General features: G+C 42.0%; 3 protein-coding genes across 5 annotated transcripts; 2 read left to right on the forward strand and 1 right to left on the reverse strand.

Annotated features, from left to right (window-relative positions):
* Positions 1-17,170: 17,170 nt before the first annotated feature.
* atp11c (ATPase phospholipid transporting 11C (ATP11C blood group)) lies at positions 17,171-65,859 on the forward strand. 2 transcript variants are annotated; one of them, XM_073486734.1, is made up of 31 exons: positions 17,171-17,742; positions 35,084-35,203; positions 36,662-36,751; positions 43,278-43,358; positions 44,509-44,616; positions 45,591-45,719; positions 47,327-47,415; positions 48,040-48,090; positions 48,518-48,582; positions 48,687-48,768; positions 48,854-49,004; positions 49,992-50,189; positions 50,888-51,058; positions 51,505-51,716; positions 51,889-51,960; positions 52,066-52,139; positions 52,232-52,335; positions 52,494-52,675; positions 54,350-54,616; positions 54,708-54,885; positions 54,980-55,082; positions 55,194-55,339; positions 55,636-55,695; positions 56,384-56,511; positions 56,833-56,968; positions 57,066-57,131; positions 57,261-57,364; positions 57,481-57,637; positions 60,297-60,405; positions 62,570-62,601; positions 62,870-62,922. In XM_073486734.1, the coding sequence occupies exons 1-29, from the start codon at positions 17,716-17,718 to the stop codon at positions 60,399-60,401; spliced, it is 3,456 nt and encodes a 1,151-aa protein (XP_073342835.1). In that variant the 5' UTR covers positions 17,171-17,715; the 3' UTR covers positions 60,402-60,405; positions 62,570-62,601; positions 62,870-62,922. The 2 variants fall into 2 exon arrangements, with proteins under 2 accessions (XP_073342835.1, XP_073342837.1); XM_073486736.1 differs by lacking the exon at positions 60,297-60,405 and having other exon boundaries at positions 62,870-65,859.
* Positions 65,860-66,054: 195 nt separating this feature from the next.
* On the forward strand, positions 66,055-92,579 carry mcf2a (MCF.2 cell line derived transforming sequence a). 2 transcript variants are annotated; one of them, XM_073487081.1, is made up of 31 exons: positions 66,055-66,108; positions 66,816-67,209; positions 73,998-74,066; positions 74,230-74,344; positions 74,739-74,829; positions 76,596-76,715; positions 77,185-77,301; positions 77,483-77,632; positions 77,758-77,873; positions 78,017-78,131; positions 78,256-78,375; positions 78,492-78,683; positions 79,062-79,253; positions 79,377-79,548; positions 80,801-80,877; positions 81,044-81,129; positions 81,266-81,332; positions 81,450-81,565; positions 82,703-82,772; positions 82,880-82,972; positions 83,200-83,292; positions 84,094-84,219; positions 84,326-84,547; positions 85,085-85,177; positions 85,431-85,509; positions 86,385-86,448; positions 87,594-87,694; positions 88,089-88,201; positions 88,789-88,901; positions 89,175-89,278; positions 89,370-92,579. In XM_073487081.1, the coding sequence occupies exons 2-31, from the start codon at positions 67,092-67,094 to the stop codon at positions 89,408-89,410; spliced, it is 3,345 nt and encodes a 1,114-aa protein (XP_073343182.1). In that variant the 5' UTR covers positions 66,055-66,108; positions 66,816-67,091; the 3' UTR covers positions 89,411-92,579. The 2 variants fall into 2 exon arrangements, with proteins under 2 accessions (XP_073343182.1, XP_073343181.1); XM_073487080.1 differs by lacking the exon at positions 66,055-66,108 and having other exon boundaries at positions 66,782-67,209.
* A 1,512-nt stretch (positions 92,580-94,091) lies between these two features.
* Positions 94,092-98,108, reverse strand: f9a (coagulation factor IXa). Its single transcript, XM_073487082.1, has 8 exons — positions 97,990-98,108; positions 97,595-97,782; positions 97,490-97,514; positions 97,195-97,308; positions 96,264-96,398; positions 95,881-96,170; positions 95,615-95,738; positions 94,092-94,774 (listed from the first exon to the last, which is right to left on the reverse strand). Exons 1-8 carry the CDS (start codon positions 98,084-98,086, stop codon positions 94,179-94,181), a joined length of 1,569 nt encoding a protein of 522 aa, XP_073343183.1. The 5' UTR covers positions 98,087-98,108; the 3' UTR covers positions 94,092-94,178.
* Positions 98,109-142,661: the final 44,553 nt, after the last annotated feature.

Raw genomic sequence — 142,661 nt, forward strand, 5'->3', positions numbered from 1 at the left:
CCACCCCCACATTTATTAGAAACTCTGTTGCAGATACTGTAGAAGAATTAATTACACTCCGAAGTCATTAAAAGTAGACTACGTCTCCGTTTTAATTACAATCATTCTTTAACGCGATCACTTTGAAAATTCATCATATTTCTCATACTCTAATGACGCTAACTTCTGTCACAAATACCACACGACTCCTGTGACATATGACATATTATTTATATTCAGTTTCCGTCCGGATAAATCACTCCTGTGACATTGCAAAACAGAGCGAAGACACCTCGGTTGATAAGGGGGATATTTGGTTACACCTGGTGATATGTAGATAAGATTAAATTTGAGACAGAGGGATGAGGGGGTGGTGGAGGAGGAGGGGGTGGAGAGGGATAAAGGTTTCCTCAGTGGTGCATGAAGAACAACATCTAAGGTGGTTGGGGCAGGGGCCAAGGGGCTGTCAGAAGACCTGGTCTGAACGCAGACTTAGAGCTGTGTGCAGAGGTGAAACTCGGGAGGCGGGTGTTAGGGCCTGTGCTCGAGCTAATCCGTGGATTTAGGCCGAGACAGGCTCCAGGACAGGGACTGCTGAGAGCGGGGCAGAGTGGATTGCCGAGGGGTCGAAGGGTCGTGTTTACCTGCGGCAGGTATTTCCTCTGGGAACTGATAAGACTCAGGGAGGGGAAGTGCTCTGTTCCAGGTGAGTGCAGAGGGGCCCGCAAAATGACACCATACACAATCCTCACCTAACTCCCCCCTGCCTAACCTTCAGGCTCCACCCCCCAGACGCACACACAAACAAGCCACCTTTATGCCTAATGCCCTGACCTATTTATTTACATGGTTGCTACAGCAGGCATGCTTTTCATTTGAGGTATTGTGTCAGATATATTTAGGCTTTTTTCTCACATCTCAGACTGTATCTACCTTTGACTTTGTTGGTTTTGTCCTTTGCCTTGTCAGAAACTATATAAAGAAACTGGCATACAGTAGTTTGCTGCTGTCACCTGCTTCTAGAGGAAGTTTGGTCACATTTAATCTGTTTGTGCTGCTACTTAAACTTGAAAAACTAAGCGAAATATTAATCCGACCAGTAACATATGGCCAGTACTGTCACGTCAGCACTTAATGACTTATGAAAATAGTTTGTTGACTGACTGAAATGAGCTGAAGTTACTGGGCGGGCGGGGCGTCCTCCAGGTCACTGGAGCAGGCAGCTGTGATATGGCTGAGGTGTCGGATTGTTTGTTTTCCCTCTCTCGTCCTCTTCCTCTGCCTCTTCCTCACCTGGCTCAGCTCTGAGGCCCTACCCACCCCCCGGGTGCTGAGAGGAGTCAGTGAGCTGAAACATGTTAACAAGCACAGCCTCGACCACTGTATTGAAAGACACACACACGCTCGCTGCACAGGGGGTAACAGGGCGGGGTTGGGGAGAGCTCGGGGTCAGTGTTGACCACAGTTTTAACCACCTCATTTTGAGACTGAAAGATACAAATCAGCAAGTTTCTGATGTAACTTACCTGTTCATGGTAGGATTTAGGATTGGACAGGATACTCCAAATGGTTAGTTTCTTGAAAAAGCATGCCTAAGAAAGCATTTAAAGCACATAGCAGCTGCACAAGACGACCAAAGTAGGCGCATTATGCTGTAAATAATGGTTTGTTAAACGTTTTGTGAAAGTCTCAAGTCGTCCAAAGATGGTTATACCTTGACACCTGTGCTTGTATGTGTGTGAGAGAGAACATGAATGTGTACTCAGTGTGTCGCACAAGATCTCCAGTGTGTATCTTCAAGAGTTAGCGTGGCTGTTATCATCAGAGAACGTGAGAGTGTGTGAGGTAGGTGTGTAGTGCTACACTCCTCCTCTGTTCTCCTCCTCTCCACCTCCTCGTGCTCTCTCCTCTCCTCCTCCGTCTCCGCAGAAAGCCTCATTAGTGCCAAGGAGCTTCTGAGGTAGCACACGGCTGCCATTGTGGCCAATACAAACATCAGGTCCTCTCCATCCGAGCCCCCCACTTCAGAACCCCCGACCAAATCCCATTTTCAGGCTCCGCAGCTGCCCTGCTCTGCCAGAGCACTTAGCCGTGTCATTCTATCCGGCTCTCCAGGCCTCAGAGGAAACAGGCCTGTTTTGTGCTTGGCAGTCTCTGATATGACTCCAGAAATGGAAATGAAGCCATGGATCTTCATTAGGAGAGGCAGGTGTCCACAGAGACCCAGCCCAGGTGAAGGAGTTGGGAGGGGCTCGGCTGGGCGAGCGAGGGAGAAGCTGGGTGAAGGGGAGATTGGATTGGTGGGGGGTTTCGATCCTTAAAACCAAATGATGGGCCTCCGTTACCCCTCCATACACTCATACACACACACACACACTCACACACACACTTCTTCGCCATCGCCCTCCCCACCCCACCCCGCTCCTCCACCCCAGCACTTAATTGCCCATGTAATGAGCTGCAGTGAATGGGATTACTTGTGTGGAGGCACTTGAGGACCCTGTGCATTGGGGGCACCTCCTGCAGGCCCTCATCTCCAGGGAATACATTTAGGATGATGTTTTCTATGAAGCGCAGGGGCAAAAACCTCAGCTCTCCTCGCTGCATCTGGCCTAGTTGCATTAGGCCCTCCACAGCTCTCCCTCCCTCCCCTCCTCCCCCACCCTCTCACCCCCTCGGGGCCTTTTGTTTCCTTAATTATTCATTACAGAGAGGTGGCCTTCGCTTTGAAACCTGTGGAGGTGGATGAGGCTTGGCGCTGACCCACGAAGCACCGGAGCATCCTGGAGCCTGAGACGTGTCTTTGTGACAGGACACCTGTTATTTCTCCATCCTCGATCAACTTCGCCCCTGCGCCTCTAACCGCACATTTACAAATCAGAGGGGGAAATAATACCCACACATCTTTGTGTACGTTAATGTATCACATATGACATTAAGATGACGTCCATCTGTCCGTTCTATTTGTTTGATACTTGCTTTATTTGCAAGTTTAGATTGAATGTTTACTTTTGAATTATGCGCTTAGTGCAAACTAAAGTAACTGAGACAAGTGCAGCTGTTTAATCAAAATCAAGTAAATCCGCAACACATTCAGAAGGCCTCTACTTTGGAGGCTATGCAAATGTTATTTTGTGGGTACCATGAGGTAAAACAGACTGTACTGCCCTACTAATGTGTGTGTAAAGTGTGAAGGAGCACTCTCCATGGTGCCCAGGGCCGCTTCTCTTCTCACGCTGTTTTTGGTAAAATATTAGCCCCCGCAGCCCTGTGCAGGGCGGCTGACAAATAGAGGGCTGTTGTCCCCCTTCTCTCACAGGGCTGAGGGTTAATGATCCCAGTTTCGGGGGGTTAAAGCCTGCCAGTAGGCCTTTCTCTCGCACCCCAACAGATGTTGCTAGGACTTTAATGTGGTTATCAAATCGGAGTGCCCTCTGAGCCCCAGGAGCTCATTGTGTGCCGGTGCATTCCAGGGCCTCGCCGTGGTGACAAGGCATCCTGGGGGCCAAGCCGGGCTCCCGCTGAGCCTTCCAGCAGCCCCTCAGAGCTGACAGCTAGGGCTGCCCCCTCCCCCCACGCCACCTCCACCTCCGCCGGGCGCTCTCTGTTTCTGCCCCTGATCCTGTCCCCTCAGTGTCATAAAGTCATCCTCCATCTCCCCTCGATCCCACAGTCACGCTGCTCTCACAAATAGGCCCGCTCTCACTAGGCCCACTCACATTTTTGGTCACACACATTAAACCCACTTCCACACACTGATGCCGACACTGACTGCAACACATGCGCGCGCGCACACACACACACACACGGCTTCTTATTGCAATTATTAAATGTGTTTTAATATGTTTGCAGAGCTCCAGGTGAAGAACAAAATGATCCTGAAACGTGTCCGTGCATGTGAATGACTGTACAGTATGACATGCAGTAATTATTCAAGATCCCTTAAACCTCGCAGACCTGCGGGTGGTTAAGTCTTTACAAACGTGTTCTGTGCAGGAAAACATTGTTCAAACCCACATTATATAATTTAAAAAACAAAGTGGAGAAACATGGAGTCTGTATTTCACAATGTATAAACAACATACTCTGTGAAGAGCAAACTGATATAGAATATATGTGTTACTGTCAAATGGTGTGGAAGTAGATTGTGTTGCCAACCTTGAAGCTACTCGAGAAAAAAAGAGGAAACCTGGTTGTTAAGGGTGAAAAGGAGAAGAAGGACATGGAGGGCTTAAAGCTTTTGTGACTATATGTAGGCTATATGTCCCTCTCTTGTAGCTTATTTCTTAAAGAGGTGCCATATTACACATGTGAGAATAGATTATTTGGGGCAAATGGGAATTTATACTTGTGACATGCTCTGCGGGTACCGAGTGATTTCTGTGTCTTTCAATTCGCATAATGATACAAACATTTATACAATGTTCTACATCAACAAAGAGCACGCACTCTGGTAAACATAATGTGACAGCTCATTTGAAATTGTAAACAGGCTGAGTGTTCGTAGGTGTCACAAATACCTCCTCCCAGATGAATAGGTCATGGTCTTGGAGGCGATACTGGAGCCCTCGGGTCAACCTGGGCTTTCTCTGCTCCTCTCTGCATATACAGTATCAATGCCAGCAGCTGTGGGATTGTTTGTACACAGATGCAGGGGTGCTTGATGATAATTGCCTCTGCAGCTGCACTCCGGGGCTGGAACTGGGTGTTTTTTTCCCTCAGCGGCTCATATTGTGTGTGTGAAGCGTTAAGAGCAGGAATGTGGGAAACAGTCGTAATTAAAGTATTCTGTAACTCAATTAAGGACTCTTCCCCCTCAGCCCCCACCGCACTGCCATCCTACACCTATTCCCTGCTACAGGAGATCTGCAGCCCGGCCTCTGCAGCCTGAGCCCCGGGCCTTTACTGTTTAACTAATGTCAGGACTGGTTGCATTGAGAAAAGGGGTTTTGTTACGTGAAAATTTGCAGGTAAAAGGGTATATGAGGTGGAGAAAAGACAGTGAAGTGGAATAAATGGGGAATTGCTGTTCCACAGAGGGCTGCTAACGTGGTTAGCACTCAGAGGTGAGACACTCATTACGGCCATGAGTCATTTTTCATAGGCTGTTATCAAGTCACTGTGCACAGAAGATGGATGGATGACAATTACGCTGATGAAAACCTCACATACCCTTATTGGCAGGAATAGAGCACTCCACAAAATTATTATACCATTATTTTTTTAGGTGCTTTTTCAAAGCAGCTGCAATTTTCCAAGATGTGTAAAGGCAAACAAATTTATAAAAAAAATCTTTTGCTTTCATAGTGGTCACTAAATATCTGGAAATGTGGTATTAATATAACAAAATGGTAAGGCAACAAAATTCCCGTCTTTTGTTCTAATTCCCCCCAAAACTGCCGCAGGCTGGTTGCTGGGCAATGTATCTGAACACTTTGAACAATGACAGGCAACAATCAAGGTGCTCAATTAACTGTGTAACGATTAAGACATCAATTACCAAATTGATTGATGAGGCCAAATGATCCGATTCATTCTGTCCACCCAGCGTAAAAAATTGGAAGCAGCAATATGGAGAAATTTGTTGATTAATGGTTTTCGAATGTGCAGGAAGCCCGTCGCCGTGGTAATATGTGCAATTTAATATGATAGAAAACACTTTTTTAAAAGGTACTTAGAACAAAATGTGCAACAGGATTAAAATCTAAGAATTGTTTATTAAAGACACAGAACAAACAGATGTGTAGTTAGGTGTTAAAAAGTCACAAAAAATAGCCCAAATGTAGTTTAGAAAAAGGTCGTTTTTATTTACTTTTTAAAATCTTTTTTGTTCAATTAATGCTGCTAGTATAAAAGAGGTTAATGTATCAGATGAATGTATTTCTTCCCTCTATTGATGCTGATGATGTTCCCCTGCCCCTCTAACAATGGGCAAAACAATGTTTGAAGAGCGCCTTGAGACCAGCTTGGACTGCGGCTTTAGTTTTTATTCTGTTCGTGTTGTCAATGTGTAGAGGGATAATTGAAGCGATCCTTGACTATGGGATCTATTTATACAGAGCATAATTCCCTCTGTATTCAGGCATTATCATGGTGTCAGAACAAGCACAATGGCACAATAAGGTCAATATAATGAAACTCCAAAACAATATGGTGTCATTCCGTATAATAAAAAAGTGAGCCACTCCCGGTTTGTTTGGGCTTGTTGTAACAGTGGTCGGGTTATATTGAACTCAATACAAAATTATCATAATTGTAATGTGATAAATGTATTGTCAAATAAAAATGATTTTTTTTGTGGTAACAGCTTACCAATAATTATATCTATGTACACAAAAACAAACTGTTCTCTACTGAGTCGTTTGAATTTCAGCCTAAAATGATGTTTTTTTGTCATTTGCTGTGTTTTTTGAGGGTTTAAATGTTTTTTTAGGTGTTTTGTTTCAGTTGTTTTTATAGAAAAATTAAATTACTTTTGGGAAAATGATCTATGTGTAGCTGATATTCTGTAGCATTTATCTTGTTCCCACAAATACTAATATTAATCTGAAAGTTATCAATATCTTTTACATATTTTGATTGTTATTAGCAGTAGCAGCAATAATACTAGTCGTAGTATTAGTTGTATTGCTGGAATACAAATAAAATGACCATTTTATTCTTAGGACCTAATTTTATTTGCGCCGCTATGACTTCATTTCTTTATTTTCAGTTTTCTGTTATACTCAACAGCATCTGGAGCCAAAATTACATCAGTTATCCGCTTTCTCCCATTAGCAATTTGACAAATACCCCTTTTATAACAGCCCCATATCATTCTGCTTGACTTTCCCCTGGGCCTGAATTCAGTTATTGATTGCCCGTTCAGTTTCACTTGGAAAAGGTTGATAAAAGGAGGTTTTCACTTTCTCAATTTGATGTGACAGCTCCCTAACAAGAATAATGGAATGCGCCCATTCACAGGCAAATCAAGCTAATCCAGCGTGCCCCTCCAGTCTCAATGGAGAAGTCACAGTCCTTCCCGGCCCATTCCATCACAAGCCTCTCTCTTCAGAAACCTTCAAAGTTAGCCCAACTCCTCCAAAAGACAACATCGCTCTTTGTATGGCCCTCTCACTCACCATCGAATGGATAAATAGGTCAATAAATGTATACAAAGTCAGAGGGGAAACAAAACTGAAGCATATAATCGGTTTGTTTTATGTGTAATCTGATTTCACTGATTCCCGCTCCTCATTCTGTTTGTTGTCAGCAGCAAATGGATAGATATTACAACCACTCGCTTTATTTTTTTTTATATATATATAATTTCAAATGTTATTCATCCTTAAAAGCAGAAACAGTAGCTCAGCAAAAGTTGATGATGATGATAGTGTGATATTAGCAATAAGTTTTCCTTCTCCTCTTTTGCTCTTCACTGGAATGCTGTGGCTTTCCTTTTAATCCCTTTTCTGGGCAGGAACCAGGTGGCAAAGCAAAGGTGCGTGTCTGTCAGTGTGAGTCACATTAAGTGAGTAAGCGTGCAGGCTTGACTGGATGAATGTCTTGTATAAATATGTGCACGCATGCATACGTCTGCCTGTTTGTGGTAAGGTGAAAAAGATATAAGCAAACACAGATGTATCACTGCCACCCGAGCAAGTTTATAGTTACTTTGTGGTCTCTGACAGAGGCTCTGTGAATCTGACATTTAACCATCAGGTGCAGCAGGAACAATCATCTATATGGCGTCCACAGCAGGCTCATTAATAAGGTCTTCTGATAACAAAGCAGCTGAGAAAAGGTGAAAATAACATGAATAAACTCGAACTTTAAAGAATGCTTCAATTTGTCTTCTGTTTTGGGCCGAGACGCTGCGGAGGTCTCATTCACATTTGACTTAACAAGACTGAACAATGACTTTGTAAGACTTTGGTTCGACCATTAAAGTGCCACAGGTTCACTCCCTTTCTGCCTTTGGATGAGAGAAAAGGGAGATTAACATGATTTTGCTTTATCCACCACATACAAGCCCCAAAACCATAAAACACAACCCAAAGGCATCCCCGTCCTGCTCTGAATGTGCACTTGTTACTGCTCTCAATTCGGCTTTCAGCCCCCTCTAAAGAGACAAGGCCCAATCACAATATTGTCAAGGCTCTGTTGGTTTTCTGGTTCAAATCCTTGTTCACGCTGTTTGCTGAGTACTCATCTGCTGTGACAGCCTTCAGACAAACAGTGAGTCCTGAAAGAGGTCTCCCACAACCAGATCTTTCCTGCTGGGCAGCGGCTGAAACGCTCCTTTCTCTCTCCATCAAGTGGAACCCAGGCTATTGAGTTGGCCCCTGGGATCCCTCCATTGAGGTGGGCTATGGGCCAGTGCTTCGCCCCTCCTTGCCCTGGGCCACCCTCATTCTCCCGGCACACCTGTACCCCTAAACCCCATCGTGGGAACCTTCTCGCTGCCTCCGCCACCTGAGTTGCTCACTGTGCCAGCTGGGCACATCTGACAGCCCCATCGGGAGTCAAAGCACACAGAGACCAAAGATAGTCACAGCTTGCCAGCTTGATTGAGCTCTTACAACTTTTTTACTGGCATGCCCGTCGAAGTCAGAGAGATGGAGGAATCTCCGCAGAAGTTATGAATCAAACTTGTGTCAGTTTGTGATCTATAGCAACCATTTCAGATTTGCATATCTGAAAAATACACTCACAAAAAACACATTTCCAGCCTCCGATCACAGTTCTCCCTGCTCACACACAACCTCCCTCGTGCACCCCTACCCTCTAAATCTCCATGGCACACTGCAAAAAAATGGCATCAATTAATCAACATTCATGAACCGTTTACTTGAGCTCGCCTTTGTGTGCTGCAGGGCCTAATCCAGACAGAGACCAGGCTGTTCTGCAGCAGTGCAGACTGCGTCACTCCACCCTTTGTGGGAGAAACCCATCAACTGGTGTTTCAGGGAAATGTCTCCCCCCACTGAGAGCCTAACCTTCCCCCTCTCTCACCCTCTTCCTCTTGTGCCCCCTCAGTACTCAGGGCAGGAAGCTCTATCTCTTAGAGGAGGCCATCCATCCATCTTGCCTCTTCCAATCCAATTCACAGCCGCTCCACATGTATGAAGACATCTGTCCATATTTGATCAGATATTCCATTTTGCTGCAAATGATCCCACCCTCCATCCCCACCCATGAGGGAGGCAGCTATTTAAATGTGCTGATACTTTCCTGCATAATAACCTGCCAATTCTTTGCCTTGCAGAAGAAGCAAGTTTAATTGGGCTGTGCATTTAGAGCTCTTCTACAATTACACAATTACAGCGGAGATGCATTTCTGCACGTTGCGATGTTTGCCCCAATTTACTGCACTTTTCATACAGTTTAACTCTGGTTCCCTTTTCAGAGGATGCAAATTTGGCTCATTTGGCTTCAAATGAAGCATAATTGCTCATATTGAAATCTACACCTTTCTACAAGAGGTTCCTGCCAGTTAGTTCTCATTAAACCTAAGGAGAACAAAAATTCCCAATTCCATTTCAGCACACATGCCATCTGTATCATCTTGTGTTAAAAGCAAGGAAATTGGAGACAAAATGGAAGCTGAGTGCATGGACGGAAAACTTAAAAATCAGTTTGTTCAAGTTAGTCAGCGCAGAATGACCTTTTTTTTCCCCCTCAGTGAAGTCTGTTTTCTAAATTTCTCACACGAAGCATAAATTGAAAATCCGTTAAAAAAAAACACTACATGACATGGCTGATTGAAATGAAAGCTGTTTTCATTGTTTGCATGTGTTTGCTGCATGTAACCTGAAAAAGCATTCAATTAAGTGCAGCCTAATTAGTTCGAAGGGCATGTGCGGCTGGCCTCTCTGCATTCAAAAAACAGAATGGTGTGTCAACCCCGACATGTGATCACCATCAAAGTGTTTTCCACTCCTTCCTCTTCTTTTATATCACTGTCGTGAAAGTTATAGAAAAAAACTCTTTTTCTAAAAGGCCCTCTGAGTCTGAAGTGGTGGCCTGAGCCCACTCCAAACAATGCCTTACAAGATACTGTTTAAATTCATATCCGCTCTTCCTTTCTTACGGGGGGACAACACAACAAACCACTGACCCACTGATACACAATTAGAAGTGATGCGGCAGTTAAGGCTACAAGCAACTCTGTTTAACAGTCTGTCTTTGACCCTCCACCATTGAATAAATATAATGCCCCCAATGAGAGTAAGACACTGAGGTGGAGTGAAAAGGGAGCTGGGGAAGATTTTAAGCCACACATAAGTAGTTAAAGACCTTTATAGAGTATAACACCATTATCCCTGCTGAATAAAAATAGGATTTAGTGTTTTTTCCACTTAATTTAAATCAAAAGAGTCCCCACCTTACATATTGCACTGGTAATGTAATGGAGAGAGACCCACAAAAAAGGCTTTGTGGCTCTGACACCTCCTATAGTGGGACTGTGTTGTCCTGTGAGCAAAAGGGAGAGAAAGGTTTTTCTTCCCTGCGTTGCTATCTGCTAACGCATTCTAATTGATGCTGCTGCATTCCTCCACTGGATGCATTCAGTGAATAACGAGCCTTGGACTGAATACCCATGAATTGGTCCCCACCAAGCAAAGCAGTAAAGCCTTTGGCCCCCCCATCCCTCAGCCTCCCCGCACCACCACCATCGCAACCATCACCAAGAACCACCTCCCCTCCAAACCTTCCCCAAAGCTCTACTCTAGCTTTACCGCCCATTAAAGCACGACCATTGTGCAGAGATGCAGCCCACAAAAGCTGTCAATCTCTCCGGGTCCTCCAAAGCTTGGACTCACACAGACTGGAGTGACAGACCTCCCCCTTCACCCCCAACCCGCCCGTGTCCCCCCAAAAAATCCTCTCCCTCAAAACTTCTCAGCTAACTATCCCCCACCACCCTCTCTCCCTCTTGCTCTCTCTCCCTCTCTCGCTCTCTCCAGCCCCCAGCGCACAAAGCATCAATCTGTCTTCAGCCCCAGCACCCTTGGCCCTTTGTCCCATCTGCAGGTGCCTCTGAAAGCACCCACGGTCGCCCCAGCCTCTGCGCACGCCACGCCTAGTCCAGGGACAGGAACTGCTGACAAAGGCCCAGTGTGGGAATGAGGGATGCGTGGAGGGAGGGAAGAGGGGTGTTGAGGGGGGGGTGTGGGGTGCTCTAAGACAGATGGCTGGGGAAGTCTCCCAACTCCTCCGCAGGGGCTGTCAGTTTAAATTCAGAACTACGAATGAGACACACGGGGGAAGAACCAGTAAAGGAATGCCCTCTAAATTCAGCAGCTACTGTAAACTTCACTAAGGACCAGAACACAGAACCAGCAGCACCTCTGGATATTAAATAAAGCCGTCTGATATAATTTATATATTGGGAAAGATATTATTTCAAGTGGAACTGTTAACAGTCAGTAACATAATTGAAATAAATGCCTTGTATTTTATCCTCAATTAGATGCTAAGTGTGTCTGAAATATTTTTGGTTGTATTAAACATGTCAGTACAGATGTTCACAAACTATTTAATAAACTGTTATTCTCATTATCCCCTGAGCCTTACTTTCACTTTTCAAAATGAGAATTGTCATGCAGTTCCCTCGAGGTCAGCACACAGCTGGCCGTACTGAAATACATCAGGACATACAGTACATCTACTGCATATATTTAGTTCGATTAATTGATTATTTTTTTAACGTGCATGAAATTTTTTGGTGTATATTTTATGTGTCGTCTTCAGCAGTAGTTCACAGTACTCTGCTCTCACTTCTGGATTTGAATTCTACCATCTTACTAAACGCAACCATTCAAAGACCAGCCGGCATGGATTCTTTGATGATTTGTAACAAAAGTCGATATCAATCTTCTAGGCTATAATATGTTATTCCTTAAAAAAAATCTAATAAATAGATTTTCTACTGCCATGAACTTTACAAAAATCTAACTACTGACAAACTGTAAATCAGCTCTGCAGCTTTACTCTACTTTTCTGTCCCCGTGCAACAAGTTTGTTACATCTCATCGATGTTACTGTGCTGCCACCATGTGGACGTGCACTGCATTACAGCAACCAGTTGATCAATGAACGTCTGCACCTTTGATAATATGCAGGTATCACTGAATTGAAGTGCTGCAAGTGACCAAGCACTTCAAAAAGTAATTTGCCTAAAACAATGATTTTAAGTGTTTTAATTACATGCAGCTTTTTCATCTCTGTTTATTACATAAGTTCAATGTAAAGGGTCATATTTAATGCAAGTTTACCTTATATATATATGTATATGTGTGTGTGTAATTTTTAATTTTTTCATTATACATGACAATATCAGCTTTACAATTTGGGTGAAAAGTTTAATCTTTGAAAAATGTGCATGAATTTCAGAATATCTTAGTATTTGGTCTATGTGTCTCCCTTTTGCTTTAATGACAACATGCACTTGAGCTGGCGGGACTCCACAAGTTTGTGCCAAACCTGCTGACTCATGTTATCCCAGCATGATTTTACAGTGTACCACAGAGTTTCCTATTATAAATTTCCTCTCATGTGTTTTTCCATTCAAATGTTTTGAATTGGTGTAATTTATCCCTATGGAATCACAGACATTAATGCCAAACATTGATACTTGAATTTGAGAGGCGAGGCAGCACAGTGATCAGTAGCTCAGAAAACTCTCCAGTTACCTCAGCCAGTCTCTGATATCCCAGTATTTATTTCTTTTTTTCACATTTTTCTTTAGAATTCAAGTTGACATAAACATTCCCCATAAGGTCCATCCAGCAGTTGTTGTGGAGCTGTTGATCGAATCACATGATCTTCCTTTGCAAGGTGGCAGATTAGGATACTGAGGAAGATCATGTGAAAAGACTGAGAGCTCCACACTTCCCCGAATGATGAAATTACTCTCTCAACTTGAATTCTACTACATGAAAGGAGGTTTAAGTCTGTGCTGGTTGGCTCTACCATGGTGTTCAGTCTCTCTGAAAGCTCTATAAAATTGGAATATGGTTTATATGGTTATGTTTCTTATTGCTACAGATTTCTGTAAACGTCCTTACCTTGTGTGAAACCCAGTCCTCTCAGCTACACTGCAGCTGACTCAGTGCTTTGACCTTCCTGTAACGGATCAGAGAAAAGAGACAGTTATTCTCAAAAGGCAACAAATAGTCAAATAAAATGAAACATTTCTTCTTTCGGCCACACGGTGGAGATAGAGTCCAACTTTGGCAATGGTGTGATGTGACAGATACTTCCTCTTTATTTAGCTCTTCTCTTTTTCAACCACTTTTTAATTGCATTCAGTGGTCTGATGTATTGTTGACAAAGCAAAAACACTGACTGATTGCACATATTCTCTCAGGAAATCCTTTGCGTTTTAACATCGATACACAGCACACATAATAAACCTGCAGATTGCTTCCTCCAATTTTACACGCACTTTAAAATCATTCATTTCCATGAAGAGTTAAGTAACCACAGCACAACAGTACAACATCAACATTATGTGTTGACAGAGCTGCGATTTGGTTATTTGAGCTGGCTGAGTGGTTTCAGTGTAAATGTAAACATTTACACAGGTACAGTATTGTTGTCACAGATAACAGAAACTTCAGCTGCAGGATAAATTTAACTAACTGGTTTGATGGTGTATGAATGTGTGTGTGTTTCTTTTTCTGTTGGGAAACAATTTATCAATCAAGCGGGTTTCTTCCTGCTGAGATGTCACTGTGACGCACATTGTATGACACATTTACTAAAACCATTTCAACATTTTCTTGTTAAAGAGGATACTTCCTCAGAAGTTTTGACTTTGAGAGCTTTGAGGGCTTAACTTCAACAAGATATTATAGCTTTAAGCTCAACAGGTCCAAATATTTGCCTTAAGAACACGTACTGAGCCATTCATCCGTTGATATCATATTGTTGAGCTGTGAAAAGATCCCAAAAGCCATACTTGAGTAAATGCAGCAATACCATGTTAAATTATTACGTTTAGTACTTGACTTAAAGGCTCAAAGTATCTTATATTTATTTGTACATAAGTATCAAAAGTACAAGTAAAAGTAAATTATACATATATTTACACATTATCAATTATCGGATCTGATATTCTGCATTTTTCTGATTGTCGGAGTCAGTGTTTCTTTTATTTGATTCTGGATAAAATAAATTCATTTAAAAATGTGCTACTTTTGCCTCTGATAAAGTATGTAATCTGCAAAATAACTATTAACTAAAGGTGTCAAATAATTGTAATGGAGTAAAAAGTGAAATACTTGCCTCCAAAGTCTAGATGAGGGGAAGTACGAAGAAACATGAACTGTAAATACTCAAGTACAAACTGGACTTATGTACAACTAACTAACTTTAACTTAATAAGTCATCTGCTGAAGAGAATTCAAGGTAGACTCTTACTAACTTAAGAAAGATGTGCTTGTGTCGTCACAAGTAAGTAAGTTTCCGTTTAATGTAAACCACAAACCACACAAACTGTCTGACCAGCTCAGTGAATCACTATCAGTGTCCTTGATAGCATGAATAACACCTGAAAGTTGTGCACAAACATCTACATTACACATCCTCTCTTGCTTCACTTGTTTTTTCAGAATGACCACATTTCATGCAAACCTGGCACCACATGCAAATAGCTTCTAAGGTCCCTCGTGCTTTGACATTTACAAATACAAATTAGCTTCTGAGAACCATAACAGTGTTGGATGTCTATTTGTGACCCACATGCTCTAAAGCATGTAATCCAGCACTGTTTCAATGTCACATTGCATGCATTGCATTTAAGGTTAAAAGTTAAGGACATCGGCCATTCCTTCCATGCAAGATTTTAGTGGTTTCCCAGTATGACCTATGGCGGCACTTACCAACAACTATAATGTGAGGACGTAGTTATTTCCTGTCCCTTGTACCACTGGTTTCAGCTTATTCTGCATTTCTTTACTTCAATTTGTGCCACAAAAGCACAAATTTTCACTACATCTGCACATTACCAGCAGGCGTGACATCAGTAGCCAAAACGCTAAAACAGATGTTTTTTTCTTGTCTCTGGACCAAACTAATCCAAAATCAGAATTAAAACTTTTCACTCAAACCCAAACTTCACATGGTATTTTCTCTGCCAAAATAAAGCTAGTAGCAAGAAGTGAGACCCTTGAGGCAAAGGTAAGCATGGCTCTACTTCAACTTGTGCATTATGCAGTGGCCCCTATTATTTCCAAAACAAAAGAATCCTCTCGCATAATTTAAAGGTGCACACACATGGGTTGGCACCGAGCTGTGTTAGACCTTACATTTTTGAGCCAGAGAGCAGTTTAAGGTCCCTGGGCAAATGCCAACAAAACAAAAGCTGATGCGACATTTGATGTTAGAGCTCATAAATCAACATAATCTTTTCAAAGTCCCAAAACTAATTTCCATAACCTTACATTTAGGCAATGATGTCTTTAAACCCACTTGTAAGGGTTTACTTTTACGCAGTGTTTGCATATTGGGTCTATCGTTTTACTCTTATTGTTATTTACCTCTTTCTGCAACTTTGCCTTCAAAACATCTCTATAAAGATGCCAACTTCAGCTGTTCAACCTGAGAGCTTATTATCTTGTATACATTTTGTATACAAGTGTTACATAAACACCTATTTATGACCTACTCTTATGTTTATAATAGTTTATTATAAGTTTATTTTACCTATATTTGTTCAGCATTGTTGTCCTCATTTAACTGTATATCTGTTTCTATCTCTATTTCCATATGAACTATGTTTAACATTGAGTGCAACTGTAAGATTCCTTGTATATGTACACACACTTGGCCAATAAAGCTGATTCTGGTGTTAGTGTATGTGCAGGCGTTTAAAGCGGTAAATGCACTTTTTATAGTCTACTGACCGCTCAAAGTGCTTTACAACACTTCATATTGGGTCATACTGGGTCATATTCACCCATTTACACACACTTTAATACACTGATGGCAGAGGCTGCCATGTAAGGTGCCGACCTGCTCATCAGGAGCAATTTGGGGTTCAGTATCTTGCTCAAGGATACTTTGATGTGCAGCCGGGGGATCGAACCAGCGAGCGACCGATTACTGGACGACCCGCTCTACCTCCTGAGCTTATTATCGGAATCAGAAATACTTCATTGATCCCATTGGTGTAAATTGGGCAAATTACAATTACTCCTTCTGGAATAGAAATACCATACTATAAAGAAATTATAAGAAAATATAAATAGAGAAAAGCTTAAGAGGAATAAAAGTAAGTATAAAATATATAAAATATAATACAATATTTGCACTAAAAGTATGGTATGCACAACATAGTGTAGCATATATGTGCACACATACATACTTGGCCAAAGCTGATTCTGACGTCAGTATATGTGCATATATATTGATATCAGTATATCTATATCTATATTGATATCTATATCTCTATATTTATATATCTATATATTGTATATACACACACATACACACACATACGAAGCAGTTATTGGCAGATATTGAGTAATATTGCACAGAAAAATAGAAAAATATGGGTGGGTCGAATTATTTGGCTCTGAGAAGGTAAGTTTATTTAATTGATTGTATTTGTAGAGGGACCATGTACAATATTAAACATAAATGTTTCCATTTGCTAATTTACATCTGTCATCCCTTGGCAGGTCATAAAGTTGAAATATTGCAGAAACTGTACTGTTAGCAATTATTGCTATCATTATTATTGTTAGATTATCAATATATACACAACAAAGAAGATTTCTAAAGGCTAGGGTGCAGTCCTATGTACAAACATCATCTAAACAGACCTGCTAACTTTGTGGAAAGTGTATGCTGAGGACACATGAGGTTAGCTGTTGTGGCCTATATGTAACAGCTGCATCAGAGTTGTGCTGAGATATGTGTATAATATCCACCTTAAGCTTATTATCCATCATTGTATTATAAGAGACTGGCTGTCAGTGTGGAAAATCCACAGAAGAAACTCATACTCAATGATCCCCGGAGTGTAATCACACACACTGTCACCTCTCTCATGCTAATCTCCTCCACAGAACATGCAGGAAAAACAGCAAAGCCTCCAATTCTAAAAAACCCATTAAGACCACATTACCCAGAATTCAGTCTGAGCGCAAGTCGCCGCACCTTCGCCGGGTGGAGCTTGTGAACGTGGGAACGTTTGTGGGTTGCTGCGGGGCTTGCTGGAGTAAAAAAAAAAAAAAAAATTGTTTGACAGGGAGGTGAGGCGACCTGTGCAGAGGGACTGAAGAGGGAAGCGAAGTTTTTTTTTCCAGCGTGTCAGTGGCAGTTTCCGAGTCAACGCGGAGGAAGACACGAGAGCGACAAATGATTTGTACGAGTCTAAGCAACAGGGCACGGAGAGAAATGTCAGGGACTGTTTCAGCCTTGAGCACAGGGAAGCGCGACTAGTACACCGCAACGCGGAAAAAAATATCCAGGGGGGTGAGAATGCGAATGGTGCGAAGATACCGAAATCAAACAAAATGGAAACGATGTAGCGTCGCTGCGGCATTTCATATAGCTAGAACTAACGGTAGAGTAGAGGACAGATAGCTAAAGGAGCTAGCAGGTAAACTAACATACATGTGAAGTTATCCCCCCCCCCACCCACCCACCCACCGGAGAAGCTGAAGCAGAGCCCGGAGGCGTCTGTTGAATCAGAAGAGTTCATCAGTGTTGCTAAAAAACCCCAAGAAGATAAAGACGAAGATGCTACGGAGGAGACTGAATCGTTTGGTATGTACGCCCGGCACCGACACCGACACCACGTACAGACTCGTTAGCTTGTGACACCCCGCTGCTCCTTGCTAACGTGTTCAGCGGCCGTGATTGTGCCGCTAAAACAATGTAATTGTGGCATTTCCAGTAAATGTTCCTGTTGCCATTTTTTCCTCTGTGAGAAAGTGCCCCCCCTTAGCTTACAACAAACTGTTACTTCAAACTGCCTGACAACACCGCCGCACAGCCGCGGTCTCACTTCGTTTCTCCTGTAAGTCGGACCAGTTTTTTTTTTTTTTTTTGCTAACTACTAGTTAGCCAAGTTCTTTCCAACCAGGAAGTCACGACAGATGTGAGTTGGTGGTTGTTAGCCAAAGTCAGAGTCGTTAAATTACACTTTCCCGCTCGCATACGGGAATTTGTTGCTTTCCACATCCTTAACCAAGCGTTTCATCAAACATGGAGGGAAAACTGTGTCTCACCTATGTGTGGGAAAACGGCATCTACCTGTCTCTGGAGGGATGGGGCTGCTGTTCTCTGGGGTCCCAGATGCTAAAAATGTGCACCCTATTTAAAGGCACAAAGACCTGCACCAAAATATATGTCTCTCCCTGTGTAGCCTTCAGCACCAATCGATTCATTGGCAGAAAATCAATCAACAACAAATATACAGCCTAACACGCAACATATATCACTAGGTATAGTTGATCAGATTTGAGGATTTGCTTTTTCCTGTGTTTTTATTTATACCGAATGGACACAATAAGACATCTGAAAACTCCCAGGACCTGTGATGGATATTGTCTACTATATTCTGACTGCATAGAAAAATATTAAACAGATAGATTTATAGTCCTTACGCAGCCTTCCTGTGGATGCATAATAGTTGTTTCTGATTACGAGCGCCCCTGTATGCTCTCATAGGGCTGCCACTAACAATCATTTTCACGATTAATTAATTAATCAATGAGTGTATAAAACATCTACAGTTGTGAAAAATGCCCATCACAAGTTCACGGAGCTCAAAGTGAAATCTTCAAATCGCTTCTGTCCAAAACTCAACTCTTTATTTACTATCGGCAGTAAATCCTTACATTTAATCAGCTTGAACCATTACATGTTTTTACATTTCTGGCTTGAAAAATTACTTAAACAATGTCTTGATTATCAAAATAGTCGGTTAAACTATTTCCTTTCGCTCAGCTAATCCATATCTCTTTGCTCTAATGTTTCTTTGTATTCAGCTTCTGGATTTGGTTCAATTTAAAAAGTTGGTATTTTGCCAGCATGAACTGCTTTGACATCATATTTCACGATTGGTCAATTTAATGCTTACCCTTTTAAAGTCCATCCATTGGTTTCACTGCCCTTCTAATACATTAATCAGTCATGAGTGGGCTAGTTGAAAGTGGAGTAACCGTCCGCAAGGCCGGGTTTATAAATGCTAACCCGCCTTTACTGCCTCTTTATCATCTTCTTATGCACCAGTAACCTGTTGTCACCAGTGGGTTGAATCCCCCACAGGCTATGTGAGCAGTATAGATACCGACAGTGAATAAGGGGAAGCAATATAATAATTATAGTGCCTGACCCTCCTCCTGGCCCCTCTCAAAGTGTTGCCAGGTCAGCTGATTTTCCTGCTTCTGGAGAAGATTGCTCCTGTAATTTCTCTTCAGTGTGAGCTGTAAATAATATTTTGTGCAGAGCAGCCAGCCACACTGTCATTGATGCACACATTGCCGTTATCTCAGGCTCTGGCTCTTTGCCTCCTGATTCACACCACCCTCCACTTGCCCACGGGAGGTACACGTGCATCATGAAGAGCGAGAAAGATAGAGGAGGAGGGGGTCTCACTTGACTCTTCCACTATGGTGCACTGTGCCACTAAACCCAGAGTGTGTCTTTGGAAAATCATTAAAGATGGCTGTGGGAACGAGTGGGGCTGGGCTTTTCATCAGAGGGGGGACGCTCCAGAGGTTGTAATGCTCTGACAGGAATGCAAAATCACACAGCTGCCTTTGATGTTCGTTCAAGCTCTTGAAGGCAGCAGTATGATCAGTGAGAGGTGGAGCCTGGCGGAAATGTGATAGTATTCATTGTGGGAGCCCCTGCCTTGACTGCAAGGAGAACAGCACCAACACATGACAACACCATCACCCAGGCAGCACCTTACTATCTTTTTTTTTTTGCACCATGGTAACTAGTAGGCCTCCTCCTACTCACTAGCTTGGGTGAAATCATACGTGTGAAGTCCCTGATTTCTATTTTGACTCTGTTGTAATGCTGGAGCAAATACTCTTCCTGCTCAATGGTGGAGTTAAGTCCGTACAAGGTTGGAAGCTCGACAGGTGCTCATACCCTGTGCACAAAGGCAGGAAATGGTCATGCTGACACAAACTGAATCGCTTTGTGTTTGGATTATGCAATAATAGAACTAATAGAACAATCAGCCATTTACTCGATTAATTCCTTTTCAGGCTAAAATGCCAAACACTCTCTACTTCTATCGTCTTAATTGTGAGGATTTGCTGCTTTTTATGTAACAGTAAACGGAAATCCATGGACTTAATTTTACGACATTTTGCATACATAAAGACTTATCGAGAAAATAATCGGCAGATTCATTGATGATTGATGATGATGAAAATAATCGTTAGCTGCTGGCAACCTAAAGAAATAATTACTTCAAGCATAATGTGTAAGCCCTCAGGATGAACGCCAGGCTTTGAAACCAATTTGACATAGTGGTCAAACTGTGCAATTATAACATCATGTGATGCACACTGGCCTGAATAGACTTACATTGTCAAAGAAGCAGCTCTAAAATGGTGGATAAAGTTTTTTGAGCATCACAATCCTGGGGGAATGTCTTGTTTCACTACCATAATTTGATCCATTCCGTCCAATAACATTTGGATGATGATTAAATCATCCTTTCAGGTTAGCGGATGGCTAAACTCCAAGTTGGCCGGCTCAGTCTCAAGTGTGCTAGTCTGACCCCCATCGCTACGTGAAACAACAACAACCTCCAAGCTAGCAGCCTAAACCCTGAAACTGGCAAGTTACTCTAGACATAAACCTGTTTGCTAACAGCACGGACAGAAACATTCTAGCAGTTGTTTCCTTTTACTTTTACCCTATTGATGCCAGGGATCACCTCCCCCCACATGCAAAACAAGTTTCCCTTGGCACTATTTTGCAGGAACACCACCACTGCATCTTCATTTAAATGAGATGATTTTTTAAATAAAAGATTATTGAGATTGGTTTAAAGACATGCAAACAAACTAGAGTGTTTTTTCCCCCTATGGCAGAATGAGAATTTGTGCAGCCAGACCTTTCTTCAGCGCTGACACAGGGTTTTGCACATAGGCTATGCAACACTACTGGTGTGCACACTCTATGGTGCCCACAGTGCGAAAGCTATGCGGAACTTCTTCTAATTTTGTACCGGGTGTCAAACTTTTCTGTGCCACTGAGCAATTTCTACAGGAATGAATTGGGCCTTGCTTCTCAAGCTGTATCCAGTTCTCATTATGCCCATGGTAATATGACTGTAAAAAAATGTAAAAACGTAACGTTAACTCGACTGTCTTATGGATGTAATTAATGTTTACTGTGTTACGTCGAGGTAAATTTTTATCTAGCGTCAGACACATTAAACAAGGATTGCATGTTAATGGAAGCCTCTTGGGGTTCTTTAGGCATAAGCTGTAGATGCTTAAATAATGTCATGTCTTTAGTCTCAGTAGCATGTTAAAATATGTCACAGTGTACTCTAATCAAAGCACTGTGAGGAGATTCCAGCCTACAGATTTCCATTTTGATTCATAAGCACTCCAGTGATGTCATGGCATTTGCACAATTCATTTCCATAATATAGAACGTCTCCTTTGATGTCGTGAGTGTTTTTCTTGTGGCCTGATATAGCTTTGAAGTGCAAGTGTGCTCAGGGTGCAGCACCACTGTGGTCCCCCTCATTCTCAGTAGGGCTTCCCCCCTCACCCTTCTGCCGCCCTCTCCCTATCTCCTTACTCTTCCTGCTGCAAGCTGATGCACCTCGGCCTGCCAGTCTCAGATCAGTCTCTACTTGTCTGTGACCCAGGCAATAGTCAGCAGACCCTCACCTGGCAGGAGGTGTTGTTGTGTGTGAAGGATTGCACATCAAATGCATTTGGAAGCCCCAGGGCTCTGTAAACCTGTTTCTCGGGTCAGCTAAGAGCACCGGCAGGTCTGAGATGTATACACAAGCTCTCACAACAGACTACGCACACCTGCACATTAAGGTGATTTTGTGCGAACATCTTTTGCCAACTTAAACACACAAGGTTAAGTATATTTTTTAGAGACTTTATCTGCCATCAGTCTTCCCAGGGGAGGCTAATGTTCTGCTCAGCTATAAAAGAGGATGTTTTTTTTTTTACCTGCTGCAGTACAATACAGTTCTTCCATCTGACCTGCAAGTGTTAGGATAATGATTCTAATTTCCAGCATTATAAGCTTTCAGTTACGCCAAATGTAGCTCATGCTTTTTTTCCATTGCTGTATTTTGATGTTGCTGCATTATCTAATGTGCTTCAGAATGCTCCAAATGTATTTGCTATTTTGCATTCAGGTCATGACGCTTTTATATATCCACGTCTGTGAGCCGCTAGTAGCACCTGTTGGGAACATATTAGCGGCTTTTATTCACTGATGAGACACAAGAGTCCTCGGAGAGAGTTGTCACTTTTGGGATTAGGGTAAGAGTACATCTGAAGGCCACAGTCCATACAAGGCATGTAGGGCCAGTTGATTTATCAGGTCTGTTTGATTAGGAGAGATGCGTATTGATTAGAGCCGTGCTCAGTGTTGCCGCCATTAGTCTTGCACTGCGAACTGGCTGGCGAACAGAATTGCTTACTCTGATTTCTTTCTCTTCCTCTCTTCCTCTCTCTTTCCGTCTGGTGTCCTGCATTCTGCCCAGTAATGGAAACCCAGCCAAAGGAGCTCATCTGCAACACACAGCAGGATAATAAATATATTTAGTGTGCGGAGGGAGGGAGGGAGGCAGTGTGAGGGAATAAACAGCGGGCTGTGGGATAGCGGGCTGATGAAATATAGTGGGGGAGTACGGAAAGCCCTGCGTGACTCAAACCCAAGAAGCTGGAGTGAAATCAGGGGGGTGGACCTGTAGCCTCTTTGCACCTCTCCATCTCTTTCTCCCCCTAATGGACAGACTCTTTCTGGCTTCCTGTAGTGGTTAACATAGGAGTGGGCGGGTCACGTTGGATACAAGGGGACTGTGGATGGCTTTTTGTGGCAATTTTCCACTTTTCCTTTTAAAAGCTAGGTTGAATTCTCAGTTTGTACCGCTAAATAATTCAGGTTGCTTCATTTATTTTGAATTCTCCTCACATCGCTCCTCCCTTGCCTGACCCACGTATCCTCGCCAGGCTAGCGGCACTCAAAATGCATCCTCATCATCCATATATGTATAAAGGCTCATCCAGAGATTTTCTGTGCCATGCTTCAGCTCTAGCATTACCCAGAGAGCATTCGCAGTGAGATGTGAAGAGAATGCTGAGATGTGTGTGGGGATGATTTTTTTTTTTGTCTGTGTCTCACTCTCTGTCTGAGCACGGAGAGAGAAGTAGAAAGGCAGCATCTGTGATGTTTTCGTCATACCAGTTTTTCATTGTCACCTGAAACGATAGCGTTGTCTCTGTCACCGAGAAGAGGAATGAGGTCCATGTGAGGATTTAGCGAGCGCTGGAAGACGTGTGAACATGCCCCCACCAACATATTCGCTCGTGCGAACACCTAGGTTAAGCAACAGCCTACAATTATTATCTCCACGGAAAACTCCAAGGGAGGCAGGCGGTATTTCTCAGTCACAGGGAGAGAAATGAGTCTTTTAAAAGTGGTCACAGTTCAGTGGGAGGAAACGCTTGGTGAGAAAATCCAACCCCAAATCAACCATGCCCTCTGAGCGGGGGAAGGAAAGAGCCACATTGATTTTTGTCATTAGTCTCATTGCCCTCCTATACAATGTCTAAGGATAATTAATTGAATAGCAATTACAGCCTTTGTGGCCGGGTACATTATTAAAGATAATGTCATCAGTAGGGCTGTAGCTGAGATGGAGATTTTTAAAGCTTGTCAGCATTAGGAGGACTGTAATACCTTTTTGTTGGTATTGCATGGCTCTCTGCCAAACACGCTGGTGGGAATGAAAGCCGTTGTAGTGCAGTTAAGTTAAGTCATAGGCTACATAGAAAAAGCAGCTGGATCAAGCGCCTTCATCTAAGTAGCTGAATCTGGTGATTTGTCGCACACACGGACACAGAAACAGAGTACAGAGAGTGTGTGCACTTGGCTGGAAAAACCATACTCCATTTATGGCTACACTACTTTAAATTCTCTTTAATTATAGATTAAAGTGTGACTAGGCTGCTGCTGGAAAACGTGCTCCGTTTTCCTGGTCTTAAAAGTGTGGAGGTTGTCTCCATAAGAACCCTATTCTTTTTTGTCCCTCCAAGACTTACTGAGCTAAATTGTCGAGAGGATGGTAGTTATAAGGACAAAGTTCAACCCTAACCCTAAGGAGAAGGTGGAGTAACATGTAATCTAAAAACCGAAAGAAAGCCTCAGTAAATGAATGCTTTGAGACTGTAAACGATGTTAAAAGATAACTTGGCAAGTGAATGTAAAACTTGCTCCCAGGGTTGTTGTGGAAAGTTTAGACTTTGTTCTTTTCTTCTATATAGTCTGTTTCTGTTTTGAGGAACAGCGTGCCTCAAAACCACAAATGACCACAGACCTTTGTCAGCATGGTGTGACTGGATGCATTTCCTGCATTTTCCTTTTTTTTTTAACCCTCTGCCATGTGAAACAATAGTTGAGATAGACTGTCCACAGGTCTTCCTACCAATGATTTGCATAGCTTGTACTGTACTGTAGCTCGAGTGAAGGCCTTTTATCTCATGACCACCTGTTATCTAGTCATAAGATGTTCCTGTTTTTTTTGGCATTTTAATCGTTTGTCAGTAGACGATGGGTGTTACAATATCCGTCTGTGGCTTTTTGAGGCAACCAAATGATTGAGGAAGCAGCTCCCAGTGCAAGGTCTAGATGAGTTTCCCCTCCTCCCCATTGTCGAGGGACACAGTGTAATGTAGGCCAGTACCAGCCTGTGGTACAGTACACTCTGTGTCTCGAACAGCTGCAGGGATGCTAGTGGAACAATGAGCCTTTGCCTATCCACAACAGCTCCTTAGGATCAGCCCTCAGTTCAAGTTGGACTATTATTACCCTGTGGGGCTATTCATCACTGTGGCAGCGGACAGTGGAGAGAGTGGCCTCTGATATGTTGTCTGTAGACTATGTCAAGTGTTGGTGAATCCATGATGGAGGTAACTTCTGTTATAGATTCAATTCCTTGATTTGGTAGCCTCAAAGTATGGATAAACCATGTAGCCACCCAACACAAAAACTAAAATTTTTTTGGCATTTCTGCTTTATTATGATGGTGATAACTGAAGAGAGACAGGAAAGGGAGGGGAGAGAGAGGGGGTTCCATGCTGGAATTGAACCTGGGCCACTGCGGTAAGGACTCAGCCATGATACATGGTATGCGGTCTATCAGGTGAGCTGCTGGGTCGCCCCCAGAAAATACTTAATTACGGATGTACTGGTGATAATGTACTCTGACCTGTTAATTGTATTTCTTAGATATTTAGATGAATAGAGCAGGGATCCACACTAACTTTTAAAAGTGGCTGCGTGGCTGTAACCAGGCATCACGTTCTGGTTGCAAAACTGAAAATATCGTTGCCTAATATTTTGAAACGTCATAGAACTTGAATGATTTGCAGCCTCCACCTCGGTATGTAGTTTAGCTGCCGGCTATGTTGGTTTAAGCTCCAGTGTTTGTCAAGCCCTGTGGTTCTGCGGGATGTGCTACCTTGAACTAGTGAACTTGATGTGTCAGTTATGAGGTGTATGTTGTACATGCTTTGCAGTATAATTTTCCATCCATCTCAAAGATGCTAGAATACTTCACCTCCCAAGAATTCACAAATTTCTTGTTTTTGTTCAGGTTCATGGATCTGTGTAAGTTGAATCATTTTGCACATTTACATTTTTTTTTAAACTTTTGTTATTGTCTCTAAAACAGATAACTATGGCATTCCAACTGTAACAACAATATTTAAATATCAATGCTAAAAATATTCATTTTGGGGTACATATTTTCCTGTTTGGTGTCTTGTTTTTTGTGTTAAAAAGTGGTGACCACTCATGGCAACCAAAGGCCAAGAATTGGTTGACAACTACTCAAAATGGTTACCAATGGCAACCTAGCAACAGTTACTGGAAGACTGCAAATATTAAGGCTATGGTAACACATACACAAAATCAACAGTGGTGATTATTTGGCTCCTATTCACTTCTATTCTATGTGTGCAAAGGGGAAAATAAAACATTTGCATCTGGTGGTGAAGAAAATATGCATCCTGGCTTCCTGTGGAGTTCAGCTTTGGTGAACTTTGACCAACCAAGTTGCAGCCACAACCAGTAGCAAAGGCGTCGTCGTGGTTGACGCCTTAAATGGACTACAAACCAAACTGAGTCCTGTGTGCCTCACTTCCTGCACTTCCCACATTCAACGATATTAAGCGCCATTATAGTCATTCTCCTGTGTTTGCGTATGTCTTACCATAGATTAGAGCTGTTTAATTCTAGGCTAAAGGTGCAGTGTAATTAATGGTATGAAATGCTGAACATTATTTCCAGTGACACAGTATGGAGTAAATGTATGGAGTAAGCTGGTTAAATTATATGAATTGCGGTTTCTGTGATTAAAAATATTAAATATTATTATTTATTATTAAAATATGTATTTGATATCCATTATACAAAATTAAAACAAAGCATCTTTTATGCTGAAATTAGACAAATTAGCACATGTGAAATGGCTTTATTAAGAAATTGTTTGTGTCACAGAAAATGCAACAAAGAAGTGAGAACTTCTAAGAGTCATTGTAGTGACAAACGTTTAGTTTTGGTTTGACGTTAATGTGTCTCTGTGCTATATTTTCCTCAAAAGATAATGGTAGCCTCTGATTATTCTCTGCAGCCTCGGCAATGAGCGCTTGGATGTGTAATCAAAACTGAGAGAGTTACAATTAGTGAGACAGAGTGAGCATGCTGGAAGAGGACAGGCAAGTGGGCTGACAAGAAAGATGGAGAGAATGAAAGAGAGGCAAGTGCCAGATAGAGTACTGCAGTGACTAACAGCATTGACTCAACGCATGCATCGCTCCCCGCGCATTCAAACATTCATCACTCACCTCTATTCAGCCCGTCATAAGAGCAACTTTATGTTGCAGTTAGGCTGTTTTTACTGTTGTCATCAACATTTCTCGAAACAGTGTACTGGAGGTTAGGCATTTATTCATTCCATTACTCTCAGGATATCATTCGATGTTTAAGCCGACATTTATTCTGTCATAGATCTTCTCTCGGGACTTTCACTGTTACAGTTTCTCCTGTACTGTATGTTGTGAGAGGGAAAAACTGCTAATAGGTTCTGTGTGAAGCAGCAGATAAGGTTGACCTGTGATGAATCCACTTAAGCTGAGAGCGGCATCATAAAACCTGATAGGAGAGATAAGATGCAGCTGGGGCAGATGTTGTTAAGTTGTTGAGTATGATAACGGACTGAGCCACTCTCTCTCACACACAGACAGCCCACGCTTCTCATGTAATATAGAAATTAAACAGTTTGCAGCCTGGTTCCTTTTTCTTTACCCAGAGAATTACATGAAATGGATACAAAGGTCAAATGGGAACATGGACTTAACAAGGAATCTGTCTTTCTCAGTGTAGTGCAGTATTATTAGTACATGTGTAGGACATAAAGAAGTACAAGCATAGGTCCCCAGTGCTCTCTCTTCTTCACACAGCCCCCTCACACCTCATTAAATGTGTTTAAGTAGATTTTCTAAGTGGATTTTTTTGAAGCTTAATGGCACAGCTCTGCATTCCTTACTGAATGAGCTTTTTTCTCCCAGTGTACCCAAGTTACAAAACTGCAAGAGCTGGCTGATCCGAACAAAGCTCAATCTACTGTATTTTATTTATTTATTTATTTATTTGGCTTACTGTTTTCCAATTTGCTTCGGCACCTTTTGTAAGAAAAAAATACAGCATCGATTTAGTTTGACCACAATATCTATTTGTGTCGGGGTGAATAATACTCGCCGTGCTGTTGTTACACCTCCTGTCACAAGCCTTTTTTCCACTGCGTATCATGGTTTCATCATTATTTGCTGTTTGATCAGAGATGCTTGTCAGATTAACTTGTTTGACATCAGGTCTGCACAATCAATCGAAAAAATCTGAAATCGGAATATCGTCAAGTACTATATCCCAGTCGCAGAAGCTGCAATCTTTTAATAAAAATAAAGTGTGACCAAAGAGCATCGTAATGGAGTACTGTAGTGCAGCAGAGATGCCCCGGTTTACAATTTTTGTTCTTCAGATGTAAGAAAACATGTTTGCTTGGTACAGACCCCCCAACCGATGTCACATCATCACAATCATTTTAAGGTTTTTTCAGTGAAAATAAAAATTGTGGTGCAAAAATGATCATGCCCACTAATCGTGCATTGCATCACAATCTGGAGATACACGTCAGCTGTGGGAGCCATGTTTCAAACCTCAAACCTCAACGGCAAATAAAGATGGGAGCGTTCGAATACACATTGCAGTCCAGAGTGGTCCCGAGAGCCAGAACTATTTACTGTATGCTCTCTTATAGACTCTCAGACCATAAATGGCAACATGTTTATGTCAATGAAGAACGGCTACGTCTAAGGATGTGCTGTTTAGTTCTTGTGTGAATTTACGAGCAGTGCTTTTCTGCTTCGATCTTCTGAGTATCGATGACCAACCCAACCCCATACATCTTTATGTAGAAATTGCTGCTATTCATTGTTTTATATCATTTCACGTGCTGGGTTTTCAGATTTTTGGTCAAACAAAACAAATAAGTTTTCAACTTGGGCTCTGAAAATTGTGTTGGGCCTTGTTCAATATATAATAAATTACACAAAATTATGAAATAATTGTGCAGCTCTATTTTATTTTACTGTGACTTAACTTCCATCATATATTGACAGTTGTCAAGTTAACTAATATTATATTTGACAGGGTAGATTGCACTGTGGTTGAAGTGATGTACTCACTAAGTTTCAGTATCAGGCTGTTTACAATGAGTGAATGGAAAACTACCAACAGCTGTATAAATTTTAATGTAATTGAATGCAATAGTCAATGAATATTACATTACAATCGTAAACTTGTACTAGTTGTTTGTCCACCCTCGTTATCTTATGTAGAAGAATTATAATGCAGTCTGCACCACAGACTACAGCTCCAGAAATGACCAGAGTTGAATTAACACCTCTCTGATACAGAGTTAGTTTAACAAAGTTTCAGAAGCATTGCTGTCAGAAAGTTACTTTTGTTGATGGATTACAATGTGCACGGCCTTGTAATTTTCTTGTTACCCAGTGTGTCTGTTCAGCTAACAGCATGCAGACTGTGACAAAGCGGGGACAGTCACTGAATAGTGAGATGGTGTGACAGGACGCAGTGTCATCAGACCAGAGTCATCATTGGGAGTTTGGCAGTAGATGAATGCAGTCTTACATTCCCCCTGCTCTCAGTGACGCACCTTCCCCCCCCTTGTCCCACCCTGTGCTCATTTCACAATGTGTGCATAATTTAATTTGGAGCATAATTTAATGTAAAGTTTCAGGCTCGCTCAATTCTCTAATGCACCAATTATTTCTGACTGAGCAATGAGATTCAGCTCAATTGAGCGTTGGATGTTTGCTTTATTGATCTCCATTCACATTTTGTAGCTGATGCTTTTTCATCAAGGATGAACCTACTGTTGGGTATTGACATACTGGCACTTGACTCTTGGCCACTTTTGCTTTACTTGCTAACATCATTGGCATTGAACGGCTTCTTTTGACCTTTGACAATGAGGCACAGGTAATGCAATCACTTCTGTTTTTCCTTACATTAGCATTTTTTATGTGGCCTCTCGCTCAGTATTTTTAGGATGAGCATTGCGATCACGTAACTGCTCAAAAATGAAGTGGGCGCCACGCTCTGACCCTCATTATATTTTACAGTGAATCCTCCACTAAATCAATGGCCACTCAATAGTTCTTTTCTTATCTTCAGGACCCCAGGGCATTGACTACTTCCTCATTTTATATAGAATCTCATTTTATTCAGTATGAATTATGTGTGTTGGTGCCAACATGTCTTTTTGGGAGTCATCTCTGAGACCCAGAGCTTACTTGTGGGGCTTGTCCACTGGCACTTTTGGCCTCGTCAACTCAAACCATGCCGGGCTGATTTGCTGTTCTATTACCAGTTTACTTTGCCAAGTTGAGGCGAGTCATGCCGGGATGGACCTTCTCCAGAGTGGGGTCAAAGCATGCCTGCCCTGCCTCCAAGCGGGCTGAGGTGGCATCTCAACCACTGGCCAGCCTGTGACAACGATATCTGCTTTCTTATATTATTTCATTATGTTAGTTTTCATCTGTTTCAAGACCAAGCATTTCCTGATTTTGCTGCTTCATATCAAAAGCTTTTAATAACTAAATAATGGGGGGCTTTTGGTTTTAAGAATTTATAGAAAATGAATTGTGTAACACCAATTGAGCGGAGCTTTGTTAGCAGCTATTCTTTGATGATGCTGTAGTCAGGAAGAGTATTTACAGACGCTTCGTTTGACCATTATTCAAGACAATCGCGTCATTAGTTATTGTTGTTGTGGAAATGCAAATCCCTGCCGTGCTGGGCTGACGTGCTGAGTCAAGGCGAGCCAGCACATGTGTATGGAAAAGCCCTGTTAGTCTACGTGAAGATAAGTCTTTATTTATCCGATAGCCCTGTGACTTTGTACATAATCAATCACATAGCAATAGACACAGGTGAAAGATTGACACTAATGGAAGTCAGCCAACTAATACTGTCGACTGTCTGACCTGTTACCCTGAATCACAAGCCAGAGCCCTCTGCACGTCCTTTGACTCAAGGCTAATTTGGTTTGTAAATTGTTCCTTGCTTGCATTTTATGTTTTGTCTGCGCAGCCCTTTACACATGATTGCTTTTTCCGGTCCTACATTGCATCTCATGTTATATTAGGTGTTTGCAGGATTGCATATCTGGAAAGCCGCTATTACACTTGTAGATGGCATTTTTTGCAGAGCACACAGAGGAAGGATAACTGCCAGAAACACTGCATCTGATTCAAATAAATGAACAAGGTAGTCCATGGGGGTGTTCTTGGCTTGCTGCTCCTCCTGGGGGCTGGTTGTTGTTTGATATAGAAAACCTGGATGTGCTTGTGTCCTTGGATCCTGCTGTACTTCCTTTCTCTCACACTCTTTCTTCCTCCCACACTCTCCCTTCATCCTCTGGCAGCCAGGTCCGTCCGGTCCTGCTGAAGGGGTGTCAGTGTGTGCCGTGCGGGTAGGGGATGGTAGATTTGACAGCCATACTGAGGTGTGAACATGGCTGCTCATGCATAAGGGAGCACTATGTAAGCCTGCTGGCTCCCTTCTCTAGTCTGGACTGGAGACACAATGGGAAATATTTCAGAATTAAGACAACGATTTGGCCTTCATGTTATGTGACCATTAACGAGAAGCAAATTATTGAATAAACAGGAGTTATGTAGTCTGTTTTTGTCCCTGCATGCATAAATTAGGCTTCCTTGTGTTTGAGGCTATACTTTGATCTAACTTCTTGTCAGCAACAGACTTTGCGCAGTTCACTGTCCAGGTGGCCATAATTCACACCTTGCCTGGCGCTTGTCCAGAATCAGATGTTCATGGTAATATGTCCCCTCTCAACCCACATGTTGATGGCCTTTGTATTATATAAAGCAGATCCTGTGCCTGCATAACCTCAATAATTTACAAACACAGTAATAGCAGCACAACTTGTACTTGAGCTGAGAGCACAACTGCTTTTAAGAACTGGTGGGTAGGGTCCTGTCAGAGGAGAAAAGAGTGGATAGTTAGGAACATCCAGAAGTTCCTTTTTGAAGCTGCTTCTGACTGTCACTTTTTTCAAGTGTGATCAACTTATTCATTTCACCATTCTAAATAATACATTCAGCTTAGATTGTCCATTTAAAAATGACACATCATGTGAAAGTGCAGAATATAAATAAATAGCAAATATCAGGTATATTTGTCTAGGGTAATGCCTCTGAAAATGCTTAAAATGTTGGAATCGGGAATCAGGACACTGCTACTTCCCAGCAGTGTCCTGTATACTTAACAGATTTTTTTACTGCACAAGTAGCCAACATCCATAAACGGCAAGCAACTTGTTCAACTTCCAGCACGGGGGAGGTTGGAAGCACCAGTATTTGACGACCTGACAATGAGACTCAAATATCAACTATCTTTTTCTGAATTGCTTAAAAAGTTTTGCCTCCATTATATTTTCATTGCATTTTCAGCGCAATTTTGGTACGCATCAACTAATGTAATAATTTAGTACAATGTTCCCTGACGTCCAATATTGTGGACACATTGCTGAAGTGTGCATGAACCCTGATGGGAAAAAAAAAATCTTAAAATAACATTGGCTTAAATGCCTCACAGTGATTGGACGCTTCACTGATATCCAGGTCCCATTTTCCCAGTGTAATATAAGCCTTGATGCTAGAACAAGAGGGGAAACTGGAATTCGAGTTAGTGCCACAGAAAAGCCCATTACAAGATGCAGCTTGTTTGCAGGTGGACAAGCTTGTTTAAAAACATTTGCTAAGGTGTGCTTTCTCCACCACTCCACATACAAATGAGTACTTGTCCATTATGTCTCTGGTTGAAAGCAGAGATGTGTAGAACGGTGAGAGGAAAAGAGGGAGAGAGGGGGTGAGCAAAAAGCCTAAACAAAAACTCAGACCCAGGTTGGTCTTTTTAAAGACACAAAAGATATAAATATTGTTGAAATGTCATGGAACACTGAGGTAAAACCAGTAAGGTTTCACAAATTTCATGCTTGTTTGATATGGATGGCACGTGCTAATGATGTTGTTGCACAGCTTGGGAACAGATGGAGGGCCACACTTTTCCCCTCTCAGGGTGATGATCAGACCTGTCAAGGTCCTACATCTTGCAATGGACCAAAGTTAGGGTGTGTCAGCAGGACAGATGGGCTGAACAGCTGACTTTCATTATCCATACAAAGCACAAAGACAATAGATTCTTGGGACAATGTATGATAAATATTGTGAAGTTCTGAACAGAAACAAAATTTCTTTGTTGTTAAATTGATGAGTAATGTTGTAGAAATTGCTAGATTCATTCAAGATGGTCATATAGCGAATCACTGTGATATCTTACATTGGGTGTGTGCTCAGCTGGGACCCATTTAAGCTCCAATGTAATTCCAATGAATTTTACTGGAAGTGATGCACTCAACATACTGGCTCTGTTGGGAAGTGAGACTGACTGCCCTTTATTAAACAGACTCGGCATTCTTTGGACATGACTGCTTCAGATGAAATCCAGTTTCCCTCCCACTGCCATTATAAAACTGTTATAAAGCAGCTTGATGACCTTTTTAGTGGAACAATATAATTAAATATTCCACAAGCCTAAAAAAATGTTCATTAATGTCTCCACTTACAGATAATAAAGTGACGTGTAGTTACAGCCTGAGGTTACTTCACACAGAGAACAATGAACTCCACACAGTGCGGGAAAAACTGAATTTTAAACTCAAAAACGGAAATGGCCAACCTGACAGTTTTTTTTAGTTCCTTTTTAGGTAGTCGTTTATGCTATTGTTTGGGAGATTTATGTAAGGAGAGCTCCTGTAAAGTGAAGTTAAGACAACGACCTGGCTTCCCTGCTTTGCTTCGTGATTTACCCTACCTGCCTTTTATGGAAGAGGAATGTCCCGGCCACTTCAAGTTGAGGGGAGTACATCGTGTCTGTGGCTCCTGACCCTTTTCCTGAAGTCTTTCGTCTCTCAGATGTTTTGCAAGTGTGTGCGTGCACATATCACCCCGCCATCTGCACCACGACAAGGTTGCTCAACGCATAAATCTGAGCACAGCATTTTTCTCTCGGCTGCCCACATTTATTACTCGTTTGTCATCGATGAGTGACCACCTGGGCAAGGAGAAATTAAGTTATAGAGCTTGCACAATCACCATTTTGACCCGTTGACCCTGGTCATACTTTTCTTTGTCCCCTCCCTGAGTTATTGGCTCGTGCTCAACAGTTTTCCAGTAGAGTGCTTTTCAAGTCTTTTTAATCTTCTGCACCACAGTAGTGCTTGACCTGTACGTGGAAGTTAGGCCTCGTCAGACTGTAAAATATTTTATGGCCACAACAGAGCCTTTGTGATGATTGTGGACTTGCTGCACCTGAAATAACAATGCACCATGAAACAATTCTTTTGTTTTCATTGATTTATTTTACAGTACATCCCCATGCCTCAGATCGTGGGTCAAATCTTGGCTTCCCTTCAAAGTAGGGGTGTACAATTTTGATTCTAAATTGAAAATTGATTGAAATGAGCTTTCAATTTTGATCATCACAATCAAAAGCAGGATTGATGATTCTCCCAGTATTTTCTTTTCTCTCCACCCCCGCCTACTTGTGCGCATCCAAAGGAAAAAATGAAACACTTCAAAGATGACACAACAAGTGCACCGATAGCCTGCAGCTGCAGCCTGCAACTTTCGGAGAAGCTGGGTTTATTATTTATTAATTTAAGATCCTTTATTGATTTGTTTGGGAAGAGTGTTCACTCAAAACAGATTTGAGGAACCAAACTTTGTAACAAATTTCTATCTTTTATTTATTTATCTTTCATTTTATGTATTTAATCTCTGCAGGGTGGTGTTTTTTTGGTGAACTCTGGAATCTTTATTTGTGCTGAATATCATTTGAGCTTGCCTGACCCTGAGATGCAAAGCCAGCAGATAAAATCAAGCTGTTGAACTTTACAAATACAGTTACTGTCTTATAGTGGCGTAGCTGCCATTGAAAAATATGTTTAAAATTCAGATTGAATAGTAACCTTTATTCAAATCAAATTGTGGATTTGGAGAATGGTGACACCCCTATCTTCAAGTAATTCTGCTTTCTTTTATCATGCACTTTTTTTTTTTTAATGAATTGGTTCAGTGTATAATCCCGGTTTAAGTACCTTGAATCACTAACATGTCCCCTTTTTTCTTGCTCTTTTTATCTTTATCTCTCCCCTTCTCTAACCCCCCCCCCCCCCCCCCCCCCCCCTCTTTGCATCCTCCTCTAGCTTGGCGGTGATGAGAGAAGAGTGGACAGTAGGACTATCTGTGTTGGTCATGGGTCGTGTTCTGCTGCTGAGGCTTTCATCCCACCCAAGTTCTGCGATAATAGGGTTGTGTCCTCCAAGGTAAGAAATGAACTCACATGCCAGGGCTCCATTCTGGCCATATACCACGATGAAATTCATACACCTCAGTTTGGTTCTCCGCTCCTCTGCGTATTATGTTTCAACTGCCTTCAGGCATTTTTCTTCTCTTATCTAACACTCGGAATGCAAAATGAACCCTTTAACACTCCTGAGCCATTCCTATGTCTTCCTTTCTGTATTCCTCCTCACACTGCCTCTCCACATCCTCGTCTTCGCTCCTAACGGAAGGCGATTATTTGTCTGTCAGGGGAGCACCGGCTGTGGCAGTGAAATACATGGCTGGCTATTAATGTACTGGCAGGGTGGGCAATTCCGACGTTTCCCCCAGGGCTCAGATAGACTGCACTCCTCCCCACCTCCCTTCACCTAAAACTCACCCCTCAGTACTGTGTCAGCTGCAGGTTCATGCAGGTTGGCTTATGGATATGAACGGTGAAAGTGATGAGGAGAAGGAAGCGGTTGTGGGAGTAAGTAGGCAGTGGGATTTATAGTGGTGCAGAGGGTCCCAGTGAGGATGGGCCAATCAATTGGCTCTTGCCAGTATGTCAGGGTAAACAGCCTTTAATTACCCCGGCTGTAGTGTTTATGTTCCTGCATGCCTCCGCTCTCAATCATCCTGTTGCTTTTGCACTCTGCAATGACCAATCTCCGCCTCTCCTCTCTTGCTCTTGCTGCTACTGCACCACCCCGCTCAGCCACCCTCACTGCTGCCACCCCCCTTTTCTCATTACTTTCACTCTCTTTTCTCTCTGGCAAAATGAGATGGGCCATTCTGCTGCCGCTGCATTTCAACACTATCCCCATGCAGACATTCCCCATCATAAACACTGCCTTACTGCTGTTTCCGTGCGAGCATGCATGTGCGCGCATTTGTGTTTTTCACCTTGGTACTTTGTTGTGTGGTACACAGTTACCAGCTGTCTTGTTGAACCGTCTCTCAGGGATTTATGCAGATAAAAGTGTCGCTTCATCCCCGATGGTATCAGCAGTCATGGCCACTTAAAAAAGAACAAAACACACAGAAACAGTCATCAACCTGATAAGTTCATTGGCTCTGCATTCAAGGGTAGCCAAAATTAAGGAGATAAATCACTAATCTGAATCAATGGACTACCTGTGGTCCCCCACGGGCTGTCTCCCTAGGCAGTACAAAGAACAGAGACTCCAAGCTATTGAAGTTGCCTTTCCTCTTCCCCCCACCGCAGCTCAGACAGAATACACACATGCAAGACTCTGTGAATATTGAATGCCTCTAATCTCTCTCCCCTTGGAAAGCCTTTCTTTAACCTCCCTAAGTTTGCTTGAAAAACACCATGCCTGTACAGGGAGGATTTCACAAAAAAGAGGAGTAAGAAGCCAACACAAACTCTTAATACCTTATTTATTTCTCTTTGACTTACATGCTTGTTTCTCTGTCTCTCCCCCACCCCCCCACAGTATACAGTGTGGAACTTTCTACCAAAGAACCTGTTTGAACAGTTTAGAAGAATTGCCAATTTCTACTTCCTTATCATCTTCCTGGTGCAGGTAAGGACAAGCTTTGCAAGCTCTCCAAGTCAAACAAATATAAGAGTTTGTTTATCATTGTTAAATACTGACTTTATTAATGCCTGTTGTATCTGTGACTGTGATGTGTGATGCCTTTGTGTGCATGTCGTCTACCTTTTCAGACAACACTATGAAGTGGGTTGAATTCTGTTGATGATCTGAATGGGTCAATGTGTTTCATCCAACTCCGCTTCACAACTGGTGTTCTGTACGCCTACATGATGCGTGAGACAATGTGTCCATTTGCATGTGGCCAAGGCAGGTGTGAAACAGTGACTGCAAGTGTAAACTGTGCAGGATGTTTGGAACATGTGCAATCATAGCAGTTGTCAGAATTGCCTCCCTTGAGGCTTGAGCAGTGTGCGTGTGTTTTTTTTAGTTCTCTTGAGAGTTTTCTTGCTTGGATCACGTCCCACAGATCGTTTCTTACATAACTTTTCTAGAAAATGATTGATGATTAAATAATGCAATAACATCCTGGTATAAACTAAGGTTTAAGTCTAAAAAGAAATGTATACCAGTTAATTATATATACACAGAGACAAATACAAGCTGTACTCTGACCAAGTTTTACTCAGTTGCCTCAAAATTAGGTCCATCTTTCTAAATAAGTACCCATGTTAAATATATAATATGCAACATTTCCTCATTAAAATGTAAAAAAAACAACTTAACCTTTTGTTGAGTTATGTACTTACATTATCCTAATGTTTCCAACAATGGTCAAACCCAGAAAAATCTGGTATTTTCTTTAAGATAACGTTGCTTCTTATTTGGTTGTTTGTTGGAGGCACATGTTCCTGGGGAACATTGCATGATACGTTAGGGAGTTAGGGACGAGGTCTGTGAATGTTGCTAAACTTAACGTGAATAAAATTTTAATGCATTACCTTCATGAATATTTTTGCATGGGTCACGTTAGACAGATTTTCATTGGCAATAGTGGTTATGTAAAAATGAAGACATGAACTCCCATGATCCCACACCACATCAGGATGTCATCAAACTACGTCTCGTGTTTTCATTGTTTTGATTGAGAGACCCTAGCAGCAAAAATTACATACTGTGCATTTAAATTGCTAGCTGGCTGTATGCAGTTCACCTCTGCTAACCTTTTCCTCCATTTCCTCCATAGTTGTTAGATCATGTGTAAGCCAATTAATGGATTTTTTTATGGGCTATTAGTACCAGGGCTCAGGAGCGTGTAGATTCTATTTTTATCCAACATGTCGATACGTAATATTCCTAGAATTAGGTTACAAGGTTCAAAGGATAAATCTGTACTTGATTGCGTTATTTTAACATTCACTCTCTCTTTCAAAAAGCACAGTGTTTTGTGCAATCCGAAAAATGTTGTTAATAATGGAAGCATGTTTTGAATTGTGTATAATTTTTTAAAATTGTCATTGCTTCTGTTAATCTTTAAAAAGAAAAAAGACTATGTTTGTGTTGTGTGCTGCTCCATCTTCATAAGTGGAAACTGTGAGCTGGCAAAGAGCGCTGACTGAAATGCATTGACTGGCATCCTTATTCCCCTGCTCTGTGCTCTTAAGTGACCTCGCCTCTTTCCTTTCTCCTCTCTCCTGTCTGCAATGTGACAGTGGATGATTGGTGTAGGGAACAAAAAAGAAAAAGTAGATAAAGTTGCTTACATCTGCTCTTGCTCTTCTTTCATATCTTGCTTATACATGGATTTGGAAACTAACCTCTCGCCTTTTAGCAGTAACCTAAACTATGGCCGCAAACAGCCCGCCAGTGTAAACAGGTGCTGGTGTCGGGCCTGCTCTGGAGGGATGTGCTTTCTCTAGTCGCATACTGACTAAATGAGCTCACAGAGTGACTGCTCCCAGAGGCCCAGCACTGTACTAAACTGAGAAATACCTCTGTGCTGCACTCACAAAGTAGTTCAATCATTCTCATGTCAATAGCTGATCATTTGCAGGGTTAAGGTTGTCTCCCGGCTTCTGTTTATGCCCGTATTTACAGTTGACCCTCCAGCCCTTATATTCCAGTTTGCTTCTGAGTTTGTTTTCGTGTTTTCAAATGAAACTTTGAAGGTTTCTCGTCATATTTTATGACATTATCACCCTGAGAACAGCCCTCAAACAAAATCCTCAATCTGAATAAAGTAATTCATCAAATAAATGGAGCGCAGAGTGCTTAGTGTTTTTTTTGTAACAACTTGACAATTTTTTTTATATAGTAGTGTTAGAGCAGAAACATATTTTTGTTATAATTGTTACGTAAGTTTAATTTATTGTTCTGTTTGACTGCGGTTAGACTGCCCTGTCAATATAGATATGTCCCTGTCATCATGTGCAGTGAGCAGGAGGGCAAACACATTTTTGACCTGAGTGAAAGTATTGTTTTTGAAAGGCTTAACCCTAGCAATCCTGTGGATTTAAGCAGGATATTTCTTTGGATAGAAACATGTTGTGAATTTTGGAAATTATTACATCAATCTTTTTTAAAAAATGTGGCTTTTGGACTTTACAATGCTCTGGATTTATGGGAAATGTTTGGATCACAAGCGTTGGAAACGATCCTATGCAGCCACTACTGGAATCACATCCTGCCAAAAGTATAATAATAATATTAGTGTAGCCTAGTTTTTATCTGCAACTCTGCAGAAACACCAAGTTTAAACAGAGTGAATAAAAATGCACAAAAACAGCTGCGCAGCATTGAAATGTTGATTTTTAAAATTCGAATGTCAACGTTATGAATGAAGCTTCGCAGCTTTGAAGTATTCAGTACAGCCCTACTCTATACTATCCTCAGCTAATGGCTAAAGGTGCCAGATTTTGAACAGTTGTGAGCTAATGTGTGAAATCATGTTGAGCTAATGCAGCACACTTATGTGGGAGTGCACCACTAAACATGTTTGCATCACTCACACAAACACGCAGGGATAATCAGTGTGTGATGTGTGTAGTGTAGAATACGTCGTATGTATGTGTATGTGCCTGCGCGTGTGATGTATGACTCAGTGGGTGTCCTGGGTTTGCTGACGGTGTTTACCCAAGCTGCAGCGTGGTTGGCGTTTCTCCACTAATCCAGCCTCTCTAGAGGGGGCTCCTTATCCTAACCACTCAGTTTTTCCCATGCAGCCTGCTATTATATCAGAGAGAGAGGGGGAGAGGATGAGGGAGAAACAGGTACACAGACGACTCTGCGTGCACTCATTTTGCACTCACATCTTGCAGACAGAAATAAACCTTCTCACTTCCCCTGAGAGGCTTCATGCAAATGCTTTACTGACACCCAAATGTCATGCATCCTCCAACTCTGTCCTCCCCTCCTTTTGTCTCCCCCTTTGTCATTTGGTATCTTAATTTTCTGCCTTTCTTTCCCCCCTTTTCTCTTTCGCATTCCACCCATCTCTCTGCAGCGCTGCACTGCTGACGTCAGCAGCCAGGAAGCCCTCTGTACTTCTGAGTGCCACAAATAGACACAGGGCTGATAAAAAAGCACCACTCTCCTATAAATAGCCCTGCATGTCTTTGCTCGAATGTGATCGAATGGGAATAGAGCGCTGTGAGAGAGCAAGAGAGAAAGGGAGGGAGAGTGAGGGATAGAGGGGAAGCAAGAAAGGGTGAAGGGGTAGGAGGACGTGAGGGCCCACAGTGCTGCCCTGGGACCCCGGGAACCTGCTGTCTGTCGCTCACTCTGACACACTTCCCGGCTCAGATGAAGGGCTTTGTGCTGCTCCACTCTGCAGCTCTGATATCACAGCCGCACATCAGCAGCAGCAGCACACAGTTCACTCTTATGCTGAGATTTTTTTGGGGCTTTGCATTTGGTGCAGAGGAGGAAAAGGTATTTGGCCATCTGGAAGTTTGGTGGGGTTTGTTGTGAATCAGAGCAGATAAACTGTGAAAGACGAGCTCTAGGAGAACTGTGTGTGGTTTGGACGAACTACAGTAGATGAAGGTTTTGTGTAGGTTTTAGTTTTTAGGAAATTGCTGTTTCAGTATTTTCAGTAATGACGGCATTAAAGGGCATTTTAACCCTCAGCCTGTTCCAGAAATGATTGCTGTCCTTGCTACAGTTATGTCTATGAGACTTGTCAAGTCTGATTTTACATGGTACTGTAGTGTTAGATTAAAAGAAAGCATTTTTTTTAGAATCACTGTAGATGAACACTAAAAAAAGACGCCACCATCATTTGTCTCTTTTTATAGTCCTCTACTGAACAGTTTCCAGAATTGTCATAAAAGTGCCAAAGATGAATCGACATCAAACAACGTTTAGACTAGAACATTTGTAAAGCATTCTCTCTCTGCTGTGGTCGCCCTTTGTCAAGTTTGGCCATCTGGCAGCTGCATCACAGGGACATGCTGTCCTCAGTCCCTCCTGCAGTTCCTTTTTTGCTTTCTGTGATCAGCTAACCTTCAATACAGTCACCCAAAAAAAGAGATGTGACTTGTTATAGGCACAAATAAAGTGCTGCATCACCAAGGACTAAGCAATATATTGATATTATCTTGCTATTGTGATGTGATACTTGAAATCGTCTTAGATTTTGGAGATCGTTATATCCTGACATGGCATAAATGAGGTCTTTTCCTGGTTTTAAAGGCTGCAGTACAGTAACGTGATGTAATTTACATGTGATCAGACTATTCTACTTCCTAATTATTCTGTAATACTTGCCTTTACACACATTGTCGGTATTACCGCCACCAATGAGGTTATGCTTCCGCCCTTGTCCGTTGGTTGGTTGTTGGTTTGTTAGATGGAGGCTGGTTCTCGGCCCAGAATAGACCCCACTGACTTTTGTTGCGGATCCAAATAAATGGACGGAGGCAGGAATTTTTTTCTCACTTTCTTTAACATATCAAGATCTATTATTAGCCACTGTATCCACATTAATTATTTATCAAATATCTCATTGTGTTAATATTTTAAGTGTATTTTAAGAACGTACACAGTAAGTACACAGTAACATTGTTGCAATATTGATATTGAGGTCAATAACATCTTTTTGTTTGATCATATTTGATTTTATTGCTCAGTCTGAGCATTTATGAAACGTTTTTAGGTAGATTTCAAAATATCGAGATATATTTTGTATATTGTGATAGAGCCTAAAAATACAGTGATGTTATTTGAAGGCCATATCACCCAGCCCTACCATCACCTTTCTGCAGTAGTCATCACACCTGTGCTTAGTGTTCTCCTCTGAGGATCTGGTCATGGCAAACAGTGGAGGTCTAACATGACCCGGGGAAACCGAGCTTTTCTCAAGAGGCATTGAATAATTCACTAGCTAGGGAGCCTATAGCAATATGTCAGGTGTAATGAGTCTTTAACACAGAGCCCTGTATACCATCCTCATGTACACACACTTCCCGTTTGAAACACTCTCACCTCAGCCTCTCTACACCTGAGGCAACTGCGGCAGAATTATTACTTTTGCTTCTGTCTCACTGGAATCACCGACCACTACAAATATAATGCAGAGTCTCCTCTGAATCTGCACTCCTCCAAAGGGTCGATGTGCACTAGTCCATCTCTGCCTCGTAATTGATTTATCCTGCAGTTAATTGTAATCACAGTAAAGCTTGGGTAGGCTAGTAGCTCACTGTCCTTGTACTTTCTGTGACTGTGTCTTGGTGTGTGTATGGGTACATAATGTGGCTGTGTGTTTATGTCTGTCCTTGATTACTGAACGAGCAGCTGTTCTTTTCATAGTCAGTCCAAGCACAGGTGAGTAAAACACCGGAGACTGCTTCAAAACGCATCTCCTGCTCTTACTTGAGCTGATGTCTATCTGACAGCTTGTAAAGCTCCTGGTCAGAATACCAACTAGCTGGATGTGTCGTGTTTGTGCGTGCTGGGATACGCTCTCTGGCTCAGGGGGAGGCCAGCCTGCAGTCTGCAGGATCAGAAATGCCAGGGTAAATCCATCTTATGATGGTTTTAGAGAACACACAAACACACAGCTGTTTGTGTGCTGGGGTTTAAGCGGGGGGCCTTGGTCAGGTGCTTCTCATAATTTGCTTGTTTGGGATTACCCGATCACAGGTCATACACTTACTCTTATTACACACATGCATAAAACACATACTGTACCACTGGATTCCCGCACACACAGCTGAGGCAGGTAAGGTGAGTCCAGCAAAGCTTTGTGTTGGCCCTCTCCCATGCCTTGGCAGAGACACAGTAGTGTTGGCATGCCTGCAGATTAAGCACTCTGTCCCTGGCCCACTTGATTAAAAGTTCTATGGTCCAGAACCTCCCTGTCTCTAGCAAAATGTAAATGTCTCCCCTGTGTTTCCTCCTCATGAACGAATTTGGGGAACAGTAGAAATGCCTCACAGAATCGGACTACACCCTGCATTTAGAGGGCTTGCTTACTGTACCACAAACTCCTCCCTGTGTGACCACAAACACACATGTGCTGCAGTAAGACTTTAAGTATTCAATGCATAGCCTTCCAGTTTGAAGGTCACAAGTTTATTGTTGTTTATTAAAGATTCATTTCTTTTCCTCCCATCAGGTGATAGTGGACACCCCCACCAGCCCAGTCACCAGTGGCCTACCCTTATTCTTTGTGATCACAGTAACCGCGATCAAGCAGGTAAGATGCTGCCTAATGAGGCCGAAGAGTGTTGGTGATAGAAATGTTATTGTGATTTTCATGCCCTCATTTCCTCATATTGTCTCTCATTGCATTAGCTCTTTCCTCCTTGTCCATGTAACATAATAAGCCCCCCTGCCTTCACAACTCCCTTGCTGTGATTTTTGTATAAAACTTGACTAATGCTCTCTTGGGTTTTGTGTTAATGTGCTCTGCTGGTGAATTCTGATTGGGGAGAAGACGAAATGGGCTCCTGGGGAATGTGTGCAGTAGTGAGAGAGGGAGCAAGTCTATTACAGAGATACAAATTATCAAGGGTGTAATGTCGGTTTCTTTGGCTCTGTTGCTGCCGTGTCCCTAGCTTTTAGATGTGTTGTTTTAGGATTGGCTTTTTAGTTAGCCTACTGCTGGGCCTTTGAAATGCACAATAGTGGGTGGACTTCCTTCTGAAAATATATGGGACACACTGATAGCGCTGGAGCGCCTTCAGCCAGGCTTTGAAGCCGGACACCAAGGCGGTCTGCCTGACTCCTATTAGTCAGGCTGTGGTGAACTGTATAGTTCAACTGACCATCCGTGGAATGCCTCCCCTCCCCTCCCCTCTCTCCCCCTTTCATCCACCTGGCATCATTTCTCTGCATCACTCAACCAGACTTTCTCTCTCCTCCCATCACCTTTCCCGGTAATCCCGCTTTCTGGCTCGGAGCTCCGCCTTGGCACACGTTCTGGTTTTCCCTCTCTACCCTCTGCATCCCTGCACCATCTCTTCTATCTCCATCACTATCTTAAAGTACTTATGAAGTCTACACTAGGCTTTTGTGCCTTATGCTGCTGCAGCCCAAGGAATAATATTTTTTCCACCCGACTCAGTATTATTTCATGGTATATTGTTCCAATGCACTGCTGGACATACACCGTCCCATTCTGCTGCTGTAGGCACTCTTTCTCACATAATGACTGAATAATAAATGTAAGGATAATATTGTATACGCAGACATTTCTTTGTGTCTTACACTCCTTTACCAAAACTTTACTGTGTGACAGCATTTACTGATGATACGCTGTTCGTTGTCAATGTCCTGTGGGCACTGAACTTTACAAAGTCCAAACTTTTGTACTTTTTGTATCTGATTTTGATATATTGCTGCAGGGCTATGAAGACTGGCTTCGGCACAAGGCTGACAACGAGGTGAATAAGTACCCTGTGACAGTGCTAGAGAATGGCCAGAGGATACGTAAGGAGAGTGAGAAGATTAAGGTACATTTGTATTTCCTTTGAGACATGTTCAGAGAGAAACTGCCTGCACCTCGTTGTGACTGTGTTTGCAATATATGCAGAGGAGAAAACATTGCTCCGCTGAACTGATTAGCTGTTCAAACATGGGTGGGATGGTAATTAATGTATCCAGGGTGTTGTGTGCAGGTAATTTTTCCAATGCATTCTTATCCATTTGCTGTACATAGTCGTATTTTCAAAGATTTATGGATTTTCAAAAGCTTAAACATGTAATAAAGAATATTTTTTCAATATTCAAAGTGAACCAAATGACTCCTGGTTGTGTTAAAGTGTCTCTTGTGCTGCTGACACCACTGAAAATCCACATCCAGCTGTCAAAACCAAAACATCGTTCCTTTGTTTAACACTGTGGACAGCTGCTCCCAGCACAGGAGCTCACACAAGTTAGCTGCAAGCTACCTCCTGGTGCTAAATGGACTCGGGCTAAAGTAAACATTTAGCAAGCCCAAAGAGAGTCAGAGTTTGTGTCTGTACTTGGCAGAACCAAATCGGAGCTAAAAGCTTAGTGAAAATTGACCAGCGGTCAGAGTGTGACACATGTTGCTCTGTTTAAACTATCGGGGCTTATTGTTTCTATTTAAGCTTTTATCTTGTTCATATCTTAAAGTTTTGGATGTTATTTACGTTTACTGTATTTTTCCATTGTAAATTACTTTGTAACTTTGTTTTTGAAAGGAGATATAACAAAAATAGCATTCTTTTAAGCCATATCTTTAAAAAGACAATTGTTTCGTAACAAATTAGCCGCAACAACTTGACAGGAAATTGGCCGTTATGTAAGTTTACTTTTGAGTCATCCTGCTCCCTAGTGGTAAAATTGCTTAATGCTATGATCTTTTAAAGGTCTGTCACTCATTCTGTGCTGATACTGATCTGCTGCTCAAGAAGTAGGAGGAAGGAAACTGAGATAAGTGGTGTTTTGTATCTTTGATCAGGTTGGAGATGTTGTGGAGGTGGAGGAAGATGAGACCTTTCCCTGTGATTTAATACTGCTGCAGTCTAGTCGAGACGATGGCACATGTTTTGTTACCACAGCAAGTCTGGATGGAGAGTCCAACCATAAAGTAAGAAGGACCGCTCTGCTGTTGTATCTCTTTTGTCATAACAGAATGCTTAGTTTGTATATTTTGTAAGGATTTTCATCAAAGAAAGCATAAACAAATCTTATTTCCATTCAGCCTTTTAAGTTATTGTTATACATTATGTTTTTATAAATGATGTGCTTATCAGGAAAATGGAAGTGGATTTAGATATATACTGTGTATATTTATATACATATACATATATGGGTGACAAATTAAATGAAAACCTAACTTTAAGTTACTTCGTAAAATATTGGGCCATCATGACGGCCTGATAATCAAACTCAATTGACATTTTGTTTTATTTAATTTCATTTATTTAGCCCGACATTGTGTTCACATTAGCTTCATTAATTTTTCCCAACCAGTAATGATGAATCTGTCCCACCAACGTCATTATCGGGTGACACAAAAGCTATTGTAAAGGCTGCTTGGAGAAGTTAACTTGGAGGTGTTATTGATAACATTCAGCCACTCAATGTGACATTCCATCTCCCCCTGCCGTTGCATTTATGTCCCAACACCAATGTTGTTTGAATCATCTGCCTCCTCAAGTGGTTGCCAGGTTGTTGCACTAACGTTGCTAACCCTAGCTAACAATATGCCAACTAGCTAACTAATATGCTAGCTAGCTAACATTAGGGCAGTACAATATGCTGGGCGCATACTGTAGAACTCGGCCATTTAAAAAAAAATATCAACAAATTGGCAACTACCAAGACTCTTGATGCTGAAGAAAAAACCCATAATTTGTCTGCATAAAAATGTTATCAGCATGGCCTTTTAATGTTTTTCACATTGATCAAAGACATGCCGATTTAAGAGTCGTTATTACTGTAAGTCGACTTGTTAATCTTACACATGCTTATTATCATTTTTGTGGACAGTTTTGCTGCTGAACAAAGCTACAGTACTTTTATTCCACTACATTTATTTGACAGATACAGTTGATAATCTTATAAATTACTTTTCACTGATAAAGATTAAACCAATAGTTCCCTTCTAGGCTTATAAGCCCTCACAATAAGCAGTGTTTTGTTGGGGCCCTTTCTCGCAATTAATATGTCAGTGAGTTATTAATAGTGAGTGATTTCCCCTTTAAACTTCTCAGTTTCATTTTAATAACTGTTCAAGGCTCCAAAAGCCCTGTCTATCAAGTCGGTCAAAGATCTCCCACAGGTGTTTAACTGGGTTAATATCTGGAATATGAAGGTTGTAGCCCATTAGTCGCATCATTTCCATATCAACAACCCACTCAAGTTACCCATCATGCATGTGCATTTTTTACTGCCTGTTTCTCCACTAATTAACTCAGGTTTTTCTTTAATTTGTCAACCATTCTTTATCTAACAGTTGTTTTTAAAACTGAGTGAAGTTGTATTCAGCCTGGCTTTTAAGAAAGTTCTTCTTGTTCCTCAGAAATATGTTGTTTATGCTCGAATGTGAGTCAAGGATTCTGCAAATTTTTTTGTCTTTTTATTTTCCTGAAGTGCCTGTGTGTGAGAGGAAGGGGAAGGCTAAAATTATCAGTTGACCTCAGCCAGTGAATGCTCACTCTCTGTCTCTCTCTGCCCCTTCCACTTGTACAGACACACTACACAGTACCAGACACAGAGAAGGACCTGGAATCTCTCAACGCCACCATCGAGTGTGAACAGCCACAGCCTGACCTTTACAAGTAGGCCCCTTATGATGGTGCCCCAACAAGTTTACACCACCAGCATGCATTGCCTGTGGTTTGTTGAGAGATGGATTAACTCAATGCCAGTTGAAAATGTCCTAAGTGACTGTAATATTAACATGTCAATTGTTAAGTGGAGATGTTTTGGCAAGCCATGATGTACTTATTGGTTGGTTTTATTTTAGGAATAGTGAAAGTAGGCCTGGTATGCTCAAAGTAGTTATTCTTAGTTGATTAGTATTCACATGAAGGAATCTCAGTTCAGTCAACACACAGCCTGTGGCTCCCCCTTGGGGCATGGAGTTGGAATAGTGTCATTTAGCCAGGCATCAGAATGGTGTTTGAGACGTGCTAAGTAAGCTATGGTGCCAAATACTTGCTATTCATTGTCAATAAAACTGACAGCGTGCTGCTGGCTAATCACCAGTAATTAGCTGGCTCCCAAACCTCTGCAACTGATTTTAGGTCAATGAGTACTTACAGTTCTGTAAAGTAAATGGGCTCGGAATGGATTTGGACTCCTCAAGTTCAAATCCACTCTAGTATTAGGAGGTTGAAGACTGTGCAAAACGATTGTCACATGTACTTTTTTCCCTGAGCGTGTATGTAATTTTTTTCCAGGTTTGTCGGCCGTATGCACATCGACAAAAACGATCAGGTGCCTGCAGTGAGGTGAGAGCACTCATGCACAACTCTCTCAGCCCACTTAGAGTGAGAGCTAAATCAAAACATAGTTGCTTAAGCACTCATTTGTTTCCCTTTGCATCACCAACAAATCATTATTCCATTGATCCTTCATTGCAGACAAGCATTAAAATTAAAACAGGCTGGCATTGCTTCAGCCGCTGCTTCCAAAGCACTCCCACAGGCATTTATCATTGACTGCTTTGTAATGGCCATATAAACAAATGCCAGTGTCCTTCTCAAGAACACTGGGACCGGTGTAAGCCCAGACTGCAGTCATACTGTGTATTGTCACTGCGTATTTTAGAGTGGATGCCAGCTTGCCTGCCAGGTTTCCATTTAAAGAATGTAGTGTGAGTGTGTGTACTGCACAGCTTCTGACTAAATTGTTTGATCTACTGATGGGATTGTGCAGGTCTTTGGGCCCAGAAAACCTTCTGCTGAAAGGGGCAACTTTAAAGAACACTCAGAAAATCTGTGGTAAGTCAAATGGTATTGCCTTTATTGCATAACTTACATTATTGATGGATAGCTCAGTATCTTAAAAGCTAATCTGTCTTCTTCTCATTCCTCTTTTTCTCAAGGTGTTGCAGTTTACACTGGCATGGAGACAAAGATGGCTCTCAACTACCAGGGCAAGTCTCAGAAACGTTCTGCTGTGGAGAAGTAAGTTTAGAGGAAATGCTGTACTCATGTTGAACACATGCAACATTCCTTTGGTACACACTGACTTAATTTCTTCTATTTGCAGGTCGATCAATGCCTTCCTTCTGGTTTACCTTTGCATACTGGTGAGCAAGGCCCTAGTGTGCACTACGCTTAAGTATGTGTGGCAGAACAAGCCCGGACAGGATGAGCCTTGGTACAATCAGAAAACCGAGAAAGAGAAGGACACCAACCTGGTGAGTACACATTAAATCGACACATTGAATGAACTGTGAGTTAAAAATGTTATGTTTAACATTCCTACATTGAAATGCCAAAAAGTGTATATTTGGTATATATTCTGAGGTGTGTACTTACATTATCCTAAATGTTTCCACCAAACGTGACAAAATGTAACAGCAATAAACCTTTAATACTTTGATCGTGAACATTTCGAGCTGCGTCACGCCTGATCAGCAATGGTGGTTATTTAACAATGAAGACAACAACTCCCATGATCCCACGCTACTTCACAATGTCATCAAACTATGCCTGTTGTTTTAATTTTTTTTGATTGCAAAACCTGTGGCAGCAGAATTTACAAACTGTGCCTTTAACTGGACTCGGATAGGCATCAATTCAGTCCAACTGTGTCTGTATGAAAAATGGTGAAAACAGAGAACAAAAATGGAAGTTTAATGTTTTGCTTAAGGGAAATAACTGCAGAAATGCATGTCTAAAAGAATAGCCAATAGGTCTTTATAGCACTGCATCAGTACACTACAATTTGAGTATTGTAAGTGTTACTCTACCAAGAAGGCCTCTGTTAATACCCTGTGGAGGCTTGTGGTTGTAACTTTGTGGTTCACAGTTCCATTGTGTTAAAGTGTTTTACAAGCCCTGGCCTCCTCTGATCCACACTAATAAAAACTCTTCTCAGCAAAATGGCCACTGTGGACCTACATCATGACATGCTCCATTTCATTGGCTGTTAACCTTCTAGACTCAATAAGCTGTGAACATTGAGATACAACCTTATGATTTCCATCATGTCTTCATATTAGTTGTTTTGATAATCTAGCGCCACTGGTTTCAATCTAAGCATGTCATGGTACTGTATGTTATGCATACAGAGTACAATGTATGCCAGCAGGTTTTCGAAATTAAGAAGACAAATGGTGCAATATCTGATGACCAGCTAAGACAAACATTTAAATATCTGTTCTCATTTTTCCCCCCAACAGTACGTAAAGATGTTCACTGACTTCCTGTCCTTCATGGTGCTCTTCAACTTCATCATTCCGGTGTCCATGTACGTGACGGTTGAGATGCAGAAGTTTTTGGGATCCTATTTCATCACATGGGACAAGGACTTCTTTGACCCTGAAATCAATGAGGGGGCACTGGTCAACACCTCAGACCTCAATGAGGAGCTGGGACAGGTCAGGATTTTGGACAAAATTAAATGAACCAACATTTTAATGGCAGAACTGTATGTGTAAGTTGGGTAGTTGTCTGTAAAGATTAGATAACCCTTTATTGATCTGCCAGAGGGAACATTTGTGTGTTAAAGCAGCACAATGACAGAAATAAGTACAGATCAATGGGAAGCCAAGACCAAGTCAAAATGAAATGAACCATAACTGTACAAAAGCATACAATTACACTAAATGAATAGTGTAAAGGCGACCCGATGAACTGATGAAGAAAGATCCAAAAGGCCACAATATTATCATGTGTATTATCAACACGATATTGATATTTCATTTCTTTAATATCATGGTTATTGTCAGTACTGGTATTTTGTGACACCCCTAGTCCAGACTGATCTCTACGGTGGTTCTTTAAAATATGAGCTGCTTATAATTACAGCAGTTTGGCTGTGCTGTCCTGACTTTCCCAGGTTTTTTTTTTAATCACACTTCAGACTCAAACAGTGCTGCCATAGATCAGTCACACTTGGTTTGCCAGATGATTACTTCAATTAACGGTGATGCTTCGTTAAACTGATTAATGCGGTGTAATTCTTTCTGCGCGTAATGGCCTCATCTTATTGTTGGAACCTGTTAAATGGGCAGCTGATTTTTTTTTTTATGGCTTTGGAAGAGTCTGTCATGTATTTTTATCACATTGCCTGCAGGTGGAGTATGTTTTCACCGACAAGACAGGCACCCTCACTCAGAATAACATGGAGTTCATCGAGTGCTGCATCGATGGCTTCCAGTACAAGTACCGGGATGCGAGCTCGGAGCTGGACGGATTCTGTGTCACAGATGGACCTGTGAGCAAACTACAGCAGAAAGCTGGCAGGGTGGGTGTTGTGGTGTCCCTCCATCTGTTGTAAAAGTCACACGAGCGCCAACATATGGCCATTACATAGCTCGCTGCACAGAAAGACCCTTCATAGGTCACCTATATCCACTCTCCTTGACATGTTAGCATAAGCACTCAACATGGAGGGGGAGCAAAGTGGATGTGTGCTGTTGACATGAACACCTGATAACACTTGACGGACTGTTGTGCTTCAACATGCGTGTTGATAAGAAGTCAATTTAGACAGATGGCAGTAAATCAGGGCTTTATTTATCTTCAGCTGCTGTATATGGCTCTGTGTGGCTGTAAAGTAATTTACTTTTATCTAGTGGTTGTTTATAAATATTGTTTATAATATATTGTTTTATATATTCAATAATCAACTATCTTATCTTATTTTATCTTAATTTACTGTATTAAGCTGTCTTCGTGTTGTGCTATTAGGAGAGGGAGGAGCTGTTTCTGCGTGCCCTGTGTCTGTGCCACACAGTCAAGTTGAAGGAGTCTACAGAGCGGGGTCAAGGCCAAGGGCAAAGGCTTTTTGACCAGGTGGATGGCTTAGGGGTGGATGGAGAGGTGCTCCATTCTACACTGGAGCAGATAGGCTTTATATCCTCCTCACCTGATGAGGTTGCTCTGGTCAAGGGTTCCATGAGGTGAGAGATAACTGTCATGACTCAGTAAGTTGGACCGACACTGTATTGATTGTTCAAAGAGCAAGCACGTTGTTTGAATATGAATAGAACCCCGATTCCAAAAGCACTGCGACGCTCTGTAAATGTAAAACTAAATGTAAAAACAGAATGCACTCTTTGTCTCCATCCACAGGTATGGCTTCACATTTCTGGGTCTCGAAAGTAAAACCATGAAAATTCTCAACAGGAACAATGACGTTGAATTGTGAGTCGCTAATCACGGAGACAAAGTTTTATGTTTTTATTCATATTATTCTGTGTACATCTGCACTACAGCTTTTATTTTATTTCCATTGTGTTCTTCCCAAAGGTATGAGCTGCTTCACGTGCTGAACTTTGACCCCGTGAGAAGGCGAATGAGTGTAATAGTCAGATCCGAATCAGGTGAGCTTGACTGTTCGTGCAATAAACTTGACAGTGAGTGTGATTTAGTGTTGGTCTTCAGCCCTCACCGAGCTCTTTTTGTTTGTGTCCAGGTGACACACTGCTCTTCTGTAAGGGAGCTGACTCTTCCATCTTTCCCCGCGTCAGACAGGAGGAGGTTGAAAGGATACGCATGCATGTGGAGCGTAATGCAACAGTGGGTGACATAAGCAAATTGCCTCTCCAAATCTACTTGTTTGAGCTATGATTTATGTGATTCAAGGGTCAAACAGGTTTTAATGTACGATTAGAATTGGGTCAAGATTGTTGTGCTTTCTTGTTGTAACACTATATGCTGTGTGTTTCATTGTTCAGGAGGGCTACCGGACGTTGTGTGTGGCCTACAAAGTTCTCAGTGCGGAGGAGTACGCTCAGGCAGATGCAGGATTGAGTGAAGCTAGACTGGCTCTGCAGGACAGAGAGGAGAAGCTCATGGCCGTTTACAACCAAGTGGAGACTGGCATGAGTCTAATAGGAGCCACTGCTGTAGAAGATCGGTGGGTGCTCACACAACATAATCATACAGCTGTATCTTGCATTTCGCTATCTTGCTGTTGTCCTATTGCTCCCCTGCCTCTCATTAAAGATCAGTGTCAAGCACTGTATAGGTAACCTGCTTAAGTAAAGAAATCTCTGAATACACCTGAAATTGACTAGAGAGGCCAAAAGGATGCCAAAAATAAACTGTGCGCCATAAACGTCCTGCTCTGACTTACTGTTCTTGAAATACAGCTTCACTGTTTTCTGGTTGCCACTACTGGTTCTGTTGCTGTAATGAATTATTCATTCTTCCTTTGTACTATCTACTGTTTATGCAACCATAACATTTCCTGGAGCTGTTTCATATCAAAGGTCTTTTATTGACACTTTTCCTGCTTCATTCCTTTTGCCACATGTTACCAGATTCCTAGTATTGTTTTGTCCAGTATCACTTATTCAATTCCACTTGACAGCCAATAGTCTTTTTTTTTTATTCTAAGCTCACACCGCCATCTTGTGGTTGACATTGGGTACTCCACAGTCCACGATCTGAAAAGAAGCAGTTATGGAGTTCAGTGTTTTGGAGTTCAGGACACTTCAACAAGGAACTGTAGGAAAAGTATAGTGGAGGCAGTCTTTCTATCAGTCCTAGAGTATGTGGATATAATCTTCAGACATGCTGCTGCTTCAACCCACTAGACTCAGATTCACTACTGGAGATCCTTATGACACTCACCACTGTATTCTATCCCCTTCATACCATCTATGCTGGACTAGACCACAGAACCATATCAAACTCGCTCTATTGACTGCCTTATGCCTCAAGTCCCACGGTATAAATCTGAACTTGGAAAATCTGCTTGTAATTTTTGTGCACCGAACCCATTCAATTATCTACAAAACATTCTCAAGATCGACACTTTACTATCCCTGGACCATTCAAGATGATGATCTCAAAACTCTTCACTTCAGTGTGCAGTTGTTTTCTTTTGAAGTGTTAAAACTCTTTATATTTTTATATATCTCCTCAATATTGCAAATGAGAGAAACCTCAATGATTTTCAAAGCTTAAATAAAGGTTTGAATTGAATTTGACATGCAGGTGGGAAATCGGGATTGGAGTGTATGACCCGCTCTACCTCCTACCTCCCACAGCTGCCACAAAACTAGCATGAAAACAATGTTTTTCATCTGAAATATATTTGTTATAGATTAATTTACGTCAACGAGTAATTATCGTCTTCTCAATAATTAGAATGATATGGATGTCAAAAGATATCCAGACTAAATAAAAGTGTTCTTTTTCTTTTTAAAGCACCACCCTGCCTCAAAATCTTTGGAATTATTATGTGAATTTGGTACATTTAGTATCGACAGATGAGAGCTGGTAAAGAGAACCTGCAAAATTAATGTCAGAACTGTGCATTATTCTGTGTTTTACAATTAGGACCACACTTTTGACACCTGTCAGAGCGAAGACTCATTGTCTTTCAAGCCTCATTTGCACTCAAAAAACAACCACCTGTGTCAAGTTTTTTTGTTTCTTCTGTAATGCAATTCACTAGATATCCTGTGAAATTTAACCCTACCTGACCTGATGTCTACGATCTTGTTGAACTGTTTGACATTCTTTTTCTGATATCCTGGAGTAAGTGTAATAATATTTTGCTTGTGTCATTTCTTTCCCCCAGGCTCCAAGAGGAGGCAGCAGAGACCATGGAGGCGCTGCAGGGGGCAGGCATTAAAGTTTGGGTACTAACAGGGGACAAGATGGAGACGGCAAAGTCCACCTGTTATGCTTGTAGATTGTTCCAGAGAAATACGGAGCTTCTGGAGCTGACAGTGCGGACACTGGAGGATGGGCAGCCGAGCCGTGAACAACGATTACATGACCTCTTGGTAGATTACCACAAGAAAGTTGTACAGGATGCACCACCAGTTAAAGCAGGCGTCAGCAGGTCGGTACCTTGACTTACATGATCTGAGGTTTTCATGTGATACTTTGAATCGTATCAATGATTAAACCCATTTCCCTGTTTTGTTTTGTAGGAGCTGGTCTTCTGCAGGCCAGGACTACGGTTTTATCATAGATGGAGCCACTCTGTCGATGGTGCTCAACTCCTCCTCTGAATCCAACTCGTGTAGCTACAAGAACCTGTTCCTGCAGATTTGTCAAAACTGCACAACTGTGCTCTGCTGCCGCATGGCTCCTTTACAGAAGGCGCAGGTCAGAACAATTAGTTGAAAATAAATAAAATTAAATAATAACTTATTTTCAGTTTTTTTTTAATTGTTGCCCCTTTGTCTTGCTCCATCTTCAGATAGTCAAGCTGGTGAAGAACTCTAAAGGCAGCCCCATCACCCTTTCCATTGGAGATGGTGCCAATGATGTCAGCATGATTTTGGAAGCCCATGTTGGCATTGGTAAGAAATCTCATTCCAAAGCTGACCCAACCCAGATCTCTTATTGTTGTTCCAAATGGAGCGAATGGTAACCTTTTGATGTGTTTGTGATATTTGTTCTTGGTGTTTCAGGTATCAAGGGTAAAGAGGGTCGACAGGCAGTGAGAAACAGTGATTATGCCATCCCCAAACTCAAGCACCTAAAGAAACTTCTTTTGGCTCATGGGCATCTCTACTACGTCCGCATTGCACACCTGGTGCAATACTTCTTTTACAAGGTATGCTGCTGTCACATTGCCTTCTTATTATTCTTCAGGCTGAGAAGTTGTTGTGGGTTTTAGCAAAGCCTGTATTTCCCAAACAAACCCACACACTAACTTGATATGAGGATTATGAGGTAAAGAGACAGATTTGACAGAATCAATCCTCTTAAGTTAAACAGATTTTTAGGTTGAACTCAGGTTAATGTATTTGTGCTTACAATATAAACACACGAGCATATGAATGCATTTGATGTTCTTTGATGTTTTTATGCTTCACTGTGAGCCTGTTCTCTTTCTCTCTTTGCCTGCAGAACCTTTGCTTCATCTTACCTCAGTTTTTGTACCAGTTCTTCTGTGGCTATTCACAGCAAGTGAGTATGTCCTGAGGCCTTTTGAGGTTCAAAGATGTTCTCAACATGAAAGGAGGCAGTGTCTCTTGAATCCACACGTCCCCGTCCTCCTGAATTCCTGACTGTCCCTCAGATTGTCCCTCCCTTACTGCCCCTTGCTATGTTTATATTTGACTTGGACTACATATCACTGTTAAGATATCACAGACATGGGTAACAGACTGTTACCAACAATGTCTTAACAGTACACAGTAGAAGTTCAGGTATGGATTAGATGGCCCGATTGTAGTTTAGAGCACATGATGAATTCACTTTGTTTATATTATGAAGTATGTGTAGATTTGGAATGTTTTATGTTGCTGTGTTCATATAAAAACTGATCCTCACATAGAAATATTTGTTAATGCACTGATATAGATATCGTCAATTTTAACATTGTAAATTATGTTTGGTATTCGTGTTTGTTCGAGGTGCGGGAAAATATTTTATTCTCCCTCATGCTACATGGTCCCTGACACAAATCTTCCATAAGCACATGGAAGATGTATATAAGCTTGCTTATACAGTATGTATGTGCAAGTATGTTGGTGTGTATGAGTTTTGTCCCTTCCATGATATTAACCCCTGGTTGCCCCCGCCCTCCTCCCTCCTCCTCCACCCTTACCAACCCTTCCCCCTTCACTCCCCCTCCTGCTCCCATCCTACCCAGCCCCTGTATGACGCGGCCTATCTCACGATGTACAACATCTGCTTCACCTCTATGCCCATCCTGGCTTACAGCCTTTTGGAGCAGCACATCTGCATAGAGGTTCTGCTGGACAATGCCACCCTCTACAGGTAAACCTGGGAATCTTCACTTATCTGCAGCACACTTCAGGTACATGTAGACATGCTTGGTAAAGTTGCTTCCTTTAAGTAAATAGGACCAACGTTCATGTAAACTGAGACTTCCCTCTTTATGTTTTAGATGTAGGGCTGCTGTTTAGGGCAGTTAGTTGATTAACTAATTGAGCTCCCGATCTTTATTTTGATCTTAAAGGTAAAATAAATAATTTAAAAAAATAAAGAAAAAACAAAAGAACCCCAGAAATGCACCAAAGCACAGTCACAAAATAAAATCAAGTCTCATTGACTTTGTACATTATTCTCTTTCTTTAGAGAGATTGGTAAGAATGCCATGTTACAGTGGGGACCATTCCTCTACTGGACTTTGCTCGGAGTCTTCCATGGCCTGCTCTTCTTCTTCGGTGTTGAACTTTTGTTCTGTAACTCAGCACTGCAGGATAACGGCCAGGTTTGATTCATTCACCTTCAAAATCGGTGCAACATTAAATTACTTAATTAAGCACTGTCTCCTTAGTAAGCTTCCTCATTTGTCTTATTTAATGCAGGTTTTCGGGAACTGGTCATTCGGAACCATTGTCTTCACTGTCCTTGTCTTCACTGTCACACTCAAGGTAAAGTTTATCGTTAGAGCAGCCGTTAGACATAGGTTACTCAAGTTTGCAGCTCGCAGAACATTGATTTTGGCAAAGTGTGTTGGATATTTGACATGTGCATTTAGTTACTTCTTTCTGTCACTCTAGCTTGCTCTGGACACACGACACTGGACATGGATCAACCACTTTGTAATCTGGGGCTCCCTGGCTTTCTACGTGTTTTTCAGCTTCTTCTGGGGAGGAATTATCTGGTTAGAAAGCAACTCAAGATGAAATAACCCATAGAGTAGCTGACCTGTTATTTTCATTTCTGTTCAACCCTCGTTGCTCTCCCAGTCGGTGTGAAACAGTGTTCCCTCTCCTGCAGGCCTTTCCTGAGGCAGCAGCGTTTGTACTTTGTGTTTGCCAACATGCTGAGCTCGGTGTCGGCCTGGCTGGTCATCATCTTGCTCATCGTGCTCAGCCTACTGCCAGAGATCCTGCTTGTGGTGTTCCGCAACCCCCGCAGGCCCAACCCTAGACAGGTACAGCTGAAACACACACACGCACACACACTCCCTTCTTCTCTTCCTGTCTCAGATTTGCAATGCTCAGACTTTATATATATATTAAAGTATATAAAAGTATATAGTTTTATATACTATAAAGTACATTAAAAAGTCTCAGATTTACAATGCTCAGATATTTTATTTTTACATTTGTTTTGACAATTTAACCATTTATTTCCTCAGGGGTTCGGTTGTTGTTGGTGGGGCCCATCCTTGATGTATTTTTGGGTGAAATGAAATATGTGGGTAGGGTATAGTTACAAGAGGGATTTAAATCAAATCCTTTAAATATGATTGGATTACTCTAAAGTGGCTTTGGCTTATTTTATACGGAGTAGAGTCCGACCAATGGATCAGTCGGCCAATATTGGCCAATCACAATATGCCATATAAAAACTTTTTGAAATGAAAGTGCAGAAAAAGAAGCTTGGGATAATTTATAATTACTAAATTCCTAGTGAAGTTTACTGTGTCAGTGCACTGACCTCTTTTCAGATAATAAAGTTTTTTGTTAAAATGTAAAATGTCCTGCCGTCAGTACAGATCTTTGTCAGTGTTTGATAACCACATATGAGGGATCACGTTTGTATATTGGCTGATAATATCGGTATCCAAAGTCTTTAGTCCCTAATATTGGTGTTGGCATAGCCCCCAAAAATCCAGTACTGGTCGGGCTCTATTACAGAGCATTGTTACAGTATGCTGTAGAGGATTGTTGGCCTCCACCAACAATTTCGTATAAAACGTATGTTTCAGGAGGTGGAGATTGAAGGAGAAATGGCTTAATTAGACCTCAACTACATTTTTTCTGAAAACATAATCACGTTTTTTTCCAGCTGGCATCCAAACACAGTCCTCTAGTCCATGATAGCTCCTATGACACATGAGCCAACCGTCAAGTGTTGTTTTATGTGATTGGCAGGGTTAACTAATTGCTCTAAATCACATTTGATTGAAGAAAAGTCATGAAACAGAAACATTGCATTTGTATAGCAGTGTACCATATTTGTCATATAGCAAGAGATAATGAAACTGTTAACACAGGATTATAAATGTATTTTATTTTTTCTCCACTGCATCTTTGAAATCTGGCTTAAATCCTTATCAGGTTTTTTTTTTTGCGAGTTGTTTGTATGGTTGGATTTCAGAGGGACGATTTCCCATTTTCTTCAGAAGACAACTTTCCCAGACATACTTTGTCATTAGCTCCCCACGAGGCTAATGTGTTTTATAAGCAGCTGGAAATGATTGGTGGAACAGGCTGTGCTTTTGGGTGTGTTCCACCCATGTTTTTTTTTTTTTTTCCCTAATTGTGTCTAGACTTGTTTTATTTGGGAGAATCAATGAACCAAACCAAATGCTTTACACATATTTGAAGGGAGTTGTATAGCACTTGTATAATATGGACTTATTACAGTGTTTGTTTTTAAAGATTTTGTATTGGTTGACAAAGATTGGATTTTTTTTTAAACATTAAAATGACAGTTGTTACTACAGGTTATAAAGTATAACTGTCTAATACGCTGGCGTTTTATTTCAGAACACCCCCTTTAACCAACTTTGTTTTCCTAACTAGTGTCTCTCGCTTCTGCACTTTCAAGCATTCCTCTTGCTCTGTCTCACCCTCTTATTTCTTCTTCTCTTCCTCTCTCGACCTACCTCCCGATAGATGAAACATCGCCTTCCTTCCTCGGGGACTTCTACTATCTTCATGTTGTCGCAGACCGCTAGCACTCACAGCTTCTCATGGAGTGACTGAGGTCTCTTTTTCTTTCTGTCAGCTCTTTAGTCTCCTTCCTGCAGAGTTTCTGTATCTGCCAGTCTTGCTTGTTTCCCACCTGTGGTGTCCTTCCTCTCCCACTGTTAGATTCCTTCCTTACCCTCTAAAAAAAGCCTGGGGGGGTATTTTACAGTCCCCACTCGGGTGGACAGATAAGTCAGAAAATTTCAGATGATCTGTTGCATCCGGATTGCTATCCTTGGAGGGCTTCATCTTTAAACCCTGACTTGAGTGCTTTCCTTTAGATTTATGTTTATTAAAGTGGGAGAAATTTTGGTTAGTGGGCTGGTGTGTGCCAGCAGTGTGGAGTAGAACCAGGTATCTGTGCTGAAAACATGAAGTCAGTCCTCCATTCTTGTCTGTCGAGTAGTATCAGTGTCTTCCTCCCAGCTGCCTGTGCTGTTCCAATGCCTGCTGCCTTCGCATGTCAAGTCAGGTGAATGCAGCACGTCAAAGCACCCAAACTTACCTGCATGAGGCTCAAGTCAACAACCCCTTCCTGGATTCTCACCACAAACCCTGCAGGCCACTGCATTTTGTCTGTGCGTTTGTGTGCGTGCGTTATATCGTACATGCTTTTGAGAAATGTGCAAGGATGGTAGCCCTGTATCAATCTGGACAATTTAGTATAGAGACGAGGCTTCGAATAGGTGTCCGAAAAGGCACCTGGATTGATTTTCATTGTCCACCTGTCCAGTTTTAAAGTCTCTGTGTATGTATATGTTTGTTCCCTGTATATATGTGTATGTCTGTGTGCGAGGAAGAGAATAAGATGGAGAGAGAGAGAGGGGCGAAGTGTTTCTGTGTTTTGTCAGCGTAGTGATGTCATTGGTGTCTCTTGCCTCACCCTTCTAGAAGAAGCCGGCTCAGTCGAGCGTGGGGGGCAACCAGTCTCCCCGGTCTTCAGCCAGGCCTCTGCTCATGAGAACCTTTTCAGATGAGTCCAATATGGTCATTTAAACAGGTACCAGCCCCACCTTGAGGCCATTTAAGCCAATCAAAGACTCGCTCCCCCAGCCAACCTCTCCAGCAGTTCTTGGTCCCTAACTCTGAGTTTTAACAAGAGAATCAAAGGCTTAACAGGCATACAGGCCACATTCAACAAGACCCAGTGTGTTCCTATGTGTTGCGTGAGCTGATATTGGCTGGCTGAAGAGATGCAATTTTTAGACTCAAGTCTGTTTTCATTCAAAACGGTCATATGGTGCGTGTATTAAACTGAATGCATCCCTAGACCAAATGATGCAAACCTTAATTTTTTTAGACACATGCTCCTTTCAGCCTCCCTTTGGAAGCCCAGCTTATATCACCTTATGCATGTGCTTTGAAACCCAATATGAAATGGTTATCTTATTTTTGGACCTGGTATGTCTGAGAGTGTTAAGGTGGTTTTGGTTTTCCTGTCCGACTGTGTAAAACAACAGAGGTGGTCTTTGATTATAAATGTCTGACATCCATGTGTTGTTTGAAACGTGGTGTCTTGGTCGTGGTCGTTTCGTTCTGTGTGCATGTTCAAACCTGTGTTGGTGGTTGCCGTCTGCTTACTTTCTTGGCAAACAATGGACCAATTTGTGAGCACTGAGCTTACCTCACTGCATGATGTGAAGGTGAATGCTGCTGCATTACATACAGGGGGTGACGATCAAATGAATGGAAACATCACATTAGAATATATTCTAATAGTTGTAGTTGTTAAATATGGAAAGTTGTTCAATATTACATTAATAACTGAGACATTATGGAATAAATGATCATTTGAAGAAATACAGACAAAAAATTTAACATATACAATGAAATTGTCCAATACATTTTTAAAAATTATTAGGAAATTTCATAAGCCTTCTTCTTTTCACAATAAAAGAGTTTGGTCATTTTTATTTTAGTGAAAATGTCCAAAGTTTATTCAAAAAGTCTCAAAGTGTATTTAAAGTATTGTTCTGTGGCCTTTGGAGTGTTTTTCTTTTCTTTTCCTCAGTCCCAAAGAGTGCTTTTATTTCTTCATGTTTTATTTGAGAATTCTATGTTTCATCACCAATTTGTTGATTGTCAATCAAAACAAATTATTCAAAGTCAGTTATGTGATTAGATGTTTGTTTTTTTTTGTCTGAATGAGCAAACGGACAATCACATAACTGGACCTGTCCTGTTAAAAGTGCCATTATGAAAAGGAAAAAGTCGTTGGCACTGTGGTTAAAAAAAGAAAAAGAAAAACAAACTAAAAAAATGAACAGCTGGAATGATAATTAGAAATCTTGAAAAGAAGCAGGATTAAATAATATTTTATGATAAGTTTTAAAATGTATTCATTCAATTTCATGGTTTATTATATATTTTGTCTGTATTTATCCATTCAATGTTTTTCATAATGCCTTCTTTATTGAAGCAATATGAAAAACTTGGGTACATTAGATTGTGTCAAACTTGGATTATTTAAAAATGTCTAACCCCCAGATTCCACTGGGCGCCTCTGGACCATATGAAGGTCGCCTGAGCTGATAGCGGCCATTCTAGACAATGCTCATGTTTCCACCGGCTACGGTGCGTTTCACCAGCATCCCAAAAGCGACTCTACACTCTGCTCTGGGAGAATACGTGCTGAGTCTATTTTTGACGGAAGCTGACAACAGCAGCGTCAAGCTGCACAGAGCAGATCGAGCCGCGTGAAGAAGTCAGACAGTGGAATAGCACAGTGCATTCAGTCAGTTTTCAAAATAATACACCCTGTGCAGACTTAGGATTTACAGCACAACAAAATCGGAAATATAAACAATAAACACACTTAAAATGGACAAATAACGAAACGGTTTAAGCCTGCATTCAATAAACACCCAAGATGTCCTTTTAAAGATATGTTTAGACACGTTTTTTCATGTATGGCAAGAATATCAAAAGCACCGGAGGTATTCTGAGGTGAAAGTGCATCTCTACACCTCATTGGCCAATTGATATTGTATTAAATGTTTAGGTGTTTTCATTTTTTTTGTCCACCCCCTGTAGGTAGGTCTGAATGTCACACCCTCCCATCACCGTTGACCAGGGTCACTGATATCTGTTGCTTAACAATAGCACAAGGCTTTTTTTTAACCCTAGCTTTCACTGTTTAACTTACATTTTTATTCTCACTGTAGCTGTCGGAGGACGACCTGCTACAAACATCCAGGTAAACTCCAGCAAGACAATCCTAACTGCATCTGTTCAATGTCCCTGCTGAGCTTCAACAGATCAGTAAACTTGGATGAAATTGGGTGCATTTCCTTTACTAATCTCTGCTTGTCTCTGGTGGCGGGGACGTGTCATTTGAGTGTTTCAATCACCGCCTGTTCTCTGATGATATATGATTATTAAGTGTCTCGTCCTCTTCCTCTTGTTGGCAAAAGCCCATAATGAAAATGTACTGAAGTAAAACCTGTCTGCTTGTGCTTTTCCAGATCGCAACTGTCACACCACTATCCTATAGGCACCTGAGTGAGCGTGTGTGAAGGGCAGCAGCGGTGGCATCGGCCACTTTCAGGGTCCTGTGCCAGTCCAGTCAGAGCTGTCTGATGAAAAAAGGAGGAGAAGAAGAGGAGAGAAAAAAGAAGAAGAAAAACAGAGATGTGCTGACGGGGGGGAAGGGATAAAAAGGGGTTTAGCAGTCTTTTTGACTCGCGTGTCTCTGCTCCGTCCTTCTCTGCCCAATCCCGACAGCTCCTAACCCCCCACGCATGCCTGCAGAGCTGTGCCCTGCATTCTTTTTTAAAATATCTACTCAGATGACAGGCATGACTTTTCTTTCTCTTACGTCTCTTTTTTTTTTCTTTGTTTTTTTTTTTTTTTTAGAATACTAGCTTACAAATGAATGCATACACGGCTGCCTTGTCAGTAGCTCTACCCAACTGCTGTGTTTTAACAAGCAGTTGTAATATCCACTCCAAGAATGGTTCACCTGCATGAATGAAGGCTCAAAGCAACGCTTCACTCCACTGATGTTCAGTCACTGTGTTCTGCAACGATTTTATTCAGACATAACAATCCCATTCTCAACAGTGAAAGGTTATTTTACTCGATGGTTACTGCGCTTTTTTTTAACGGTTATTCCTTAAATGATTCTCATATGCTTCAGGAAATACAGTCATCCACAGGTTCAGGTTATTTAATGAAAAGTTACTGAAGGTGATTTCAGTTCTGCTCAGAGCAGATAGAACGGGTTTCTGATTTATTGATTGTTTCCACTGATGATTCTCTGTTGTATACAAGGTATAAGAGGGGTTAGTGGAGGTCATTTTACCTCTCAATCCAAAAAGTGTGTATGTGTGTGTAAGATCGAGACATAGATTAGAGATGTTAAGCATATTTTTGGAGCGTGACCTAAATCTTCCAACCTCAGAGATAATTTAAGAGTCCATTTAAGATGAGAAAATTAATATATGTGCTGTACTGTATATAGCTTAGAGATGTATGATCTGCTCAAAGCCAAAAAAGACGAACATAGCGCGATCAGATTCTGTCCACGCTTAGTGTGACCTGAAAGTGACAATTCAGTGTGTGTGTATGTGTGTGTGTCTGTGTGTATGTATACGTGTGCCCGTGTGTTACAAAAGTGTATAACAGCTGTACTGGATGAGAAAAGCCAGAAAAGCAAAGTCATGAAAACCAGGATTACTTGAACATTGTCGATGTGTTTCGCATTTGACATTTCCTGCACTATTAAGGAAACTGGTTTCTTTATCAATGGTCACTAAGGCACATGAATATATGCCTGAGCACACACACACATATCAGATAGACGAGAACAATACACGCACAATAACCACACACATAAACGCGCACATGCACTAAAGCCTAAATGAGGCATTCATGTTCATTACCCATTATCTAGTTTGTGTAACTTGTCTCAGGCAGGCTGATGTTGGAGTGTAAAGAAAATCAACTCCAGACCTGCAGAGTCAACATAGTTAAGGCCACTGTGAGGCACGACGCTCCGTCTCCTTCCTTCTGTTTCTGGTCAAATTTGCTGATCGACAGGATGATTGCGCCTTTTTCTTTTTTTAACCTCCAGTGTGTAGTGCTTCATACATTCCATGTAAACATGCCATGATTTCAAACACTTTTAGATACTGTTTTTGAATATATTGTTCTTCTTTTTCCCACAAACATGTATTGTCTTTTTGACATATTTATTATAAGTGTACTTTTATTCACAAATATTATACTTTTATTTCATAAATCTTTCTTTTTTTTTGTAATTGTGGAGAGTGGTCATCTTTGTGCCAGTTGAGTTTGTCTGTGTTACTCCAGCTCTGGTGTGAGCCTGTGCCAGTCTCATTTAATAGTCTTTGTCACATATACAAAGACAGGCAGCCCCCCAATACACTCCCAACATCCCAAAGTTACTTCTGAACCAATACCACTCCTATTGCCAGGTTATTTTAACACCTAGTACAAACTGATGAGTCTTAACTCACTAAATATTTATTTTTGTTACAGAATCAGTATTCTGTGTGGTGATTTAAGAGTTCACTACTTCATTGATCCCTGCTCTACGGAGGAGGATCAGGGCCATTGTAAAACTAGAAAAAAGAAATTCTGAAGAAGTCTGACTCCTTTTTTCTAAGAGATTAAAATCAGAATCAGAATTTTGAGTTTAATATTATAATTCTGAGGAAAAAAAGTCAGAATTCTGAATTTTCAGGGGCCTTAATCCTCTTCTGTACTGCTCAAACAGTAACTCCAGTGCAGTACTTTCTACTGGCCTTATATTTAATCTCACTGACTGTAACATGATATATACCGTACAGTGTATCTACAGAATGGCTCCAGAAGTCATAATGTCAAATTGAGATTTTAAAAAAACTAAGTTAATGTTGATTTGTTCATGCCTTTCAGCATCATTTTCTACTGAGACGGGCTGTTTTTCTGATGTTAGGATAGAGGAGGAGGCTGTTCTTTACTCCAGACTGCACTGTGCCTGAGATATACTGGGTGTAAGCGGACACACTGAGAGGGGCTGCCTGCTTTGTTAACAAATGAAAAACCTTTAACTGACATCAGAGATGCTATTTTCAGAGCTTAAAAAAGAATTATCTTGGAATCTAATGTTTTGCCTGTCTAAAATGAAAAGAATAAAAGAATGGATTGTATTTTTAATGCAACCTTTTTCCAGCCACTTTTTCTAAGAAAATCAAAATGTACAAAAAAAAAAAAAAAGCACGAGAGGCTCGGTGGTTGTGGACGCTGTCCCTGTCTGTGAGGGTGGGGTGGAGGTCTTCAGGCACCTCAGCAGCCCTGCGTCATACAGCAGGGACACCTCTCCACCTCCAGCCCTTTTGGGTCTCCAGCCTCAACACTCCAAACCTCTAAGCTGAATGTACCTCTTTGAAACTAGTATATTCAAAACCTGAAGATTTTCTGTAATAAATCAGAATGTTTTGAAGATAAACCAATGTCTTGAAGAGCTTTATTTACACCAGCGGCTCTGTCTGATGTGAGGACGTGAATGTGTGGGCGGCTGGGACTGTGCGTGCGTGTGTTTCTGTGTGCATTTGACCACACTAAGCAGATGCTGTGCTGTAATGAGATGGCGGAGAGGCTAAGCTGGATCAGCTGAGTGGCTGCGTATCAGGACTGTGTACTGCTGCGCTCTCCACTGCTCCATGTGTGGCCCTGCATCAAGAAAACATCAAGCACTGTGAGTCAATGTGTAGAGGGAGGCTTACATACGCACATATAGGTTTTCTCCACTCGAGTGTACTGTTAACGAGCCCTGATCCATTCAGAGTAGCTGTGGGTTGAGCAGCAGGGAGTTTGAGTTGAGAAAGGCTCTGTGTATCAGTATGTACACAATGACACCCTTTCATATTTGTTCTTCTGTTTGAATGTGATTGTTGTGTATTAAAGGCTGTGCTTCGCATGGGCCAAACTTGTTGGCTGAGGGTGCGGAAGATTTTCACTTTCCTTTTTACAATAGAGCTATTCTCCGCTGTGTGTGCTTCTATGTTATGGTAAAGCTGGAGAAAGTGGGGCCATGAACGCTGCAGCCAAACGGCCTAACAATCCAGTCTACTGTAGTACAGTCAGAGAAACAGCTAAAGGAGAGCATGAAAGAGTGTGAAGTGAGGGGAAGAGTTGGGAGGGAGTTGGCAGTGTGTCAGGAGCACACTCTTGAGCTCTGCACGGTGCAGAGCTGACGCACTACAGCTCAGAGAGAGAGAGAGAGAGGGAGAGGGAGGGGCAATAGAGAGACAGACAGCAGTGGCCAGATGGAGCCCTGTTTGTTTTGAAGTAGCTGACTGCTGCTGAGAGCAGGACTAGTGTGTATGTGTGTGTGTGTGTATGAGGGGGGGAAGCACATCACATCCAGGACAGCAAACCACTGTTTTCTGCTTATGTGGACAGATATTCTGTTGCTGCTCAGTGTGGAGGCACTCTATGCAGCTCAAGGTCAGGAAGATCCAGCAGCAGCAGCAGCAGCCTCAGGGAACTGTCCCATCTGGATCCTGGGACCCGCAGAGGCAGGTGGGCACAAGTTTCCCTGCTGCCAGCCTCAATATAGGCACACTATGCAGGGCTATAGGACTCTGAGGAGGATGTGAGGCCTGGACTGCTGTCAGCACCTCCCACAGCACTGTCAGTCCTGCCAGCCTGATCCTGTGCCGGAGGAGACGAGGGGGAATGGGCCCGGCCTCACTGCAGGACGACAGAGAGCCGGAGGAGAAAGAGCCCAAGGAGGAGATGGAGAGTTACCGCTACCTTCTGCAGGCTGGCTCCCAGCTAGAGAGCACTCTGCAGCGTGAGTACACATGATGCTGCTGACAGTACTCATTTGACTTCTGGGAATATAATCCTGCATCTGCTCTCAAACTATTTTCCACTAGTACTACTTCTTAGCACAGTTCAGCAGACTGAAACTGAAATGCACCGAAGCAAAAGTTTGATTTGAAGTGTTCATTTGTAACTTCTGAGAACCAGTAGAAGAACTGTACCCTGGTTAGATATCGATGTGCCAGTTTACCTCTGCAGCTCTGCTCCAACAGTGGGCCACTGCAGGGATTATGTCAGCTATTTTAAGCCACCACAGATGGATAAATATGTATCCATAGTAATGATTTGTAGCCTGAATATCTGCAGAATGTGGGTTGTAGATCAGTGTTGGACAGCGATGGATGAAAAATGAAAGCTGTTGATGTCAATGCACCCATTCAAAAGAGAAAAATAGGAAGTTAAGAAAGTACATAAGGCAGCTTTCACTATTCAGAGAATATTTTTGTGTCAAGTTTTGAATCACGAGGCCAATAAACTGTCAGATGTTTAACGCAGCAACTGAATTTGGCACATAAAAGATAAAAGGTTTTGGATTTTTTTCTCCAAAAGAATGGTGCAATTTTCAAAAGCATCAAAAACAACACAACCTTCATCATTTATCAGTTATAATCCTGAAAGTGTATTTTGCTAATCTCAAATAAAGCAGAGAATGAAGCTGATGGACAGAAATAGAGCCCTCAGGAGAAGCCTCCTCCAGAGACTAATGTGATTACTTTGGGATCTTGGCAGCCTTGAGTTATTGTTTAATTGATGGGCCTTCGCCTTTTTATGTCTCCTGTGGGTTCATTGTACCTGGGCCTGGGCGTGTACGTAACAGAGCCGGCACGGCAAAGGCCACGCTTAGTTTCTATTTAAACCAGGTGACTTTTTCCTCTCTGTGTGAAATGTGAGCCTCACACTCTAATCTGCTCACGGGGGATGCAGTAGTGAGCGTAACGAACACGCTGCTGTATTAAACAGTAACTGTAGATTCATCATTTACTTGATGGGTAATGATATATTATCCTTTACATAACTCACCTATTGCCCTCTCCCTTCTACACATTCGGGTATGTCTTCTCAGTACTGGATGAAATCACTCCTGCTTTGTGTGTGAACCTTCTTCGGCTCATCTAAAGAGTCTGAAGTTCTTCAAAGTGTACACACATACACGGTCCATTAGAGGACTGGACTCCCCTGGGAATACAATCTAAATTATTCCAGCTGAGACAGTATGCTGAGAGCAAATATAATGTTCTCTGTGCTGGCAGCAGCACAGTAAAAACTGTGTGAATCATTATGAAACGCTAAACACTACAAAGGATAACGAGCCATAAAGCAAAATTTCCACGCTTTAACTACTTACACTGAGTGCTGTCAGTGCTTTACACACTGAACTAACACTAACTCTTCACAGTGCACACCCTTCGCTTTTAACTGAACTTTTAGCTTCTTTCACTGCCAGCTTTTCAAATGACAGTTAAGCTTTCAGTGCTCACGCCTCGATTGAATTTACAGTTGCTTTCATGGCTTAGACATGGACTGACATTTTATCTGCTTTCATGCCTAACTTTTAAGCTGACAGTTCGATTGCTTTCAGCACTCACTCTTTACCTATTCAACTACTTTCTGCACCGAAATACAAGCTGATAATTCAATTGCATCCATTGCTTAAATGGGAAACATTCAATACTTAAAGGGGCGATGGGTAAGAATTCTAGATGGAAACATTCAACAGAATGTGAATAAATAGCAGTTTTGAAATTATGATGCATTGTGTTGCAGAGATAACTACTCAAGTTAGCATGCTAACCAGCTAGCCGGTGCCCATCCTGGTCCCAGTCTCCTGTGCTGGTGGTGTAAACTCTAACCCTCCCCTGTCGGAACTGCTAGCTGCATGGCTAACTAGCTAAGGGTGGCTACAGTTAGCAGCAGTTAGCCGTTACTCTGATGATATCCTGCCCCCTATTTGTTTTTTGAGTATAAAATTTGACAGGTGGCCAATTCTTACATATTGCACCTTTTAAAAGATACCCACCACACATGTATTAAGGCATACATAGAAAATCTCTAACAAGTGTCTGACATGGTTTTTCGCAGGAAAAAGTATAATCACAACATTAAAATCCTTGAAATGGAACCTACTCCTTCTCCCTCATTAAAAAATCCAAAAATATCTCAATATGCAAATATCTTTAGTTTCACAAGTTTAGCTGCTGGACATAAGATGTCTCCTACTTCACTTTAAAGTCCATTCTCAGTGTTTGTGCACTGGAGGATACAAGTTTGCACATCACACTTATGTTTGCTGAATATTGGATCAGGATTGTGATGTCCTAAATCATGCTCGCACTCTGCTATAAGCAGATTTTAAATAAGCACAGAGCAAATTTACACTTTCAGCAATGAATAAAAGCATCATTCTACACAGCGTAGCTCAAACATTCAACTGTAGGAATAAGAAGAAAAACACATTTTTGACCATGGGGGGAGGACTTAAAACTTCAGCTGACACTTCAACTGCTTTTAGTGCCCCACCTTAGACTACAACTCCCACACTCCCACAGCAAACAAGTAACATTTTAAGCTGCTCACTGTGATGGCACCTGCAATTTTTAGCATAAATGAGCACAGACAATTATCTTTGGAAATGTTCTCCTTTTCTTATCTTCTCCACAGCAGTGTGATAGATGCCAAACAGTCCGGTTAAGCCACAGAAAGTCACGTTAATCACAATAAAGCGCCTCACACCACAGCTGCTGCTGCAACCCAAAGTAAAAATACAAAATGTGTTCCATTTGTGTAAAATACCACTACAGAAACATCCAAATTCATTTCGAAAACCAAATCCCCACATCACTCCCAGCTTAAAGAGCACAGGTCACAGGTGCCTTAAAAAGTGTGAATATGAGATTAAAGATATGTGAAGCTATTGTCAAGGATTTAACATCTCTGCCTTTCTAGTCTCAAACCAATCTAGTTTCCATGTATCACAGCGGGTCGGAAACTCATTTTTCTGCCATCCTTTTTCTATCAGAATTCAGCCGCCCACCAGTCTAATCCCCTTAGCACTGGAAGCTTTGTTTGGCAAAATATCTCATGACCTAAAAGCAGAGTGACGCTGGGCCTCTGTGTACTATGAAAACGTTTGTATGTGTAAGAGGGAATTTCTTGCTCAGCGAGGGATTACATGTGTCGGCTTTTTGGGTCTTTAAAAAAAAAAGAAAACGAATCAGACTGAATCCATGCTGGGTAAGTGAACTCCACGCATAAAGCAGCCCTCTGTTCGCTGTCATTCTGTATGATTCACAAAGATCTGCTGTACTATGTGAGTAAGGAGTGGCGCTGTGCCATCAGTTGGTCAGCCAGTATAGAAAATCATGCTGTTTTTTAGCTGAGTCACTCCCTGTTAAAGCACTGCACGGAAGTCGTGTTCAAACAGCCTCAACACGTTGTGGTTTAATATTTTGCTGACCTATTAATTTCTATGTCCATCTGTGCCTAGAAAATGTACACACACACACACACACACACACACACCCACACACACATTTAACTCTTTAGACAGGTGCCAATCTGTAGAGACATGTTTTCAATTCAACAAACTCCTTATTTCCTGAAAGCTCCTTGTTATTCAGTGTTGTAAAAGAATACAACATGAAAATTGACAGCGACGGTGGGTGATTATATAGGAGCTGTACAGCAATGAAATCAGCGGGCGTTGGTTATCACTGTTTGGACAACACAGATAAGCTCCCTGCCTTCAGCTTTGTATGCAGACTCAACGGATTGGTCAGAGACTGAATCTGTTTGACCGGCAGCAAATCTCTGTTTCCATCCACACTGGCAAACATTCCTCTTTTTTCCTGTGTAAGAAGAGAACAGCAAACAGAGGTTATTTGACTTTCTCCTGCACACGTTGTCCTGCATGTCACCTGGAACGGTCATGACACGAGCTCGAAGAGGATCACAGCATGTCCTAAAAGAAACGGCATCTGAAAGGAAGATTAGGAGTTGTTTATTTAGAAATATTTTGAGTATTATATGAACTTTGATTTCCTTTAACTGCTGAAAAACTGTTAGTACTTTCTAATTTTCTTTTAGCTGTGCACCATCAGTCACAAAGGATGAAATTTTTCACATTAAAGTGTATTTAAAGGTCTTGGAGGTTACTACTACATATGTGAAAAATGTAGTATAAAACCTTTTGTGGCCAAAGAGGAAGCTGCATGTAATCGGATAAATTGCCTCCACTGATGTCACTCAGTGGCTAGGTTGCATTGTGGGTCATGTAGGCGCCAGGTTTTCTCATTGAGGACAGTTTGAAAACAAATAATCCGAATCGATGCAGCAGAACCAGAGAAGTCACCTTTTTTATTCCACACATTCTTCTTCCTTTTTCAAAACATGGCACCTACATTACCCACAATGCTACTGAGTGACATCACTGGAGGCAATTTATCAGATTACATGCAAAAGGCTTTATACTACTTTTTTCACATATGTAGTAGAAGGTATTTTCCAAGAACTTTAATGTGCAAAATTGGCGGAGATGAAAAAAATATTCAGTTATAGGGTGAGCTGGCAGTCAGACAGGGTGAAGGGAGAGTAAAATAAGATTTGAAGCGTATACATTTACAGTACATACACACTAAGAATTATATACTGTCCTACATCTCACACATTGTTTTATATGAATAATTCACTGCATACCCTGCCTGTATGGCAGTTATCCCGATGGAAAATGACATTACATCTACTCATTTATGACCTGTCTCTGCTTCCTGAAGGTCTTATAGCACAGGATACAAATTGTTATATAACAATTCCAGCGTGACGGTAACTTTACCCTGCATCTGTGTGTGCACAGTGCAGCCACTGGTCCTGTGCTGGCCCCTCTCTCTGTTACAGACACACATCAAATATTCAGCAGGTAGCAGCAGAGCTCATTACTTGGTCCCTGACAGCCTGACGGACACTATTACTGTGGCCGACGCATGGAAAATAACACATCCCCCCCCTTCTCTCTCATCTTTTTCTGAATCTGTTCATTTTTATTTCTCTGCACAAATTCATTTTTAATGTCTCTATCCATTATGGATGAGGAAAGGATGGATTGTGAGCAAATGTACTGCCCCGGTGATCTGTTGCATAAACTGCTGAACAGGAGCAGAGACATGTAGTGTAGTTCAGTGTGCTTTGGATGAGTTAGTGAACTGTTTTCAGGTGTCCTTCCTGTGTCCTTCCAGTTGCAAAGCAGGAAAGTTATTGACATTGTGATGGTCTTAAGAAATGTTTTTGTAGCTACAGTCTCCACATCAAGAAAGATAACCATCACATCTAAACCTGATCATTAATCTGAATTAGATCGTCCACTGTAATCGAAACACTGTAATTTTACAGTTTTATATACATTAAAAACAGAAAAGTACTGTATTTTCCTTTTTTTACAGTGTGCATTAGATCTACAGTTGAATTGATCTTATGTGCACACTGTCAACCAGATGCACCTCTCAGTGTGTCTCTTCTGCACATCTGGTTGAACGTACTCTGGTGCACCAGAGAGCAGATATATGACCTGTACTGCCTCCTCTATAAGAGTCTGTATGCACTCATTAGCCACTTAGACTAGAACACTAATGGCACCAAGTATGAGACACAGGGCCATCTGCCAGTAAACTTCACTCCAACACTCCATCAACATCAGATCAGATGCTGTACAGTAAACGAGCTAATGTGTTTTAATGATGTCACCGTCTCACTTGCACATGGAGCAGGATTTACGCTAGCCACAGTAAAGCAGCATATACAGTTACAACATCCGCCGAGTTTTATCACGGAGCGCCTCCACAAATCTCTATTTTCAGATCAAAGCTGATAGTTTGCGAGTTGCTATCTTTAAATGTGAGAGCTTTCATGTCAGAGCTTCAGTGACAGAGGCTTCAGTGTGGTTGTCATGGTGGAAAAGGCTTTGAGACGTTATTTAGGGCATCGCGTGACATCATTAAAGGGCATGCCAAATAAACTCTTAGCCTGTGATTTTGCAGGTTTTAGAGACTCTGAAAGTTGGCTTGCACACCACTGCTGTCAGAGTCTCAACTCTTCTTTGATTTTATGTGGACATGACCGACAACGTTTTCATCTGTGTTGGTCTCTTTCTCGACTGTCTTAAGCATAAGATTTCAAGGGGGATGGAGTGGAGATGTGTATATAACGTGTGTTTTCCTGAGAGTCTTGCTGCTTTATATTCTGCTTAATGTTGAGTTGTCATCTCTCCAGGGGCGCCCACAGAAATTATTATATGGGGGGCCAAAAGGAGTTACTGAAAATCTTGGGATGGCCACCAAAAGGCGGGGGGTGCCACTGCATCTGGCGCCTGAGTTTTCCTTTACATAAATACAGACATTTCCACTATAAATTGATGCAGAAAAGGCACAAACTGCTGCATGAAAATCACCAGAATGACAGAAGTGAAGTGTTTGACAGTTAAAGGTTAGACTCAAAAATCACTCTTCTTACAAAAATCACCTTTAAATATATAAAAATAAAAAGGGAAAGGACCCCCGCTAAATATGTGTCCCCTCAAATGTTGAAACAAAACCTATGCCCTTGAGAACAATTATGTAGAAGAATATATCTTTAAACAATAGACAATATCTACTACGCAACTTCGCCCAACTTTTCATCAACATGGTGGTGAGTAGCTAATGACTGAATTTTAATTTAAAGTTACTTAAAAAGTAATATTTGGTTTTATTTTCCTCTGTCTTCTTCCAGAGGTGACTGTCCCTGTGAGCTTGAAGGAGGTTGGAGGCTACATAGAGAAACAAGTGGCGTACCTGTCAGGTGAGCGCTTGTTTACAGAAGATCCTTTATCAGCTGGTTTGGTTTGAGTTGACTCTCTGACCTTTTCTTTTTTTTAACTAGTCTTTGAGTTTTTAGTGGCCAAAGTCACACTCTGAAATCTATCTAGACATATTTGTAACCTTTCAAATCTTTTTCCTCCCAGGGGGCCGTGGGGAAGACTCCAGTGTCATCATCACGCTCCCAGAATGCTCGGCTTTCAGTGACATTCCAGAGGAAGCTTTAGCCAAAGTCTTTACATACCTCACTCTCATCCCTCGGTGCGTCCTGCTCTGTCTATTCCTGTCCGACACTCTCTCCCTCTCCCTTTTCTGCAGTGCACCAAAAGCCCGCCGCTTGTATTCTGAGCACAGCTGGCCTCAAGTGCCCCTCTGCTCGCTGTGTCAAATGTCCTCCTGATGTCCTCTATGTCCCAAACCCTCACTCTTGCCAACTGATTAGCTCGAATTTGATGAAGTTCAGGGCATTTCCAAGACAATTTTAAATGATAACTAACTAGTGTATGTAGTTGTAAAGCACCTACAAATGACACAAACTTACAGCTAGGCATGATTTGACTGATCCACTTGCTCATCTCTCTGTTTCCTACATTAAATCACCAGATTCTCACAATGACATTACAGCTACATTCAATATGCCTGATTTTTCTTGCAGAACGAGGCAACCTGGAGTCAAATTCATCATCATCTTAGACCGAAGACTGGACACATGGGCCTCTATCAAAACTGCACTTGCCAGGATAGCAGTGAGTTTCATATTTCATGTTTCCTTCTCATCAGGGCCATTTGGATCTAATCAATAATCCCACTAGACAGTTCAGACATCCTGCGTATGACACATGGCTGCGTGCGAGCCTGCAGGCTGCTGTTCTTATTTATTTATGAGTTGCTGTCCACGGTGCTGAAATACCTGAGCATACCTGGACCTCAATCCACTACAGTATGTCTGCCTTAAATCAGAGCTTGGTTTGATGAAGTAGTCCAAACAATGTCTGCAATGAATGTCCCATTGCATTACTGCTGCAAATGTATGAGTAAGCAAAAAGTGTGTGATGACGCGGGGTGTTGAGGGAGAGGAAGGGATGAGGAGGGAGGCAGGAAGGCGGGAGGGAAACATTGCAGTCAGCGCTGCCACCCTCCGTCTGAGAGGCAGCAGCAGCAGCAGCAGCGGCGGCAGCAGCGCTGCGGCTGTCGGTCAGGCGGCTGAGGGAGCTGCACACTTCGGCTTGGCACCGGTTTTCCAATCGGACGGGCGGGAACTTTCCCTTCCACCGAGATGGCTTCTCGTATCATGGGTGATTGCTTTTACCGGCGGGGGATACCGAAGATGCGCCGGAGCCCGGTAACGAGCTGCTGCTTGGATAAAATTGAGCGTGTGAAGAGTTTGGGTGAAGTTTTTTGGGGCGGGTGGAGTGAATGGTGCAGTGGCACCGGCTGTGGCTGCTGCCGGGGGGTGGGGAGGGGGGGTGTAGCACTGCGGTGCAAGCGCGCGCTTCTGCTTCGTCATGCTATTGGCTGATCGGGCTGTAATCAGACTGATGTGTGGCTGTAATGATGCATGTTGAGACTGAAATAACAAGCGAGTTATCGAGCTCCCGTGATGGAGTCAGGGCAGATGAATGTCAGAAGTTGCGTCACATGCAAACACACTGGTAATATGTGATGAGATGACAAAACACAATGTCTGTACATCCTGCTGCAGCTTTCCTGCATGACTTCCATCTACATAATGTGCATGTGCAGGTCCTCAACTATATAAAGAAAATACCAAATTATTTTATTTTTTACGACACAGCGTGTCACATTAGATATGTGCAGTCTTCAGTAGGCTTGGCTGGAGATATACTATCTAGCCTATGTGGCTCCTGCAGAAGATGACATTCCTACACAGTCAGGGGACGACCTCAGATGACCTGATGATGAAATGCAGTATATGACATGTGTGAATGATGCAGCTAGGGATTGAACCTTGACAGCGATCGCCCGCCTGTCAGAATGGTTGAAATCTGAAGTCTCCTCTGTCAGATGTGCAGAATGAGAGCCTATTCATGTTTTTTCTCATCCATTCCTGTGTCAGTGTGTCCACAGGAGTTAGGACTGTGTTGCACAGCGTGAAAAACTGATGTATTTGTTGTGCAGAGCTGCAGCGATTAATCGATTAGTTGTCAAATATTCAATTAATGGCCCGACTATGTTGATAATTGAGTCATTTTTAATGAAAAAAGTCAAAATTCTTTGATTCCAGCTTCTTAAATGTGAATATGTTCAGGTTTCTTTATTCCTCTGTGACAATAAACTGAATATCTTTGGGTTGTGAACAAAACAAAACATTTCAGGATGTCAACTTGGGCTTTGGGAAACACTGATCAACATTTCTGACATTTTATAGACCAAATAACTGATCGATTAATATGTTTATTGTGTGCATCACACTGTACATTTGTGTTTGCTCCTGAATCCTCCTCCGTATGCAGCGTCATCAGCATGACAGTGAGCCTCTTTTTCTCTCAAGGCCTCCTTTCCTGGGAACCTCCACCTGGTCCTGGTGCTCCGACCCACCAGCTTCTTCCACCGCACTGTTACCGATATTGGCTTTCGCTTCAGCCAAGAGGACTTCATGCTCAAGATGCCAGTAAGGCAGCTCCTCCTCAGTTACCAAACATGTCCCACATCACAACAAGGTACACCCCCCCATGTCCTGTTTGCAGCCCTGATCTCCATGAGTCAAATGTTCTGTGGTGGACGCGGCCGAGAACTCGCGTTGATTTCTGCTTTAACCGTTGAAACAAATATCGTGATAAAGCAGTTATCCTACAGCAGGATGTTTCTTAAAGTATATCTGGTGATCTACATATTTTAATTTGTAAAGTATCAACAGGAAAAATAAATCGATAGCGCTGTATCACTCAGTCATACATCCTCCAGTATGGCCTCGAGACTTAACCAAACTTTTCTGACTGCAGAAAACCAGTTATGTATTTTAGCAACACTAGGTGATATTTTATATGAAACTGAGGGAGAATGAAACCTGCCGCTCTCATAAATTTGCTGAAAGTACAAAGTGTTCTTTGTGAGGTCTCAGATTTTGTCTGCACCTTTAGGTGGTGATGCTGAGCTCTGTGACAGACCTGCTGCGCTACATCGATGAAAACCAGCTGACTTCAGAGTTCGGAGGCACTTTGGACTATTGTCACAGTGACTGGATCGTTTTACGAACGGTAAGGAACAAATCAGTTCACTCAATAAAACTGTATCATCCTTCATCATCTTGCTCTTATTTTCTTTTAGTTTCTGAGGTTTCCCCCCTACAGTTTGATAAATGATTGTTTCTACAGGTCTATTCATTATCTAAGCACATGTATTACAGTGTTTCTGTGTGTCTTTTTCCTTCCACTTCAGGCTATTGAAAGCTTTGCTGTGACAGTGAAAGACATCGCACAGATGCTGCAGGGCTTTGGCACTGAGCTGGCAGAGACGGAGCTGTCTGATGAGGGCAAAGCCATCGAGAGTCTCCTTGAGTCTCACACTGACAAGTACAGGAAACTCAAAGTAAGGTTATAAATGTATAAAGATGCATGTATTAACATTACCACACTTATATTAGTTTTCTATTTTTTCTGCAAAAAGATCTAGTATTTTATAGAGTGATATTTTGAACGTCTTCTGTTCGACAGGATGCAATCAGGTCAGTGTCAAAGGAGGGTCGTCATCTTCTCCTAAGCCTGGAGACCTCTGGGAAGGAGGATGACTCCCAGTGGGATGTGAAGCTGGACTGGGATACAGTACAGAGGTGAGACCTCTTCAAGCATCCTTTTTTTTTTTCTTTGACTTTATCATTTATTAGATTATTTGCCAAAATGTGTGTTTGAAACCTCAGACTTTGGTGAGCACTTCACAGTGGAAATGGATACAAAGTCCCTCTGTTTTTTTTAGGCTTCTTGCACAGCTCAGAGACATGGAGTCAGCCTTCGATGGCTTCTTTGAGAAGCATCATCTGAAACTCCATCAGTACCTGCAGTTACTCAGATATGAGCAAAGCTTTCAGGAGGTAAGGATTCCATCAATTTGTCACGTGTATATATATATTTTTTGTGTGTGAGCCACCGAGTTTGTTCTAGACTGCTTTTTATTTTTAGTCTGTGTATGTCTAAAGGTTTATGTTCTCTGTTCAGATGGAACTGTGTCTGGACCATCTGATGGCTCAGGAGAGGGAGCTGACAACATCTGTCGACACTGTGGCTCAAACAGAACAGGCTCTCAAAAGGTTGGACAGTGTGGAATCGAATGCACAGGTGAGCCAGCATCTGCAGATAGCAGCACTTATTGACTCGCTTTGCATGCCAGATGAGTTCGTCACAAACACACACACTGTAGTCAAGTGTGTGTGGGTCTTTGTTGGCTCTATCAGGAGGTGATGACCCGAGCTCAGATCATCATCCTTCACGGACACCAGCTGTCAGCCGGTCACCACTACGCCATGGCTCTGATTATGCAGCGCTGCAACGAACTTCGCCACTACTGTGATACACTGAATGCTGCTCTCAAGACCAAACACACTCGTCTTCTGCAGACACACCAGCTGCTGCTTTGTCTTGGACAGGTACACACACACACGTCAGAACTTCTTTATGGTGTCACCATTGACTGTATAAGATATGGGTAGAGATTCTGGGTCTGGAAAATAAAGCTAATGGAGAAATGCTGTAAACCTGCACTCCACTGGTTCCAAAGAGAAGACCGATTGTATGTAAGCTCATGAGAAAATTACCCTGCTTCCCCTAGTTTAGTTTACGGTCTTAATCACTAGTTTCAGGTCATCCTCAAAGCAACACGATGTTGATTTTGTAAATTATGCTCCCATCCAGATTAAAATAGACGATAATGCAGGGTATGGTTTAGGGTGTGGCTACCTCGGAAACAAAAACAAACCAATCAGTGACATCACAGTGGGTGATACGCATGTATTCTCCACCTTTAGGCCCAAACTTGGTGTGATGACGGAGCATATCTGCTGGCCAATCAGCTGGTAGATAAGTTCCAGTCTAAAGACGGGGCCCAGGCTGCTTTGAGGGACATTGAGGGGTTCCTGGAGGGGGCGCCATCTATGCTGAGCTCAGGAGCCGACGTCCTGGCCATCGAGTACGAGGCTGTCATCACATCTCAGCTGCAGGTCGGTGACCACAACATTTATATGAAAAATAAGTCAATACATCCAACATTACGAGCACTTCTCAGACGATAAAACTCCAATTTGTTCGACCTCTGTGTCCTTCTCTCTCGCTCTCTCTGTCAGGCCAAGATAGGGGAAACGTTTGAGAAGCATGCAGCAGTGCAGCAGATGATCCAGAACCGACAGGCTTCCCTCAGGAAGCTGGCCGACAAACACGTGCGACCGGTCCAACTGGTGGCCCCGAGGCCTGAAAACCCACCACGCTCCAAGTCCCCGCTCTTCTCCCCCAAGCATGGTACACACACGCAGGCATACAAACACACATCTAAAGAAAGAATTGAAATAGAGATTCTGTTAGTTTAGTCGAACACACTTGTAAAAAGAATTTGATTAGAGGTTTTCTACCAATCGACTACCTCCCTACCCAGCGTCCCCTGTTTCCCAGGCCCAGTATGGGGTCTCGTTCCAGCCTTATGGCCTGGCACCAATCCCTCTCTCCCTTGCATTTTTCCTTTAGGCACTGTGGTTACATTGACACATCACAGGGTCCCACTGAGTAGGCCTAAGGTGTTCCTGATTTGGCTTTGGGGTTAGAAGGCCTCCTTCACAAACAGGCTGTAACGAGGGTAGAAGGTATAATCAGTCCACCGGGAGTTACCTGACTGCTCTATTAGTCAGTATTGCTGCTATAGCACCATATGTGGTACGTATACATTAAAGAACCGTTTCATCTCCCTTTGTGTCTCAAGGGAGGTTGCACAAAGCTATATACAGTGGTTCCCAATTAATACTGTATGTGTTATCTGGTGTATTTACTTTTGATCTTTATCTGAATGTATCTACTGTGCTGCTGAATGTCTCCATCAGAGTGTGTGAAAGTAAAAGATAAATAGACTTATTTCTATGTCCATTCATGGCTTTTAAGGCTTCGTTCCTTATGATATGAGGCCACACTAATGAGAGTAATGACAAGAAAGAGAATGAAAGTGATTATGAGCCCCTCTGAGGCCCCGTTGATACTCGGGAAACCAGCCATTTAAGAGAGAAGATGAAGGGAAAAGTGGTTAGCTTTGATTGATTTGATCCAGTACATGCATACGTGCACGTATGTGCACGCATACATACCTCTGATGAATGAAACATGGCACATGCGAGGAGCAAACGACTCGCTTGAGCTTGGACTATCATGTAAGGATTCAGCTGCCAGGATCAAAAGGACACCGACGGTCGTGCCAAACACTGCTTCAGATCTGCACACACCATTTCCAGGCTGCACCTTTAGAGGAGACAACCCATTATCACTGATTACCTCACATGTCGATTATGGCTGATTAATGTTTTTGCAAGTTAAGGAGGAATAGGAAAGGTCACAGGCAGGGCAAGAAGATCCCTTTGAGGGCATGAAAAAGTGATCGTTTTTGATGTAGTGTGGATGCTTCAATGAACCATCTTCTCATCAGAGCTTATGGAAATATACTATATGTAGATTACTCTCATATACTTTGATAAACTGCTGCTGCAGTGACTGATGGTGTGGCTTTTTACAGGGGATGGTTTGAAGTTCACATTCGACCTTTCTCTGCCTGGGAAGAGAACATCCCGGAAGAGCCCCAACCCCAGAAAAGTAAGGAAAGAAGACATTTTGTTTTGTTTTGTTGTATGTATTTCCTTCCATTATCACAGCTGCATTCAATCCAAAAAAAAGAAAATTATTATCTCGTGTTTTTCTTATCAAGCTCTTTCTGTTTTTTCCCCCCGATTGTGCTGTTGTCCGTTTGTGTTGCATACAGATCGAGGTGATCCACGACTACCAGGAGAGCCGGAGCTGTGTGTCATACAGTCTGGAGGGAGAGGACAGCCCAGATCTGTTGAAGCGGTGAGGAGGAGGCAGCTGTCCACACATCTGCCTGTCCTCAGTACTGCTCTTGATGCTGTTTACTTTGTGATTCTCTTTGTTCAGTGGTAATGATGCCCTATGGCTCTCTCTTTGTCTGTTTCTCTGTGTGTGACAGTCATGTGATGAGGGAACTCATAGAGACAGAAAGAATCTACGTAGAAGAGCTGCTGGCAGTTCTGCTGGTGAGAAAACACACTTCACCCCCCTTCACACTTTACAATTGATCTACTAATGGTTAAAGGTCCCCTGGTAGTATTGCATATGCATTAATCATATATATTTTCTTAATTGTGTGGCAGGGTTACAGGGCTGAGATGGACAACCCAGCTCTTTCAGGGCTTCTGCCCCCGATCCTGCGCAGCAAGAGAGACATCCTCTTTGGAAACATGCCTGAGATCTACAATTTTCACAGCAGGCAAGTGATTAATGACTCTCATCACACACAGACCTGTTTAAAACACAAAGCATGTATGTTAATTATGCAAAAGTTGCCAAACACATCGACGTAAGAGGACAGATATAGTTCGAGTGTATAATGCCGATATTAAAGGGTAACTCCCCCAGTTTTACACATTAAAGTCTGTTTACATTGCTTCCGGTAATGTCACTCAGTGGCTCAAGTTGCATTGTGGGTAATGTAGGTGCAAGGTTTTCAGAAGCAGTCCACTGGTCTAACATTGCACTCTTACAACACTGATGGACTCAGTATGGACAGTTTAAAAACAAATGATCAAAATAATTACAGCAGAACCTGATTTTTCACCTTTTTTATTCCACGCATCTTTTCAAAACCAGCCACCTACATTACCCACAATTCAATTTAGCCACTGAGTGACAACATGCAGCTTCCTCCGGAGACACAAAAGTATTTTTTACTACTTTTTTTTCACATATGCAGTAGTACTCCTCATTTTGTTGCTCATTTTTAAAGCCAAGTACACAATCCAGCTGGAATTACATGTGTGGGACTGAGAGAGATTAACTGATAGCTACAGTGGTTTCTGTAGCTTGATCTTGCGTACATGCCAGTTTTGTGACCCATGTCTCGAGGGGGAAAGGGACTGAACTAAATACCAGATGGATTCAGTAAAATAAATCATTTATAGCATGGATTGGTCGTAGATTACTGCAAAGGAAGTGAACTGCAAAGGAAAAAGAGCCTGAGGTTGCTGCTCGAATGAAATAAATAGATAGACACAACCCAAAGAGGACTCGTGACTCAGAGCTTTAAAAAGTCTGCCCGTCTCTAAATAAAAGAAATGAAGTAGATAAAATAAAATAAAGAGCAGAGCATGACTGATTCAGAAGTACTTTCACTGAAAAACTAACCTGGCCTAGTTAGGTGAGTGGCTCAGAGACTACACATTCAACTTTACATACATGAAAAACACTTGAAAAGGTCAGTCACATGAGGTGGGCGCCTGCTGAGAAACCAACAGCCAGTTATGGTATTAAGCCTCACTTGTAGGAGGGTTAAGATGGTGTTTGTTTTAATCCCTTTGTTTTGCTTTTGAGATTTAATTCTTGACCTTTGACCTTGGTGGTAATCCAGGGTCTTCCTTCAGGACCTAGAAGGATGCCTGGAGGCTCCTGAAGGTGTGGGAGCTTGCTTTCTACAGCGGGTGAGACGCTATTAATGTTTATCTTGTATAGGTTCTTTATATGTAGTTCATTTGTACATAATTGTTTCCATGTTTTTCAAACAGATTTCTCTTTCATGTGTCCACAGAAAGAGAGTTTCCAAATGTATGAGTGTTACTGTCAGAATAAGCCACGCTCTGAGGCGCTGTGGAGACAGTTCTCAGACTGTACCTTCTTTCAGGTTGGTTTTAGCTGCAATTTCACTTTTGATCAGCAGTTTTGTCTGATTCATTTACTGTTTCAGTCTAATGCAGGATAGTTTTACAATAAATGTTTGTATCATGCAGAAATATGTAGTTCTGCTGCTCTAACAATCGTTGTCCTTTCAGTTTTACAGCTACAATTAAAAAGCTGTGGTCAGTGACAAATATTACATTCATTGTGGTTTTATTTGTCTTCCTTGTGAAGGAGTGTCAAAAAAAGCTGGAGCACAAACTGGGCCTGGATTCCTACTTGTTGAAGCCAGTCCAACGCCTCACCAAATACCAGCTGCTGCTTAAGGTTAGACTGACAGTATCACAAATAGGTTGATCACCTACTGTGCATTATGCAGGTCGGACAGGCTATTGTGTGCTGTATTTTCCATGAGATTGGACTTTAATGCATACAGAGACAATCCAGTGGGACAGCACCATCCCAGGTGGTGAGGTATTTATGTCCAAATCAAGGATTAAAAATGTAAATCTGGCTCTTCTTACAAAGAAGTTGAATAGGCCTGTTCAAGAGTATACAGGCTACAATATTGTGTAGAATCAAGTATTTATAGTTTAGAGAATATCATAATCTAAGATGAGACCTACAGGATGAGATGAATGAGATAAAAAGGCTGTTATTTCAGCACCGCGGACAGTGCCCGTGTATTTGTTAACCCACTGTGCAGATAGCCTAATAACTATTTCAGAACCACGGTCCGGGTCATAGATTCTAACTTGCACAAACCTCAGTCAGAAAAAGGATATTTGATACAGGCAGACTAAACTAACATATTCAACTAAACAAGCCCTCTGCCCCGGCACTCTCACTGCATTTTGGTCATTATGCTAACAAAATGCCTCCTCTTAACATCCCAAGTCAAATCACCTACTGGTGCCAGTTATGAAAACCATATTAAACCAAAACAAATCAGCACCACAAGTTTCTGAACCCCTAAAAAAACTGCATACACTACATGTGTTTGATAGTTCTGGATAATGTAGCAGACTTCCCTCTTTACTTTTGCTGTGTATTATCTTAGTTGTCTAAGTTGCTGTATATATGTGTTGTTTTGTGTTTACATGCCTTTTCTTTTACTTGTGTGTTCAGGAACTGCTGAAATACAGTACAGACTGCGAGGGGACTTCTGAACTGCAGGGGGCGCTCGCAGCGATGCTGGACCTGCTCAAATCAGTCAACGACTCCATGCATCAGATAGCCATCACAGGATATGAGGTGAACCACATCTGCTCTGATCTGCGTTTGTCTGTTAAAAACCTGAAAGTTGTGAATGAGCCATGAACTCTGATCTGAGATAAATCTCTCCCTCTATCGTACGCAGGGTGAGATTTGCGAGCTGGGCCGCGTGTTGATGCAGGGGTCGTTCAGCGTGTGGATCAGCCATAAGAGAGGCCCCACGCGCATGAAGGAGCTGGCTCGCTTCAAGCCAATGCAGAGACACCTCTTCCTGTACGAGAGGGCCCTGCTCTTCTGTAAGAAGAGGGAGGAGCACGGAGACGGCTGCGACAAGACCGCGTCGTACAGCTTCAAGCACTATCTGAAGGTTGGTCTGTGTCTGTGTTTGTGTGCGTCTTACAGGAATACACCAGTTATTCTGGCTAGTTACTTGCATCATCAGGTGTCCTTCTCTGTCATATCATTCCCTGTCACTCACAATTTAGTACAACAAATTATTGGCTAAAGTTCATCACACATACTCACTTGTAATCTCCGTCTTTATCACTATCATGCAGGTTTTAGCACTAATTAATGAAGAATTGGTGTCTGTGTTGATATCTTTTAACACGTCTAAGTTGCCCAGCTGGCCTCAGAACCTGCTGTATTCCTGCAAGACTTCTTTTTGCTGCATGTGTTGCCGTGCAGAGTGTGTTAGTGTCTCACCAGCAGCTGCTGCTCTTGATTTATTATTGAGGATGTGGGGAGGAAGCAGTCACACAGCGGAGGTGTGTGAATGTTTGTGTTCTGACAGGACAGATGTGTTACATGATGTAAGTCTGATGTATGATGTGCTGTTTGTGCTGCTAGTCCTAACGCTGCGCGTGTGTGTGTGTCGGTGTAAACAGTGTATGTCTCTTGGCAGATGACTGCTGTGGGGATCACAGAGAACGTCAAGGGAGATGTGAAGAAGTTTGAGATCTGGTACAGTGGCAGGGAGGAAGTGTACGTGGTTCAGGTAGGTGTCTGAAGAAGTTTAACGCTGGCAGGTTAAATACTGTATCTTGTTCGTACTCTGTTTTTTTTTTAACTCTCTTTGCTAGAGCTACAATGTTAAGACAGAAAATGAATGGCAACAATTTTGATTACTATGAATCTTTTAACGATTTTTCTTAAGCAAACATGGCAAACGTTTTTTAGGGCAGCTAAAAATATATGCAGGTTGTTATAATCCACTTATAGTGTGTTGTCTTCTTTCGGTTCTCTCTCAGGCTCCCACGGTGGAAGTGAAGATGGCCTGGCTCAACGAGCTTCGCAGAATCCTGACTAACCAGCAGAAGCTGCTCAGAGGTCTGAGAGCAAGTCACGTTAATACGGGACAGAGAATCAAAGTGCAAAGGTCCACTTACAAGCTTCAGAGATTTGAAATGCTTCAGAGGGCGAGTTGGTTGAATCTCTGAAACTTGTAAATGGAGGTTTGTGCTTTGATTTCCTTTACCATTTACAAATGTTCCAGAAAGTTGATAGTAAGACCGTCTTTATCGTCCCAGGAGGGAAATGAGTTTACAGCTGTTATATGGTCGTATGTATTGGGTGCCAAGTCTGAGGCCACATTGAAAAGCTCGAAACTAGTCATGTAAATCCTGAAACAATCAGAAAGTTTGAGGATTCAGAAAGTAAATGAAAGTGTCAGGAGTCAATTATCATTCTAAGCAAAGAGGGGCTTTCTACAGAAGCCCTGAGGGGCAGGAGGAAAGTTTTTTCTGGTGATGCATTTCCTAAGTCTGATCTAAACTAGTTTCTCTCCTCTGGCAAAACGTTTTTTTTTTTTTCACCAGTTCTCAAGTCATAAAAGCAGGAAAGAACAAAATTCAGATCAGACTTAAAAATGGCTCACCAGAAAACAAATCCCTCAGTTGCCCCTCAGGGCTTCTGTAGCTTTCTCAGCATCAAACCATGGCTATCCAGGTTTCTAAAGTGGGAGCGCATTTAACTATAAAATGGTTTACAGAAACTGGAGCAGTTCATCAAAGCAACTTCATCAAAGATCCAGAATTGGCGTCATTTTAAAGTCTTTCATCTGCAGGAAGACATTGAGTGTGATCTGTGTCAGTAGTAAAGAATTAACATACATGCTCAGAGCTAAAGTCAAGTTAAAATCAAGTGCAAATTAATTATTCTTCTTATTCTTCTTTCTTACGTTACCTCCTTTTTTCTTCTCACAGATGAAGCATATCAACATGGTCAAATGGTTGGACACATGCCGCTCTCTCCACCACACTCTGAGAGGTCAGTGCATATGAACAGTGTTGAGTGTTTTAAGCGCATGATTGTAGGCTACAGTTGCGAAAAACGCACCAACACACAGGCATATGCGAAACACACACATGCAGTCACAGCACTACTATCTGCATTTGCTGAGTTTTCATATAGCTTGAGTGAAAGTGTCATTTCACGTTTGTGTGTGGCGGTGTGTGAGAACGGGCGCAGGCCCCCCACTCTGTCTGGTTGCCTATCCCCACTCCTCCCATCCCCCACCTGCAGGGGCATGCGGCCGTCCAGAGGGGTTCCCAGGGGCTGTCTGCCGGGGCTGGACTTTGTCTCGCTGTCGGCCGACGTGTTTCTGTGCCTACGTTCCCGAAGCCCCCGCCCCCGAAGCCCCCGGCAACGGCCCCGGCCGCGGCCCCGCCACCGCCCCCAGCGACACTGACCTGCCCTAACGCTCAGTGGTAAACTCAGCCTGGAATGACCTGCCTGACCCAGGGCTGCTGTGTTTGCATACTGATCGTCACTTCCTTTTTAAAGCCTCCATCCTGGTTCATAACTGACCCCCACACTCCCTCGCTGCGTTGACAGGCCTGTGTCTCCTCCATGGCATTTCTAACATGGTGTCTAAAAACTGTTCCTCTTACCTCTGCATCTCCGATTTGCTATTTTGCATGTAATGCAAAGGGCAAACGAAAAGAAGAGTTTTGGTTTTTCATCCCATGAGTTTCCTTAATTTCCTCATGACAGCTGGTTTTAAGCTGGGGCTCGTTTTTTGAGATCTAATTAAGCAAATGTAGAATTTGCTTTCCAGACACATTTTTAAAATTTGACTCTCTTTAGCTCAAAATTTGGATCTTGATAAATCGAGACCAGATCTTCCCCTTGTGCTGACACATGCGTTTGAACACTGTGTCCCGCTGTGAAGTCCCACTTTTACAGAGGAGCTTGCACATGGCTGCTCTGTGCTCTGTCTTGCTGGTGCCTGAATGGTCGTGGCTGTGTGAGAAACACCAGGACAGAGTTGTCCCTCGACACTGATCTGGGGCCTGGATCAGAATCAGCCGACCCTAGATTGTGTGGCTGAGGATGACGTCTATCCTGAGCATGTCTGCTGATCAAGTGTTCAGCATTTGGTGACACGTGTTGTTTCGTGTTATTCCCCCCAGCAAGCAGCAGAGGGCGTCGGTGAGCTCAGAGGACACCGAGTCGGGGAGGAGCAGTCCAGACCCCCAGCCTCACTCCCCTAAACACCAGCACAACCGCAGGAGTGAGTAAATCTGATCCACACACACTTATGCCATAATCAAGTAGATACTTAGTAACTAAATCACAGAAATATTTTAGGAATTGATTTGATTACACTGATGTTGCTGATTGTCTTCCTAATATCTGACTGATGTAGATATTTGACTTCTCCCTCCTCAGCAGTTCAGGTGTACTTTGACCTGAAGAGCCAGTTACATCGAGGAATTTTGGGGAAAAAGGTCCAACTACTGAGATTAGCTTTTGATTCTACCTACTTGTTAATTAACCAGTAAGTGACAAGGGGGTCTTTATAATGTCGATGTAGTTACTAAGTATCTACATGGTGCCTTTAAGGTGTGGTAGATAAAAGTGTTCATCAGTACCTGTGACAGTCTGAGTAATGTTTCGTGTCCCAGGTTGGCCCGGAGCTCATCACTCGGTAGACATCTGCGAGGGTCTGGAGGAGTGGCCTGGAGGTCGGGACCCCTTCCACCCATCTGACACGGAGGACGAGGTTTTGGTGCAGCTGGTGAGACTGAATGCAGAATTTAGACATCTAACTACACACTAATTTAAGCTTGGATCACATTTTATCCCTGTCTACCTTTTTTTCATACATAACGGGGTAGATTTGGGTGTGTTTAGACAGTTCCCTCTCAATATTTAATACATGTGTATTTGTTCCCCCAAATAAAAGCATGAAAGTAGCAGAGGACCTTTATTTTGATGAACCACTTGCCCAAGAGCATTATTGCATAATATTCCGTTATATTTTGAATTTGATGCAGAAAAGACACAAATCAGTGCATTAAAAAATCACTAGAATGCATAAGATAAAGTGTGTGATCCTCTACATTTCCTAAATATCAGACACTAGTCGTTGATGCTTTTGTGTCTTCACGCCTGGATTACTGTATTATTTTTTACTCCCGCCTGAGAAAAGTATCCAAGTAGCTCACCTTCAGGTGTTTCCACATGCTGTAGTCGATTCTTCTAATGAAGATTAAGAGCAGGAAGCACAAAAAGTCAGTTTTGTAAATAGTAATTAGTAAACAAATGAATAGTAAACTCTCTAAATAAATGTAACTTGTTATTGACGATTTCCTCCTGTGTTAGTCTTCGGGCAGATACATGGCTTTGGTTGACTGTCTTCAAAATGGACCAGACAGCATCCCCATCAAATGTGGAGACGTCATCCAGCTGCAGTGTGAAGACAGCAGGGGACGCTGGTGAGTTTTCAGCCCGTCAGCCACACATGATGTGGGGTAAACCAGTCTGTCACGGTGGCTTAGTGATCAGACAAACCATCCAAACTCTGTGAAAGGATGCAGTGTATGGCAGAAGTAGCTATATGAGGGGTGTTTTTTTAATAAGACACTGTAGCCCTTCTAGTTAAGGTAAAAGAAAATGTAAAGTTAAGGCTGGTAACAAAGATTATTCATCTTATTTCTCCCCTCTTTTCCTTCTCTCATCACTCTTACTGACATTTCTTCATCCTTCAGGCTGGTGAAAAATCTAAGTCGGCGACAGGAAGGCTTCATAGCAGCTGCCAGCCTGCAGCAGATTATAGGAGACAGCAGTCGAGGACACTCCTCCAGACTAGGGGGTAAAGGAAACACATGGGCTTTCAAGATGATGAAATAATGTATTTCTTGACTTTGATTTTCTTTTTAAGAATCTGTACCTTTTTCCTGTAGACCCAGGGAACCTGAAGGTGAGAAAGCTCAGCTCCCCGTAGAGAAGAAAGCACAGAGTGTGAATCCAATATTTACCTGTGGACGGCGAACAGACAGAAGGAACAGATTGAGCCATAGCTGTCGTATTCCTCACTCCGTGGTCTGCTTCTTCCAGCACAGTTCAATCATTAAAGAGAAGACCTGACTTTTTTTCGAGGCCAGTATTTTCTGATTGTGAAGGTGTGCTGCTGATGCACCAGCGCAAAAAAGGCTCAGGAACTGTTTAGCCCTCTTTGGACAGTCAACAGCTGATCCCTGGATCCTGATTGGTCTTTCTCTTTTCAGTATCTTGTCCTTCTGGCGCTCTCATCTGCAACACACACACATTAAGTCGGGAAGTGAGGTCGCTGCTGCAGCATTTCACAATCACATGGACATCTGTGAAACATTTCAAGCCTTCCTCATTCCACATCGTGTTTGAGACTGTACTTTCTCCGAGTGTGTGTTCCTGATTGTCTCAGTGTGTGCTGGATGGATGGTAACCCAGGATTTGCCTGAAATATTTCTTAAAGCAGAGACTTTTGTACATATATACAGTATCATTTTTAACATTTATTGTACCTCAGTGTTTCATCTTTGTGCCGTTGGTCGACGTTTTCCATTGAACTACTACATTGTATTTTTCTTACATTTCATTCCTTAAAAGGGACAGTTCACCAAAAAAGTCAAAAATACATATTTTTCCTTTGGCCTGTAGTGCTGTTTATCCATCTAGATTGTTTCAGCGTGAGTTGCAGAGTTTTCGAGACATCGGGCAGAGTTGTCTGCGTTTCGCTCTTAAAAATACAACAGCAAAGCTTCTTTCTAGAAATCATGAATCGAAAACTTAAGATAAAACACAGATCCTGTTGTGAGCAGTTTCATGCAGGAACTCGGTGTTTCCCACAGAAGCAAAGTGTTGCCGTTAGTTTTTGATGACCTGAAAATGAGCCTCAAAAATCCATTATCTTTTTCAGAATTGCTTGAAAAGTTTGCCTTCATAGTGTTGCTTTAAATGTCCACTTTAATGTGCACACACTGGCTTTCCTCAACTCTCTGTTTCTCTCTCCCAGGGTGCGTCTGCTCTGTTGACTTTTCTTGTCGGCAGTATGTTTTATAAATCCGCCCAAAAAACACAGCTTGGTGTTCTGATTCTGTTTTCACAACAGCAGGTGAGCCGCGTGTGGAGACAGCCTGTCTGTCGTTAACTATGTTGCCTATTGAAACCAACCTGGTAACAGAAGACCGGGTGCACTTACAAGCTTGTACGAAATTGGAGAGGGTGCATCACAATCAGTGTGTTTACAGGAGGGCTGTAACAGCAGAGACCACCTCTGTGTTTCTCTGCAGAGCTAGTGCGAATGTCAGTAGACTGGAGCAAGGGCAGATTGTTCACTAGTTAATCGATTGCAGATGGCATTGTTCTCTTGGCCGGATACAAAAATTAAAAAGGGTCACCAAATATACTTGGGCAGACGTTAATACACCTGGATGGCCTGCCCGAGTAAAGTCTACATGTGTGAAACACTGGATGAGAGGCTAGCTAACTAAGCTATCCTATCTAGCTACCATCACAGCTCAGTCCAGGAGGGCGCCAGTTTGGTGCAGAGAAAACAGTTCCTACATGAAACTGCTCACAACAAGGTCGGCTGATTATCTTGAGTGACTGGGTCGGGATTTCTGGAAAGAGACATTGCTGTTGAGTTTTACAAATGCATCTTTTTTGGCACTTTGAGCACCACAATCCAGGGGCCATCTAGTTTCATTATATTGAGAGAAGGCAGGCAATATATCGCCAAAACTCAGCAACTCACGCTAAAACAATCTATCGGACAATAGAACCACAGGTAAGAGGAAAAATGTGTATTTTTGATTTGGGGGCTGAACTGTCCCTGTAAGGCACCACTCTTGTGTAAATTAGAGTTAAAATGCCAAAATGTGCCATGCCATAATGCCTTTTTTATTCCTGCTCTTTTGGAGTCTGTTGTTTGTACTGTTCGCAAAATCCAATACTCTGTTATTGCTTCAACCTTGACCTCACAAATATTCAACAGGCACTTTAATAAGGTGGACTGACAAAAGAGACCGAAAAAGATAATCCACCATAATCAGTTGTCGACTGAATGTGTGCTTCTGCTTGCCGCTTTACCTATCTTACTGTGCGTTCCCCCTTATTCATGCTGTTATTCCCCTTTGTTTATTCTTGAATGTGTGATGCGTTCGGGAGGCAGGGGAGACATACCCCCTGCACGCAGGCAGCAGTCGACATGTCAGTGATGGTAATGTAAGACACAGGCAGACATGATGAAGATTGATGGCAGCGTATTCCTAGGTGTGTGCCGTAGATGGATGGGAGGCTTGTGCCACAGAGCACCAAACACTGTCATTCTCCTCGGGATCTTTTGGGAGCCCACTGTCAGTCATGGTGTAGAGAAGAGAGAGCGAGGAGTAAAGGAAACGGAGAGAGAGAGAGATTATGTTCTGTGTACGCCTCCATCACGGAGGCAGATTGTTTCCTCCTCACCATTACAGCTCCGGTAATCTTGGGCTCCCCATTAAAAGGGATCATACAGCCAACATGAAATATACCCTCTGTGTCGAACGCTTAATTAAATATTGATTGCAGACTTATATGAATTTACCACATCAAATCGAGGCCCCAGTCGGAGGGCTGCCTTTGATACGCTGTGTTTGATATGGAAATGAGTCGAGAAAGCAGCAGGGGCTGCTGCGCACTACACATTTCCTATGTTGTTAATTTATTTATTTTGCTGTCATGTTGTTTCTGCACATTGTGAGGTGTCTGTGCAGCCCACGAATGAAATTACATCTCCATATATTTACAGGAGCGATGCTTGAATTTTACAACCAAACCCCATTTTTAAAAATGTTTTCAGCGTAAATGACAAAATCACATGTTTTCTCTGTAATTTTGATCCAAAATGCTGCAGATTTTGCACAGTTTTTCCAGGTCGGAAAACAAAAAAGAAATACCTGCTTGACAATATTCTGTATACTGATGAGCCAAGTAGCCTGAGCTTGTTGCTGAGTGTTTCTTTAACATGAAAATGCATGGCAACCGAACAATGAACAGGTTTGTATTGTTAGACAGTTCAAAACTGGCTTCATTTTGTACAGCTTCAGTTCTGTAAAAAAAAAATAATCAAATAAAATAAACTATTTATTGCAATACTTGTTTTAGTAGTTCAAATAATTGAATATGTCTTTCAACACATTTGACCGAGGACTACGGCTTCCGTTTTTCCATAAACCATCATTTAATCCATTATTTCTATATTCTTGTTTTAATGAAGTCACCTTATATAATAAAATTGTGCAGACTTTTCTCAGTTTTTAACCACATATAACTTGAACCTCAGTGGTGGAATGTAACAAAGTTAATCTGGCGTACTTGTCCTTTAATTGTGTCTTTTCTTTTATGCCACTTTCTACTGCACAACAATCCACAGGAAATATTATTTATACTTCACTATAACTTTAACTCTCTACAGCTTTAATTACTAGTGTACAAATTAAGATCTTTTGATAAAAGATGTCCCAAGAGCTCATAAATATGGTGTTTTGTTCTACTTTAAACTATCCAACAGTTCACAAAGAACAGCTGAAACAATGAGTTGATTAACAAAATGAGTCTAATCACAGAAAATTAATTGGCAGCTTTTTTAATAAATTAATAATGAGTAATTTTTCATGCAGAAACATCTCAGTTCCAGCTTCTTAAATGTGAGGATTTGCTGCTTTTACTTTGAATTAATTTCATTCCCTTTAATATTTTAGAATTTTGTTCTGTTGGTAAGATGAAACATTGTGTCGACAGCATTTCTCACTATTTTTCAATGTTTTTCAAATGTTTACAAACCAAATAATCAATCGATTCGATCAGCAGGTTAAGCAGTAAAATCCTGTTTTTTGAGTGGATGAGTAATAACAATGTAATGAAATAATATAAAGTAGCATGACACTCACAGGGGACATTTGTCTCCTTTTACTTTAAATTACTTTAACTACATTTTCCTGATTTTACTTATGTAACTTATATTTTTTCCACAGTATTGTATTAGTACTTTTACTTCAGAAAAGTACTAATACCACACAGGAACAAAGGATCTGAATACTTCCTCCACCACTTGCAAAACATTTGTTTACCAGCAGGTGGGAGTGAAGTGTTTTGATGCAGCTGTACAGTCAGTGCATTGTAGGCATGTGAATTTGATGTCATCTATTTCATGTTAATTGTTTAATACAGAGCACGCGTAACATTACATAGAAAAATATTGAAATTATCTTCAAAATTGTTCAAACATGCCTATGCAGTGTATCATTTTTAACTGTTAATTCTTTATATTAGAAAATCTGCTTTTGTAGTTGATTGTTAAAATGGAATTTATTCATTCAGTCAGTGTAAATTACACATTATGTTGTTGCTGGTTATCTAAAACACACACACACACACACACACACACACACACACACACACACACACACACACACACACACACACACACACACACACACACACACACACACACACACACACACACACAGACACACACACGCACACACACACACAGTTTCAGTAAACAGGTAAGTTTAAACCTTTGACCTTCCAGTGGTTTGTGTTGTGTTTCACTGTCTGATTCAAAGATTGCATGCCAAATTCCTTTAAAGAACAATTTTTAAACATTATTTGTGAGAGCAGAAATGTATCATTTATTTGACATGCAAGACGTGTAAACCATTTGGTTTTTGTAAAATCTATAATCGTTATATTTAAGGCTCAGGGTCAGGGTCCTCCACATCCAATGCCAGCCTATGGTTAGTTATTGCCATGACATGTTTTATCCAGCGGTAATAAAGAGACAGACGAGTGTACACGCCATATTTCCCGTCCTTTGCACACTCTTCCCCCCAGCTCACAATGCCCGTCAAGAACCACGTGTCATGAAAACTGTTTGCGTGAGGACCTCCACTGTCGCCCTGACAGGCATCTTTGGCCTCATCATAATATCCTGCACAGAACATGACGGGAGTGATCCTGGCACTGCTGCTGCGCTTACACTCTGTCCGTTCTGTGAAGGGAACCTCGACCTTCTGTAAAGTGTCAGCAGTAGATCCGAGGAAGCGTGTTCGGCCCCAGCCGCTGACCGTAGCCGGGGAACTCTCCTTCACCAGGGCCTCTGTGAAAGCCTTGGGCCCTATGCAGATGGGCCGGACTGTTGGGGAGTAGGTGATAGGGGTTTTGAGGTAAATCAGGGCGATGTCGTGGTTGTACAAGCTTATGTTGGCGTTGTAGCGTGGGTGTAAGTGCTGCTCCAACACCTCAAGATCCTGCTCTGTGTCTTCATGGATGTAGACGCTATGCTCCCCTGCAGGTGGAGATATTAGGTACACATATCACTGATTCCCAGTATAAATATACTCTACAATATTAAAATGAAATCAAGAATTAATTCAAGGATACACAAAAGTTTACACTAGAGCTGCAATGATTACTTATTTTTAAATTATCGGTTGTTATCTTGATGAACTGACTGATCATTTGGTGAATAAAGTGGCAGAAAATAGTTTGAAAAAAAGGCCCGATTCAAAAACGATAATGACCGTCTGTCCAACACCCAAAGAAATTCAGATTATAATTGCATAAATCAAGGAAAAGTGGCAACACTTCACGACTGAGAAGCTAGAACCAGGTCATTTATGTCTTATTTGCTAGGCTCAAATTAATCAATTATCAAAGCCACTGATGAAAAAGACTGACATCTCCAGGTTACCAGGCTTGGGGAGTAACGGAATACATGTAATGGGATAACGTAATTAGAGTATAAAAACAGGTAACTTTATTCTGGTAAAGTTAAAGAAATAAAGATGTAATTAGATTACAGATACATCAGGTACGTGTCTCACACAACATCACTCTGGTCTCACACAGAATTATTCTTACAGACACACTTGTTAAGATGAAATAAAAGTCATCTTATTGATATTTAATTTCTCTTGTCTTTATTTGCATATGTTTGGTATTGAGGTAATCCAAAAGCAAGGGAAAGTAATCAAGTTACATTACTTTCATGAATGCCAGGACCTGGGGTTTCCCCAGCACAACATTGCATTCCAACAAGTCAGTGTTTTTAATCTTGTGGCTGATCGGTGTGGATTAATGAAAAAAAAAAAAAATCTATTAATCGAAACTAGTTTGTGAATCTTACCCACTCTGATGAAGAAGGAGCCTTTCCCCTCCACCAGGCAGTGAGCAGCAGTGATAACCCAGCGCTCACTGAGGATAGAGCCCCCGCAGAATAACTGACCGCTGGGACGTGCTATCAAGGCTACCTGAACAAAGGAGGGAGAAAAGAGCTGTGGGCCGCTACAAGAACGAGAACATACTGCACCTGCTGTTTCTTATTCCCTCATGCATTCCCTGTACCAAAGCCTAACATGCTTCATTCTTCACACCTCTACTTCCATACAATACCTGCCATGGGATCTCTCCTGGAATTACCACCTCGCCACCAACAATGCGTCTAACAGCCCTTGGCGGGTCGTCAGAGGGGTCAATTTGCATCCACCAGGGCAATTCCTTCAGGGATGGGTCTTCCGTAGGGTCGCTTGTGGCTGGTAAAGACGCCGTGGTACTGGCTGGTGTCGAGGGAGGGGATGTAGTAGAGGTGGTGTTCTCCAGGCTTGCGTTCTCATGGCCAGGCAGAGATCTTGTGAATCCTGAAGCCCATGGTGTCAGGGCGGTTCTGCCACATGGGAATTCAGCTGGTGAAGTGAGAAAAGAGGAGTCCCATCTTGGCATTAAGGGTCACTTTAATGATATTTAGCTGATAATTTATAAAAGAAAGATGTTAATACTTTCTGGTTCACAGTTCAGCCCGTCCTTCATCAGCCTGTATCCTCTCGCACAGGAGCATTTGGCTCCGAAGGTTCCCATTGACTCACAGAAGTGCATACAGGCTCCGTTGTTCAAATCACACCTTTTTGCTACAACTGAGGAGAAAAAAGTCTGTCTTTAGGGTCCAGTGTGTAGGATTAAGTCCCATTTAAAGGTGAGGTTGTAGGCTGCAACCAACTGTCCCCCTATGGAAGCTGCAAAAATGCGAAAAACATGAAAAGGCCCTCTATAGCCAGTGTTTGGTTTGTCTATTCTGAGCTACTGTAGAAACTTGGCGGTGCAACATGGTGGAAGATGACGTCTCCCTGGATGGTATTAAGCTGCAGAGTAGAGTTAGTAACACAAAAAGGGAATTTGGGAACTTTGTCAGACATCCACTTAATCTGACTGACTCTGAACCCTCTTCTTAACTTCAAGAAAACTCCATTCGACTATTTTTGCACAGAGCGAGGGCTGTGGACACTGAAAGCACATTAAGAAGGGATCTCTGATACAACCAGCAAAACTTCTCTTAATGCTCATGTAAGCCCATAACTACTGTTTTAATTATAGACTTGTCCTCAAAAGGCACCTACTTCACTGTCAAACAGAGAGATGTGTGACTCAGGTAAATGCAGTCATTACTCCAACAGAGGGCACTTTAGCTGCTGTTTTTAGAATATCCAAAAAGACAAACAATCTAATTTTGGGATCTTAAACCAGACTATCTCTGGATGCGAGCCACTGATTTATTTTAGGCAGAAGAACGGGAACAAATAAGGCATCTGGCTGTTTATCCTTTGAGACTGCGATCTGATCTGATCAGATCTCATATTCTCAGACAATTTGGATCATGTAGCATAAAAATCTAATTTCTTTTTGCTCGTATCGAACAACAGGACTTTCACTTACCAATCTCACAGTTCCTACCAGTGAAGCCGGTCGTACACGAGCAGGTGTAGTAGCCAAGCTGGTCCTTGCATGACCCCTGGTTCTGACAGGGGCTTGATTCACACTGATTGCCATCTGAAGAAAACGAGACACATTAGCTCAATATGCAGTCAGCTAATATGATCATTTTATATAGTCCTTTGTCAAACAATGTTTACTCAGGGGATGAACTTTCATCACAACGCAGAGCCACCACTGCAACATTACTACCATTTCTGTTTATGTAAGAAGAAGTCTGTTATTAAACCATTCTTACCTATATACCCCGCCCAGAACGCCATCTAAAAGTAAGAGTAAAGCATCTGATGAGTCTCTGTATACTAATTAGTATACAATAAAACAAAACTAAATAAATACCCACCGTTTTGTCATCGTTCTCAAAGATCTCCCTCGCCTCTTCCAGGTCACATACTTCCTCCATACACTCTCTCTCTAAGTCGCCTTCCATCACCTCCTCAAATATTCCAGTGTTGTAGCGTTTTTGTCTCCTCAAAACGTTGTCGGCTGCCTCACCGGACAGGAACACTGGACCTGAGGCTGGAGCCGGAGCTGGAGTGAACAAAAGGAAAATACAGTCACATAAAATATGTTTGAATAACTGTGATGGTCTCTAATTGTACAAATAAAGTAAATAAAAAGGAAGATCCTCCACTTGTCATGCTCTCAACGCCGTTTCAGTAAGACTGCACAACTGAAATGAACCTCAAGCCAGAGAGAAATTAATCATGAGCATCAAAAAGATGAAACATATAATACCTCCATAGCCCAGCTGAAGGTCCAAAAGCAGCAAACATAAGAAAGATAAATTAAAAAATGGTGCCATTCCAAACAGCTCTGATATCCTGATACACATACACAAACTGGACCATCACTCCAAAGTACAGACCTCTGTTTGCACATGTACTCCCACGACCAGCTGCTTGTTTGTTTAAAGAAAAACATTCTGTCTGACTAAAACATGTGTGTCAACATCTGCATGCAAGGAGAGACTCTGTGTGTTTGTGTTTATTTGTAAATTAACAAAGAGTTGTGAAATCCTGGAGTTACTTTCACAAGTTTACTCCTACAAGTTTACTAAAGGTCTGTCAATGTAACAGCGTAGTTCCCTGATTGCCAGCTCTGGTCTCAGGCCTGTTATTCAGCTAAGGTTACCAATGTTACAATCTTGTGAAAAAGACAAAAAATCATATGTCTAATATTCTTTATTTCATTACAAAGGAAGCTACTGTGCAAACAAAACATACTAGGGCTGAAAAATAATTGAAATATTATGGAAATAGCTATATATCCACGTGCAAAATCCACATTTTTTGCAAAAACCCCCCAGCAAAAATCATATCATCATCATTTTTATATTTTTTTCACTGAAAACAAAATGGGGAAATTATCATTCCCACTAAAAAACATGGTTCACAACCACAGTATCTGTCAAAATAAATGTTCAGCCCTAAAACACATGAATCACTTGTATTTAGTTATCAAAACTGGATTGCCTGACTGTATCACACAGAGCTCAGGCTTGTTTCAGTGTGAAGCGTCTCAAAGCATTATAGCGAGTTGATAAAATGCACTTCTGGCTTTTCACCACAAGATGGCATACATACACCTCAGTTATTCAACATACAACAAGACAGTGATAGAAATTGGTGAGAGGATCATGTGCCACATTATTTATCATTGCAACTTAGAAACAGCTGTCAGTCACACATCAGCAACTGTGCTGAGGAAGAAGTTGATCCAAATTCACGTTTAAAGAACTGACTCATCTGAAAGAGGCCACAAACTGTGTGTGTACACTGTGATGTGTTAGGCAATGTACATTAAAAACAAAATGACAGATACTTTTATATGTTTTTGGTCAATGGTCAATCAACACCCAAGACGATGATGATATGGGGAAATGAAGCTCGTGCTGATTCAGCGTGCCAGCTGAAGATTTAACTCCGATGGCATTTTGTGGTCTAGCCTCACCCATCACCGGCTCCAGAGGGAGTCCAAAGTCTTCTCGTGTGTTGGCAACTATTGACCCGAGGCATTTATATTTCATCAAATCGTTCAGAGGCTGAATAATTCATACTTGAGTAATTAACACTGTCTGCTCCATACAAGAGCTTCTCAATCATCTCCAGCCCTCAGTAAAGTAGTTATAGATCTCTGATGCCTGGAACAGTTTTCTGGGGTGAACATTTTCACAGGTATTCCAACTTTAGTCCGAAACGTGACTGCATGTACACTCTGCACTGCCCTCGTTGAGTCATATTTCTAAATGTAAGTCTGTTGCTGAGCCTGGTGGAGAGGCTGTGGGTTTCCGTGGCATACTTTCCACATAGTCTCTCAGGCTGGTTTCATAGCAGAGCGGATGCAGACCTTTGACAGGCCCTACTGTAGTATGTACAGGAGAAAATAGCAACAATGGTTATGCTGTTAGCACTGAGGTGATGACTTGTGAGTTGAGCACGCTAATAAGACTGATGTTAGACGGACTGTGCGGATGCATAGATGGATGGGTGGAAGTAAAATTGTCTGTGACTTGACTATTGATTTATGAAGATCTCCCTGACTTCTCCGTCTTCTCTCTTTCTTTGGCAGCACTACACAGCTGGGGAGTCTGTGTCGGCTCCAATTAGATTAGTCACCACAGTGGGGAATCGAGTCAGGGCCTGCCGCACATAATAAAAACTCTGATGCTTGCTCAGTGCTATTGATTGTTACTCTACAGTATCTCCTTGACTGTAGGCAGCCCAGACCTCGGCCTTTCACCAGGGACACGGTGTCATTTGCAGAGGGCTGCTCGAGTAAAACCTTCGTCTGTAGTTGTGAATCAGAGTGTTTGTAGAGCTCAAACAAGAGCAGCAGGATTTGGGAAAATCTGCGCAATGACAAATGCAGTTATAATTGAATTGTTTCTAGTCAGTCTTGTGATTTTAACTCACTGTCAGTGACCTGAGTTAAGGCTTCAACTAATGATTATTATCAGTAACACACAGGTTTTAATATCTGTCTGTTCCCACCTGCCTCAAGACAGCCACCACAATCTGCTGTGTCTAGTCTTAACAAATACCGCCTTTAGGGACTCGACCTCATCCTGATGAAGTGTTTTGAGGTACTGGTTCTACAGCGCATTAAAGAAAACATCTCTGCCAGTCTGGACCCTCACCAGAACCCTTTCAGACCAACAGATCCACAGAGGATGTCATTTCCACTGCCCTCCACTCGGTCTTCACAGCAGCTACATCAAAATGCTGTTTGTTGGCTTCAGATCAGCATTCATACAATCTCACCTTGAAAACTTCACTCTGGACTTGATTACCTCACTCTGCAATTGGATATTGGACTTCCTCACAAGCAGACCCCAGACAGTTCAGATTGGCAGTCACACCTCGTCTGCGTTAGAGCCCAACACTGGAGCCCCTCAGAGCTGTGTGCTCGGCCTCCTCCTGTTCACCAAGTACAAACGAGACGAGACTCTTCATTCGCTGTCGTAAATGACAAAGAAAAGCAGCAAATCCTTACATTTAGGAAGCTGGAACCCGTAAATGTTACAACCTACAGCCTCTATTAACTCTGCTTCCCCGACAGACACTCATCTTTGTTACTTGTTTGTCTGTTTGCATGTTTTTATCCTACTGTGTAAAGCATCCATGGGTCTTGTGAAAGGCGCTATCTAAATCCAAGCTATTATTATTATTATTATTATTATTATTATTATTATGAATATATGACAGGCCAAGGGCAGCAGGTCTGAATCTTACCCGGGCTGCTGCTGAGGACTCAGAGTGCCTGAACCATGCAAAAAGGCTACCAGCTGAGCTATAGGGTGCCCTGACTGAACAAAAGTTTGACATGTTTGCTTCAAAAATGACTAAAATGATAAATCGATTGTCAAAATAGTCTGCTATTAATTTCCTTTTGATCAACTAATCGATTAATTGACCAATCATTGCAGCTCTCATCAGAGTATAAACAACAGAATGACCTCATGAACAAAAATAAAAATTCAACTCCATACACTTTCAACTTGATGAACACCAGAAAAACACTAATAAGATTCTTGCTGATTTTAAATGCTGTCAGGCAGGCCTGTATTCTTCTGACAAAAAGTACGATTTCTGTCTTACTGTGTCTGGACTTGTCTCTAACTTTTTCGGAGAAACTCTTTCTCCAAGATTGACTTTGCGTCGCTAATCATTACTGACTCTGTGTGCTTTGGCAGCAGCTCTCAGGCACTCACTACAATGACAGACACTGTTGTCTCACCCTAATCACACTAATGTAGTTGTCTGTGGTCTGAGTAATCTCAGACTGGATTCAACTTTGTTTTCTGATTGACTGACTTGACCGTGTGAAACATCTACAAAATTATTGTTCAGTTTTTACAGGGTGACATTTGAATGACTCAGTGTAATGATCTGAAAAGATCTTGGGGCAAGTTCTGTTTAATTAGATCAGCCATTCCTTCCGGGTTTTATGGTGGGCCGAGACGAGCCTCTTCAGGCCATAGCGTGTAAATGTTAATACTCTCATGTGTGGGTTTATTTATACACAGATGCAAGCAAAGGAAGAAAGTTCTCTGTGTGTGTGCCTGGTGACATGCAAGAGCTCTGCCTATCTAGGTTAGTTTCTGAGCACCTTTGTTTGCCTCTGAGCCAGTTTTGGATGATCAGCCCTCTGGCAGTGTGAGGAAGACGAGCTGCTGTCGAGAACATTACAGGAAGACTGAAGCCTGAACGAGCAGAGTTAGACTTTGGATTCATCGCAGATTGTGTGCGCTTCTAAACTGAGTACAGCGTCTTGTCGGGTGCAGGCAAATGAAGTGTTTTGTTTTATGTGAAATTCTCATGAGACACAGAGAGGAACTCTGCAAAGTCACCCGCTGCAATACAGCAGAGATTAAAGGGAGATGGTGTATTTATATTCACGTGGTATGAAATAAAGAAATTCTTCAGGAAAAAATAATAAAGGAATGTCAAACAGAAGAAAGTGTGTTTAAAGGAGTAGTTATACGCTCATTCGATTTCTTGCCGAGAGTTAGTTAGTTACGAGACAGCTTCACATCCACTCTGTGTGCCCCCCTCTCTCTCTTTCTTCTCCTTGTCCTTTTCTTTTCACCACTGGCCTTTCTGAGATCTCGCTTTCTCTCCCCTGGCTGTCGGTACCCTATTTCCGATGTTTGGATCTGGAGACTCACCCCCTCCTCTTCCCTGACTCCCTCTCCCTTGTGTGCCATGTTGTCCTCGTCTCTCTCTCCCTCTTTGTATTTGTTTCTTTTCTCCTACCTGTGAATGAGGAGCAGAAGCTTTGCCTCTTGTGAGTTTGTGCCCCTTGTCAGGTCTCTACTATTAGATAGAAGGTCTCGTGGCAACACCTGGGAGCTGTCCTCCTGGATCCATATTGGATTGTTCATACTGTAAATGTCAGCTTCTTTGCTTCTTCTTGCTTCCCCAGTTTATTTTTTTTATAGTTACTTCAGTGAAATTAGCAACATAACATTACAGTTATGGCTGAAAATAACAGCAGAAATAAACAAGTTTGCCAACATATGTGTTGTTTGTTTAATTTGTACAGAAGCAGAGGCGGAAAAAATGGTTGTATGAAGTGTTGGACTATTTCTTGGCTCAGCACAGCGATGACAAGACTAGCTGGGCTAGCTTTTCTCCTGTTTTTAGTATTTGTGACAAGCTAACCATGTCCTAGCTGTAGCTTTGTGTTCAACAGACAGACATCAATCTTCTTATCTTAACTCTTAGCATAAAAGTGAATAAATTCCCTAAATATCAAACATTTCCTTTAAAGATCTAATATGTAGGAATTTGGCTCTTTGTTATATATTTTGTTGGGAAATGTATTTACATAATCTCAAATATTTCCAACAACAGAGAAATCCACAAATCTACTCAAAGTAATGGTACGTTGCATTTGGTTGCCGTAGCAAACATTACAGTAAACACCGACAACGGAGGTCTCCTCAGCAGATCGCTGCTGCAGTCAGACTGATAAACAGGAGTGAAGATAAATCCACTTTTTAAACCTGAAAATTGAAACGTAATCTCTTAGCTCTCCTCCCGTCGGTAAACTGCTCCAGATCAGAGTCAGCCTGCGACACTCTAGTCGCCTCTGAGCAGCTGAGCAGCGACTACTTCCACAAGACACTGCAGATTTCTTACATTTTGTCTTGATAGGGAGCCCCCTAGCGACGGACATTACATATTGTACATTTAAAGCGACACTGACACTTTGGATTTTCAGTTTCTCAGGTCTCAGGAAGTAGAAGCGTTTTTATGAAAACAGTACATGTAACAGCCATTTTCAGAAGGCAGTGGAACATTTTGGTGATGTACATATCATTGACCCCATCTACTTCAGTAGTATTGCAACTTTGGGCAGGGAGCTACACTTTACTGGTAAATAAAGATAAATGGGGTATCTGTTTGATAGTCTTGTGTTACTGGGCGTTTCTCACCACACTTCAGTCTTGTACAGTAATATCCACAGGGAGCTCCTATGATGTGAGCTGTAAAAAGAAGCACTGCGGGTCTCAAAGCGCTCTTCCCCCTCCATCGCTCCCTCCTCCAGATAAAGTCATTGACATTAATGTGATATTTGAGAGAGTCTCGCTCTGTTAATTAGTACAGTCGTTTCTGTGATTTGAAAGCCCAATGTTTCACACCCGTTCCACCCCGCTTGCCCACATGCATCCCCCCACTGAGCCAAACACTCTGACATTTTAACAACTGGCTTGATATTTTGCTGAAGACAGAGAGGTAGTGTTTGGGTTTACAGGCTCACAACATCAGTCACAGTCTGGTCGAGTGTTGGAAGCCTTTCAGATGAAACCATAAAACATTAAAAAGACAGTGGATTTAAACCACTGATGCAGTTGTAGCTGTACTGGAAATATGAGTAGATGTCAACATTACAGCATGGCATTTAAAATGTCATATTTTGTTGATTTGCCATAATCAATGACTTGATTTTGAGCATTTTGTGTATGACGTTAAGACTTCTATAAATCCTTTACTTGAGTATGAGGAGGAGTAACTCGATTAATTAAGCCTCTTACAGTCTCTAAATGCTCTAACATTGTATTTCTGCGCTGGTATAGATACCATATGAAACATAAGTGGGTCAGTGACCCAGTAATGCTTGATCTACTATAATTAGTTCAGTTTAGCTAAATTTGTAAATGCATCATCTATGGGTGCATGTTTATTAGTCCCAAAGTAAAAGCATGTGTAGGCGTCAGATAAATGAAGAAAAAAAAAAATCTAGTTTCTCAATTTGCATGGATATATGTACTTGTTCACTCTTGTTCTTGCCAATAGTGACCCAGAAATGAAGCACCATTGTGAATTGCTAAGAAATGAGAGCCGAATTGCACTCCTGGTCCTGTGAGCCGTGATGCAGCCGAGCTGACAGATGCTGCCGGCTCAGGGATGTTCAGCCACCGTTAATGAAAAGTGGAGCTCCGATCCCTCCTGGTCAGAAAAGCTCCGGCGAAGCTCACTGTTTTCCTGCTGAATGTCAAAAAATGAGTTTGCTAAAAGGCGACATGGGACAGAGCCAATGAGGTGGAAATGGGTGACACCAATTTTTTTCACGATAATAAATCAATTTAAACTTTTCATTTGTTACAAAGTCTAGACAAGCTTCAGGTGCTTTTAACTCATCTGCAGAGGGTTGATAAAGCCTTCATCACTGGAGGTAAATGGTCAGAGTGTCAGCTGCACCGAATACATGTAGATCATCTGTCCCGCAGCTGAAATATACCCTGTCCCTGTGACATCATGAGAGATATAAAAATGCAATCTGGGGAGCAGCCAAGTCAATTATGTGGTGTGTTATAGGTAGAAATGACAGAAATATGACATCATATTACACCTTTTGACCCCACCCCTCGTAAGTCTTGAAATAACTTGCTGACCCAATTCTGACCTTTGGAACAGAGGTCAGAGATTAATGAGCAGGTGCAACAGTCTTACCAGAACTGTGTGATGAAATCCATCATTTTCATGTGCGAGCCTACAAATGTGCAAACACATGCATGGCCTTTATTTCCATTTCAGTCATCTGTTTTACTATCCTGCATTTGCTACTCTGCTATTATTCATTATAATCATTATAAATATATTATGAAAATTTAATTTGCTTTGCGTTGCCTCACATTCGACACTGACCTCTCCTGCATAGTACGCACAAGTAACTTTTTATAGTTTCCATGTTATATATTAACAGAGTAAATCTGCAGTTTAGTCAGTAAATCTACAATTAGTAAATCTGCAATTCTCTGATAAGAATGAACGACACAAAGTGCTCTGATTCATGTAACTTTTGGCACAAGTTGAGCGTGTGACAGAAGATTGTTTATGATAATTCCCACCCATTTTACACAAAACAGACACAGATTTGACAAACACTCCTCGACCTCCAGCTTGTATCGACTGTCATCAGCACCCCTGTAACAGAACCAGCCAGATTACCTTATCAGCCACACTCAGAGCTTGAATCAGGCTAACAGCTATAATCAGAGGCAGACAACGAACCCTGCTGCACAATAATGAGGCATTAAAGGAGATGTATTAGCCTCGGCCTCACTGCCCAGCAGGCCACTAATGTTAGAGCTCTGTAACGGTCTTCGTATGGTGTCTGATGGCTGCTAATCAAACAATGTTACCAGGCAAATCTGGCTGTATTGTTATCTTCAGGGCAAAATTTACAAAATAAACAGTAAAGCAACATAAAACATGGCTAAACCCATTGTTTCCAGGTCACTGACAGCTGGTATCGATCCATTTCTAAGCTTGTACAGTTTATAGTTATAGTTTTCTGGTTGTGGTGGTGACCTGAGTTTGGCTCGGGATGCATTTTTCTGTCCAAAAGTGACTGGGTCTAAGAGAGCAGGAACTGAGCCCGAGCAGAACTTTACAGGCGTTCTACTTTTTACGTCCAAACCTGACTTAAGCCCAACATTTGCCGTCTGGAAAGTAATAAATAGCCTTTGTGTTGTGTTCAAAGCACTGCCATGTCATAATAAACACAAGGTCAGTTTAGCTAACCTAAATGCTGACATAGTTTATGTTCTTTTTTTCCCAAACCCATCCAGCACATGGGATCCCGAGAGGTCCAAATAGGTTTGGGTCAGGTATCCACACTCTCGTGAAGACACGTCTGTCACATTTCTATTAAAAATAAACTTAATCCACTCAGCTCTAATGTCCTCTGGGACTAGGCCTTATGTGGTGACAACAACAGAGCAGCTGTGTTATATATAATGCCGATGCTAACAAGAAAAACAAGGGTCGTCCATGAGAAGAAGGTCAAAATCTGAATCTGAATGCCATGTTTTCTGACCTAGGCAGCCCACAAAAACAGGTCCTTGTTTGTGGGTAAGTAGCCACTCCGGATATTCAGATGTATGTGCACAAGAACTTTCATAATATGTCCCCTTTAATCACCCTCCAACACCTCAGCGCCTGTCCCGCAGAATCATTTTTAGGACTGATCCCACCCAGCACCCACGGCTCCTCCACTTATATCACCTTAGGTGATTTTCAGTCCAGCCCTGTTACAAATCAAACAGCGCCGTTGCTGTTGGTGCAGCGTTAGTCTGTCTTCCTATGCCTCTGATTTATAAGTCAGCTCAGAGTGCAGATGAGGTGAGTGGCTGTTGTCCATGTGATTGGAAATTGATTTGAGCTCACTGCCCTGATTCATGAACACTTTCAGCAACAGAATTAGTCTGTAGCTCCCAAAAGCTTATTTATAAATATCTAAATTAGGAGCTCATGTGCATAGTTTCCTTTAAAAGACTATATCTGGTGATTCACAGCCAAATTGGATAGGGTGTATACTATACTTCATGCAAGATCAGGGGGTGGACAAAATAACATGAACAATCAGAAAAATTACGTGATTCAAAACAAAAGCTTCTTGCGAGCAAAAATCTTAAAATGTTTCATGTTTGTGCACGGATCAGAGAAATGATGATTAAGTTCTTTGATAGTTAATTTTTGAATTCATTCTTTCAATCATTTACCATCCACTCTCTTTGCCCACAACACATTACTCCTACCTAAGACAAGTATGTTTTTTGGATGTTATATATCACTTTAAAATGAGCCATGTTTGGTTTTTCATCAATATCTGGGCAGTTTCATGCTTTAGACATTTTGGAAGAAACCAGAGCGCCTGGATAAAACCCATGTGAAGACAGAAGATGCAATCTCTTCACCAAATGCAACCCATCCAAGAACAAAATTAATTGCATGCCTCCCACACTCCAACTTCCTCTACTGGACAAGATCATCTACATGTGCATACTACAGCACACTGTAGGCCTGTGTGGCAGGTATAAATGATGCTTTTTCTTTATGTTTTATGAATGCTTGGATCTTAACGGTTTTGTTTTAATTGTTAGGAACAGGTTACATACATGAATACGTAAGAAAGTAGGTACCATATAAACCCTATTTAGGGCAACATGGCTCTCAGGAACATTTCACTGTTTCATAAACAACTACCTAATTATCAATAAAACATTTTTCTGCCTTCTGTAGATCGGTACATTGATATATAACACAATACAATAATCTGTTCTGATCAAGAGCCACTTATCAGTTCCTGGGTCACAAATCTCGGAGCCACAACTGCTGAGCTCGTTAGGTTTGTGTATCAGCCTGACGTTGTCACTGGAAACAACAACTAAAACAGATCGGTTTGCTGAGTGCGTCTGCATGTGAGCTTAAGGAGATGAAGCATTTTCTAGCAGAAATCCTGGAATCAGCAGACACACAGAAGTGATTCAGGGTTATTCTGTGGCATCGGTGGACACGGCCTGTGATGTGACATCAGAGGTGACAGAGTGTGAGTCAGGAGTTTGTTTGTGCTTGTACCAACCGGGCTGCGGGGCTTTTTACTTTAAACGGGCTGGGGGTGAATGTAGCACTGCGCTGCAATGCCCTGTTGTAAAGGTCAAAAGGGGGGCACAGGCCATGGACACAGTGGGAACACAACCCACTGACATTTACACTCTCTCTCCAACGCTCGCTCTTTCTGCCTCATTCAAAACATACATGCACATGTCCTTTGGGTGAGTCAGAGCTCTGCTTCATTTCCACAGTCCTAACTCAGAAAATCCCACGGCCCACCTGGACAAGCATCACGGCACGCCATCTGTCATGACGCAATATTTGGGAACCACTGTCTCAACCAATCTCTGTAGCATTTTAATATATTTGCACAAAAAAACCTGGTAACTGAAGAAAGGTGCTATATAAATAAAGATTATTAATACTATTTATTCTCTTAACTTGTGTCCTTTGTTGGGCTTTTAGATGTACAGGAAATAAAATATACAGCTTTCAGTGTTCAGTATCATAAAACCATAAAACACAACATATGGAAACACAATAAAATACACATACAACAACATGCATACCACTGTTACATGCACCTCACATCAAGAGTACAATTAGCTAAAAATGGTTTACTTTTAGCCAGCACATAACCTCTAGCTTTAAACCATTTTATATTTGGAATTTCTTTGATTTCAGTTGAGTTGACAGCCTTTTATGGAGGAAGCGTATTGTCCAAATTTAGATCTACACTCTGGTGTTTTAAAATTGCAAGTCAACATGCTCCCAGTCACAAATTTTCCTTGGAATGAGGCTCCTTGCTCATTCAATACATGTAATGTGTTCATGATTTGCAAGCGTTGTGTTTGTTCATGTCAAGCGATGATGCTCGTTGTGTAAGTGATTAAGACATCCGGCCACTCACCCCTACCCGAGGTGTAACCTCCTTGACCCCGCAGCTGAGTGGTCAGCTCCTATCGATTCTCAGACTTCTCGATTCTGGTCTGCTGCTATGAAAGCTGCTCTAACATTAATCCTAACCGTGCACGCTATCCCTGTCAGTGAATGCTAATGAGCAACCAGATCTCATGATTCAAGAAAAAACAATGAATCAATTTTCTCCCAAAAATAAGTCTAAAAAGGAGGGAGGAAAGGAGTAGATAGGCTTTTTGCTGGACTTCAAATTATGATTTAACAGCAGTAAAAAGGCAGGTGAACAAGGACTCAGCTGTCTCCCTAAAGGAATTATGGAAATAAACACTGGGTAGAAAATGTAATAAGAACAGCTCTAACATTTAACAGTCAGGTATACAGTAGGGATAAAAAGTCAAGGTGACAACCAACCAAAGATTGAAGCCTGTGATCCGTTTCAACCCAATGACCAGAATAAATGTTGGCAATGTACGTTTCTGCAAACTACAGACATGCTGAAACTTTGCATATCTTTAGGTTGAAACGTAACATTTCTTTATATTCTGTTATTTAACCAAGTGGTTAGCGTCAGGAAAAGATTGTGTTTTGGCTCAATATAGCATAACTGCTTTGGTTGACAGGAACATGGTTGGAGTTTCTTTGTCAGTCACCACAAACACGGCTGGAGGGTTTCCTTAATGGCTTACAAATGCTGAAAAGCAGTAGGCCGTCCTCAAAAATATGCAGTGGTTTCACACTTAGATGGACACTTTTGGATAAGCAGTCTTGAACTGCCATCACTGGCTTGGCAGCCTTCTAGCTGTTATTCCACCACCATCCTTTCTACATCCCGACATGAAAGTCAGGTCATAAACACGTAATGTGAACTTGATATGACAAGTATTGTACAAATGTCAGTATGGTACGAATGACATGCGACTCGGCTGGATCCATTCACACTATATAAATGAAGCCGGACTAACAGGGGATATAAAAGAAGGTGCATGTGGACATACTGTTTGAGTGGAGTGAATGGTTTATCTCTTTGTCAATCAGCATATAAATATGCCTGTTTCTTATAAGCAAAATGTGTCCTCACAATTGGCTGTAACGTCTTTCTGTGTGTTTTTAAGGAGATCCAGTCGACATGTGAGAGTTTGGTACAATAAACTTGTTGTGTGATTTATTAGTTATGATGCTTTAGTGATCTATTCACAGTATGGGTGTTGACCTTTGACCCGTTTGAAATCAGAAAAGTTAATATGGTTTGAGTAAGACTTACTACTGTGTGAGTGCTTTCTTATTCAAGCAATATTACACATTTGAGTCATGACAGACATGTGGCCAGGACCGAGGCGCTCTCACCGTAAGCATTTGATCAAACTGCAACAGTCCTTTTTATTGGTTATGATGCCGTTGTAAACACATAATTCCAGTCAGTATCACCTATAACTTCACAGATTGCACTAATTACTTGGTTTGGGTTTATATAATGAGCTGACATACTGAAATAGTAATAACAAAATGTTTTGTGTAATAACATTTTGTACCATTTTCGTCCAGGTGAAACCAAATTCCACATCTGTATATTGACTGCAACTGGTCACATCAGAAAAATCTTTATTTTCATACAGTCCCGGTTATTCTGGAAGAGGATTTTACACCCGATATCGGTGCGATGGGAATGTGTGAACTCTGCTTTTACACCCGGGTCAGTAGACTCTGCAGTAGACCTGGGTTTTTATCACCTCGGCTCGGCTTTGATCTAAATGTAAGACCCGGTGAACATGCTAAATTCTGCCCCGGGAAGAGATGACGCATTATCAACATCTGGTGGTTGTGCGTAAATAAAGAAGGAATTTGGGATGCGGTCTATTCAAGGACGTTTTATTACTAGACACAACGTTGGCGGTGGAGCCCTGTCCATTCCTATGACAGCTGCTCAGTGGTGTTTTGAAGCCAAAAAAAGCTCGACTTTCCGGGTATGAGAATACCTGGATCGCCGACCGAGCCGGCTAACTTCCGGTTTAGGGCCTGGCTAACTTGAATGGGGATAAAATCATTTAATCGTGCAGCTCGTCCAGATTTTCCAAATGTAATTGGACCGAATGGCTCAAATTATGATAGTGAAATGAGTCATTTTGTGGGGGTTGTGACGCTCAAAACAATCTATCCACCGTTTTACAGACACTTCTGTCACAATGGGTCTATTGTTCTTCTTCTGTTACAAATGTTTCCGGAGCTTTCATGACGTGAAATGTATCGCTTCACAGATGGGCTGCCTTTCCTGTGGGAAGTGGGAATGGGATCAATAGGTGATTTTTAGCGGGTTGACCCACGTTTGAATAACCTGTGTAGACCCGCTAATTTTGGTGGAAAAGCGGTATAAGAGACTTTAAAGGTTCAGTTTGTAAGAAAGTGTTCTCATTTCCAACTCGTCAGATACTGACGCCTTGGGTTTGTCAGTCGGGTTGACTGCTTTTTCAAAATGTCAGTGTTTAATGAGTTGGAATGATACTCAAAAATCAACTTTCTTATGAACTGGACCTTTAAGTAGGTCCGATTTACCTTTAACTTGAATTTGTAAAATGAATGAAAGGTTGATGGCTGTTGATCCAGTCCATATGTGCTTAAAATGTGTTGAATAGAAAACCTAGAAAAGATTAATCAGAGCGTGTTATGCATTCAGTCAATAATGTGGCCTCCTGTTTACAGACAGAAACAATCAAAATACAACAGTAAAAAGGATAAAAATATATTCGATTACAACCTAAAAATGTTTTGTTCTCCTCCTCAGTCTAATATGTTAGACTCATAAAAGCCTGGTAGCATAATTTTCTTAATCTGAGTTTAATTTGACTTAATAACAGTGGAGAAAGAAACAATATAACTAGTACATTTGCTTTATTAACCAGAATAATTAATAATTAGGCCTTTTGAGGCACAGCCACTCACTGGAAGAGGCCAAACACGACACAGTGTGCCTGAGACGTCTCAGGAAGATTTGAGCATGTGAAGAAAGTTTAAAAGGGATCCTGTTTCTTCTAAAAATAGCAACTATATAGATCTTGTAACCCGCAACCCTCAGGTCTTTTTCCTCTGCTGCCACTGAGTGTGAACAGACCTGCGAAGCTGAGAGATGTGACATAACGCCTGCAAAAATCAGACTGGGACAGCTGATTAGAAAATTAATATCCAGAGTAAGAATTATTATAGTGACCTCAAAGGTGGATTAAGAGGCCCGAGAACAATTTGGATTTCTGGCTGTGAGCGGTGCTGACTCACCACTGTGGAACTGTGGACGGTTTCATGAGAGTCCAAGTGAAGGATGAGGTGTCACTTTTAGGCTTCAGGTCTTTAAAGGTAAGGACCCAACATACTTAAAGCTTTATAAACACCAACAGGCTTTTACAGAATAGCTTTTATTATCATTCAATAGAGATGTCACTGTCAGCCGCAACACTGAAGAAATGATGGACAGCGAGGCGTCGTGAGGCGACGCATCCTGTTTGTTTTGTTATTAGCAAAACTTTGCTTTAGAGAAAAAAGTTCCTCTTGATAATCTGCAGAAAGTGCTGTCACAAGACTTCAAAAGAGGAGACTATTTATGGAGATACATATTTCTGTTGACTTTCAAAAGCTCACAGATTAAATTTAATTCGCATCAACCGCAGTGGGGTGACAACGTTGATCACAGGGGACAGATATAGCAGAAGCCGTGCCAATAGACAACACAAAGGGTGAGTTAGAAGAGAAAAGATTCTCGTAAGTTGGCCGAGTGTTCCCTTTAAAGAGTGGGCTGCTGACAAGATAAGGGATTGTTGCTGCTTTCCTGCACACACTGTCTCGATCCTCTCTCGGTGTTGTGGAATACATCTCGTCCTGATTTCTTTCTTTCTTTCTTAAAGGAGAGGAAGGACCTGCATGTCTTACTGCAGTAAGTACTGTTTCATGTTTTATTGGGAGAGATCTTTGGAAATAGACATTGTGGAATCATAGGAATAAGATTATTTATGTTGAAATTTAGCTAAATTATGTCATATTCTTTAATTCTATAGTTTTTTAGAGAAAAGAGGCTCAATAATATGTTTAAACGATGGAGATTTGAAGGTGTCGAGGTGGATTTTGCTGTGCCTACACTGTCATGAGAAAACTTTTCAGCGACTGATAAATGTGCTGTGAGACTTGGGGGTGAATGTTACACATGATGCATCACCAAAGTGAACCAAGCTGTTCATAAAGCGGAGTTTTTTTCTAGTTGCAGTGGTTTAAGTGCTCTTCTTTTACTCTGGATCACATGCAACAGATATCCTGCAAACTTACAGGGCAGCACATGATCGTAACAGGCTGGATCTTTGCAGGTTAGAGCTTCCTTCTGCTGAATTTAAAAACCAAAAACCAAAAAAACTATCTAACAAAGAACCAGAAAATCAACCCCCCAGACAGATATTCTCCAGCTGTTGCAGACGCACCACCTTTACGCGTTTTTCCCCCCAAAGTTTAAAAAAAAAAAAAAAAAAAAGCAGACACCTCAGATCATGTAAGCAGAAAATGCGCAGGCTGTATGTGAATGGGATGACGCATAGCTCTGCAAAGGCAACTAAATGAGAGCAACAGCAAAGATGGTGTGCACCATGCAGCTCCGGCTCCTGCTTTAAAACCTCCGGCACGTCGACGGCGCAGCTCGAGCACTGACTGCGGGTTTGGCGGATGAGAGCTCGTGTTCGTCCTGGCGGTGATGCTGAAGTGAAAAAAAACAAAAACAAAAACAAAAACAAAAGAAAACACAACAACAACAAATGTCCACGGTGTGAATCGGCGCTGTAGCGAGGAGGGGGAGCGCTCCTCTCTCTCTCTCTCTCTCTCTCTCTCTCTCTCTCTCTCTCTCTCTCTCTCTCTCTCTCTCACGGTGTGTATCCTGTTGATTCAGCCTGACGAGCGTTCAGAGGAGCTCAGCTCGTCAGTAGGAAAAAGGAAACCTGGTCGCATCAGCTGCACCGGATGATATTTCTCTCGGGGGTTTGAGTCTTCAGTGGACGCTTCAGTGTTTTGACCTCTAATTTTCCCCCCCTCTCTCTCTTTCTTCTCCATCGCTGATTGAAGACCTCTGGCAGAACCCTGCTCTCCGTTTCGCAGCTTTTCTTTCTCTTTTTTGTTTTTTTTGTTTTGCTCCTCTTCTTTGTCACTGTAGAAGCAGGTCGTGATTTTTTTTTTTTTTTGGATGCAACATAACGGGATTCATGGTGGGAGCGTTTCCTTTCATCAATGTGCATTGATGTAGCAGAAAACGTGGAGGAGATAAGGTAGGTTACAGCTCGCACAGATTGGACAGGCTCGCTCCTTGGTGTTTACTGGAGACGTGGAGCTCTTTTGTCGTGCAGCGTGCATCAATACTTGGATGTTCTCATTGATATGTGATTGATAAACAGCTCAGCTTCCCACGGTCCATTGTCTCATGACATGGCCCTGCTGCTGTTGCGCTATGAAAGGAGACGTTTTGATGAATATTTCCTCCTCTCTCTGTCCCTCTCTTCCCTTTCTTTCTTTCTTTCTTTCTCCACAGAGCCCTTATCTCAGCACCTGGAACCCTTGGTAAGGATTTGATTGAGGACAGTCAGCAATTAAAAGGATTTCGATTCTTGTCTAAATCGGGAATTACACATCCAAACTGGGATCTATGAGCGGAAAAGTGGCGAAGCCTAAAGAAGACAAGGATGCTTCCAAGGGTAAGAGGCGAGCCTTGCCTTTGCACTGACTGCTTCTTCACCTCCCCTCCCCTCTCTCTCTCTAAATCACAGGTTTTTTTTTTTTTATTTAAACGCGACCATGCGCCCATTCATCCAATACATGGTGCTTTGAGGTTATGGCTGGAGACAATAGCAGCCACCGGATGGGGAGCCGTTCTCCCCCCCCAGCATGTGGTGCATGTGGATACTGCTGCTTGGAGATGTAAGATTTGCTACTGTGGGCCTACATTCTGCACGATGTGTCGGTCTGAGATCACATGCTTGACTTGCACTTGACTTAGTGATCGTGAACAACCGAGACAATCAAGACAAAAGGCGAAGAATGAACGGGCTCTGTTGCACAGATTGTGATTTAAAAACAAACGCACAACCGATCTTCACGTTAAAAGCGGAGGAGATGTCGTTGAAACGATGACGGTGATGTCTCATTGTGTCACTGGCATCCTGTTGAAATGTCCCTTTGTGTTTTCTCGCTCGCACCTTATCCGCATTCTGGCTCGCGCACATCCCTCACTACCACATCTGTAACGACGGCCACGACGCGCGGAGCCTCGTCGCGTCTCCTGTCCTGAGTTTATGACCTCTGGAGACAAAAAAGAGAATAAAGGAAAGTGAAGTGTGTTATCTATTGAGAGCGCAGACAGGGGGTTGCAACCTGCTCCATCTCCACGACACTTTACGCAACCGGCACACACGTTACTGCACCTCTGTCATGGTTGCTCTCACACCAATTAGACATATTAATAAATAAATCATACGCGGTTTGACAATGACGCAGTTTGATTGCGTCATTGGTATGCAACGCTTTGATTGGAATCATTTATTTTGGCCTGAAGATGTTTTTTAATGCTCAGTGAATAAGCAGGTTTCCCCCCTCAGTGTAATAGAAGCTGCATTCACACTGTGGCAGCTTGCCCATCCTGCCCAGCCTCCCTGTTTATTTACAGTAGAGCAATTCATTTGGGTCTCCTTGTTGTCCGGCTGAGTTTAAGGTGCTCACAACAAATCAATAAGCCTAATTGGCTTATTTTGGCAGCCCTGCTACAAGTGCTGATGCGCCTTGCTGATGTTACTATAAGTGGTACATGATGGCACAACGGAGAGACCTGCACTGAACAAAGCCTGTGTGCAGAAAGTTGTTGCTTTAGTTCTTCGGCCACGCAAGGTATTATCCTGCAGAATTAGTATCAGCTTACAGGACAATTATGAAGGTATAATGAGCTACTGTGGTGAGAATATCATCTATTTATATCATAGGCTACTATACTGACGAGACTATAGGCTGTATACAGTGTTTCCAACAGAAAGACCGCTTCCCTGTTCCAGGGGAGGCACAACGTCTGAGACTGAGACTCAAATATCCACCATTTTTTTCAGACTTGCTTTAAAAGTTTGCCCCCGTAGTGTTGCTTTAATCCTTCCCCTTAATGTGCACCCACTGGACCGCTTCGCCTTCCCGTTTCTCTCTCCCAGCATGCATCTGCTCCTTTGACTTTCTTCGTTAGCAGTAGTTTTTAAAAAACTTATTTTACCCCTGATCTCAACAGCAGGTAAGCCGTGTGTGGAGAAAGCTTGTCGTATATACCCCGCCCCGGCTCGCCCAGGTAAAGTCTATGTGTGGGAAACACTGACAGTTCTTTTTTTTTTAATTTCAAGGATCTTGTTGATGTAGTTAATATATGTTATACATGACAAATAAATGCCCTGTAATGAACTGGCGACTTGTCCAGGGTGTACCGGACTGCTCGCCCAATCTCAGCAGGGATCGGCTTCACCCTCCCGTGACCCCGCAAAGGATAAGCAGCTACGGATAATGAATGAAAGGATGAATGAAAAATAAATGGACCAAATCTTACTTATAAACCAAACCAAAACAGCAGTTACAGCACATGTTCTGCTGACAGTACAGTGAGCAAAAAATATGCTCAACAGAATTGATTTCAAGATTAACCTCTGTAGCAACTTTCCCTCTCATCTCCTCCTGGAAATCAATGGCATGTGTGTGAATGGCTGACTCATTTGAGCCCGAGGGCAGCGCCATCTCCAAAACTCTCGGATTAGAAAAAAAAAAACATCTTCACCTTCACCAAGAATGCTCAACAAAAAGCGTGGTCTAGTTTTATAGATGCACAGCCTGAAAGCCAAAAGCTGGCGTGGCCCATCTGCCTTTCCAATTTAAGGCAAAGCGAAGAAAAACAAAACAAAAGAAAAAAAATAAAAGGTTGTTCACTATCTGCATCGCTGAGAGGGTCACTTGGTGCCAGCTGCCCTCCATCAGAGGGTTGAATGGCACAAGAGCGGAGAATAGCACAGGGGAAAAATCAGCAGTGACCCTGCCAACGCTGGCAATTGTCAGGGAAGCAGTCCATTAAAGCCGGAACCACCTGCCATCTTCACAGCTTTTTTCTGCAAGCTGTTGGCCTGCAGTTGGCCTGCTTTTTCAGAACAGAAGTGATACCCCCCATTTCCGCTAATCTACCCTCATCATTTTGAAAAGACTTTTCATGGAGTCTTGCTCCAGAGTCTCTCAGCGGTCTCTGCTAATTTACCGGGTTGCTAAATTTACATACAAGTGTATTTAATCATGTTTTGTGTCTACTTGTTAATTAGGCTTCCAGTTTCGGTTAGAAACCCCAAAAAGTTCTTTGAAACAAGAATTTATTTTTGGGTTAAAAAAAAAAAGTCGATAGGGACAAGCAGAATAGAAATTGGAAAAATAACTCTCTCAGGAGTTACTACCATCCAAAATTATATTGAATTAATACATTTTCGCTGTGGTGGTCCCAAAAGTAATCACATCAAAAACTGACATGCCATTAAAACTCTGCAGCTCAGGACAAAATCACTTCTTGTCACCTCAGTGACAGAGTATTTTTCTTTGGCTTGACGAGTGTGAGTTTTGTGACAGTAATCTGTTCTCTCCTCTGTGGCTCAGTCAGAAAGGCCACAGTTCATCCTGTACCAGGACATGTGAAAACAGAGAGTATGCAGAGACACACGCACACAGAGAGAGACATGTTGGGGTGGAAGGAGGCGGTGTGTAACGCAGCTCCAATATCAACACCGGTGAATCACGTTGTGTTAGTTTCCCCCTGTCCTTGTGAAGCTAAGTTGTGCAGACAGAGTGATGTGTCAAAGAGTGACGTACACATTCTCTCAGCTTTACAACTTTCCAGAGCCTGAGAAGTCAGCTAGACGACCTCCTGTTTAGACCCATTAGCAGTGCCGTATTGATGCCGAGTGCATCAATTATGCAGATTTCCACCTTAACAGTTTGGCCTCATGACATTAATACAATCTAATCTAATGCTCTTACATTTTCAGTCTAAAAAAGACTACATGAATAGTTTATGATCCCTTTCCTGTATGCATTTCTTTCAGATAGCGAGCTAAGAACTTTGACTGCACTTCTGTCACTCTCCTCGCACTTCATCTCAGGGCAGTGCATTGATAGACTCCCCTCTTGGGTGTGAGTGTCAGCCGGTGGATTCATGTCCGCCTCAGATTGCAGGCCCGAGCACAGCAGAAGGCATAAGTCTTGCATATTTGCAGGCCGATTAATTCAGCGCGAGGGCCAGCCACAGAACTGAATCAATAGATGCCCAGAGATGAGTTCGGTAGCGGCTTCATTAATCACAGTGCAGGCAGCTCCGTCCTCCGCATCACTGACACCTGCTCCGGTCTCGTCGGCAGAGCCACACACTGTGTACAGTGTCGTTAAAATCTTTTTAGAGGATTTTTAGAGAAGCCTCTTTGGATGGCATGTGGTTGAGTGAGGATTGTTTAATTGTTATGACATCATTTCATAAGAAGTCGATATCTGTGGTGTCAGCTTTAATCGTCATCTCTCACTGAATGTTTGACAGATATATGCAGTGCACAAGTTCTTATGCTTTGCTGGAATTTCAGTTAAGCAGAAGTAAAGTTGCTGCATCATTTTAAAGTATATTGAAACAGTTTGCAGAGTAAAAGTAAGTACATCTCACTTTTTTAGCTGTGACCAGCAGTCAGCGTACGCACCCCGCAGTGCACATGACGACAGGTTGCAACGAGACACACTTCAGTTTTCTTGTGCAGTCTCATTGGTGTGTGCGAGCTCAACTGGTAGTGCGGCAGATTTTCATGTGGGGGTCCTCAAATTCTAATCCCAGCGTTTGCAAAATGACTCCAAATAAATCTTGAAGCCAGCAAGCTCACAGGATTTTCTGCTATTTTGACAGGGTCAGCTTAAAATGATTTAAGATACTATTACAAAATTCACTTCTGGCTTTTTTTTGTTAGTTTATATCCTTCTTAGTGACTGTATAATCTAAACAGAAAACGCTCTGGACTACAGTCTGTAATGATTCACGGATGCAAAAAGTAGTGTATGTGAGCAAAAATGTAAATGTTATATTTTCTCTTTCTCTTAAAACGTAGATTTTCATTGCACAAATGGACCGACTAAAACTAAGTGTTTTTGTAAAGACGTGGGTTGTTGTACTGTAAGGGGGCTGCCCATTGTTCCGATAGCCCATTATTCCGAAAAACCAGTATTTCAAAAAATTGTTTATTGGACCCTTTAGCCCAGGATCCCAAAAACTAAACCCAGTACTTTGAAGGCGTGTTGTCCCGAAAAAACACACTTGACCTCCTTGCGAAATGTTTGCCTCCTAGGTCAAAAAACTTTGTCCGCTAAAGTGTGGGGAAATATTTGTGGACGTGGAATTATAAGTTCAAGTAAATTAAAAGTTGCAGTACTCAATAAACATTAAAAGCCTTGCCACATGCAAAACACAGGGCTTTGTGAGGACACGTTCTCCGGGAAGTATTTGTGGTGTCAGGGTGGCGGAGTTGTTCCCTGTCAGATTCTTTCCTGATACTGACGCAGATCCGGCCACACTGCCTAAAGGAAACTGGTCTCGCCTCGCATCAGAGATCTGCCACTCTCCATCGCTGACTTGCACGCTGATCGCTGTTTGGGAATGTTCAGAGCCCATCTCTTCAACTCCTCTGTCAGCTTAGGGTTCTGAGTGACACTGTGTGTCCTGTGTCTGGTGCATTGGCTTCTTTACAATCGTGCTCTTATAAGTATGCCGGCCACGTCGTCAGAGTTGGTTGTGCCAAAGTTTAAAGTGGTGAGTTGATCAATTAGTGGTGAAATGTATCATCCAACGTGCCCAGGAAACAGCCATTTTTCATCCTCTTAATTTCTCTCGACTTTAAAATGCTCTGTCTTACGTCATCACTGCCAGAAGTGTTCTGCCCCTAAAAATCTCTAAATACCTGACTGTTCTGGTGCATTAGTCAGCTTGCTGCTGGTAATCCACAGAGCCGCATGTCTTCTGAGGTGAATGGCTTTATGAGCTGTGCCGTCAGTGGCTACTGGAACATGGCTGCCTCTGGTTGGAATCTGCCACGACATACAACCAGTGAAAACATGATCACTGGTGTCACTGTTTTCCCGCATGGCTGTTGCTCTTCCTCAGTGATGTGTTAATACTCCTCTTAGACACTAAGTTGGTCACGTCATTTGGCTTCCTCTCTAAATATTGTCACTCAGAGGGACTGAAGGGTTTTAATCCTTGTTAACAAAATGGCCATGAATGTTAAAACATCTGGCTCTCTGCTGAATCTCACTGCTGTTCCGCAAACATTGGAATACACGGACACAGCAGCAAGTGTAATCTCACAAACCGGCTAGAAATGGGTTTTCCGAGTGTGTTTTAGAGACACTGTCGCTTTGCGGGACAAGAGAGATTATTTTGTTCTGACATTAATAGCGGCAAAATAATTTTCTCTGCTTCAGATTTATCTGTAGCCAGCTGATGTTGAACATTGCTCATGATAATAATCTAATGTCTGCACCTGAATCCTTTCATCAGAATAGAGGAGTGCAGATCAGAAGATCACACAAATAGGTGTGGGATTATCTACTACCTGTGGACGTTGGATTACTGCAATTTTACTTTACAGAAATGCACTCCATGCTGCAGTAGTTAATCCCATCTAAAAGATAATCCCCCGTAATTGTGGTTATGTGTGTCAAACTGCCCTGATGACAATAAATGATGTCCCTCCACAGAGTGGGATGACTGTGCTTTTCACTGCATTTTCAAAACTATGTCACATAAGGCTTTAGCGGGACAATATATGGGACACACTTACCCTATAAATTCTGATACTTAAGAGCAGAGTTGAGGTTGGCACTCTTCTTCTGGCGCAGGGACGAGGAAGCGGAGGACATGACAGTTTTTCAAATGGTTTATAATCTGCTGAATTGGACAAGGATGACATCAGCAGAAAACAGTCCACAAGTATAACTTTATCTGGTCTCTGTTCCACCGCTGCGCTGAAGAGGGAGCACACTGTTACGACATTACGTAGTTTATTTTTATTTTTACGCTCATTGTATAGAGGATATGACAAAGGGCAGAATCAATTCGTCCCCATGTAATACCTTTGCCAGGCGTGTGACAATCCAAGTCTGAGTGCTAATGGGCTCATGGCAGATCAAATGCTGTTAGCCCATCTGAGATGAAGGAAAGGGCTCATCTGTCCAACTGAGCACGTTGCAGCACTGACTCATTTGTCTGTAAGCCTTCACACCACCCTGAGCTCGCTTTTAGCCTGGGTACAGCATGTGCCACATGCACTTCAACAGGAGCCTCATACCACAGATGTCTTCTTCATTTATCTCAAAACACAAGAAGGCACCACTGAAGGTTAGAAAAACTAAAAAGCTCGCCAGAGAGGTTAAGTTTCACCTGTGTCCCTTTGTCAGTTGGTTGGTTAGTCGGTTTGTCAGCAGGATTACACAGAAACGACAGAACGGATTTCCACCAAACTTGCATGGAGGAGGGGTCTCGGCCCAGAATAGACCTCATTACCTTTTAGTGTGGATCCAGGAATTTTTTCTCACTTTCTGTAACAATGTGAAATTGGGCGTTTTTTTCTTTACATTTCCATTAATCTCTCAGAGAATAATGCGTGGATCTTGATGAAGAAAAAATCAGGCGTATCTAGGTGTCTGTGTCTATGAGCGAGTGCAGTTATATGCAGATCCTAATAAAAATCTATTATTCTTCCACACACAATGGAGATCACGATTCCTTCTTCATTGTTTTCTTGCCCTGAAACTGTTACAGATCTGGTGAGCTTAAATTATGGTGAAGCAGTTGTGGGTGGTTTAACCCGTAGTATGATACAGGGCTATCGAGTTTGATATTAGATTAGGCTTGACTTGAAATAAAGGAGACTGTTGAGCCTTGGAAACAAAGATTGTTTACACCAAGAAATGTCAACAAATGATAATGGCTGACTGACATGCACTGGTACTCTTCAACAGTAGATGTAATATTAGCATTGTCTACTGACATGGTGTTGAATTTGTGGATGTGATGATGATTGATGATGATTGTAACTTGGTCAGACAACGATATTGTGTATTTTATACAGAGTATTTTCGTCTTGTCGACTCTATAGTGGGCGAGGCTATGCCCTTTTAAATCCCCATTATGCAATCTTCCCAGGCTGTAATCATCTACTCTGACCTCATACTGATCCCCCCCATTACAATGTGTGAAATTGCAGGTGGGCACCTCACCTCCCGGTCATTCTTTAGTTTGGAATCCATCGTATTTCCTCAGATTTAGCAAAACAAAACAAAACAAAACATAGAAGTCAAACCCTTACTTAAGTATTTCACGCACAACAACGGCATACATGCCACTACAACAGACAGCACTACAGCACTGTGGAAAGCTTCTGGAGGTTTTGAGGGCACAAAGAGGTCACAGAAGCAATTACAGTATTCCAAGGTCACTGTAAAACCAACGAGATGATGCCGTCACCCAAGAAAACCTGCACAGAGCCTGGCTGGAGAGAAGCACACTGGTGTAGAATTATCGTGAGTTAAAGATTGAAGAGTGGGTCACCAGTGAAATACTTCTGAGCAGAAGTCAAGGTCTCAAAATCATGTAGTGTACAGAGGTTTTATGGCCCGCTGGATTCTATATTTTAAATCATGCTCAGGATTAATAGTTGCTCTGGACATGAACTAATTAAAGTTGGTGAAAATTATAAAGGGGATTAAGGCGAGGTAAGAAAGGGAGGCGATAAGGCTGGACCAGTGGTAATAAACAGGAGCCACAGGCTGGAACAGAGCAGGCCGGGGAGACAGCGTCTAACTGGCCAGCAGGCCTCTCTAGTGCTGACGGTAAGGGCAAATGATTGCCTGTGGTTTGTGCAGAATGCAGATTAGTGATTGGCAGTTTCTTAACTTTGAGCACGGCTGTAGTCTCTGTGGCGATGATTCACCAGGAAGACATCAGAGCAGCAAACCACCATCTCCTCTGCACACATGCAGAGAATAGTTAACAGGATTAGCCGCTTCTTGCTCTTCCCCAATCCTGCAGCTCATTTCGCAAGCGAGTTACAAACTGGGCTTCACATCAGCTTGCATCAGCGTTCCACCTCAGCAGGTCTCACTGCCTATGAGAAGATGCATCAGTGTGGAAAGCAGAAGAAGTCCTGAGCTGACCTGGACTGGTAGATTGGGGGAGATGGTAATGGCATGATGAGGCCTGATCTACTGCTTGTTGTAACATATGGTGCTCGCAGTATGCCAAATGTCAAAGATGAACAATTGTGCTTTTTATAAAAACCCTGGAAAATGCTCCTGTGTGAGTGAAGTGTGTGGCAGCAGTTCCAGTTAAAGATATCCACACCGGCAGTGAGGAGGGAGCAGATCAGGTTCGAGTTTAAAGATATAAGTGTTTTACATTTATTTTAACAACACTGCTCTGCTGGTGCATTGTGTCTCTGAAGTGCTGCTGTTGGCTGAAAAATGCATTTGAATTTCTGTATTTTGTTTGTGTTGCAGATAAAAAGGCAGTCCAAATCCTGTCTCCATGGATATTATACAAAACACAAAGGGACGCTGTAGAAAATATTATAGGAAAGCATAAAATCAAAGCTGTGATGGAAGCTATATCTTCTTAAAGCAGAGCTATTCAGCTGTCAGACACATTTTATATAAACTAGAATGGTTCGGAGTCATCATCAGCCCTGCATTTGGGTAATTGTTTTAATTTGTCATTGCAGCCCCACCCCAACTGTTCTGGCTTTGTGGGAATGAAAATGTCAGACGTGAAATTGTACATTGAACAAACGTGCAGTCAGTTAATGAGTGCTATCGAAACACAAATGACCAACTTAAAAAAAATAAATAAAATTGAAGTAATTTGTGTAGGAGATAAGGTTTATTGTTGCCATGTAACCAGCTGGTGACCCGGGTGGACAAGAGGACGTAGCTTGTGTGCTTTTGGAGCTGGAAGTGCGAGCACGAGTAAGCAATTTCAGTCGTTGCTCATTAATTAAGGTCTTGACAGATCCCCCTATCTTCAGCAAGCTGCCTGCACTCTGGAGGTTAATACTATTGACTGCATTGATCTCTGGGTCACTCACTCAAAAAAGCCGTTTCATTAGGATGAAAATATGGACACAGTCTCTCGAGTGAAGGCTTAGCATGCAGTGTGTTTGTTCAAGCTTCCAGGTGTCTTGACTGACAGGTAGGACGGGTCAACACCAACTATATATCAGCGTGGATTAGCTCTCCTAATGAAGATGGACATAATCATCTCTAGAGGCAGCTGAAAGACATTTTTTTTATATTACATAGGGACAGAGAAGGTGTTGAAAGAAATAAATGCAGCTAATTTAAAGTCATATACGTACTGTATAGATTCACGTCTCTGGGCCAAGTTTAATGTGACCGAGGCACTTAGTGTTGGCTTCTCTTGAGCTGGAATATGAAAGATGATATATAGCAGAAAGCCATTAGTTCCATTCCTCAGAGAAAGCTCATTCATCCAGCATTGATGAGGACAAGAGGATGGAAGGGTAATACATTCGGAGCGAAATATTCAACAGGGAAAAGAAGATAAAAGAAATTCTGATAAAATGGTGGACGGCTAAAATCACACTATATGAAACCCTGATTGAGAAACCTCTCAGATGAAATGTGGGTGAGCGCCTTTATGTGCGTGTTGACTTCAGTAATATTTTAGTACTCACTGTGTGAAAATGACGGAGCAAGTGTTAAATGTGAGTGGGCCCTTCTGTTTCGAGGATGCGAAAGAAAGAATGGAGAAGAAAGACATTGTTAAGATGACTGCTAAATATAGCAACGATCCTTCACTGGTCCCTGAAGCCAATTTTACACAGTCTGGAGCAGTGAACATCATGGCTGCGCCTGCCTCCTTCTCATCAGGGAGACGTCATTTACATAATGAGATGCTGCCACGGCAACAAAGCCCCAATAAGCACGGGAGTCGTCAGTCATGTGGGGTTGGATACCAAGGTGCCTTCCTAACATGCGCGTTGAGTACGCCGCCACACATGCACACACACAAATATCAGTCTGAGCCCGAGAGAGAGAGTCCGTATGGAGACGCACGCTTGATTAGAAAATAAAGGGTGGGTTCAGTCAGTGGACAGCCCTCAAGGGTGGTGTTGGTGGAAGAGTTGGAGGTGTGTGTGGGCCCTGTCAAAATGTGGTATCATCATTATACTGAGTTTTTCTGCATGAGAATGTTGATTTGAAGTAGTGCGGTTGTCTACCTTTAGGATAGTTGGTGGTTTCATTCCCGGTTTGTGAGTGCGCATGAACGGTTACAGCTCCGGATGAGCAGGTGGCACCTTGCCTGGTAGCCTCCGCCACCAGTGTATGACTGTGGGTGTGAATGGGTGAATGCTGACTTGCGTCGTAAAGCATTTCTGAGTGGTTGGTAAGACTAGAGAAGCGCTCTATAAATACAGTCCATTTACTTTTATTTCACACTCTTCGCAGATTGGTATGCAACAAGCGTTAGGCGACTCTACACACAATATGCGTCTGTTGACACCAGTAGCAACAGCGATGGCATTGTAAAAACAAAAGGAGGAGAAAAAGCACACATTTTGTCAAAAAGTTAATGTCTTGTCGTAGCTCTGCGTTCTGATCTATTGATGCTGCTGCAGCATGAAATTAGTATTTCTGCCAACCAAGACCAAATATTCATCTTTTATGTTGAAGGCTGACACAAAGCATGTTCATAAACAGTATTTGCAACTAAATATAGCATCTACACAAAGACTGCAGCATTCAGTGTATCCAGTGGACAGCAGAGCTCATGTTTACCTATAGATTGTATTTTCTTATCTTAGTCGGCCCATCACCTCTGAGGGCTGAGACTTTTACAAAAACAGCTCTGAAATGTCTTTAACTCTTCAGCGTGGTAAGCTGACGTACTGTAGCTCATGTGGGCACAAAAGACCGCTATGACCCTGATTTGACCGGGCTAAGACAGGCATTATGTATCCACAAAGACAAACTTGAACTTCTCTGAGGATTTATGCTGAGATGAAGCATCTCACAAGCTGAATTGTTGATCTAACTCTCATGAGGCGGGTTCAAACGGAGGAGAAAAACATGTAAACATTGTACAAGAATTATGTAGAAATATATAAGCCACAGCGATGCTAACTTCTACAGACAAACTGCACCGAGAAGCACTGTCAAGCTTGTATTTACTCCACCATCTATTAGCATAAGCATTCGTAGATAATAGAATTCACCGTATTAGCCTCACAGAACCTCGAGCTTTATTTGCATTTTATACTTGATACTGTTTGTGCAAAATGGCTGAAAACACTCACCGGTGCCAAAGTTTCACCAACCTCGACCTGACCTCGCAGTCAGTAGACCTTTAGCTGGACCACGGCGCGATCCCTACCTGACAAACTTTCCTTTTTGTTTTGTCACATGTCACCAGAGATTCTCTGTGGTGAATGATCACATCATTTCCAGTGTAATTAGAGGAGACAAGTCTCTGCCTACACTGCAGTACGGAGAGAGAGAGGGAGATAACGAGATGGAGAGAGAGGCGAACGGGTAAAGTGAGGGAGTGTGTGTGTGTGAGAGAGAGAAAGAGAGAGAGAGAGAGAGAGAGAGAGAGCAGTCAGTGATCTCACAGTAATCCAGAACTGGCTACCATAAAGGAGATGAACGGAGCTGTAGGCGAGATGAAAAGGTTACACGCAATAACGACAAAACGCTTCAGCTTTGCTTAAAGGTTACAGTGGAAAATTTTGGCAGGGACAATGTTAAAATGCTTCAGTTCCTTGACTTACTCTGGTCCTTGACTAAAACCTTCTGTAACAATCAGTTTCATTTCAGATGCCAGTTTGATTCTATTCCACTCCTCAAAAGGAGCCGTTCAAAAGAGCAGATGAGCTTCAGCACACCAGGTCTGAATAAAGCATTGCTTAAAAAGTTGCGAACAGCCAATCCTTGTATTTCTGACCTTTACGCCGTGCCCCGGCGTGCTCGGCAATGCAATCAGTTGTTCCCCTTCGCCTTATAAAATCAACACAGTCGTCTTTTCAAACAATCACTGTTGTACTATTCATAGCACAAAGACCTTGGTATCACAGCAACCTTTAGAACATGTCTGACGATGAAGGAATACACTGCAACCCCCAACCAGCGACGCCTTAGAAGGATCTTGTTTTCACATGGTGTCTATACTGTATGTGTGCGTTTGCATGTCTTCCATCTACTCTGCCAGCGAACGCTCGCTTTGTCTTTGGCTGTGTTCTGTAGATCAGAATGGAAGGCATCTGGTGTTTGTTTACAGGCAAGATTTTTTTCTCCATGTTTGAATTGCGATAGTCTTCAGTGTGCTGCACTGTGCATATATGGATCTATGCATACAGCTTGCATGCATGACTGTAAAGCAGTCGCTTAAACCAGGCAAAATGGTCAACTTTTCCTGATTGCAAGATTACAAATGTAAGACTTTGCTCTTTTTCTCTGTTTATATCATTGCACATTGGATATCTGGGCCTTTTGGTTATAAAGATAAGCAGTCTAAAGAAGTCACCTTGAACTCTTTTTTTATTTTATTTTTTTTCTGACATTTTTTAAGACTGATTAATCAATTAACAACCAGTTTTCCCAAGAGATGCTTCTCAGCAGGTGCACACATTTTGGAGTGTTTGCTATAATAGCTGCCTGTAAGCATCTCTCTCTTAAAAAAAAAACTCTTTCCTGCTCCTTCTTACTCTGCTGTCCTGTCTTCAGAGTTAAGTGACCAGAAAAACCAAAGGTTGAGGGGAGCTGCACTGGCTGCTCTGCTGCAGAAGAGTCTTTGTATATCTACAAAAATAACATGGTGTAATCGTAGCCACATCCGGTGTCATGCACTTGCAATGTAATGAAATTCCAGCTGGAGCATTAATAATTAAGGAAATGAGAACATCTGTGTACACTTACATTGGCTGACACATTTCCGCATAGTTATAGTGCATGTCTTAATGATCACGTCAGTTGAGCAGCCCTCCAAGAATATCAACTAGGGCTGGGCTAAAATATTGTTATGCTATATCCTGATACATGATATATATCTTGATATTTGAATTCTCCTCAAAAGCACTTCACAAATGCTAGGACTGGGCGACAAAATCCGATATCACAATATTTTTTACCTCAATATCGATATTGCAACAATATTGTAGGGATAACTGCTGGTACCAACACAAAATATTAACACAATGAGATTTTTGATAATGTGGATATAATGACTAAGTGAGTAAAGGCAAGTATTAGGACAAGTAGAACACCATCACTTTCCTGTAATGCAGTCTTTAAAACCAGGAAAAGACAAGACTTATGCCATATAACGACACCCAAAATGTAAGCTGACATACAGTCTCATATCACTATAATGATATAATATCGATATACAGCCCCAGCCCAAATATCAACCCAGTTAACACCATTACTTCTATACATCCATGCTGCTGCCACAGTTTTATGTGATGATTTTAAGTGTATGTGTCTGCTAAGAAACTGTATTTGGACCCTGTGGGCATTTTTGTTAGGATGAACAGAATGTGTTGTTAACACTGTGTGGAGGCAGTCCTCACACTTGCTCTAAAATCAGTCATCACACCCATTAAAAAAAGCGCTTGCATGGCAGCTTAGCTGTGAGACAAAGGGAAGTGAAAAAGAATAATAAAAAAAATAAAAATATTTTTGTCTGCCGGCTCGTTGAGTTTTATTCATTGTGTATTTTCTTTGAACCAGTGGCGGTGTGAGACCTTTCCATAACAAGCTTATGGTGCACAGTTCCATCCTGTGCCCATCCCCCCATCAATCCTTTTTTTTTGGTGCAGATGGAAATGGCTTTAATGCATCAACAAAGCAGATGCTTTACCTTGCTAGTAGATTGTCAAAGGTTCCTATCATCCAAACAAAACATGAACCATGATTTCACAGTTAAATTGATCCATTCATTCTTTCATTCATTCATAGATTCAGAGAGATTTTATTCAGATCCAGAACAACGACCAATTCTGGAGATGCAGGAAGTGATGAATGCTTACAACATGCTACTCCACAAATGCTCATCCATCAGCTAAATGTGTTAGGGGATTGTGTTTAGCATATGTGTGTGTAGGGTTTGTATGCGTTTGTGTGGGTTGGTGGGTGTTCGGCACTCCACGCTGCAAAGCTCCGAGAGACAGATGGCTGCTCAGTCTCATCTGAGTTGTTCTACCGGTTCTCTTGTCTTTGGCTCTGGGTCTCTATCCTGTCTTGGCCGTGGTATCACAGTAATACCCACCCTCCCATACAGTACACACACACACACACACACACACACACACACACACACACACACACACACACACACACACACACACACACACACACACACACACACACACACACACACACACACACACACACACACACACACACATTTGGAAGTATCTGAGTTGCTTTTACCCTGCAGGCTAACCAAGCTGCCTACTCTGCGATAACCACTAACCCCGCTGCTGCAAGTGACCTGACCCATGCTGGAATCCGGACCAGCACGCTAATCGCTGCGACAGGCTACTGGCTCAGCAGGGTTTTTTTTAATCAAACGTAATGGCAGCATATTCTTTACAAGCATATGAAAGCCTATGGAATATAGTTCAATGTGAAACGTCCAGATTATGAGCACAGTGTATGGAAAATGTTTGTTGTGGCCCCCAATCAGACAAAATCGATACAACTACACGTCCCCTTTTTTTAAGCATGTGTTTCTTTACATGTTGGCAAATTGGCATCATTAAAAGTATGCCGAATTGACTTTTAGTAGTTCCTGTTTGCGATGTGTCCATAAATGTACAGACGGCTATCACTGGATTATTGCAGGACTGAAGACACTTTCAAATGTGATAATTCTCTCATTTTAGATTTCATTTCATTGAATTTATAAATCTTTTGTTTGCAATGCATCAGAAATAATGATATCCTGAGAAAGTGTAAGTCAAACTGAACTAAAAATAAGTGGGTCATGTCTGCTTGTTCAGATTTGACTGAGCTACGACTCCAGGAAGGATATCTTCTACTTCTGGACGCAATCGGGCAGGTTTTCATTTACCATAATCACCCCCATGAGTTGTGTCTCACCGCCACTACTGCTGCCACTGCTGACCGTAGTGATGAGCGGGCAAAAAAAATCCTCACAGCTTGGTCTCAGTATAAAAAAACCCCAAAGTATTCTTCTCTGACATGCAGCGGAACTGTGACCTTTGTGTTTTGTAATATAAATTAATGTCTTCATGCAGCATCACTATTTTATAATTTCTCCTCTGAGTCACCGCTGTGAACTGTGTGTTAGAAAGCAGTCCCAGTCCCTGATTGCGTAATTAGCCACTACCTTTATAATGAGGCACTAATTACCAGCAGCTTGCGAGCGCAAATTGAATGAAAGATGCAGATTTTGGTGGATTTGATGACTGCTGCTCCGGCTCTGCTCATCCTGCTCTAAACAAAAGCCTGGCAGACTGGGTATATATATCTGAATATGTGTGCAGGTGTGTAAGGGTACATGAATGTCTTTATTCGATCATTTCTGTGTTTGCTTTCCTTTTGTAGCGGATTTTGAGACGGATAAAAAGCTGGGAGTGTACAGGAAGCACGGTGCTTTTCTCTTTATGCTCCTAACAGTCTGAGCATGAGCTAGTACAAACACAAATACACACACAGGCTGCGATAAGCACACACACAGAACTCAGTGGAGGATTTGGGTTGTCATTGCAGGTGCACACATCTTCTGAGTCTCAGATTTACGATTTTAAAGCAAATCATTGCTCGCAGAACCTTAACAATATAAGGGTTGTCTTTGTGTACACATGCATGCATATTATTTAAAGTTCATTAACGACACCTTATTACAATATAAACAGTTGCATCACTCAGTGGCTTGTTGACACCACATTCAGGAGAATACCAACAATATAGTAAACCTCAGCCACAAACATTGTGCCCTCCCTTTTAAATGTGAAATCCAAATCTGGCCCAGACATAATTACCGTGCTGGTGATGTTATGTTTCTCGCCCGCTTTTCCAAACTATTTTGAGCTGAACTTATTAAAGCTGTGCTGCCACTAATTAAGTTGTTTGTCTTTGCAAAGCGATCTCCGCCTGCCCACTGCTGCTTACTAATGAGTAGTTGTGTCACGGCACCCTGCCTGCTGAGTGAAGGGGAGATGAAAGCGTGAAAACGGAAGAAAAATGACCCGACGGTGGCAGATTTCCTAACAGGCAGTGCGGCGGCTGTCGTACACGTCGTTGAATCTTGCCAGTTTGGGCTTGTTAACAGGCAGTTGTGTGGGTGCTCTGAAGGTTCCCGTGGAGGTTATAGACAACACAGGTTTCTTTCAATTGAGAGCTGCAGAGATTTGAGGAGAAAATTGAGCTGCGCCGATGCACACTCGAGTCCTATTCATTAGAATTATACGATCAGAAGTAAGAAAAAGTATGGCTGGTATGAGTGACACTCAAAATCTCTTATTACTACCTAACGCCCATGCCTTTTAAACTTGAAAAGTGCCTCAAAGAGTGAATTGTTTACTTCTTTAAGAACAACAACAGCTTGAATTCATGTCTGTTAGAATGCACTCCCATGGCAGCAAGTTTTCACGGTGGAAAAATTACCAAAACATAATAAAAATGCTAATAACCTCTCATAACACTCCTGCAGCAGAATACACTTCTTCACTGTCCATCTGTATGCTCAATATGTTGCAAAGACTCATAGTTTTGCCAAAAAATGGCTAAATACTGGTGGGGCTCATGGAGGCCAGTGAAGCGACACTAAGGCGGTGTATTTACTCTTATTTTGGGAAAACAATGGCTGGAACATACTGCGCGCACAGATGGACAATGGAAAAGTGAATTATGTTGCAGGACCGGTTGGAGAACTTAGGAATCTAATCAACTGAATTCACGATAGCCACAGTTGCAAGTCTTTAAACTACATAGAGCCACATTTAATGCTGCTTTTTCAGTTGGAGCCGTTATGGATCCAATGACGAAACCCTTTGAAGCACAAGACTATATTCTGTGAGGTTAGAATTTCCAGAACCAAACAGTCGTTAAAATGTGGTAGTTGTGATTCACACATTTCTGGGCACTTTTGTCAGGTTTTGGTGCATATAACTCGCCATTGCTGTTTCCCATAAAGAGGGATGTTAAAGTACCCCTCTACTGAAATATGTGTTTTTCTTCTTGCTCCTGCAGTTGAATGTTTGAGCTTCACTGTGTGGAATGATGTATGTGCAGAGTTTGACACTAGGAGGCTGTTTGCAAAAGGGGAAGTGGAAAGTTTCTCTGCGCTCATTAAAGGCGCAATTAGAATTCCCAACTCTCTGAGATGGCAACCAACCTGACCTACAATCACAAAGCTTCAGTATTTGACGAGTTGGCCGCGGGCCCACCTGCATGATTTGTGACATTACAAATAGTTTGGATGCTTATTCAGTGTACGCATTAAAATCTGAAGTGATAAACTTAAAGCCTCCAATGCACACACACTGAGAATGGATTTTTCAGTGAAGTAAGAGACATTTCCTGTGAAGAAGTTAAATTGTTGAAATGACACATATTTGCATATTTTTTATCATCTAAAAAAAGAGAAAGGATGACATTTTAAGGATTTTAAATCAATAATAGAACTTTATTTGTGGAACAGCCATATTAGAAACAAATTATTTGTAAAAGTGACAAACATTTCTGAAGGAGGTCTTTAAAAATGAGCAGGAGTGGAAGGGAGAGTCGAAGGAAATACGCTGAGGTCAGTCAGTCTGCCTTTAATAGCAGTGGGAAGTGAAGTCCTGGCTTTTATTTTGAAGGATCAGTGTTTGACCCCTTACCTCAGACTGAGTAAAACCAAACCCTTAGAGACAGGGGGTTGTGTGAGTTAGTATAAACCTGATGTCTTTCCCATCTGCTGTGTCTGGGCAGTGTTAGGCTGTTGAGGCGCCCCCCGTACTCCGTCAGGTCATCTAATACACAACATGGAGGGAGAGGGAGAGCTGTCAGGTAATTTTAGCCTATTTTGAAGACATTTCTGGAAACAAAGTGTGGGTGTGTGTGCACGACTGATTGACTCCATGATCACAGTATGTCAAATCTCTATGCGTGTGTGTCTGTAATGTATGCACATGTGTTCGTGCATATAAATGCACATTTGCATGCAGAATCATTTATGTGCTGTAGCGTGAATATTGTAGCGTGAATGAGGTCACAGCGTGTGGTAACACGCAGAATAGTCCATACACGCTCATTCTCATTCAAGGCACAGCATCACCTTGCAGATTACTACAAAAAAAAAAAAGATAACTACCATCAAAACAGGATAGCGTGATTTTACATAATCATTTCACTTATTTCTGAGATTCTATGTTTATAATATATGGCTAGTGCAAAAGATATGCTGAAAGATAACATGAAGAAATGTTCACATGTGATTAGCACCCTCTCACTGTGCACAGAGTGTGATTATCTTTCTTTGTGCGCCGTGCGACTGCTAATGTATATCAGTGCTGAGTTTGGATGGCAGAGGCCCATGCATGCGGTCTTGCAAGGTTACTTCATGTGACTCTTCTGGCTGGAGGGTTTCTCTCTGCCTCTCCCTCGCTCTCCTCTCGCTTCACTCTGTCTCTCCCACTTTGAAGCGTGCTGTGCTGTGGGATGCTGTCTGAGCCAGCAGCAGTCTGAATGCTGATGAATGTCTGCACAGATAACCTGCGTCTGATCTCACTGTCTGTCTACCCCTCAAATTTAACCCCTATGGCGCCAGGAATGTAAAAAAAAAAAAAAATCCCTATTTGCTCTATTCAAGTGTCTTCCAACAATAGTGTTTTGACAGAGAAACACACTTTAGTCTTACTTTAGAAATACACCCGCTTCTGTAACCCTCAGAGAACTCCTCTAGACTTTTTGCTATCACATCTCCTTTCTCCTCACACCATTTCTTTTTCATCACTCCAAACTACTTCTAGCAGCACATTAGTACTCCCTTTTTTTAGAAAGGGTTTAAATCTTTCTGCCTGTCCACTCTCCCTTTTATCACTTCCACTTCAACCTACTCTCTTAACGTTGGACTTGGAATAACACGCCGCTCAACTCCTCCTCTCCCTCCCTCAGCGACACTTAGATTTCGTGTTGTCAAATTTTATGTCGCTCTGCTGGCCAACGAGCCTGCACTATCCCGGGCCAGGAGTTTTTACAGTATCTGCATGTGCTGTTTGCATGTAGGGCTGATCGTATGAGCGCAGGGTGAGCAGTAAAAAACTGTAGTGAAATTGAAACTGCAGCAAAAGATAATGCATGAAGAGAAACACAAAAAGCAGAGTGATTTTATAGTTTCTTTCCAATAATATTAAAAAGAAGCTCTTCAGCTCTTATTCAACAGAGACCTCTGTCTATTACCTGCAACTCCCTCCATCACCCCACTTTTGTGTTACCCTATCCCACCCCCTTGCTATCGTCCTCTTTCATCTTCAAGCTTCACTGACTTGTCCTGATGTTTTGCACTCGCACATTCATCAGGTAGTCACATGCTTCCCTGTGACATCACTCCACGCGACTGTTGCCCAGACCGGAAATGTTTTTCAAATTATGTTTTTGCGCGTGCACGTGCAGCACGACGCCTGTTAACATGCAATCGGAGCATGTGGAGCAACAGTGACGGCAGCAACACGAGGGGTGTAGATCCCAGGGTGCACTGGGAGTGCTTGAGGAAATGTAAGCAGCTTAAGCAGTCCATGATGTTGTCATCTCTTCTCAGCTGAGCTCCCAAAATAACAGGCCCTCTGGGTACAGACTGGCAGAGCTGAGCTGGGGACAGTTAACAGAAAGACCCAGAACAACCCGGCCCAGATTAGACCAGATCAGACTAGCCCATTTACTCAGTCCACTTAAGCTCAAACTGGTCAATTTAACCTTGCAAAGTAGAAGTTATTCCAGAGGACTGTGCCTTTACATTTTGTGAAAACTCTCCACTCAGCCTGTTTTTTTCTTATCTTTTTTTTTTATAAAAGCCTGAATTCAGCAGGCAATTTCCCATGAAGCCCTGCCTTTTGTCATATCACCGCCTCACGTGTTAGGCAATTGACTAATGAGCATGCTCTCTGCCTGAGCCCAGTGTGGCTGGTGAGGTGGTCGTGGTGCTGGTGGCAGGGGAGGTAGGATTAGCGTGTCCCACTCTCACACACAAACACACCGACTAGGCCCCATTAAGTGGCTAAGTGTGTCGAAGAAGGAGGGCCTTACACATCCACTGAGACAGCAGACAGAGAGAAGTGTTTAAGTCTCCTCGCTGCCCCCCTTTCTCCCATCTAGGTCATAATGTAGGCTATAGGCCAGCCTATGTTTAGTAGTATGGTATCGCACAGCACGCGTGTCTGTAATTGGGGGATCGGCGTGAAGCGGCCCACTCTCTCTTCAGCATACGTACGTGATGTGGCACATTTAGTGCTTATAATGTGCGGTTGTGGATGTTTATGATTAATGTATGGTGTGTTGTTTCGAAGCGTCTCTATCGGCTCTGATGCAGCACTGTAGGAGTATGAGGATGAGCTCATTCTCACCTGTAATTTTTTTCGTTGAATTATTCATGAGTGAGGGCTAAACTGCATGGAGCTGACAATGAGCTATTTTTGAACGTCGCATTTGAATATTACAGAGGAAAAAGAAATCCCTCTCCAATATATTGCCATGTTTTTTGTTCTTCTCCTTGATATAATTAAAACATTTAGCATGTAGGCAGGGAAAAAAGGAAAAGCCAAGGGTTTGATGAAAACGTGATTTATTTTATATTTTGTTGTGGTCCTTGTTGCCGCTACACGTGAATCCAGGCCTTGGTGTTCAGAGTAAACCTGCACATATCCTTCTCATCTCTGCTGTGAAAATTACATACCAGGTGTGTCATCATGGATTCAGATGAGGACTGATCATATCCATCTTCTCCCTATTTCTGTGTCTCTTCACTGGAGGAAGAAGACAAAACAATTGATGCACACTTCCAGCTCCATCTGGCTGTTGAACGTCATTGGCTATGATTGCTGTCTTCCTGACAGGCTTAGGGAACATTTCCCCTTCCATTTTTAGAAAATAGTCTCTATGAATTTAAAAAAAGTATTTTAAAATCGTGGACAAAATGCATCAAATTGCGACTTTAAATTTGGATTTAAAAAAGGGAACTAGGAAAATACATAGTAAAAGCGTTATTAGTGTTTTTTTCTATTTTTAACATCAGCAGCTTGTACAGAATGTCTTTTCTAGTCTCTATACATTAACACATTCCCAAGGTCAGCAGCCTAATTGCAGCCATCTCATCAGCTCAGTCCCTCTGGCCTGTTGTAAAACTCGGCTCTCTTGGTGCCAGCTGTCAAAGTCCACCATCCATTTTAGTTGTCAAACCGTGTGGTCATTTTGTTGCAACCAGATATATTTAAGGCATTGATTGGTCGCCAAGCTGTCATAATGCCCTCAGCCTTGAGGATCCATGTTCACAGTTTGGATCCTACAGCGTGTCATTGCCCCTGTTTATGGCACAGGTCAGGGGGCAGGGCAAGGAGCAGGCTGGGAGGAATGATGATGGGCGGAGTGATGTGGTGTTGATTGCTCCTTTGCTATTTGCCTTATCTTATGTGGTTGTGATGCTTTTTCTGGGATTACCCTTGAGGTTCCAGGGTCGGACAGGTGGAGGGATAAAGAAGTACATGCACATTTGTAATGCACTGCAGATGGATTTATAAGGAGGTTATGGTTTCACCCATGTCCATTTGTTTGATGGTTGGTTGGTGGAATGGATTTCCACAAAACTTGGATGGAGGATGAATCTCAGCCTTTGGTGCGGGTCCAGATAAAGAGATGGATCCAGGATTTTTTTCGCACTTCCTTTAACATTCCAGGATAGGGTGTTTTTTTGTTGTTGTTGTTTTTTTTTTAGTTTTTGTTTAATTCTCAGGTAATAATGCATGGCCTTGCTTGCTGCCATTCTAGTTTTTGTAATGTTTATGTACTGAGATTGGTTGAACAGATAGTATACAGGTAGCAGCTTTTTAGATTGTAGACAGTTGTAGTCTGATCTTTAAAGGACTCTCTACATAAAAAGGAAATCTAGATTAATCTTACTAATCGTATTAAATGATAAAAAAGTAGCCGTGTGCAGTAATATAGAAAATTCGAGATGCCATATGAATTGTTGTCGGGTGAATCGTAATCTAATCCAATAATGAGGCCAGTGAAGATTCACACCTCTAGGGATCACACTGTTATGTCGAGAATTGGGTTTTAAATTTCCAATCATTGACTTTTCTGCATCAAGGCATAATCTTTCAAGAGCCTGTGCTTCTAAGAATCGATTTTCCCCCACCTCTATTATTTTGTGTAATTTGAATTAACTGAAAGTCTGCTTTTCTTGTTAAGAGCGTAATCTGGGTTTATCTGTCTTTTCAATCTCCTTCAGTGCAGCAACTTCTACAGGCATCTTTGTCTTTGTCTCTGTCCATATCCGTCTGTCTGTCTGTCTCTCGCTTCTCAGAATGGTGCTATCCTGAGAGACACCTGCCAACATCTCTCACTGCTTTACCCACAATCCCCTGTGGATAGTGAAACAACAGGCCAGCAGCAGCAAAGGTCACGGAAAACCACTGCTGCTCCCTTTGTTGATTAGTTTTCCTAACCTACATTATTAAACCTTGCTGTAAGGCTTACCGTGCTTCGTGGTACAGTTCATGTTATATCATAGAGTAATAGAGTTATACCATTAAACCTTTGTTTACTTCTAGGTTTTTCTAGTGAAAGCCTAGTGACTGACATTGCAAACTAGACAGAATGAGAGGCTCACTGCGCAGAATGGCTACTTGACCCTAATGGCTTTTTGACGTACCTGGTTATCAGAGTTACACTGGAAAAGTTCAGTTAAGGGAATTGCGCTGGACCAGAGGTGCTTTATGTACTGAACTACGGTCCCACAGGGTTTTATGGCCTCAAGCCATAATGGAATGTTTGTGGTTAGGTCATATGAAGGACAAAAGGCTAATCTGGTCTGCTTTAGATTTAAAAACCTGACAGACTGTGTAGAAAGCACCAGGTGTGAGGCTGTGAGCATGATGTGTACAGTTGTAAGCTCCTATATACTGTAATGTCGCCAAAGGTAGCGTGTTCATGTTTGCTGGCTAAGGTGTACTGCCTTGACGTTAATAAGAGCCGTGACGTAAAGCCTCTACAAAGGGTACAGCAGAAAAACAACAACCTCCAACTAAAACAATTTAATGGCTCCATGAGTCCAGATTGCAGGCGCACACTTGGTGATGTGAAAGTGGGACATGTGGCCTTTTCTCTCACCTTTTTAAATGACATATATTTAGTTCTACAATGCGAAAAGTAATTGAAATGTCATTTGGAGCACTGGCGGGCTGGGACAGAAAATGTCTGTAGCAAAATCATTAGGATACATGGATGATGGAGTATGTTTCCAGCTTTAAGGTTCCAAAAAGTAATTAAGGAGGAGTTGTTTAATGTCTTCATGTGTCTGTCTGTGTCTCGGGATGAAGATTTCCAAAAAACACAAACAAAAAATCAATTACCCTCATGGTGTTATAATTAATTGCTATGGCAACGGCGGCGCATGAAGGAGAAGTGGCTGGTAGCTCCTCATAATAATGCTTATAATGTTTTTTTAACCGTCATTTTCTTTTTGGCTTTGTCGTTGACACACGTGCCGCTTATGGCAGAAATACTGTCGTCATCACTGAAGAAGAACGCAGGTGTTTTGGATTAAGAGCAGTGAACATTGAGACCATCACAGCCCTACGGCATCTTTTGACCATCCAACCTGAAGGAAATTGAAAAAATTGAACTCAACAACGTTAAATCAGAGACTGTTGTGCCCACACAGAATTGTCTCCACCACAACATCTCGGATCAAGCCGTTGCACTTGATGGTGACCGTGCTCTGAGCTGACAGAGTGACGGACTACAGCGGGACGAGGAGAGGTGGAGGTCAGGGTTGATGGACAGTGTTTCCCAGATGTCGAACTTTTGAAATAAAGATGCTGACAACATCATCACCACCATCTTGTTGCTGCTGTTTGTCCTGTTGCATGATGGGAATTTTTTTCTCTAGTGAGTCCCCCTTCTTATTGGAAAATATTTACATTATTGATTATTTTCGTTGATTGATCAATTAATCGTTTTGTCTGTAAAACATCATGGATGTTGAAAAATGTTCATCATAATATCCTTTTTTGTTCAAACCCCTAAAATATAACACATTTGCTATAATGTAAGTAAACTCTCACATTTGAAAACCTGGAGGCATCAAATGATTTTAATTTAATTACAAGATTTTCAAAATAGTTTCCAATTTATATTCTTTGATTGACTCATAAGATTTGTTACGTAACATTTGAACTCAAATGGAAATGTCATTCTAAATCCCTGGAGTCCCTCTTTAAGGTTATTTCAATTAAATGCACTGCACCTGGCAATTTGTTCAGTTCATGTCAAAAACATACGGTTTATCCACAGAATCACAAATTTACTTGATATTCTCATAATACAAGAAACCATTTGATTGTATGTCATTAATTTTGTGCACTGAGGTTAATTAAGATAAACCTTCCCAGCTACAGTCACACTGCATTAAAAACAAATTGAAATATTTCATTTATGGGGCCGATGTATGAGACAGTGAAGCCAAAAAACAGAAGTAGTCGAACACGACGGACCTGGAGGTGATACTGACTTCCACCGATCTGCATAACGTGTCAAGGATGAGGTCAAATTCAGGCTGAGAATCAAGACAAGAACTGCTGATACTGATCATCACACGTGATGTGAGAGATTCTGCGTGATTTCAAGTGCTGCACCCTTTATGTGTCTGCACGCTGTAATACTATGAAGCACCAAGGATATTGGGTTTATTCTTGGTATCTCTTCATCTCTGTTGAATAGGACATCTGGCCCTGTAGCAATACAACCATAATAACATGAGGAAATGGATGCTGTATTAACAATCTCTCTCTCTCTCTCTCTGTGCCATTTTCACTGATCTAGTGCAGCCGTGTGGCATTTGTTTCCAGAGTGTGTGCTGCTCGGTTCTGTGTTAAAACAAAAGGGCAGGGCTGTTAGTACAAACTGACCTATGAAGCTGACGAGCGAGCTCATTATCTCCACCAAATGGCTGCCCAGATACATGAGATCAGTGCCATCAGTTTATGAAAAAGTGTGTTGCTTTTAGACCGGGGAGTTACTAAAAAGTGAGGAGGGAGTAGAACTTTTTCAGTATTTTGGGAGGCTGTCATTGCTCGAAATCTATCGCAGATAACATACAGCTCCGATGTACTTTGCAGTGATTGAATCAAAGCCAGCCTTGTTGCTGCAAATAGCCGTTTGCTGCACATATACTGTATGGCCATTAAATATTTAACAAACCATAGTGTAGTTTGTCTGCGGCAGAGGAGCGGCAGACAGAAAAAATGTCTTTCATTTCAGGAGTGTTTGCCGAAGTGTCTACGATTTGTTTTGCTTAGAACAACAGTGCGAAATTCAAGTTAGCAGTACAGACGGTAACATACACACTGTTCTCATGTTGACAGCACACGAATCCTGACACGCATACTGATGCACCGACGCTTTTTTTTGAAGAGAATCAGCTCCGACACGAATTGGCAGGTGAAGCCCACTCACAGTTTACTCGACGATGTAGACATAAGGGCGGGTAACTATGATGTAGCAATTAATTCTTAATGGTTACAATTGCTCCTCATTAAACAAGTATTGACCGCACTAACAGCCCACATCCCGTGGGAAAAACTGGCTCATTTGATAGATTTCTGTGACATTGCAGTGTTTTTCTACTCCAGCCATTCTGTCTCTTTTTTATTTTTTTCTCCTTTCAAGCCGTGGATGTTGTCATGGTAATTATCTGCAACATTGTGAAGCAGTTTAGTGTTTTGTGGCCTTGGCTCCTGCTCATCAGTGTTGGCTGTTCAAACACACACAAACACAAACACCAAAACAGCTGTGGGACCATTAATGAGAGGGAGAACACAATAATCTCTCTGTGCAGGTGGAAGAGAATGCAAGTGCCGGCTTATTCATTCATCCATCCATCAGCAATCAATCAATGAGTGAATAAATGAATGAAAGCGGTGGAGTCAGATAAACAAAATGAAAACTGGGGCTGAATCTGAGTGAGAGCATTTTGGCCTGTTTCGCCAGCTGCTCCCCTGGCCTCGCGGTGAAGACTGTTCTGGAACAGCAGGGTAACAAGCGGTTTTCGGTTACAGAACCATTTTCACACGGGGATCACCAACAACCGGCCCTTTCTCGCACCTCATGCCATCCCCTCTCACATGATGTCAGTAAATATGTCAGCAGCTCTTGTCTCATTCCAGGTGATGAGGATTAACTTAATGCTGTGTTAAAGATAGTAGCTGGGATAACTAAACCCGACTAATGTAGTTCCAGTCTGCTGCGCCTCATATCAGCTGGAGACTGACGTGTTTTTGAGGGGTCCTGGGATGGGAGTCAGTTTTTTAAATACTATGGATCGCGTAATGGGGATAAGACAGGAAAAAAGTCAAGAGAAGCAGGAGGGAGGGCAATAACGATAACAATAGGTCACGTCAGTTTTTATACATACAAATGTGCAGTTTTAACATGAATAAATGTTTTTTCTTTCTTTTAAACATAATTCTAGTCATGCTGTTGTCTTTTTTTATGTCAGTTTGCTTTGTTTGTTGGTTGGTTGGTTGGTTGGTTTGTCAGTAGGAAAAACACAAAATTACTGAACAGGAGGAGGAGGATGAGTCTTGGCTCAGATTAGACCCCATTAACTTTGGGTTTGGATCTGGATAAAAGGACTGATCCAGGAATTCTTTTCTCACTTTCTTTAACATTTTCTTTTCTGATGAAAACAAATCAGGCGTTTTTTGGAGGCAGGAATCTATGAGTGAGTACGATTTAATGCGGATCCTAGATCTAGAAAGCTAAATTATAGGGGGGTTTAAAATTTAGAGTGATACAGGGCTATCGAGTCGGATATTGGATTAGGCTTGATTGAATTAATGGAGACTGTTGAGCCTTGGCAGAGGTATGCGCTCTATTCTATACTAGCCATTCTAGTTCTTTTTTATTCTCTCTGCTTTTGTGGCTGGTTGGTTACAGCCCCCTGACAAGTGCATTACTTGTGTGGAAAACATCATGAAAACAAGATGGAACAGGGATCAGTCTTCCGGGAATGGGATGGGACAAGATCACCACAAGTGGTTTGAAGATGTTTTTTATATCTATATATAGCTGCCACAGCTGTGCAGGACAGAAGATGACATGTGCCTCCTCAATAAACGTATCTATACATACATCTATACATACGGTGGGTACAGTGATTCTACGTGGAAGCTTGAGCTCCTGTGTTGCGATGCCAGTACAGTTTGTTCATGGTGAAGTCACCATCAGGGAACTTCTGCTGCTTTTCAGTCACACAAATCTAACATAGCCATTTTCACTGCAAGTCTTCTGCTCGCCTTGATCGCTGCTCTC

This window comes from Pagrus major, chromosome 18, assembly GCF_040436345.1.
Source record: "Pagrus major chromosome 18, Pma_NU_1.0".
Taxonomy (NCBI): Eukaryota; Metazoa; Chordata; class Actinopteri; order Spariformes; family Sparidae; genus Pagrus; species Pagrus major.

Excerpts from the sequence above, each read along its gene's own strand:
- mcf2a (XM_073487081.1), top strand. The coding sequence starts at position 67,092 with ATGGGCCCGGCCTCACTGCAGGACGACAGAGAGCCGGAGGAGAAAGAG. Across the intron at positions 81,333-81,449 it reads AGCTGCTGGCAGTTCTGCTG|GGTTACAGGGCTGAGATGGA; the intron begins GTGAGAAAACAC and ends ATTGTGTGGCAG. Across the intron at positions 85,178-85,430 it reads AGGAAGTGTACGTGGTTCAG|GCTCCCACGGTGGAAGTGAA; the intron begins GTAGGTGTCTGA and ends GTTCTCTCTCAG.
- atp11c (XM_073486734.1), top strand. The coding sequence starts at position 17,716 with ATGCTACGGAGGAGACTGAATCGTTTG. Across the intron at positions 48,091-48,517 it reads GATCAGGTGCCTGCAGTGAG|GTCTTTGGGCCCAGAAAACC; the intron begins GTGAGAGCACTC and ends GGGATTGTGCAG. Across the intron at positions 55,340-55,635 it reads TGCAATACTTCTTTTACAAG|AACCTTTGCTTCATCTTACC; the intron begins GTATGCTGCTGT and ends CTTTGCCTGCAG.
- f9a (XM_073487082.1), bottom strand. The coding sequence starts at position 98,086 with ATGTGTATCAGGATATCAGAGCTGTTTGGAATGGCACCATTTTTTAAT. Across the intron at positions 97,515-97,594 it reads TTGAGAACGATGACAAAACG|ATGGCGTTCTGGGCGGGGTA; the intron begins GTGGGTATTTAT and ends TCTTACTTTTAG. Across the intron at positions 96,399-97,194 it reads TGGTAGGAACTGTGAGATTG|TTGTAGCAAAAAGGTGTGAT; the intron begins GTAAGTGAAAGT and ends TTTTCTCCTCAG.